Source organism: Perissodus microlepis, chromosome 15 (genome assembly GCF_051167445.1).
Source record: "Perissodus microlepis isolate ML-2025 ecotype Zambia chromosome 15, ASM5116744v1, whole genome shotgun sequence".
In the NCBI taxonomy this organism is placed as follows: domain Eukaryota; kingdom Metazoa; phylum Chordata; class Actinopteri; order Cichliformes; family Cichlidae; genus Perissodus; species Perissodus microlepis.
In genome coordinates, this window is record NC_140475.1 from 24,766,878 (window position 1) to 24,892,104 (window position 125,227).

At 41.9% G+C, this 125,227-nt stretch overlaps 2 protein-coding genes across 5 annotated transcripts; both read left to right on the forward strand.

Moving 5' to 3' along the window:
• The first annotated feature begins 307 nt into the window (after positions 1-307).
• On the forward strand, positions 308-101,973 carry adgrg6 (adhesion G protein-coupled receptor G6). Of its 4 annotated transcripts, XM_084952342.1 has the most exons (30): positions 308-772; positions 10,068-10,168; positions 39,524-39,871; positions 42,525-42,664; positions 42,899-43,178; positions 43,678-43,854; positions 46,096-46,143; positions 52,525-52,590; positions 68,245-68,333; positions 69,204-69,256; positions 69,656-69,694; positions 69,807-69,952; positions 70,196-70,286; positions 71,341-71,429; positions 72,360-72,424; positions 72,518-72,651; positions 75,638-75,803; positions 75,893-76,033; positions 76,106-76,219; positions 76,584-76,638; positions 77,111-77,220; positions 77,439-77,566; positions 78,530-78,798; positions 79,442-79,526; positions 80,092-80,242; positions 80,540-80,672; positions 80,870-80,971; positions 82,628-82,780; positions 83,545-83,586; positions 96,725-96,826. In XM_084952342.1, coding segments are annotated over exons 1-29 (3,495 nt in total). In that variant the 5' UTR covers positions 308-770; the 3' UTR covers positions 83,565-83,586; positions 96,725-96,826. The 4 variants fall into 4 exon arrangements, with proteins under 4 accessions (XP_084808468.1, XP_084808466.1, XP_084808467.1 ...); XM_084952340.1 differs by lacking the exon at positions 83,545-83,586 and having other exon boundaries at positions 96,725-101,973; XM_084952341.1 differs by lacking the exons at positions 46,096-46,143; positions 83,545-83,586 and having other exon boundaries at positions 309-772; positions 96,725-101,973.
• Positions 63,826-68,215, forward strand: LOC146372237 (uncharacterized). Its single transcript, XM_084952344.1, has one exon. The coding sequence runs from the start codon at positions 64,499-64,501 to the stop codon at positions 66,566-66,568; it is 2,070 nt and encodes a 689-aa protein (XP_084808470.1). The 5' UTR covers positions 63,826-64,498; the 3' UTR covers positions 66,569-68,215.
• Positions 101,974-125,227: the final 23,254 nt, after the last annotated feature.

Below are 125,227 nucleotides of genomic sequence, written 5' to 3' on the forward strand. Positions count from 1 at the left end.
AGGAACAAAGAAATAGATGGAACTGAGCTAGCCAACACTGAGGGAACATCTACACACGCACAGCCCTGAAGCTCACAGGCAGGATGAGGCTCCTGTTACCATGGCACTGATGATCAGCTGAGTCTCAGGGGTCAGAGGTCACCTGTCTGTGTAACAGACAGATTTTTTATTTTTATTTTCTCAGGTTGTTGTCATGCGTGAACCACCTGTGGATGACGCGCACGCGCAGTGTGTTTTTCACAATAAAAGCCTGATGGTCTCCTCTGTACTTTATTTTCCAGGATCTGCTCCTGCGGGTGAGACCTGCGGGTGGGGCCGTGCTCAGTGTGACAGCTGATTGTTCGGTTTGTTCTGTCAGACAGCTTTTATTTTGATGGTTTGGGCGGAAGATTAATCGTATAAATTCCAGCCTGAGCTGAAGTAAAAGCCCGTGCTTGTGTTTTTCCTCAGCTGAAACGTCTTCGCGCTCCTTCGCCGGGCAGTCCGGGTCAGGAAAGCGAGTCCACCCCTCGCTCTCCCCGCCTCTCTCTCTGCATCGCTCTCCCTCTCACTCTCTAAACTTTGGAGACTTTTGCGCGTCCTGGGCGCATTCTGGATTTGCTGATTTGGAGTCTGAAAACTTTCAGCGCGAGAAAAAACTGGAAAGCAGAGAAAGAAAAAGGGAAAGAGGAAAAAAGGGAGAAAAGAAAGAGGAGGAAAGAAGACCTTCCCTTGGACTCCGGACAGGGAGAATGATCCTGCGGGGGGACCAGCTGCCGCTCCAGTGAAACATGTAAGTCACAAAGTGTGAGGCTGTTTCAGCTGCAGACTCGTGCAGGATGGGTTTGCTGTCTGGTGTTTGCTCTGAAAGCTTCTCAGAGACTCACTTTGAGTGTTTCTGTGTTTTTGCCTCCCGTTTGTGAGACATCCACAGAGTGGATCCACAGCAGCCTCCGTGGAGAGGCTCCTGGTTAGCTGAGTCTTCAGCTCTGATGGACGCGCCGTTAATGAGGAAAATCATGTGTGCTTTTCTTTGAGCTGAGCTCTCCTGTGGAAAATGAGCAGATCTGTTTCCATGATGCTGCTGACTGCAGATGTGTGCACATGTTTATGGTGATAGAGACGGAGTGCGCGCGGGAGCGGGTCAGTGTGTGTAGAAAGCGCACAGACTCCTCTGGGTTCTTTTCTTTTCTCTTTTGTCTGAAACCCTGAGTTCAGACTACACAGGCCTAAAATATCAGACCTCTTCAGGTCTAGCACGTAACTTGAGTCCTGTGAGGAACAAGAAGTGATGTTTGAAACATGTAAAAACTCTGCAAGCACAGCTGGGACAGTCCCGGGTTTAAACCTTGGCTTAAACAGTTAAAACACCTAGATTATACTTCAACTAGTTCAATTCTTAGATCAGGTCAGTGCTTTTTCTTTTTTGTTTAAGCCTTGTGAGCATTTCTAATCATTATAAACTGGACTAAGATCTTGTTTAGGAATCAGAAAATCTCGGACTGTGAACAGAGTCCCGTGGAAAAGTGTAGAAACGTGACTGGAACCAAACCGGAAACTTTGTTTTTCTTTAATAAAACTGCTTTCAAATTACCACAGTTTATAAAAGATTAGTCTGTGAAGAGTCTTTGATTACTTTGTGGACTTTTTCGTATTGTGTGGAGTGAAATAAGCACCCGTGAGTCTGACAGCGCACACGTTATGAAAGCAAAACGCACCAAAAGACCCTGGAGGCACCGTGTAGAAAGTTTCTGTTTGCCGACTAAGTCAGTGAAGTAGTTTGTTTTTCAGATGATGCTGTCTGTCCATCCAGCTTATCCCAGCTATGATACGGTGAGTCGGGGTACACCTGGACAGGTCACCAGTCTGTGGCAGGGCTAACGCAGAGAGACCTGAGGGGCATTTAGAGTCAGTGGGTATCCCAACCCCACAGAAAGGCCCCGGGCTGGATTTGAACCCCGAGAGGCGAGCATGGTGACCGCTGCACCAGGATGCTGTTGGTGTGGGTCATGTTTGTGTGTCACAGCATGACAGGAGCTGTGGAGGCCTTGTGCCTTAGTAACGTGTTTCATTGTGAAGATGGGACGGCGGTGACTCCAGAACCAATCAGTGATGTTCGAGGAAATGAAAGATGCATCCTCACAGGTCCTCAGAGCCTCCGCAGTCCCCTGCAGGGAGGGGATTCCTCTTTATCGAGTTCTGACTTTATCAAAGAGCGTCTTGTTTAGGGTCTTGTTTAATCCGTCACTGCCAGGTGTTACGCAACCTGCGAAGGTGATACGGCCAAAAACACACCAAGGGTCCCAGAAGGTGAAGCGCCGAACAGGCCGCCTTTAAACGAAAGCGCGAGGTGACGTCAAATGACATTCTGATGACGGGAAGTGTGTGTCTCTGTGTGAGGTGAAGTTACCAATCCTCCAGGTGTACTGAGGAGCCCTGATACATGTACATATTAAAATGAAAGTTATGTTCAAACAGAATGAAATCCAGACGGCGGCGATAAGCGAGAACGGCGTAGCAGAGAGGAATGTGCTTTAATTAAGTTAAAGGGGAAGATCTGATCTCTCCACCTGCACCATGAGTCTGAGCCTGATGACATTTGATAGGATAAGAAAGAGGCGCTCGCCTCGTTTTCCCTTTTCGTCGTGAAACGGGCGCACAAACTTTTACAAACTAAGCATTGTGATTTATATAATAAAAGTGAAAATGAGTGAGTGGAACAGTAAAGTCACAGGGAACGTGTTTAACGAGGTCCTAGGTGAGACTGGGAGGCTTGTTTTCCAACAGACTTCTTTGTGCAGGAAGAGGTGTCGCCCCCTGCTGGTCATTAGAAAGAATACAGGTTTAAGTCGCTTCCTTTTTTTAAACCCTAGAAACTGCTATATGCACACATGCATTAAAAAGCAGGAAAAAATAAATCCCTGTGATGAGTACTTGTGTCAGTAGACCGAGTCAAAGACGGATTTGGCACTGAAGGCTAATTTCATTTAAAACATGCTGGTGCCTAATAAATCATAATGAGCTGTTTACACCGAGTTATGAAGATGAGCTCATCATGCGTGAAATTCATTTGGACATTTTAAAACTCTTCCACTTCCAAAAACATGTTTTTATGCCTTCCAGTAATTAACAACAGTCATAATGTCAAAAAAGGGCTCCATGCTGTGAATGAGCAGCATAGTTTTCTTTAGCTGTCCACACTAAGTGCTGTGATTGTGCTTAAAATACAACAGCAGAATCAGTCACCAGCATGGAGCCCCCTGAGGATCACCACCGAGCTGACAGATCTTTGGAACATTTAGCGTTCTTTAGGTCCTATTTTTGGTTTTGCAGCACATTTCCATTGCATCTGTACGTGTTTGCATAAAGCAGAGAGACATCACTGCAGTGCAGCTGATCAAACAGCGCAGCTTCCAGGAGCGAGCAGAGACCAAAGCGGAGCTAAAAGGAAAGGGAATATGAGACACGCCATGTTGTTGTCCGTTTACTAAAAATCTCATGATGATTTTGAATATCAGTGACCTCAAGGTCAGAGGTCAAGTTTTCTGAATATCCTATGAATGCCATTATTAAAGAGTGAAGCATATTGGTTGAATATGATGGAAACTACACAAATATAATGAAGCAGTAAATTCTGAGAGTTAAGAGCTACCCATTTTTGTTGTAAATAAAATAAATAAATATGTCATCGCTGGATTAAAAACTGCTAAACATGTCACCCTGGTCACCCCGTGGTTCCTTCACAGGTATCGTCCACCTGTTGTTGTCACACTTGTGTTGCATAGCCTGAATTGTGTGTCCTCTGGTTCGTGCTGCTGCTGTTGGTGCGTTTAGCTTTGCCTCTGCCATCTTCACAGCAGACAAAGGGCATCTGTGTCAGAAATAACGGCTCCACATTGGAGGGCATTGTTTCCGGTCAGCGCGTTGCATCGGCACTTGCGCGCAGCGCTGTTGTTTTCGGCAGCTCTTCCTTTTCACAGTCATCTCTGCTGTGGTCATTTCCCTTTTGCTTCAGGCTAAAATTTCAGCCAATTGGAGTTCAAAATATGCAAAGCGTCATCACTCAGAGACGTCATGCTCTTGTTCTGCTGGAGGACTGCGTTTAAGTGCGTCTCAGTGTGCGTCGTCCTCTCCATGCAGGCTGGTCAGATGGACACAACAATGGGCCATAAATCAAGCGTCAGGCAGCTCTAGCTGATCTTCTGTACACATGTTTGAGGAGGGCAGTTAGAGCAGTTTCTCACAATAAATTAGATTTACAACCGTGTGCGTGACAAGAACTTGGCTGCAGTGTTGAAAGGACAGGTTCCTGTGTGGGCTTCAGACCTCCACCAAGTTTGAAGAATTGTTAATATTGGGATACTGCAGCGAGACGAGTGCTGCTATGGAGATTTAATCCTGAATGACTTTGTTCTCCACCCCCAAAGCCGACAGAATAGAAAACAAGTGCGCCTGTTTAACAGACTGATTACACATGCACGACACAGAAATCTGAGCGCCACGCCAACGCAGAAGAATAAAGAGCACAAATATCTTAGATTAGCATCTCTAGAATATAATAAACTCATCTACAGAGTCAAACAGTTTGTCCCTGTTTACCTTCTCTTACTTCATAAGAGAATCCATACTTCTTTCTCTGACTTACAGAAAGGTCTTCACACAGATCCAGACTTTGTCTTACATGATGTCCGAAAGGCGTTTGGGTCTCCGAGGGGTGTTTTTAAGGACTGCATACAGTCAGGATTTCTAGGTATAGAGAACTAGTTCCACACAATCCTGCGCCCCACGATAGCTGGGGAAGCCTCCAGCACCCCTGCAGCCCTGAACTGGATAAGAGGTTAATTAAAAGGATGAAGGCTTGCCCCTCAAAGCTGTCAGGTTCCTTCATCAACACTGGCATGCTTATGTGGCAGTTAGAGATGGATAATTTCATGCTAGTGAAGTTTTTGCACACCTGAGTCACATTCAAGCCTTTTCTATCCTGTTTTCAGGATTTTAATCAGAATCAATAATGTCGTCAGTATCGATGACATCCCCATCACTCTCCATCCGGAGGCGCAATTCTATTTTCAACTCACGTGTCCAGAATACAGAGTAACTCTCTGCTCAGCTTTAAAAACTGTAAAACACATAGAGGGGGGGCTTCAGCCGTAAGCTTTCAGCAGTGTAGTTTCCTGCTGTTGATCTACGCTGATGATGGTGAAGTATTTTTTCTCAGAGAGTTCGGTGTTTTCTGTCTTAGCTACTATAACATAAAACTGAACTGCAACCCTACTGAATTAGGTCTGTTAAAGTTGTTGCAGGGTGCAGCTTCTGGTGATCGTGTATAATGCAGTAGTTGATGCAGCAGCAGTGGGGAGACTGGTCTCTTACACATATTTACATTTAAACATCAGCCCTTTCCGGCATGTAACCGAGCAGATTTTGGGAGCTGAGCCTCTCTAAATAGGCTTCAGTGACAGCAGGTAAAAGACAGCGTTTATTTTGTGTTTTTAGTGACTGCACTGATTTAGTGGTGACATAAAGGCAAATCCTTCAGTAATGCATCTGTGGTAGGGTCCAATCAGGAAGCAGTTGACACCGTTGGTTTGTTAATTAGACCAGAAAGAGAAGTTAAACAGCAACAAGATAAGAAATACAAAGAATGAGGTGACGCTGACAGAAAATGTTCAGCGTGATGTCGGAAAGCTTTCTTTGATTCTTGTGTGTCAAACATGAGCAGTTTGAGTAAAATGTAGTTGGTTGTAATTAATAGAAATCAATTTTAATGAAAAACATCTGTCAGTCTTGTTTTCTCACTCATGTCCACGTTATTAACCTTCAATGTAAATTAACTTGAGGGTGAGTCACAAAGGTGTTCCTGCTTGTGCAGAGGGGTTGGGCAGAGAAGGTTTGTGTTGCCGAGTCATGTCAGAGCTCCTTTTCCTGCAGTGAAAGGTGATTTTCTCAGTTGTTCTGCAGTGAAACCCTCAGAATAACCTCTGGGCCACAGAATGCCTGGCCTGAGGCAGGGGGTTTGCTGCTATCCAGCGCTGCGGACACATGAATCGTCGCCTTTATGTGGTCATGTCTACCGCCTTGCTCGCTGACCTCGCTCTTCTTGTCATTCACTCCCATTTCCACAGCGGAGATGGAGCTGGGAGGAGGAGGACCGAGAAAACAAGACGCATGACTTGACAAAGAGGCGAGTTTTCTTTAATGTCAGGAGCTGCATGAATTTGCAGCGCTGGACACAACAAAGCTGAACGATGAAATTAAAATCGAGCTCTGTTCGCTCTGCTCTAAATATTTATGATGCAGGAACTGTTCCCAGTATTAGGACGGCCAAGTTTGCATCAAATGATGAAAAAAATTCTAATTAAAAGTTCCCAGAGACCGAAATGTTTCTGCTCGTCTTTTTGCTTTCTCTACCTTGTACAATTTTCATTTCTTCCTAGTGTGTTGAATAATTCACTGGTTTGATCTGCGGAGACAGAGGAAGTGTGCAGCTGCCATGTAAAGTTGTTCAAACACACCGCTGAGGCCATCTGCTGCCTCGCACATAGAGACGTGACTTTGTTTCAGCATGAGGACTTAGCAGTTTAAGCTCAGACAGGGTGACGACGAGAAAAACTTTGCTGCGTTAAACCGTTGAATATTCACTGAATGTGTAGCTTCTGCAAAGTTCACAGCTCAGGTCCACATTATTCTGGACCTTTGGAAACATCAACGGCCAAATTTGTCGTGAGAAAAAATTTGTCTTTGGTTGTGCACAGACAGACGAGGAAACTTTGAAGTAGCTGGGATCAACCATGTGATCGAGGCTTTTCACAGCGTGCTCTTTCTGGATTCGCACAGGGATGGATATCAATACCAAAGTCCTAATCAGTTCAGTCACAGAGTGAATGAAGTGCCGTGCAGGCTTCATATATTTCTGATCATCAAGCTGTTCTAGAGACCATGTTAGGTTTGCTAGCCACATGTTGGTCTTCACCAGAATGACCACACATTACAAAGTGTGTGTGCCATTATCATTAAATATGCTAACCTCAAAAAAGTAAAAATGCACTTCCTTCTTCACTTCTACCTCCTGGATCGGTGCAGATGTGGCAGTACTGCCTGAGTGAAGTTCAGGAGGATGCTGGCGACATGGCGAGCATATATAGGAGTGCGGTGGGTGTACCCGAGCCACCAAATTCGTTGTGCAGAAGGAAGTCATTAAGTTACATAAAGTGCACCAACATGATGCTAGTACCTGGTCTACAACCTTCTGCACACATTTCCACATTTCCACCAAAAGAAAAAAAGAGAGACTCGTGTTGATGCCAAAAATCTGGCAGCGCCAAGGTTCCCTGGAACGGCTGTATTTAAAACTAAACCCACTGATCTTGGGCGGCTTTGGCCTTTGAATTCACCAATCACTGGCAGATACATGTAGTAGATTCTGAAGATATCAATAGAAACACAAGGACTCGCTCCCAAACAGCTCTGGTCTTAACATCATGGAGTTGGTAGGAAAACACAAGGACCTGGGGGCCATACCTGCCTTAAGTGTTTTTGATAAATATGAACCACAAAAAGATCCCAGCAGTCCCAGCCATTAAGTGTCCAATGGGTTAATGAACAGCTGAGAGAACAACCTGAAGGCTGGTGTGGAGATGCCGTGGTTTCTTCTGAAACTTAAAGACATTCAGAGTTTTTAAGCTGTGAACAACTTTTCTCGGTCTTCAGGTCATTTTTGCTGTGATTCATAGTTTAGTATTACGTGATCTTATAACTCAGTGACCATGAAGGAGGAGCCGAGTTTATGTTCTTGCTCAGTTTTTAGCACAGCTGTCACTTCTCTGCATTTGACAGTCTCCTGACAACAGAGACAGCAAAATACAATCAAATCAACTCAGCCAGAGTCATGAGGGACCGACCGAGGCACCGAAAACAACCTTTAGATTCACTTCACTGCGTTAAGCACATAGTGCACAGATGCTGTCACTTCCTTCCTTGAAACTGCTGTAATTTCATGTTTTCTGTCATCTGCCACTTGGCCCTCTGTCTGCTGAGCCCAGGTGCATTAAAAGTTATTCAAGTTATTCAAAAAAACAGCAGTAGGATATTTTGGTAGATCGTAAACAAAAATAAACAAATAAATACATATTAATAATGAGAGTAGTTAATTATCAGCCTTCTTAATAATTAATAATAATTGATTAAGTGAGGAAGTATCCAGAGAAACTTCATTAGCAGTGATTCATGCAAACCTGGAGTTGGATATGTGGAAGGAGCAGATTATAAGATCCTGCTTTTAATAAGCAGACTGTGTCTGTGTGATGCTGCGGGTATTTATTACTATTTATAATTTATACACAGGCGACAAACAAAACCTCCACAAACCCACTGTGTGTGTCTGTGGAAAATAACTGGAAAGGATTTTGGTAGAAAACCTTTGTGACTGTGGTTTCAGCATCCTGCACTGGTGTGTGTGTATACATGTGTGTGTGTGTATGTGTGTGTGTGTGTTACCAACAGCGATTATGGGGACCAAAATCCTGGTTTGAAGGCATTTTTGAGACTCAAAATGTGGTTTCAGTGACAGGGTTACAGTTTGGTTAGGGTTAGGGTTAGGCATTCATTTTTCATGGTCAGGATTAAGGTAAGGGGCTAGGGAAAGCGTTATGTCAATTAGATACCCCCGCCCGATGTGTGTGTGTGTGTGAGTACTGTAAACATTCGTTTCAACTGCAGGAAGAGACTAAATCAGGAAGAGACGAGCTGGTTCTCCACATCGCTGTTCCTCCCAGAGGCCTTTGAGATTTGGATCTCTGGATGGTTAACCCTGATAAACTATAGATGACAGCCTCGCTCGACCTTTTGGTTTCATCTTTGCTGAGATAAAAGTGTCCCGACCTCACAGCCGTCAGGAAAATAAGAGGTGTCAGATGGCTGACAGTGTATGTGTGTGTTTGTGTGTGTGTGATAGATTGGCAGGATCCAGCTGATGGGTGAATAAAACATGAAACAAAGGTGTGCTGACGCTGTGCCTGGAACATCTTCCTGAATGTGGCTGACTAGTTTGGATCCCTGTGTGGGACTGAAATACTCCCAAACGGACACATTCAGATGTGTTATTGGACTTTTTTTAATTTGGAGACTTTCCACAGTTTTTCATTAAGTTGCAAATCAAGTGACTCATTGAGTATATTAAATTTGATTTTGAATAATGTTATGCTGCAAACAATGCCACAGAGAGCAAGCCTGGAGCATGGGTACCTGACTGAAGATATGTAATATAAACAGTTTAACCCACTGATGTCGGCTTTATTTAAACATTTCCATGAAGGATAGAAGTCAGTCCTGTTGGGATAACTACCTTCAGTCTTCTCACATAGGCAAACATGAACTCCCCCTCCTCTAAAACACCTCCGACTCACTGGGTGTGGACGTCAGCTGATGCTTTTGTTCTGTGAGTTGTCGATGGGGTCTCCATAGGTCGGGCTTGTTCCTGTGCCCTCTGTGACCTTTAGTAGGTCCTGAGCCATTGTTGCGGTAAACGTATTAATATTAATGAACTGAGATAAGATTTGAATTTGCTTTAAAGCTGCTTCACTTTGCTGAAGTGAAACTCTTTGATACAACAAGTCCTCTCATTAGCTTCTCTCTGCATTGGAGCAGTTTGATTGGTTCCCCGGGGGTGTGATTGTCTGACACGCAAACACGTGATCTGCAGTCACTCGTTTATTCACAGGTCTCTCGTCAGTTTCAGGGCTGCAGGACACATTTGAATGTGACTGGTGAGAAGCATTTGAAGCTCCTTTTTTTGTCATGAAATTATCCATAGTTATGTTGAATTAGGAATTACTGAGACACAGTAAACCTGCATCAGGTCAAGTTGCACTCCACCCACTCTAGAGCGAAGTGGAAGGCTCTTTGTTCCCGCTGATGCTTTTCTGTTGATCGGACTGAAAAATGACAACAAATAAGTTGAAAATGGTTCAGAGAGCAAATGAATCATAAAATGTGGAGTTTTCATTCAAGAAAAACAGGATTCATGTTCAGAATATGAAAAAGTCGGAATGCACTATGCTGAAAATTTCCTTCTTCGTCTGCTTTTCCAGGGAGACCTTTAGAGGTGAAGGCGGAGGAGGAAGAGGAGGAAGGTGGAGACTTCGTCATGTTGTCCCGGTGGTTCTGTTGTGGATGACCCTGCACAGACACGGTAGGACCCGATGGTTTTAACTCTGCCTGAATGGGAAAATCCAGGACAAATAGATCTTACTTTTATTTATTCACTGAAGCAGGAAAGCCGTGCTGCCCTCACAGCTGTCACACCGACAGGAAAAAAAAATCACACATATTCTAATAAATAAACCTTCAACCCTGAAACCCCGAGCAGGAATAAAACTGTAATCATCTGAATACTGAAGACACTCTAACTGCAGTGTGTGTTCAGGCAGTAGTTGGAGTTACTGGGTTACTTCCTGATGACATGTTTTTAGTGATGTTTGCTGTGTTATTGGGCAGCGTGGATATTTTGAAGAGTTCACCACTGCAGCCACAGCAGCACCCACATGGAGAACATGACAAATACGTTCACTCGCACTTTAAAACACAAGGAAAACGCCTGCAGGTCACCTCTGCAGGAGAGGCTCAGGAACAGGCATCAGTGATCTCAGTTACAGAGCGATGCCGTCTGATGACAAAACACGAAACCATCATGAAAATTGAATTTATTTGTTTGTGTATGTGAATGCAAACATCACCTCTTTGAGTTACGGTCAGCTCGACTTTGGAGCTAACATACGAGGAAGTGTAAAAATCATCGGGTCCATCTGAGAGTTGAGCTGCAGTCCTTGGTGCGAAGGGCAAAACGACCCAGAAGGCTGTATTTTTTTTTACTATTTGAAAGTAGAAAACTTCACAGCATGAACACAGATACAATATATAAAACTTCATGCTCGTGTCAACCTGGGAAAAGAAAGAAAAAGGTAGGGGGAAGGATTAGATCCAGGATTTTGATAAACACAGAGCTAATGCAGGGAGGATGGGCTTCATGTCACGAAGTAGGTTTCAGGTACAGAATGAATTAACAGTAAACAAACCTTTATTCAGGTGACCCAATAGTCCAAAGGGGCTGTGGATACACTAGGCATGAACAGGCACACCAGCAACCTGAGGCTTTAACCCTTTAAGACCTAACATAGAACCAAGTCCGCCAGAGCTTATATTATATTTTTTCATGCTGTAGAGCCATTTTTGGGAGCATTTCAAGTCGCTATACATCAATACAACCATTATAACCCAGATTTTAATAATATGTATGCATTAAGTGCATAGTAATTACATAAATTGCAAAAAAATGCAGTAAACTACAAAAAAATTGAAAATCGTTTTTGTTTTTTTAACATATATTTCTAGTTAGAGAAATTTAAGAGGCGTATCCCTCAAAACTGTAAAAACAAAAAAGTTGCACAAAATAGTTTCCCACCACAGGAAATTTATTTTGAGTGTCTTCATAGTTTTATTTTTGAAATACACCAATTTTTATATACTGCAGGAAAAACAAAAATAAATATTATAATGCAAATTTGCAAAAAAAACAGCATATTCATCAAAATAAACTATTTCCAGCAGTGCAATATGTGTCCTAAGCATCCCAGAAACGACACAGAAAGTCATAAAGTCAAACATAACTTTTAAAAACACCAGTATAGGCTCATGAGGCCCTGATGGTAAAAAACTACATTTCCGCGAAAATGACGTCACTTCCGGTTTCGGGCAGGTAATGGAGGACATGTGAAAGTTCGCGCTGACGTCTATTCCAACATAGGAAGTGTTATGAACAGCTGATCGGATCGGCAAAGCGTGTTTCTGGAATATTATGTTTGTGTTGCTGCAAGCGCTTTTTATGCAGTTTTTGCAAAGCTATATGTGGAAGGAAACTGTGACCTAGGACAAGCTGATGGCATAAGATGTAAGTACAAGTCCTCCGGTTTCATATGCAAAAAAAATTTTTTCGCTAGCTTGCGTGGTTGCAGTGCTACCAGGATTTAAAAATAGTTACGCAAAACAGAGCGTGCCCGCTCCGACCGGTTTTAAAGGGTTAAAGCAGGGGTGGGGAACTCCAGGCCTCAAGGGCCAGTGTCCTGCAGGTTTTAGATATTACCCTGGGTCAACACACCTGAAATAAATGATTTGTTCATTACCAGGCCTCTGGAGAACTTCGGCTGTGTCCGAAGTCAGGGGAAGGATGCTTAAAATGCCATATTGGGATGCAATAACGTCACAGCGACGCGACAAAGGCTGTCCGAATTCAAAGAGTACTCAAAATGTGGCGACAAATGCGTCTTACTTTTCCACAAATTTTAAGGATGGATCCGATGGATCCGATGTATCCTTCGTGTCCTACCATATCCCAGGATTCATTGCGGGTCATACAGGAGATTTGTTTCTGATAACGATGGTGGTCGAAGCGGGAGAGGAAAACACTTTCAAATGTAAGTATATGAAAATCTGGTTGTACAAAAGTTAAATTGTTATAGTGGTCGTGTTGTTAAGCTTTGGGCATCTGCATAGACATGTTTTTTTCTAATTTTATTTAAATAACCGTAAACCAGCTTGTATCGCGGGTCCTGCAGTTTTTCATGTATTGCCGCTTACATACAGCTAATTTAGATTTTTTTCGAATTGGTGATATGTTGTGGGGAACAAAGACCAAACGGCTTAATTTATTAAAATGAGGAAAAAACGATCACCTCTTCACTGGGGTGAAGAATTGGGCCGCTACAGCGTGGAGGTACAAGAATAAATCAATTTACACAATATATTCATATGAGTGCTGTCCTATTAACCTTCATGCTGTACAGCAGCGGTCCCCAACCTTTTTTGCGCCACAGACCGGTTTATGTCAGACACAGAGCCTTTAAGGTGTCACGGATAAATACAACCACATAAAATGGTCCGACCAAGACAAAAACTGTGGTATCTTGTAAATATAATAATAAACGTGAATGTACTGTGTAATTGTGTAACTTTATTAGCAGTGTCCTCCTGAAAATGCACCAACAACATTAAGAGTAACATCCTCCTCTCTGCCGCTTAATGCTCTCTGGTCACTATGGTAACGTGTAAATATTTCTTTCAAAATAAGACACACAACTACAACAAGGGAAAAGACCCAGGGAAACCGAGTTAACGATAAAAACCCTGAAAACCATAAATTTCACACCGGAGCCTTTACTCTCGTGGCCCGGTACCAAACGACTCACAGACCGCTGCTGTACAGAACCTGTGATGTCCAGACGGTGTTCCTCTGGTGTTCTGCTGTAAAAACTTTTGGATTTAGGGAGACAGCAAAGAGAGGCTGAGGAGAGGAGAGCGCAGGAGAGCAGGGAGAGGATGGACAGACTGTTTTCACTTCTAGAACGATTAGTTCCAAAATGAGTTATGCATTAAGAAGTTAATTAATTTGGATATATTTGTTACATTGTTATATGTGTTGCATTAGTGTAGAGGTTTCATGTTATTAATAAATAATTAAAACAAACAGTAATTGTCACTGAACTCAAAATTAATTTACAGTTATTTGTAACATGTATGAACATAACGCTAACTTTGAACAATATTACTTGGATATTTATTTGATAGCAATAAAGTAAATGACAAAAACCTTTAAACAAGAATATTTCAAATACACCAACAGTTTTAAAGATGAAAAAACAATATTTTCAGTTGTTCACACAGGATTAACCTGAGTGACCTGGTCCTGGACCGTTTCTTTTACAACTGTAATAGATTACAGGAAGTCTCTGGTAGTTTTGCTGAATCTGCCGGAGCAAGATCAGACATGGATGGGGTGCTGGAACTGAGACCTGCGGTTTGTCTTTTCTGGTCTGCGAGTGGAGAATCACACAGGGTGGTCTGCAAAGAGAGCTTTAGGATGCTTCCTCCCACTGTCCACTGCATCGTCCATCCACAGGGTTTGCAGGGCTGGCTCACTCGTGGCTGCCACACCACTAAGATGTTTTCAGAAATATGCAAGCAGGAGATGGTGGATGCTATATTACTACTAGTATAATACTTGTAACTCTGTAGCAGACAACAGTTTGATAAAGTGCTATGTAAAAGAAACCAAAGATTAGATTCTATAAGTTTCAAAGACTTTTGGTTTATATATTTTATATAATACATTACATGTGTATGAATGACTGGTGTTGTGCCAAAAAATGATAGTCTGCCAAAAACTGATTGCTCGTATTTAAACTGCTATGAATAACTTGTTGGTCTATAATACGTGAAACATATGTCAAATGTATCCCTCGTGAATGATATCAAGTCACCTTGAGCCACAAACAACATTCCTGTAACAAGGTAGAAGCTGCAATCAGTTTTTGGCAGACTTTTAAATATCCTTTATTTATCCAGTTCAAAAAAAAAATGTTGTTGACATTGAAAATTTATTTTTTATGAGTAATCTGGTCAAGAGGACAGCAGACAGTGCAACAAATATATCAACAGTTCTGTAAACATACTTTAAGTGGACAAAAAAGATCAGATTGGTTATAACGTAGGTACAATAACACAGAGTTATAAAGACACTTGAAAAACAGGTCATTTTAAAATTATATAACCCCTTTGTGAACCCTGTTCACCGAAGACTATTTACCAACATACATAAAGATACTTTTTTGGCACAACACCGGCAATGATTCAATTATCCGTGTAATTAGCTAAGTAATTCCTAAACGCGTGTAGATTAAAGGAAATTATTTTACCTGCATATGGCCTGTAAATGGCCTGTAATTATATAGCGTTTTACTTGTCCCTACGGACCCCAAAGCGCTTTACATATCCAGTCATCCACCCATTCACACACACATTCACACACTGGTGATGGCAAGCTACATTGTAGCCACAGCCACCCTGGGGCACACTGACAGAGGCGAGGCTGCCGGACACTGGTGCCACCGGGCCCTCTGACCATATGTTTGTCTCTGTTGAGCCTAAGCTACAAAACGTGCCGGCGACGACGATAAGGTTTTTCTAGCTCCTCGAGAATTAAAAATGTACATAAAAAACGGAGCGACATTTCTGGGTCCATTTTAAAGTTTTCGCGCTGTGGCGCTAGCAACCAGAAAAACACGGAAGTAACGGCGGACTTGAACTTGAAGGCTAAAAGGCTGTCCACAGCCCATCTGTTATGTTGGATACTCATTGTTTGTTCAATAAAGTTTCTATGGATAAAAAAGGGGGCCGTCCAATGCTGCTCACTTCCTGACTACCTGCCCGTCTAAGGACACTACCTTGTGACGTAGGTAGGTAGTGTCCTTATGAGCATTCTTCCCCTGAATTCGGACACAGCATTCAAGACATGTTGAGGAGGTAATTTAGCCATTTAAATCAGCTGTGTTGGATCAAACACACATCTAAAACCTCCAGGCCCTTGAGGCCTGGAGTTCCCCATGGCTGCTTTAAAGCATACAGGAGGCAATAAGGGAACAGGAAACAGGCAGGGAACTAAACACAGCTGAAAGTAATCATAGATAATGAAATAAAACTGGTAAATCATAACAAGAAAACAGCAAACACACAGAAAAGGAGAAACTAAAGCTCAAGGAATCAAAATAAAGCTGCACCTACAGATTATTTAAACTCATGTTCATCAGTAGCACGTCGCCGCAACCATAGAGAACCTCCCTGAGACCGAAACCGCTGCTGAAACACGAAAGTGTGGCAGTGAAGACTGTTTGATGTCATTAAGGTGCTCACAGGTGTAGAACACAAACATGGATCTTTGTGTGTGTTTTGACCACCCTTCCTCCAGTTGACACAGGAATCATTCAGTGTTTGTGGGAGGACTTCCTGAGCGCTCGCAGCTGTGAGGGCAACGCAGCACAAAATTCTTCCTCTGACACAGTAAAACGATAAAAGGCCCTCAGCAGCCGTCAGAGCGACTTCCCAATGATTAAATGTCAGAGTTTCAGAGTGGAGTAAAGTCTGCTTTCACTCTCAGTCTCATTTTGTTCACCCGTTGAATCTTTGGAGTGAAAATGAATGTGAAGTTTTTCCTTGATTAAAGCTGCTCGCTCTGTGATAATTGCTTTAATTATAATGAATCTGTGCTTCTAATGACATGAAATCATCCATTAAATGTCATTTTCAGATGTTTGTGTGATTATTTTAATTAAACATGGGGCTTGCTTGCATTTCATTTCCCTGTGAAAATGCCTTTTATTGTGAAAGGCTCGTGGACATGACCGTTTTGTGTTTCTTTGCTTTGTTCATGTTCTCTTTGTGTTCAGCTGCTGTTGGGAAAAGACGCTGCATTTTTGAGGGAGTGCTCATGCTCTACGTTCCTCTGAATAACGAAATGAGCCACGTGTAAAAGATCCTTTCGAAGCTTAAACTATGGGAAAACCGGCGTTCCCAGAGATGCAGCGTTTTCATCTGACAGCAGTGATCTTTCATTTTGTCTCTTCTTCTCCCCGCGTTTCCATCGTTTGCTTCCCGCTTCATCCCACTTTGTTTTTTCATATTTTCCATGTCTGTGTTGGAGCATGCCTCCTCTTCTTCATCCTTTCATTAACGAGAACCACCCGCCTTGTTCCTGAAGCCTGCAGTCAGATATCTTTTCCATCTGGTTTATTTTTTATTCCGTGGAGAGCATGTCAGCAGCGATCGTGCTCTGATGCTTTCATTCATTCATTCCCATGAGGTCAGAAATTCATCCTCTCACATCCACGCATGTCTTTCTGTCGCAGGCATCACTCTAACACTTACAGACGTCTTTTTGTTTTTTACTTTAACCTACCAAATGTTTGTGAGTGGTGTGAGGGAGGTTTGGTTCCTGGAATCAGTTTCATGTTCGATTTGGAGCCAAATTAGACAACACTGGGCCAGAAACCTGTTCTGAAGCCTGACAGAGTTTAAAAAGTTTCATTTTATAGATTAAAGCTGCTGTGTTTAATGATGTGTGTTTGGTGATTAGTTTGGTTATTTTTCTATGGTTTTATGGTTCTGTTTAAAAACAGAGGAGAGCTCTGGAAAGGTTTTTTTTTGGTGTTTTGTACTCTGATTCAATCCTCTGTTTGTCACCACTTTCCTGTAATCCAGTTATGTTTGCCTCTGATTGTTCAGCTTTTGGCCAATGAACTAATCAAACATTTGTTGTTTGTTTGCTTCGTTTGTATCTTTCTGGTTACTTCATTTGTTCAGAGGATTGGTTTGATTGAAACTTGGTTTGTTAGTGTATTTTCTTTTTCTCCTCACTGTATGGCTTTTTTCAGAGCTTGTCTCTGAATGAAGGTGTAGCGGGTGGTGCCCACAGACTCATCTGTGCAGGTTTGGGCTCTGTCAGCCCGACTCTGCTGTTTTTATTATTTTTATTTTATTTCCATTGGAAATGTTGACAGAAGGTGACCTCAGCAGAAATGAAAGTTGTTTATGTTCATCAGTGTGGCTTGCATTAGAGCACTGTACCTGGACGTCTATAACGGCGTGTAAACTGAGTCGGGAGAAAGGATTTTCTTTGTTTTTCTACAGCATTAAATTACATGGATTAATTTTCATTTAAAGAGATATTTCATGTTCACGAGTCAAAATAAGCACAAACGGCTGCAACCGCTGGGTCTCCTCAGAAACGTGCACCCAGTACAGACTGCATACAGTCATTGCGAGCTTATTATCAAGGGTTTGACAAACATGCCCGCTCAAACTACTCTGACAGCGCCGGCTCTGGGTGCCAGCGGCATCGGATGGGACCAAAGTTTGGCCAAATTCTTGCACGGCAGCCGTGGGAAAAGTGGGGCATCCACAGACTTTTGGCCATGTGAGTGTTTTTCTTAGATTTCAGTGTTCAAGGAGAAATGCAGGAGTGGAGGACCGAGAGCAGGGAACTGCTGGCTGTCCATGTTTTCCATGTTTCTGCCAATAACACTCATTAAACTGAAAAATTCAAACTCCAAGTGAGAGAGAGACAGAGGGACGGATGATCGAGAGAGAAAAGCGAGGGGCGAGCAAGAGGAAAGAGGTGAAGGGGGGGGAGAGAGTACGTTTAATGCATTTTCCATACCTCATCAGCAGCTGCAAGCCAAACCGAGCGGTTCACACACACTCGTAAAGTTCCCAGCAGTCCTAAACCACAGCACACACACACACATGTGCACAGGGGTTAGCGGTGGTCGCTGTTCTTCTGGTGACAAACACATAACCGACATGTGTGTGCTGTTGCTGACCGGCTGATAAACTGCAGCTCTGAACCAATCACACAGGAAGCTGTAAATATTAGAGAACAAGCGAGAGAGAGAGAGAGAGAGAGAGACCTTTGGTCTGACAGCAGCGTGGGGCCTTCTCTCTGACACGTCAGTCTGTTAAGGGTCACATGCCGATCTGTTTAAAGTTCTTGTGCCCTCCAAACACAAGCTAACGCTGTAGCTGTGGGTCTGGTGAGGTTCCAGTAAATGTATTCTGCTGTTTGTTCTGAAGCTCTGAAGTTTCCACACACTCAGCAGAGCGCAAGTCTTCCGAGTGCTGCACCACAGTACGACTATTGTTGCAGAACCACAGTATGCTAATGCTGCAGACTCAGACCAGGTCTCCTTCACACTCACTGCCAAAAGTATTGCACTGACTGAAAATGATGCAACGTATCAGCTTCACGGAGCAACTCCCATCAGGATGTTGCTCTTACCAATTATCTCCCCATTTCTTACTGATAAACACGAAGCCTGAGTGAAATGCAGAGGCTGACAGACTGTGTTTCCCGGTGCTGAGTTGTTTTTATCTGATGACGTGAACATGGGGCTTTATCGAGATGGAACCAGAAGCTGTAGAAATGTGCTTTCTGTCACTTGCCAAAACTAAAAGCAGCACGCCTTCCTAGCTGCTCAGCTCGGTCACTGACCTGACGGCGGAGCATCTACACTCAACCTTACAAACACAACTCTGACAGTGATTCCAGTTCCCAGATCTCACAGTATGACCACAACGTTTGACAACATAATGCTCAGACTTCCTGAGTTGCCGGTGATTTGTTTCCAGCCATCCATTTTCTACTGCCTGTCTGGATTTGAGTTGTGGGGGCAGCCATCTAAGATAAGCACAGACTTCCCTGATCCTGAAATCTTCCTCCAGCTTATCTGGGGGAGCACGGTCATTTCCAGTCTTGCAGAGAGATGGAATCTGTCCAGCGAGTCCCACGTCTGCTCCCAGCATGACATGCCTGAATCACCTAAACTGATTCCTAAACTATCCATCCATCCATCCATCCATCCATTTATTGTATTTTGCTTATCCAATTCAGGGATGTGGAGGGCTGGAGCCCATACCGTAGAGCGAGAGGCGTACACCCTGGACAGGTCGCCAGGCTGCTGCAAGGCTAACACACAGAGACAGACAACCGTTCATACTCACGAAATGAAATCCAGTTTTTTGAAAAAAAAATCTGGCCCTGTTTTAATGATTAGTCAGCAAAATATGTAAAAAACTTGTTCTTTGAAGTGAGGAGTGTGCTCTGATATTGGAGCTTTCATCTTAAAAAAGGAGTTTCAAGTCTCATGAAGTCCAAAAAGTTTTTCAAAATATGATTAATTATTAGTTCATTTCCCACAAACATGCCTTTTGTTTCTTCTGTTTTCTTTTTCTTAACGTTTCCGTGCATTCCAGCATCCTGCTGGCATCTGAACAACATTTAAAATCTTTTCCACCCTGACCAGAATTTCTTTTTCCTTCCTGCCGGGAACCCGCTGACTCGCTGTGATTAGTTTTTGTCCCGTCTGGGCTCGGAACGTTATCAGGGATCAGCAGCCGCAAATTGTTAATGTCACCCTCCACCAACACTGCTAATTAATCATAATTATGGTGTACTGAATTTTTTAGACAATAAGGAAATGATTTCAAGCCTGGGCGCCTAATGGCTGCCCACTGCTTCACAGAGTGAATGGATTAAATGCAGAGAGGAATTTCCCCACGGGGATCAATTAAGTATACATTATTATTATTAAATTTCGGTGTGTGGTTTTAAGGAATCGATGCAACGCAGCCGATGAGACGTGAGAAGGAGCAGCTGAGGTTGTGCACACATCTTGCTGTGTTCTTCATAATACACATAATCACAGAAAAGATTATTAGACATGAAAGACACAAAGCAGCGTTTGTGTTAAAAGAAGATTTTTAACTGCTCAGAAATCGTGTTTAAATAAGATCCTCCGGTCCTCCTCGGTTATGTCGTTCCTCTGGAGGCAGCGAGAGGCCGGGGAAGGGTCGTTCCTACATATTTCATAATATGATGTTGGTGTGTGGTCGTGGGACGGCCCAGATTTTATCAGCCAGCTTGGTGTCCTCCCCTCATCCCTCAGTTTTTATCTCTACCTTCACTTTTTTCTGTTTTCTCTTCTGCACGTGTAACTAAGTACATTTACTTTACACCTTTTGTGCTGTACATATTTATTTCACGGTTACAGTAACCAGTTAACCAGTGTAAAATATGATGCTTGGTTATCCTATAAAATAAGAAATCTGACCAGAAAATGAACAAATGAACGGTGTTTCGCTTCCAGCTTAACTTGATGTGACAAGTTGTTGTTTTTCCTCTTTGATCTGTTTTTAATCGTCAGTTTGAGGCTGTTTATTGGACACTCTTCTCACTCTTTTCCAATAATAATCAGAGGAAATAATGAGCATAATAGTGGGCTGATACATTACTGAGCAAAATTACATCCGCCCCTTCTAATCTTCATTACAGATTTTTAAAGGTTCCAGCAGAATGTTCACCGTTAACATGAAACTACTGAAAATGCATCATTCAAACTCAAAAGGTGCTGATTATGAAATTGAGTGAGTACCTCAAAATAAAGATATTTCTAAGTATTTTTATCCAGCAGCACAGACGATGCCACACTTTTTTTAAAGAGTTACTGTGTTGCTGTGAAGCCTTTCAGTTTGCAGAGAGTCCAGCAAGTTTGTTCCATATAACACGAGCATCGGCAAAAGAAAAGCCAGTTTTATGCCATGAAAATGTCTGTTTCACATCCGTTTGTTCATCTTAGAAAACCCAAATGTATTCTGTTGATAGTTTTCAGTTTCACTCTGATTGGTTGGCATGAGACTCTCTGATTGATGGTTTTTGGTGGGAGTTGAGATGAGGTGTTCAGCAGCTGTTTCCCCAGTGCGGACCTTTACGGGAGCATATCCATATATATCTCCTACTGAGCATGCTTCATATGATTGTTTGGGTTTTCTGTTTTCTTTGTGTCACTGTAGGGTCTTTCCCGTATAATATGAAGGGCTTTGATGTGACTGTTGTGATTTGATGCTAAATAACTAATAGTGAAATGAACTGAATTGTTGCTGTGTGGTGCTATTTACTGTTTCAAACCAAAGACATGTTCCAAATGTCCTGTGCTGTAAACTTTAGCGGTATGTATTTTCTTCAGTTTTGTGAATAAGCTCTTGCTTTGTGTTCTTCTCTGCTTTAAAAGCAGCTGGGCAGAGATGAAGGTTTACTTGAGCCCAGTTACAAAACCTGGACGATGATGTCACTTTTGGCCTTCAATTTTTTTGTTGAGCGAAAACAAGGCGATACTCTGTCCTCTCTCCTGTTTTACACATCATCCCCTCTTCAGTCAGCTCTACCTCCCCCCCAACTCTCGGATGCCAGTCTTGATTATCTCCCAGTGAAAGACAAGAGGATGATGTGAGGGAGGAGCAGGAACACCTGGGAGAGTGATTCAGTGTTCACCTGCAGAAAGAGAAAAAGTGGGGGGAAAAAAGTAAAATTCCTCTTTCGCTATGTAATTATTGCGCTTCGGGCGAGCTTATCTGTGCTCATTTCAGTGCTTCAGGTGTGTGCCGTTCATGTTTGAAGTTGGAAGAGAGCAGCTGTCGATGGATTGAAATCCGGAGTCTGAGCTAGCCACCCTGTTTGCATCTTTTGAAAGACCCTGAAAGGTTGTCCAAATTATGGAAAATATTAGGCATCATGTAAGTGCAGTCATTGTGTAACTAGTCCAGCTGAATAATTGACTTCTCTCACAGCAAAGTGGAAACAAAGGGTTTTCTATGGAGCTCATATACCGTGTCAAACTGAAACAGACAAACTGTGTTGACTCAATATTGTCTGAAATATCTCTGTATGCAGTGTCAATATTTTCCTCTTTGGAAGAGGCAGCTCCTGGGCGAGGTGTTCTGAGCTTGTCCGATCCCAGACACACCGGAGAGATTATGTCTGTCAGCTATATTTTATGTGTGTGGAAATGCTCAGAGTCAAATTAGTTAGAGCTGTAAATCATCATCATTTCTTGGAGGAGAGGCAAGTCCGTTTCTGACCGATGATTGGCCAACAAATGTTTCTTTCTGTAATTGCCGTGTTTGTTGTTGTGTTTCAACTGCAGGACCTTCCCTCAGATTACAGGAATTCTTATAAGGATGTCAGTTCCTGTGCAAGAATTTAAACTGAAGAATGAGGCAATAAATTCACTTCTGATAAGGTCTGTTTATTCCTGGAAAAATACCTGATTAAGGTGTGAAATTATCAGCAGTTTCAGGAACTCCTGATCAAGGGGAACGTCATGGTTTTGATATATCAGTTCTTGGAAGTAAATCTGTTTGGATGTGGGTCAGTGAGTGAGGATTAGTGTTGGAGGTTGGCTCAAACAAAACATAATAAAACATAATAATTAGTGCTGCACTTCACTAAGTCTGCAGTTAAGGACTGTACACATTTTACTGTAGTAAAATGTGTCTGAACATCAGGACCAGCGCTGTAACTCCATCGTCTGATGTTCTGAATGAAGTCACCAAGAACCTGAGTAACAAATTAATATCTGAATATTACAGGCCAAGAATGGTTTTACTCTCAAAAAGATGGAAACAAGCTCTCTGTTTTTATTCTCTACATCATCACCGCTTATGAAGAAAGACCGCTTCAACATTTCCTGCCAGTAACCCTGTCTCTTTATCTGTTTGATGACATCTGCCTGTAAGTACGGGTGTCTGGTACAGCTTTGCATTATGAGATGGTCTTAAATTGTAATGACTAGTTTCTTTCAAGCGCACCCAAGGGTTGATTGGGTTTCTCTTTTGTAGTCGGATCTTAAAAAGTCTTAGATTGTAATCAAAAAAACACTTGAAGTTCTAAAACTGAACCCATGCTGGAAAAACCTGTGACCTGTTGAGCATTTATCAAAGTTTTGTCTCTAAAAAGCTACATCTGAAGTGTTCGCTGAGGGAAGCGACTTCAATTTCAAACCTTTTTGAAGTTTTGTCCCGTGTGTAATTTGAAGAACTTCTCACAGATTCTTAAAGTGAGTTTAATTTTCACAAAGCATGATTCAGATTCCTCTATACTGCAGAATGATACTGACCACAAAGGCATTCTTACATTTCATCCAGCATGGTAGGCTGTTGTGCCTTCATTTGGAAGAAGTGTGCACAGTGTTTGGACTGAACTGTGTTCAATTTGTAGGTGGGAAAGAAGGAAAGCAATGGAGCGATAACAGCGAATGCCTGAAGAAGAAAGAAGGAGTAGAGAGGAATGCGAATGAAAGAATGTGAGAGAAATGCTAGAAAGGACAGAGAGGTGAAAAGAGAGAAGGGCAGGTTGATGGAAGCCAAATCATCTATAGGATTATTTTCAGGAGAAAGGCTGAAAGGGGCAGAGGGGGCTTTTATTTTTAGTGTATTTGTGATACCGGAGAATTTAAGATGAAGTTTGGCTAAGCTCCTTGGGTCACAATGAAATACCAGGCGTGCACTGATATCTTGTTGATAACAGAAATGATGCCAGAAAGTTCCTATTTCAAAAATCCTCTCTGACCTTTCCTCATTCTGTCATTCTCTAAGATCTTGGGGGTTAAGGAAAGGTCTCTCATATCTGTTATCAGAGTGGGCAGGTTTTAATACTGAGGACATGGTTGGTTGGCACCACTATGGAAGCCCGTTTCCGCCACTAAAAAAAAAAAAAAAGGATCCATAACTCAAAATTTCGAGTTATTTTCTCGAAATTCCGAGTTATTTTCTCGAAATTTCGATTTATTAACTCAAAATTTTGAGAAAAGTAACTCGAAATTTCAAGTTAGCGCTGCCAATCAGTAATCTACGTGAATGACGTCATTTCCTTGTTACCCGGAAGCTGAAGCCCTCAGCTACAAATGCTACAGCTAAGCTACCGGTATTACATCCAGTCGTGAATGCACAGATTGCTGAGTGTTTTCAGCCTGGCTTCACAAATGATGAAATCCCTGTGTTATTAGCTGAATCACATGGTGTTACAATCAGCAAACGTACTCGCGAAAGCGCCAATTTGTTGGGATCCGTTTTTGAGAGCGCGTTCCTCTGCGCCATATGCTTCCGGGTAACAAGAAAGCGACCTCATTCACGTATATTTTTGATTGGCAGAGCTAACTTGAAATTTTGAGAAGAGTAACTCGAAATTTTGAGTTATATTTCTCGAAATTTCGAGTTACTTTTCTCGAAATTTCGAGTTAATAAGTCGAAATTTCGAGTTATGGATACTAGCTTTTTTGTTTTTATTTAGTGGCGGAAACGGGCTTCCATATACCACTGGTGCATTAACAAATTTGCAAAATTAGTTTTTAAATAAGCTCTTCTCTTCGACGCAGAGATGCTGTACTAAACTCACTACAGACTCACACCAGCAGCTCTGAGTAAGCCCGATAAGAAAGACTGAAAAGGCTCCTTCTGTTGCTTGTTGTTTTTCATCATTGGTCCTGATTGTAAAGGTGCAACAAACAGATAGAAGTTTATCTTTATCTTTCACAACGACAGCAGTTTATCAGCCACGTTAGCCAACATCAGCTATCTCTGGTGGTATCTGCCGTGTCAGCATGCTCATTACTGAATCTGGATTTTAACACTATGTGATCACGCACAGTATTTCAGAGCCCACACAGTGGTGTTTTGGTTATGTTCAAACCCATTGGTCAGCCTTTAAATAGTAAATGTGAGTCTCTGTGCTACTGTATTACTGTGATAGACGGAATAGGATACTAGTGATTGAGTACCGAATCGTTATTGACCTCGTTCACATACCGCAGATGACGACCTAGCATGAGTGGACTGATATCAGGTCAGAGAAGGTGCTGAACATGCAACAAGGGGAACGTCATGGTTTTGAGCACAATGTGGCAGGCTTTGGTCAGTAGCTGGAAGACGTCTCTCAACGTAAATGTAGACACACAGCAAAGTAGACACATGTATTTCCAAACATAACACTGTGTAATTCTAATATTCAGTCGACCTAAAAGTATGTGGACAGTAAAAAAATGTTTTGTCTTTATTGTCAGGCTTGCTAAAATCTATGATGTAAATTATGATCAGGCTGACTAACCACTGATACTATGAGCACACCAGAAATGTTGTAAATACAGCATCATTAATGAGCAGTTATTACAGTTTGATGTGGTTTGTCTTGAATTCTCATTATTCTGAACTATTATTTCAGAGAGCATTAGGAAGTCCTCGGCTGTGTGCAGCTCTTCTTTAACTTTTTAAGGACAGTCCTGCTTGTGGAAGATAATGAAAGATTCACTTCACTTAGAACTCACAGTGAATAAGAGTGAAGCAGAGCACACAATGGTTTTATGACCCATCGTTCTGTAACTATTAAATTAGAATTTCATTGACTGGAATAGACTTGAGGTGTTTCTACACACACTTAAGTATTATTATTAATATTATTATTATAGTGGACAGAAAAGCCACAGCCAAGTATGAGGAAATATATGAATTTTAGTTGAGTCACCATCTTATAATTCACTTCATGTAATGCAGACTTTGGCAGAGGCTGAAAACTGCCACTGCTGTGATGTTGTCACGCTGGACGGAGGCCAACAACTTGAATAGAACCCAAGCGCAGACACACAGGGCGGAGGCAAGAGAGCGTTTTCACACAATTTATTGGTGAATATATAATATAGGTGAAAACACAAGGACGTGGCAAACTGTGGTGTGGAAACGTAGCCGTGGAACTATTAGCGTGGCATGAACGTGAGGACAACTGGATCTAGGCAGGTAAGTATTGGTCACACTGGGGAGAGAGGAGAGCGGAGTTAGAGCTGGGTTAAAGTGGATTACCAGAGAGGGTAAGTATAACAGTTTTTCCAGCTTACTTGCAGGAGGTGGAGGTGTGGTATTGAGGGGGAGGTGAGGCAATTCCTCGGAGTTTGAAAAAGGTGAAACGGCTGACCTGGGGTTTGTTGGATCCAAAGTGGTGAGTGAGCAGGAGGGCAGGTAGGTGAGGTTTGGAGATATTTCCCAGTGAGGTGGAAAGGAGCTGAGATCCAAGTGGTGAGCAGCAGTCGACACTGGAGAATAGGTCCTGAAGCACAAGAAACAGCACGAGTAAATCTACTTGAGAATAGCAGCATGAACGTGAGAGCCGGTTACCAACATCAGGTAGCTGACGAACTGGGAGGAGATGACAGCGCAGAGCTTAAATCCCCCTTAAATCCCCTTTGGCCTGATTGCCCCAATTACCATTGGTGCGGCTACTAAATATCTTGCACGACTTTGAATTTCAGTGACCTAGATGTCAAGGTCAGAGGTCAAGTTTTCTGAAAGTCTGGTGAATGCCTACTACTGCCTTCTACTCGGAGGCTGAGGGAAGTCATGGGGAGCCTCCAATATTTTTAAATCCTTTCACAAAGTAAAGGCCTTGCCTGCCTGTTGGAGCGACTCTGCAGTCATTCTAACAGGCAGTGAGTTAAAAAGAGATGTTAAAAAGTGTCAGTATGTGATGAGTTGGGCGTTATACTCAATAAACTGAGCCCTCACAAAAGCCGTCACCAACGCTTACAAAGTTAATAAGTAACTGCATCCACACACCCCCACCCAACCCCACACCTCACCCCACACCCCTCTGTGCTGCCTCTCCATAATTAAAATGTTGTAAATCTGCCTCGAGTGAGTAAAATGCACTCTTCTACACTTCTTCATTGTTGCGTCTTTTTAAAAAATCCACTCTGGCAGAACTGCAGCAAAGCCAGCCTCCCGTCTCCCACACTAGCTCCCAGACAAAGGCCTTTTGTTTTCGGCTCCATCAGATGGGCTAAACGAACAGTGCTCTGAGTTGTAGCTCTGACAGAGAAGTGTACCCACATGTCGGGCTTCCCGTCAGGACTGGTTTCAGTATTCTGTGTGGGAACTGCTGCAGGAAACAACATCTTCTACATGTCGACTTTGTTTCATCTAAAAATTTCTCCGAGCACAATGTGGCAGGCTTTGGTCAGTAGCTGGAAGACGTCTCTCAACGTAAATGTAGACACACAGCAAAGTAGACACATGTATTTCCAAACATAACACTGTGTAATTCTAATATTCAGTCGACCTAAAAGTATGTGGACAGTAAAAAAATGTTTTGTCTTTATTGTCAGGCTTGTTAACCCTCTCTGGACTGCTCTGTTTCAAAGAGGGATGAACTCGTGTGGCCATACCTTAGCTAATCGTGACCCAACAACCCAGGATGTGTGTTGCTTCCCTTTGTCATTTGTAAATCATACGATCATTTCTTCCTCTCAACCATCAAACAGAAGTATTTAAACACGATGCATGCAAAGTGTTCAGGCATGACCTCATTCAAAAAACGGAATCCTGCATGAACTACAAACTTGGGCATCTCCTCTGCAAATAAATCTAAATAAGCAGGAAGTCTGTGACCTTTCTGATAATCAACCATGAAAGAGAATCTTGGACATTAGCAGCAGTTTGTGAAGACACACCTGTACTGTGGAAGAAGTGAGTAAAAATATTTCTAAGGACTAATTTAATTACATAAATGTTCCTCAGTCAGTGATTCCAGTGGAACAGCGTGTTGAGCTGGAATCTGGGCTCAAATTTTGTAAAGTCTGTAGTTATGAAAAATGAAGAGTGTTGGGAAAAGGCAAGCCTCTGGCACACACACACACACAGCCAGTAATTAGCAGCTCAGCATACACTTGCTGCGGGTCATTAGCCCCGGCCTTGCAGCCTGTTGACGTGTTTCACACGTTGCGTGGATGCTGGTAATTAAAGCGACGTGTTGTTTGTATGTTGTTTGTTACATGGTTTTTTTTTTGGCTGTCAGGAAACTCAGGAGGGTGAATTAGCAGGAGTGAATGAAGGTGTGAAGCACACACACACACACACACACACACACACACACACACACACACTTCTTTGCTTTCACTGTACCTCAAGACCACAAACCTCCTTCACTCAAACACTAACTTTAACCTGAGTCAACTCAATGATTTACATCATACAAGAAAAGTTTGGTTCTGTCTCCATGAAGTAGCTGTGAAAGTTCACACACAGACACACACACACAGAAGCTAATAAAGCAGCAAGCCATCCCAGTAGCCTGTGCCCAACCTGATCTCACCTCCTACTTTTAACAAAACCACAGCCACACACACACACACACACACTGAAGTGGAAACACTAAAACTGTGTGTGTGTTGCGTCATCTGTACTCTGTACAAACAGGCTGTTTACAGTCTCACTGAAATAAAGAAATATGTAATACTTGAGTTAACTGAATGCTTTTCAGCCTCGTTTATGTGTGCGTGTGTGTGTGTGTGTGTATGTGTGTGTGTGTGTGTGTGTGTCTTTGTGTGTCTCTGTGTGTGCTTTGTTCAGTCAGTTGAACTGCTGCTGAAGCTGATGTTTCAGCCTGCCGGTACAGCAGTCCTGCACGGCTATCTCCTCTCTGGAGCAGAGCACAAACACACTGTGCACCGGTTGTTTGTGTCCTGTTCCTGATGCAAATATATTAAGTATTTATTCAATCTAAAGGATGAGAGGTGGAGTTTTAAATTGACTTCTACTTCATCAGCTTTCTGCCTCTAACGAGCTGAATATGAGTCCTCTCTGCCAAACAGGGACAGAAGCCTCCCCAAAGACATGAGAAGGTTCATTATGATCTTTTATCTTTAACAGGAAACACAGCGACACACACACACGTTTCCTGTCTAATCTCTGCAGTTCTCCTTTACCCACGAGTCCGTTTTCATTCTTGCCCTCTTTTTTTAATTACTTCCTTTTCCTGTCACTTCTCTTCTATTTGTTGCCCTTTTGTCACGTTTTTTTTTTTTTTTGGCATATGTTCAATCTCCCCACCTGTCTTTCCTTCACATGCTGTCCCTGCTGTCCTTTCCTTTGATTTTTTAAAATATTTTTTGTCTCCATTTATTTACGTACACCCCTGAGACATTCCTTCGTCCTTTCCTTTCCTTATTTTCTTTTATCTACTTTCTCCAAACGATTTCCTTTATCCAATGTCTCTGACCGTCCGTCATTTCCTCTTTCTCCTTTTTTCTGTCCTCTGTGCTTCCCCTTCTCTGTTCTTTCATTTTTCCTCCTCTCTCCTCTTCCTGTTCTTGTCTTCGTCCTGATCAGAAGATGCTTCCTTTTTGCTTCCTTCTGTTTTTCTTATTTCCTCTACTCTCCTTGGGATGACCCAGAACATGGCTAACTGTCAGCTCTCGGCTTATAGGTAAAAATTAATAAACTATTTCATTCAGTCCCAATTTTTATTCTGTCAGCAGAATCTGCTGATAATTTGTGTCTCCGTCACATTTCCTGTAAATAAATCCCGTTTTCATTCTGTTTGGCTTGGTGTATCAATTAATCCAATTGATACACACAGGGTGAAATTTATAGCAGTCCACGGAGAAACACTCAATGCTGCCAGGATCATAAAATATTAACCTTTCAAATTAATTCTGTAGTGGTGAAATCATCCTCCTCTCAATGTGTGACAAGCTGCTGCCAAAACCAACCACCCATCTAAATGTAAATGCGTACAGCCGTGCCAGTGCTAATCCTCCGCTCATTACACACGTTCCTAATGATTCCTCCGTTAACTGCGACAGAAATTTAAGGAGACATTAGCAGGAAATAGACTGCTCCTGTCCACTCACATCATTAGTTAACAGTCGAGCTGCAGAGCGTCCTCTTCATCATGAACGAGGGGGAGGCCGTAAAGTTTTCCTCCTGCTCTGATTATCAGCAGTGAAGGTGACTTGGAGCCAGCAAGGAGGCATTAATGTGCTACCGCTGAAATAACAGTCAGCAGATCACACCTCTAACGGAGAGACGCGAAGATCGTTTGTTTTATTACGTCGCTAAACACAAGCAGAAGGAGACAAGGGGGCAAGAAGTGGACTGACCAGATGAAAGCAAGGAGACAGGAGAGGAATCGATGAAGAGAGGGGAAGAAACTGGAGGGAGCAAGGAAAGGAAAAGGGACAGTAAAGAAGAGAAAAAGAGGAAAGGAAACAAGAAAAAAGAAAGGATGAAACAAGAGGAAAGATGTCATAGAAAGCAGAGGAAGAGAAATAAGGTAAAATGAGAAAAATAGAGGAAAGTATACAAGAAGAGATGAAAAAGGAGTCAGGAGGAAACAGGGGAAACTGATGGAAAGGATGGAAGAAGAGAAGAAGTGAAGAAACAAGAAGGAAAAAAGGAAAACAAGTGAAAGTTGAATAAGAAACAATAACGAGAGAGGAAGCATGGTAAAGTCAAGAAGAGGAAACCGAAGAAGAGAAAGGGAAACAAGAAAAGTAAAAAGATGAAAGAGGAAAAGAAAGAAGGATTACGTGTGAGGTACGACAACAGGAAACAAAGCAAGGAAAGTTGAGCAAACTGATGGAAAGTGAGAGAGAAGGGAAGATGGATGGACTGGAGAAAAAAGGAAAGGAAACAAGAGTAGAAGGGAGAATAAGACAGAGGGGGGGGAACAAAAGGAGAAGAAAAGAGGAAAAAGAGAAGTAAGAACAGCAAAGACGAGCAGGAAGAAGAACGCTGCGCAGTGAAGTGTGTCACTCCTCGGCCCCTCCCACCCTGAAGTCATTGTATCACTCTAGCAGATTATTGTGAAACAAATCTCTCCTCATTTCCCACATTTGCTTATCAGCACAGTCATATTTGCATGGGTGGACTTCCTGTCTGCTGTTCTGCTTTTTTTCCTGATTGGCGAATACACCCACACCCACCACTAAACACACACACACGCACACACACACACACACGTCAGGGTTTATCAGCTGCATGGAGCTGCCAGAGAAATGTCATCACATTAATAAGAGGCAAGCAGAGAAAAGAGAAAGGTTTAGGTTTGATTGATCCAGCTGCTGAGGTTGTCCCAGGGTGTCTGATTCAGAGCCGTGTGAATCTGTTTACCTACAAAGGTGTGACTGTGTACGTACATACCGGCTGACACTGAGGCCTATCCGGTTGTTAAGTCTGACGTCACTAGCCGTGTCTGGGCCTAAACTCCGCTGCAGGTCCATATATCAAACGATCACTATGGCATTACTGAGAGTTGAAAAACTGTCTAAAGTCTTTCATCTTTAATAAAATGATCAGCATTCTGCTCTACCAGGTGTAACAATTGAGTTTAACATCCAGGCATCCATAAAAACGGAATTTATGACATTTAACGGAGTTAGAAGTTAGCAGGAAGTTAGCTCGCTAGCTTCTATCTAAATACAATATAGCATGTCCTTACTGCGGGGTTTTGGAAACAAATTAAAATGTACAGCTCTGTTATCACTTCCAACTTAAATGAAGACAGAAAACTAAACAGCAGTGACGTTTGTAGGATTACTGAAGTTTGGCTAGCTGGTATATAAGGATGTGTTACGTGACCGCTAGCGACACAGCTATGTTAGCATAATATAAACAAGCTAACTTTTTGTCCACTCGATAAAAGTTAACGTGAGTGTTCTCGGTGGTCAGGAACAAATGTAATCGCATGGCAGGATACTGTAAAAGGACCAAACTTCAGCCAGGAGAACAACTGAGATAATCCATCCACAATACGAGGTTAGTCATTCATATACTGCTGCATGGGCTGGGCTGTAGTTACATCCTAAGGTTTTAAAAACTGAGCTTAAATAAATGATTAGCGGTAATAAAAGCCGAGGGAGGTCAACAGTGATCACTGACTGTTTTAGGAGCTTTTTGAGATTAAATAGAAGAAAATACAAAACATTAAACATGTTAACAACACAAAAGCCATATTAAATGCAGACTACTTTAGGCCCGGAAGTAGGATTCGTCACGTCATCACTTAACAACCGGATAGTCCCGCCTCAGCCAACAGAAATGTTCCAAACACAGTTTTTGAATATTAAGGCTGTACCTGTAAAGTCATTTCACACTTACACCACAACTTCTTGACGGAAGTGCCAGACGCAAACGGCTGACACAGTAAAAGGATGAAAAAAACAACATGTCATTAGATTCCTCGTCCACACGGAAACGCAAAAAAGGAGTTTTAAAAAAATCTCAGTTTTCGGTGATTCGAAACGCCGTTTACGTGTGGACGAAACAGGGGCGTTTTCAAAAATACCCGTGTAGGTGCGGACGTAGCGTAAAAGAGTTAGTAGTTTATTTTATTACTACCTGTTTTTTCCTTCCAATGTTTGAGGTGTGAAATAAACCGCAATGGAGCAAAATATGGGTGTGTGTGGTTGGAGGATGTGTGCGTCGCTGGCTTTTAATTTCATACAAGCCTGTTTCACATGATGGACTGTTAACCTTCTGAAAATGCTAATAAAGAGCACTGTGTCTTTGTACCATTTTTTGTTGTTTTTACTCCATCTTTTGTTGCGTTTAGGGAAAAATCTAGTTTCTACTAAAGCAAGCCATTTGTAATTTGACAAATGTTTATTGCACGTTAAAGATAAGTATACACACTTCAACATACAAGCACATAATAAACCATTCACTCCAACATACACACAAACATGCAAAGAGATGCAAACTATGGTCGAAAGTAATGGGGGAAGATTAAAGGAAGGCTAAACCATAAAGAAGAGCTTTCAGCAGTTGTTTAAAACAAACCACAGATTCAGCAGACCTCAACAGCACAATTGATGGTTTGCTATTTCCAGCAGCCTGAATAAACTGGAGGGATCCTTTTAAAACAAACAAATATGAAAATATGTTTGCAGCCATCTGTGGAATCTTGTGCTTGTGTAGTAAACTGCCCTACTCTTTTGAAATGATTTCATAATTTCTGTGATCATTTCTTCCACTGGTGCTGTTCAGCATTGGAACACCTCACCCTTGCAGCTGAACTTTCGGCTTCGTCCTCAAGACAATAAAGTTTATTTTGACTTTGACTTTGAAGAGGGAAATTGAAGTCTCCTGTCTTTTTATTTGGAAAATCATTCTCTTGCTGCAAAGTGTTGATTTGTTTTTACTGTATAATGTTATAGAGAGAGTATTCAGTGGCTGATGAGGAAAAGATGAAGGATAATTGCATGAAGATGGTGGCAGAGCTGGCAGGGCTGTCACTGTGTACAGAAGTAATGCGGGACAGATGTGAGGACAGGAGCTGGTTTAATGGGTCTGCAGTGTTTTCAGTGTGCCATGCACAGCCGTGCTTCCTTCGAAGCAGGAGATGCTCTTTATGAGATACAGGCCAAGGATGTTTGGTTTGCTCACATACAGAGACCCTGTGTATTGCTGAAGTATATGAACACACTGTAATGATTAATTAATTTCACTCTCATCCTCTATCTTCCCTGTTCTGGTGTTTATACCAGCATACTACTGCAACTACTAATAGTAGTTGTAAGTAGGTGTTTCATGATATTAGGAATTCAAACTCAACACCAAACAATAGTTGATCCCATTTTAGACACAACAGGTAACAAATTGAAGAGTCATTCAATATATATACATGTTTGTGCAAATTTATTGAGCCCAGTTTACTTCCTGTGTGTTTGGTGGGTTTGGCTTCATTCTTCAGTGCTGATCATGCAGACCTGGTAGACTACTTCTGTTTCTGTCTGTTTGCTAGTAGATTTCTCACATGTCTGATCAAAAATTTTGAGAGAAACAAATAGCTGTTATCCTACAACAATGAGTAACTGTCACGGTCAGCGAAGGTGGACCGTGGAGTTGAGGAAAGTAGGGCCCAAACGCGAGACTCTTTTAGTGAAGGACAGTGGATTTATTTATGGTGAGTGGACAAAAACAACAACTATATGCAAATCCAGCGCTGTGGCTCCCGTGGCGATTCCTCTGTGAATCCCACACAGTGCACGTGTCCATAACAGTGAAAAAGTGACAACTCCAAAACCTGATTCCCGACTCCTGGTGACACAAAAACACACACAGCTCAGCAGGCAACCTTCAGTAGCTATGTCAATCACAAACACACTCATCGACAGAGGCACTTTACAGGTTTGACTTAGTATAATCCCGCGCCGACTGGAGCTCCGCCTTCTTAGAAAGGACGCTCATCATGAGGCCATCAACTGCAGCTGGTGAAGGCTAACGAGCGGCAGGTGCGGCAGCCTCCAGTGCGGGAACACTTCCGGGTCGCAGTCCCCTCAGCGACCCCAAAACCTCCGGGAGCACACAGGGAGAAGGAGGACAAAAAGGAATAGAAAACCACCAAAACATAACATGCGGAAAAATAAACATATACAAGAAATACATGAGCTCTGGGTCTGATGACCCAGGCCATGACAGTAATATTAAGATGATCTTTGTAATATTAGCCACCTCTCTTAATGATAACTTCACATTAAGGTGTTGTTAATATTTCTGAACTGTTTTATACTTTAGTGTTGTTGAAATGGGAGCTTTGTGGATGTTACGTGCCAAGAGATGTGGCTTTGCTTTTGTGTTCTTTTTACCTTTCAGGTGTCAAGCGTCCACCTATTGGCCAGTTCAAAGTTGACTGGCATATGTCTATTGGCTGGTCTAGGCACAGTGGGCCAATCACTCTCCGGGAATCACTACAAATGAGCAGCTCCCTGGCCAGCTGGTGGCTACTGGCTTCTGCTTTATGACAAACATTTGTGAAAAGGCTTCTTTGTATTGTGTGCGTGGTGGTTTAAAACTGCAGCCAGTGTATAGGGTACCCCAGCTTACCTGTCCAGTCTCCCACCACACACAATACAAAGAAGCCTTTTCACAAATGTTTGTCATAAAGCAGCAGCCACCAGCTGGCCAGGGAGCTGCTCATTTGTAGTGATCCCCGGAGAGTGATTGGCCCACTGTGCCTAGACCAGCCAATAGACACATGCCAGTCAACTTTGAACTGGCCAATAGGTGGAGGCTTGACACCTGAAAGGTAAAAAGAACACAAAAGCAAAGCCACATCTCTTGGCACGTAACAGTGGACTACTGAACTTCCTCTTAAATACCAGAGTATCTGTATTTAAGATGTTGCCTGTGTGTTCAGCTGCTAGTGGGGGGAGGGGCTGTGTGTCAGATGGAGGAGACTAAAGCTACGTTCACACTGCAGGTCTTAATGCTCAATTCCGATTTTTTGATCAAATCCGATTTTTTTGTCTGCGTGTTCACACTACAAATAAAATGCGACAGCAAACGCGCTCTAGTGTGAACGCTCAAAGTGGCCCGCATGCGCAAAAGAAGACTTCACACACAACGCGCTCTGTTTAGACCCAGAGCAAACAGTATTGTTTGACAGATGGCCGTTAATATAAAGACTTCGGACTTTACGTTTCCCAATTTTTGCTTTAAGTTACATTATTATGTAAATAACAAAATAAATAACCTAATAATGATCCTTATTGCTGTTTAAGAGAGGAGCGGTGCTTCAAAGGATAGTTGCAGATTTCTGTCAGAATCTGCAGATTATACAGTACAAATAAAATGTTCCCATTTTCTGTATGTTTCACTAACATCTACACGGGATGGCGATGTCTTCTGGGGCGCTTCTCTGGCGCTGATAATTGGCGTCTGTCTTGTGTCGGTGACGTAAAAGACGGATTTAATGCGACATGACCGTTCAAACAGCAGACGCTTTCTAAAACATCGGATATGTATCGGATTCAGTACCACATACGAAAGTGACCCAGATCGGATTTGAAAATATCGGATTTGCGCTGTTCACACTGTCATACCATGATCGGATATGGTCGCATAGGGTCAAAAAAATCGGATTTGATGCGCTTTCGCCTGCAGTGTGAACGTAGCCAAAGATTAGCACTGTTGGTATGTTGTTGAAAATGAATGAAATGAAAAGCATCTAATTTGATAGTAATCTTTATTGGTACCCAAATATCACTCTCTTTTAACAACCCTATCTGGCAAAAAACAAAGTACTGTCATGTTTTCAGAATTTTAGTACTGAAAGGTAATGTAAATATTGGTTTTGGTGACATCCCTGATTATAGTGCTATAGTTTTTTGGTTTTTTTAGTAATACTTTAGTGAAAACATGGTGTAACATCTTGAGATATCAGCTAGTTTTGTGACTTTCTGCTGCCTCCTAACTCTGCTCAAGCCCTGTTTCACGGACGCCTGGATGTTAAAGAGACCAGCCTCACTGACTGTTTTATTGGAGCTGAAAGACATTTTGACTGTCACTGATGTTGCCGTCTTTGATCTTGGAAACTGAAGGAACATTTGGACAGGAAATTACTAATTATGCCAGTGTAAGTGAATTACACCCAGCACCTTTAAATCCATTGAATAAACAATGTCCAGGGCATCCTGCTATATTCAGCCAGCACATTGTGCAGGCAGTGTGCTGAAGAGACATGAAAGAGAAGCGTCAGAGTCTGTGAGCCTTGTAGTTTGATATTCAGGCTGAAAACATGAAACCTTTTTTTTCCCTGCCTTCGCTGCTCTGATCTTGAAGATATCGACACTCAGACCAGCTGCAGTCAAACAGAAGGACGGGTCAGACCAATGGTATTTGGACACTTAGAGTGCACTCAGGGAGAGCGTCAGCATCTTGTTAGTGTTGGTGAGATAATCAAATCAGTTAGTGAATTTAAAAATATTATGGCTGAATATTAAAATGTTGGCTGATGAGGGTCCAGCCATTAGAGTCAATCGGGAGGGTCGGCTGTTCACAGCTTGTAAAGCTGAGTTGGAGACGAGAGAATCCAGAGAAATGTGAAGTTGTACTGCCAGAAACTTGAGAGGCAGCTTTTAGGCTTTTGAGGGATGAACTGTGCGACTTACAAATGCGCCCCCCCTCCCCCCTTCCACAGACACAAAGCCTACCCTGAATGAAATCAGGGAATCAGGAGAGATGGAGGGTTTCACCAAGAAAAGTCTACACTCCCCAAGAGACATGGGGAAACACTCATTTTGTGTGTGTGTGTGTGTGTGAGAGAGAGAGAGAGAGAGAGAGAGGAAGAGAGAGAGAGAAGCAGAGCTGGGAAAGAGAGAGAGAGTGAAGCTGTTTTCTGAATCGTGTGGCAGCGTCTAGCTTTTCCATTAGTGGAAGGGAGGAAAAAAGCTGTGCTTTTTGATGTTACAGCCAAATGTTCCTAAAATTTCACGCTGAACAACTTTAATGGGAGCAAAAGGTTTAGCTGAGACACACACTCACACACACACACGCACACTTAGGAGGAGTGGAATTTTTGTGCATAAATTTGCCATGTGTGCTGTGAATGTGTTTGCGTGCACCTGTGCAGTCAGAGTCTGCATGTGTATTTCTGTCAGCATAGAAATCCTACATCACCCTCTGTTGATCCGACATGTTCAGCATGCCTTCAGTAAATTGCTTGTAGAACATAAATGACTCAAGGAGAGAGGGGTGGAATGAATGGGGGGGATATAACCTCACGCTCCACGGTTTCAACTTTTCAATTCAGCCAATGCCAGGTGCATTAAAAGGCAGAAGCACAGCAGGAGTATGGCTTACAGTGGCAGAAAGCATTTAAAACCATTTTTGGGACACAGTCAGCAAGAGTTTGTCACCACCCGTGAGTGGTGATTGTGTAAGTGCAGGTTTTTGTGTCCCGTGTCCTCTGAAATCACTGATCACCAGATAGGCAAATAGCCTCGTCACAGTTTAAACAAACCCTGAATCCACAGAATTAAAAAAACATGAAGCACGAAGGTGATCACGGTTTCTTAGGCAGAGGTCTCTAAAGGACACAGCTGGGAGATTCCTAAATACTCCTTGACCATTGCTGTGGATGGTAGGCGTGTCCGAGGATATGCCTGAGCTAGGCTCGTGCATTTGATCGACCAATTGGATGTGAAGGCTGGGGAACACCTACTCTGATTGAGTAACAGTAACACAGCACTCTGCAAAGACTCCTTATGTGTGTTTTTGGGAATCCGTGAAGAAGCATCATGTCGAGGATGTTCCATTAGCAGAGAAACACTGACCCCTTCCTCAGGTCACTCATACGTACAAATATTTGTGAAAGGAGGTAAATATGTGGCAATTCGCTTATTTAAATGCATTTAAATGATTTTAAATGACTCCTTTTTCATGTTATGACTGGTGGCTCAAAGGATTAGCGGCCATGATTTAGCTGTTTGAGCAGCTGTCTCCTTATTTTGATTTAAGCAGCGCTATAGAAGCCTGAAAGCGTTTCAGGATCTGGCAACATGCCACAATTGTTTCAGCTGCTCGTAATTTTAAGTCTGCTGCACTTGGTTAAAAACATTTACCAGAATGATGCGTGAGCTTCACCTCATCTGCTTCTGTTCCCATGAGCGAGGCGCGGAGCTGTCAGTTTCTGCAGTAAAACATATGAATATGAAATAAGACGACTGTGAGAAATGTTACACCGCCAAGTTTTTCTTATTGGAGTGAGGGCTCTGAGACGCGTGCACGTGCATGCTGGCGTTTCTGACGTTGGCTGTGGTTTTGGCTGCCGCAAAGGCCGAGCCTGAGATCAACGGAGGCCATTGTTGCCCCGAGCGAGAGAGGCAAACCATTCTTTCCACTTTCCATTTCAGCTCTTGTCTGTTATTATTTTTTTTCCTCAGGAAACATTCTTGTTTCCAGCTGTTGTTAAGGACGATGAAGGCCAACATGTTTCATGTTTAGAAAAATTTAAATCAAGCTCCATTAACAGCCAACATTTTACGGTTGGAGGTGGATAGGGCTATACGTGGCCCCGTTACCGGGATGTGAAAATGTGAAATATGACTTTATATTAACTTAAATATGGAATCTCAGCCGGCCGAAGTGCAGCATGTATCGGTACCTTTAAATGAAAGTGGTTTTCTTTGGATCTCAGAGAACTGAACACAGCTGCTCTTGTTTTTTTTTCTGCCAAGATTTTCACATTTTTGTTTAAAAATTAAGAATTTGACTGCTTCTTGAAACAAGGGTGACTCACTCACTTTGCATGTGCATGCTTGTGTGTTTTCAATGTAAACTTGCAAGAGTCTGGTTGTGGTGTCAGTCTGCTAGTTTGACTGATTACACTCTGGATTAACTGCACGAGTTGTTCTGGCTCATAACTGAAGTGCAATTGCTCCAAGATTACTCCTGAACTACTCTTCTTGCATCTTATCTTCTTGTCCTGTAAACAACAATAAAACGTACTGGGTTTGTCTTCTGAGTCCTTCTTGAAAACCTTTCTTGATCCCTGACTGGCTGACTGGGCTGCGTTTGTCCGTGAGAACTACTTTGCCTTTTGACTTCTAAAGATTGTATGAAATATGTCTGTTCCCTGTCTGTTTCACGTCTTATGGCCTTGTAGTCCTGTACTCTTTGTCTCATTCTTATCCCCGTGTCCTTGTTTACTAAGCGTCCTGTCTCCGTTATGTTGCTGCCTCATTGAAGGTTGTCACAGTGTGAACACTCATGAATTTATCACCCCCAGTACTGGGCTGCGCCTCCACAAACTGTAACCTGGTGCTAACGGAGGCCCGGGGAGAAATCACATCACCGTGCTATCCCCAGAGATACCCCAATTCGTACAACTGTAGGTGGATCATGCAGGCCCCCACCGGCTTCATTATCCAGCTGTCCTTCCTGGACTTTGAACTGGAGGAGGCGCCGGGATGCATCTATGACTGGGTGAAGGTGAATACAGGCAGCGCTGAAGTTGTGTTCTGTGGTCTGACGGCCAACGGGCTGACGCTAAACTCAACGGGGAACCAGATGGTGCTGTCTTTTACCTCCGACTTCAGTGTGCAGAAGAAAGGCTTCAGAGTTAGCTTCCAACATGGTAGGTGAAAGCCGCCAACAGGGTCCTGATCTTCAGCTGTGTCTTAACTAAGTCAGGCATTAAACAATAAGAGTTTGAGGATGGGTTTGGTGACAAGGACGGCTCATTTGGTTACATCAAAGGGCCGATGTTACAGTATGAGGATTACAAATGCTCTGCTCACTAAACTCTGACCAAAAGCACCATTGTCACATGTAACACACAGTGTTTAATCAAGGAGAATTTGGTCCAGGAGGTTTTTCTCACGCAGGTGTGAACCCACTTTGGTTTGCTGACGTGAAATCTTTGCAGCCGACCATTAGCAGTCCAACAACCAGCCAGTGTTTATGTACTCACAGATGTAGGGTGTATGTGTGCAGCATACTGCAAAGTTTCAAACTGGTAAAAACCAGCAAGTAAAGCAGGGGTGTCAAATGTACGGCCCGCTGGCCACATCCGCCATACAATTATATCCAGCCTATGAGATAATTTCATATGTCAGTTATTGATAGCCCTGCTGAGAATCCATGCGGACGGGGGCAGGACTTTAATTTGATAGGAATGATACATATAAAAAAAACTCCTTTATGGCCGTTCGTACCGCACAAAGTAATTTACAGTACGATAAACAATTAACCCGCTGAACCCCAATGCCCCGTTACCGGAGACGAGAGGGAGAACATCTGGTTTAATGTGATGTACAGAGATCTGTTATTTAAACATAGACGTGTGTGGTATCCACGGGAACGTCAGAATCTCAGCTAAAAGCTCACAAAACCATTTTAACGACCACCAAACAGCTGAAACAGCAAACGATGAAAGAACAGGTAAACAGACTCTGCAAAAAGATGTAAACACAAAGTACGGCGCGTTCACCCGACGGCATATACATGGACACACCATCAGTGCTGACGTCTCGCAGATTCTGATGTTGCAACCTCATTTCTGCTGTTCAATTCCGAAGAAATTTCAACTTTCACAAATTCTGCCAAATAACAAAACACGTAGCTTTGTCTCTAATAAAACCTCAGTGAAAAACAGAAAGGTTTCTGTTTTTCACTTTCTACCATAAAAATCTCTTTTTTAAGACTAGAGTTAAAATCTAATGGACAGTATCGAAAATGGGCTAGCAGAACTTTTTCTGCAATTTTACATATTTATTTCTTACAGTTTAAGTCCAAAGAGTTGCGCTGACAGATTTCTTTCTTTGTCACAGCAAAGAAAGAAATCAATTAAACACATAACTGGCCCACTTAAGGTCAAAGTTTGCTGTAAAATGAGTTTGACACCCCTGGCATAAAGCCTTAAATCATGTGAAGAGGCCTCACGGTCTCTGGATGAACCAACAGGTGCAGATAACATATAGCATTAGCTTAGCATGGATTTCAGGGCAGTTTGTCGGCCCAGGAAATGTTGGACATAGGACTGGAGAGTGGAAAGGCTTTGTTTAGTACCAGGTGTCCAGTGCCATTGCACTCCCTACTCTTCATTCACCAAGACGTTAAGACACCTGCCATCAATGCCTGTGTACAGCTCCTAGCTCCAGCTTAACACCATGACAACAAAGCTGTTCCTAAATCAGAAACATTTATCATCTAAAGGTTTTTGTGATAAAAACAGAGGGAAGTGTTTCCACACCAGTTGTTTCATCAGTGATAAAAAGTATAATCAGTCAATCAATTTCCTGGTTTGTATGAGAGGCTGAATTGCACTTGGAAACTACATTGTCTCCTTGCTGGAGGCCAGCCTCCTGACTTTAGCTGTATGAGTTCATGTACAGTCTGACTGAAGGTGCATGTTTTTAGGTTATCGTGCAGTCAAGAGACCGGAGCGTCTCCGTCACAGTCCGATGTGTCACCGACTGACCCAACGCTGTTGCAGTGTGTTGATGCACCGTGTGTACCTGCCTTCATGCATGTTTGCTGTGTAGTCGTATTTGAGCGCTTTTCCAGTGAGCAGTGAGAGATGACAGCTCCAGCCAGAGCCGCTCTCCTGCTGAGAAACGTTGTTTGACGTGACACTCGAGAAAGGCTGAGGTCCTGGTTAGGAGCTGCTTGTGGATAAAACGTTTGTTTTCTGAGAGTCAAACTCAGACTCATCGTCACCGCTTTGCTTTTTTCAGTCAAACTTTCATTTAAAAAGTTCAGCACATGAAGCAAATATTATCACCAAATCACATCTGAACAATAATAATTAGCTTTGTTGGGTGAAATCGAGTTTTGATTTGACCTGTTTAAACTGAAAAACCAGTCAAAGACTCGTTAATTTTCCCTTCTGTGATTCTGAGTTTTCACTCCCGTTTTTGTCCTTTTCTTTTTTTTTTCTTTTTTAAACATTTCTTTCTTTCCTTGATTGAATTTCTGGATTTCTTTTTTTTTTATCTCTTTACATTTTTTGCTTCTCCTACTTTCTATTTTTGTTATTTTTACTCTCTTTCATTCTTTGGTGCTTTTGTTCTGGAATTTTGTCTTTTATTTCATTTCTGTCTTTTTTCCTTTTTTATCCTGAATCTTGAATTTTTCCTGAATTTTCTTTTATTCTTTTTGCTCTTTCACCTTGTTTCCTTTTGCTGTTGCTTGCTTCTTTCCTGTTTCTTTCCTCCTTTTTACTTTTCTCGTCTTTTGTCTTTACTTCTCGTCCTTCCTTCTTCTCAATGTCCGTCTCTGCGTTTTAGTTGCTGTGGCCCTGAGGAACCAGAAGATCAAGATGAGCAGCGGCGTCGGGCAGATCACCAAGGTTGCCAATTCTGTTTCCATCCCTGCGCTGAGTCAGCTGACCATATGCTTCGAGGTGGAGCGCACCAGCCTGAAACAGGTCTGGATAAACGTCACAGATAATTTTAAATCTTTTTGATTTGACTAAACTCCATTTAGTCATTTATTTCTTTATTTCATTAACTTTTTTTTACAGCTTCAGTCTTAAGTAAGTCAAATCATAAGAAAATAGACCCGTTTAGGGGCTTTAAATTATTTAATTTATACGCACATGTGTGTTATTCATCCCACCACAGCAAGTTCGTGTTAGCTATTGTTCTCGTTCCCTGAACAGAAAGAATGGATCTTCACTTACTCCAACAACAGCAGCGCCATGTTGCTGAGTCTTGGTTCCGATGGCACGGGGATGAAGATGGTGGTCGATGGAGTGGTCTGTCCAATAGACAACATCATCTTACCATCTGACTTCACTAACTCCATGAAGTCCTTCTGTGTCCTCTGGACATCATCAAATGGACGTGTGGCTGTTTACTTCAATGGGAACTACTGGGCCAAGGCCTGCTCCAGCTCCACCGGACACTCCGTGCAGGCTGGGGGAGAATTCCGGATAGGAAGTAAGCTCCAATACGAGTTTTATGTTTTTGATGCATTTTGTTAGACGTGCACGTAAAGTGTCAAACCACTTTAAAGACATTCTGCAGAGAAACTTCACCACCCGGTAATCACAGGTTTGGGGATCTGCAGGATTAAGAGATGTGAAACTGTGCATTAAAGGATAAAATGGATGAAACACACTCGTAGACAGAATATTAAAGCAAAAAAAAAATAACCCCAACCTGGAATGCTGATTCTCTGCGTGACATTTCATGGTGCCCTGTGATGTCACATACAGCAACCTTGGTTTGATAAGTGATGCAGTCACTTCTGTTAGTAAGCGGGAAAGTCTCAAGCCCTGCTCTATGGTGCTGAGCTCATTACTAACTCGCTTCTACCTAAGCAGACATTGATGTAACTGCATACTTTGAGGATGTGGAATTATTATTGTGATCTTAGAGGAAAATAAATGAATACATTTCTGCAATGCTCAGTGCTGTTTTTCTGGGATTTGTTCAGGTCAGCAGCAGAGCTTCGATGGGAACATCTACAACCTGCGGCTGTGGGATTACGCCATGTCCATTCAGCAGCTCGGCGCATTAAAGTGTGACCACAGGGGGAATGTCATCGACTGGGACAACAGCTACTGGACCATCCCGGCCTCTCTGGCCCAGACGAACACCTCGCTCAGCTGCAGTGAGTACATGAAAGAAATCAAAATGTGATTAAACAAGCACGATGGCGGGAACAGGGGGGTGTTGCATGGGCTGTGATAGAGCCACGTGTGTTGCAGGTCAGGGATGTCACACTGACCTGCCAGGAGGCCTGAACTGGGTCACTGGATGGAAATGTGCAAAAAGGAGAGAACTTTTTTATTTGACTTTTTTACTGCATGAGCAGCGATCAGAAAGTTTTTTTCTCTGCACATCCAGCTGCTAATCTTAGATCACTCCCTGGAAGTCCAGTCTGACACTTCGCCATCTAAACAGACCTCGAACACGATCCAAATTTTTAATGAAGGATCAATGCCAGGATCGGCACATTCTGAGCCAGACGGCAATGAGTGAGAGCAGGAGCACGATCGCCATGTTTTTAAATCATGTATTGGCTGTTCTGCGATGAACGAGACCCCTGAGGCATCTGCGCACACAGCACTCTGACTGTGAAGGAGATTTTTGGCTGCACCGACACATCGCCATCTTCAGTCACGATCTAAACCGCTTGGCAGATTCGCTGCATCGTTGCCCACTTCCCGAAAAATGAAACCGAAGTTGAATGATGACCAATTTGACTCTTTTAGAGAGATCCCGCAGGCATCACAGAGGGACTCTAAGAATAGCAGCGGCGCTAAAACCAGGCACATTTAAATGAGGCTTTTCATTTGCATAGAGCGTTCCCGTAAGCTTCTGCTCACACCTCGTGTTTCACACTAGGAAGCATTGTGTTTCAAGTCAACCGGGCTGCGTCACCGCGGTGGCGTCCGACCCAGAGGTCTGAATCATTGTCAGCATTACATTACCCACAGCCTGCCACAACACACAGAAAAAAGGCGGTTAAATCGAGAAGCCGCGCTGACACGTTTCTTTGATTTACAACATTAGACTGAGCAAATGTGGAAAAGCTGAAACACGAAGAAGAAACTAAAAAACTCAAACTCTGTTCTTTAGCTGGAACCAGCGGTCCACACAGAGGAGTCAGGAAGAGCCGAGAGACGTTCTAACACATCATATTTGCTGAGTGTGCACACTAAACGTTGCCATGAAAACATTTTTCTTCCCATTTACTGTGGCACCAAGAAGTCGCATGTCTCTCCCACACACACACACCTCCAGGTACTCTTCAGTCAGCGCTTCAGTCTGTTTGCTATCAGCATGGAAAATTAGAACCAGACTTCAGCCAAATTCTGGTAGATTTTAGCGGCGTCTGGTGACTTAATCAGCTCCAGCAACCTGTTTGGCTGCTGATCAGAAATCGCTGTGATTCCTGCTCTGGTCCACAAACCCACTTGGCTGGTGAAACACACCGACACAGATGTGTGCTACTGTACCGCTCCGAATGGAGGCATGTACATTTAAATGACTCAGTTATTAAAGATTTCTCACTGTTTTTATTAGCATGTTTTGCACACATACACACACCCACTGGTACAAACCTGTGTGTACTTGTGTGTGTGTGCATGTGTGCGCGCCCCGACAGTGTAGTACCTCCTAGTTAAAGCTTTGTAAACGAGCGTATAGCCACAGGAGGTTAGCCACAGCGGTTTTAGTGAAATTCCAGCCAACACTGTACCCACTGGAGAAAGAGCCTTCTGTGTCTGTGTGTGTGTGTGTGTGTGCATGCCTGTTTACCTCTGAGACTTGTGGTGGTTTTTCAGAAATGCATGATTCTGCACTAAGCTTCCATATTGTCCTGCGTTTACAGTAAGAAGCTGACATTATTATTTTTTCCGGGGAGTGGGGGCATTCACTTTAGCTGTACCTGAAACTTTATCTGTGAGATCCACACATACAGAGACTTTATAGACCGAGACATGAGTGAGGTTTTTCATGTTACAGCTTTGACATGGTGCAGCACACAGTGCACAACAAGCTTCAGAGCGACATCAACACTTCAGTCAGTTAAATCAGTAAGTAGATGGAAAACACATAAGAAAGTGTTTAAGACTGCAGGCATTTCCATTTCGGGTAACCTCCACACATCTGCAGACACGCACTTTTGATTTTGAGGGATCTGCCTAATTCCTGGAGCTTCAGACCACCTACGCTGGTTTGACTGTTGTTCTGAAGATTAAACGCTGCCTGAGTGACTGATGACTTACTTTCTGTCTTTTGTTTATTAAGTGTGTCAACCTCACATTTGCATTTACAGATCTCTCCAATGATTCTTGTCTGTATTGTTTTGGAACTCGTGCCCACTAACCTGTCCCTCTCTTCACAGTTTGCTACCCTCATTGTATTCACTTAACAACTACTGCGCCAGCTAGTGGTGAGTGCTGCTAACACCTTGTGTGCACCTGTGTGAGTGTGAGTTTATGTGTGTGTTGGCTTGTGCTAATGCATGAACTGGAATATGTAACAGTCTCCTTTTATCATTCTAACATGGCAGCCTTTGGATTCATGTTTCTTTAATGTAGAAAAATCAAATGACATCAGCAAAACATAATCACAAAACAAAATCTTCCCCAGCAGCAGTTATTTAAAGGTTCTGTATATGTTATTCTCAGATTATTATAGGTTCAGATTATCAGCTGTGTATGAAAGCTGTAGATTATGCTCTGTGGCATCTTCCATCAATTTCCGGATGTACTTTGAAGCCTTGACTTTACCAGGATGTTTTTTTGGCAATCCGCATCCATATACTGTACAGATGCAACACGCATCTCTTCTCTGTGCATTAAATACTGTCAAAACCCTGCAGCCGAATCATCCAGCGATACAGAAATGCATTGTTAGGTAAACTAAACTCTTTTTTTCATTACATCATCAGTATCCAGAGGTTCCCAGGATTAAAACACCATTAAAGTCTCTTCTTTCACATGTTATAAATTAAACATCAGTAATCGTATCAATAGATTAATTCATAATGAAAGTAACTTTTGCTCGTATCCCTAGATGATCACATTTGCTGCAGCTGGCCTTCCGCATTTTGCTCAGCAGCAATCGCAGCAGAATTAGTAATAAATAAACATGACATGAACTTAATTGGTCCCTACAGGGAAACTGGATAATTGCAGCAGGAGGAAACACAAACAGAGGATTAGTCTGGAGAATAAAATGTGTTGGGAGTCCGCATTCGCAGATGTCTGCTGCTCGGAGATTAGAAATGATTTGATGTCACACTCATTCACAGGTTTGTGTAGCAGAGGTTCAAATGCAGGTCACAGCTTGTGCGAATGGATTCAGATACACATAAATGCCATTTACACAGAAGCAGTGACAGCAGTGGAAAGGTTTGGAAAAGTCTGAAAAGCCCTGGAATCTTTTTAATTTCATTCGCTGTCATTCATTGAAGAAAAATGTGATGCGTCTTTAGATTTTTGGACAAAACAAGCAAATATTTTAGATTTTTGCTTAAAAACTGAATAATTATTGAGCTCCAGATTTTAAATCATCTGTCCTTATTTGGTGGTGATCCAGCTGTTTGCAGTGACCTCTCTGTTAATGTCTTTACTATTATTAAGTTTAATTAATGTTCAGGAATTTTAGTTATGTGATCTTTAATTGTCACTGAATTAGACATTTTTGAGGCGAGTCAGGAATAATTGATTGTTCTGTATTGATAAAGCTTATTGATAATTAATAAATAATAATTAAGTGTATACACTAAAAACTGTTTGTGAACTCCCAGAGAGACACAGTTCCACACAAAGCTGTGTTTTATTATTTAAATAAATAATCATTTAAAATGAGTTCTTAGAAGTGAAAGTGGCCCTGGCCGCCCGTTGACCCCCCGCCTCCGTGTTCTTCATGTAATTTATTATATAGTTAAAAAGCGCTTTGTACGTGCTTGGAAAGAAAAAGTTCATTCCATGAAGTGGAATGAAGCAGTTAGATTTACATCATACTCTCATACTTGGTCCAGTATGTTGGGGAAATGAAATTAGTCCTTCAAACAGGTCTCAAAACGTCTTTGTGTAACAGAGGACAGCGTGCAGTAATGCTGGCCGTGGACACTGTCCAGAGAGGGAACACTGAGAGTCACTGAGCATTGGAGTGTTAGTGTTTCTGATCAGCAGCCACAGTTTAAGGATTAACTGAGTAAACTGTTGTGTTTTAGTCTGAGCCCGATGGAGATGCACAGGAAAGGATCAGAGCAGACACGTGAGGTCCCATCTGAAGGTCGCAGAGCTCTTAAACATGCAGGCTTCATGCTAATATTTGCATGTTTGGCTAACAAGCTACAGGCATTAAGAAAAAAAAGTCTCAACCATCTTTGCTGAGCTGTAAGCAAACGGACAGTTTTTTAGACACGCTGCTAAAACTAAACAGTCCTCTGTAATGATGTTTTCACTGACTGTGTGCTCACTTCTGAGGGTACAGTTTGTTGGTGCCCATCCTATTCAGATGAACAGTTCACCCTGAATTATATTTTTGTGTTGTAGCATGTTTTCTTCCACTTTAGGAGGAGGGTTCATATAGCCTTCAGTATGTGGACAGTGCTGGTGAGCACAGAGTGCTGGATTTACCTGCCAGAGCTTCAGTGGACTTTGATTTTGTGTGGTTTTCATCACCATTTGATGATGTCATCTTTGGCTTTGCCTTTTTTTCACCTACTTTTTAGCTGTACTGTCAGTGACAATAGCAATGAAGAAATACACTCAAAGGCAATAAACTGCCATCACCATCTCTACTTCATACCTTAAGCGACTTCTACAAGATATCTCTGTCATGTGTAGAAATGGAGGATGATTTGACAGAAAAAAAACAAAGTCCGTGTATCTATCTATCTATCTATCTATCTATCTATCTATCTATCTATCTATCTATCTATCTAAAAACTTTATAATGAAACAAAAACTGGATGTTCTGTCCTTTGAAGCATAAAAATGGTGACTGTTAAACTAAAACTAAATATTTTTTATTAATGATGTCTGTGGGGACGCTTTTGTTCCAAGTACACTTCACACTTGTTTATGTCTCCACGGAGAAAAGTGCTGTTGATTTTGTTTACCTGAAAATGCTCTTTCCTTTTTTATGAGCCTAGCAGAGAGCCGCTGGCCAAACCAGGTTTATGTGGCTCTCTGGTCTGTTAATGAGGCCAGTGGTGATGGAGGCTATGTGCTCATACAGTTTATATCGTACATGCATGTGCATGTGTGTGTGTTTGCACGTCAGCTTGTCTTTCATCTCCTATTGATGCCGGGGGGGGGCAGGCACCTACAAGCTGCTAATCGTGTTGCTGCAAGGACTTATTCACAGAGTGGTGTTCTTTTAATTTGACACAGTGGACCGTATGTTTTATGGCCTGAAAATAATGCACATTAATTTAGAAGTGCAGTGTGGATGGTTCCTGTGAACAAGCAAAAGCAAAGCTATGTGTATTCATTGGGGAAATATTCAGAAACAAAACACGGCTTCATATGAGAGCTGTTCTACAGGGTGCCTTGAAGTCATCTGCCATCCTGCCAGACCGCAGAGAGAGAATTTAAATCTCGGTTCGTCTTTGCCAGCTCAGAGAGGAACATGGGTATTTTTTCCCAAGTAAAATCCAGCCAGGCACTCACATGGAAAAGCTTCAGCAAGCTGAATATTGGTTAACATGCCACAGTGTTATTACAAGTGTCAACTGCTGGTTTATATGAAAATGCTGCACAATATTACTTTAACCGCATCTGGTGCCCATAAATATGGACAAACAGCTCTCGAGTATAAACATGTTTTCCACTTATCACGGTGAGTTATGGTGCGCTGTCCTGTGCCGAGTCATCGTATTAATTACAGTTCATGAGCTACTGTCAGCACGGCGACGCCCTGATGAAGCCATACAGGGCGAACATAAGCGCCTTTGCTGACAACGAAAGGAAATTTGCATTTTGAGCTGCTATGAGAACAGATCGCTTGTGTTTTTGTTTGTCTCAAATTCAGATATGCTTCATGTGGACAAATGATTAAGCGTCGCTGAAAAAATAACTGTGAATCTCTTCGTGCTTTTTCCTATCATATATTTTGACAATAATGGCAAAGCAATTTAGTTGTCTAGCAAGTTAAATTAAAGCTCATTACCAGTGACTATTTTCTTCATCTGCCTCCACTCTTTCTGGCCCAACACTTTGTGCTGTTAACGGGCTCGGCATATCTGCTTATCAGCACGATGCTGCTTTTAATCTCCAATCACAACATCCTGCACAGAGACAAGAGGAGAATCAGAAAACAGAACAAGAGGCAAAAGTCAAAATAAAATATAGGACATGGACACGATCACTGTCAGCACAGTTAGTGCTGAAGAACATTTGCACACCTCAGAGGAGCCATGATTTTATCTTCTCTCTTAGATTCACGTGATGGAAAAAGAAAGTTGCTGGACTTTTGTGAAGATGTTCCACCTTTGATCCATGACGCTTAAGTTCTAAACAGAACGCATGTGGTGGTTGGCACACTATTATCAAATAACGAGCCGAGGTGGGAAAAAAGGCGTGGGTCATTGCCATCACTAGGGTTTTTTACGGGTGAAGCCACTGTGAGACCTTGCCCCATCCTATCATGTCAGGATGGGGCGGAGTTTGACATCAGCAGTTCAGTTGTTGCTAGTCAGACACTGGAGACAGCACAGCCACATAACACATAAGAACAACTTCAAAATGAGACGGAGTACAATACGACGCAAAGCTGGAAAACGGAGACGGCTAAAGTACAGCTCATGAACGAAAGTTGTCTGATACTCGCATACTTGAAATAGGCAGTGGGCATGTGAACGTGAAGCCTGACTGGAGAGGGTCATAAGCTTAAGGTTTTCAGGGTTCTTGCTGTCTGTGGGAGATTTGGTTCTGTTAGGGTCATCAGGCTGGTCTTGGAGACAGGACGAGGAGCTCAAACTAGAACTGCTCATTTTCATTTTACTGTAAGGGGATTTAGGCATCTGATCAGGATCTACTGATATGCGTTACATCCTCCCAAAGGAGGTTGATGTTTTTGGATGCATGGGCACCTAGACTAACTTGTTTAGCCTGCTGACTCCCAAACCCGAGCTTTGATGAGGTCTAGGACTGAGGTTAGGCTTTAAGTTCTGGCTCACGGTCCGGTTTCTGCCAAAGGTGTTGAAAAGGGGTGAGGTAACAGACTTGGTTCAGACAAACACCAAACTGGCAAAACTGCTGGTTTAGAGGAATACTGCTGTGAAGTAAAGTTTCCTTTCATTGGAGCTAACTTGTCCAAACCAACAAAAGTAGTCCAGACCAATAAGTGGGCTGTGGTATCCTGTTCCTAAAGAGCCCAATCTCCATCTCCCCCCATTTGCTTCCTCTCACTTCTGTACTGTGAAAAAGAGACCGTGGATTATCTGTCTGCTACAGTACACTGAGGAAAATAGAAAAGAGGTAATAGAAGCACACGGAGTAGAAAATGGGAGATTCGTTGTGCTGAGGTTGTGAAAAGAACAGGAAGGGGAGAAAATGGAAAAGCGAGGGCAGCACAGAAAAACCGAAGCGACAGAAGAGAAGGTGACAGTCAGTCAGAGTGTTAGGTTAAAAAAGAGGACGAAGGGAGAGAGCTGGAGGTAGATTATGACTGGGCACAATCCTCAGCCCTCCTCACCTCTTTTGATCCACATGCTATCCACGATTACTGAATTCCTGCTTTTTCACTCAGCTGAATGCTGCGATGATTTGCTGACATCTCTCGAACACATTCCTCTCAAACAAAGTCTCAGCTTTCTCCGTCTGCCCGTCCACCCACTCTGCTGAATGGTCTGTGAATATGCAGCATGTGTGGGCTGCAGCCAGGCTCGGGGTTACATTTCAAATGGCCAAAGTACTTGAGGAGCGCTTGATTTTTGGCTGCAGTAAGCACACAGTTGGTTAGACAGACTGTCCCTGAAATATAACTTTGAGGGCTCGATCTGTGCAAGCAACCAATCTGCACCCACCACAGACCACAAAGTCCGATTGATTAGAAATCTGCACGCCATTAAAATGGTATGGGAAACTTTCTTAAACAAGCAGCAAACACTTTGAGAAATAGAAGATTATGTTACCCGTCTGGCACTCTGTTCAGTGTGTACCCCACTTCATGTCCAATGCATGCTGGGATAGGCTTCAGCTCATTACAAGCCAGAAATGGATAAGCACTTCAGGCACTTGGGTTGAACCTTGATCACATAACTGTTAGTATAAAAACCCAAAACTGAGCCGGACGGATGCAGCCAGGTCTGCTGCGTCAGACTGGTATACACACACACACACACACACACACACACATACACCTTCTTTCACACGACAGAAAGGACAGATGGGGTAGCAGGTCAGAGTTCCTGGTTCAGGGTCGTGGCAAAGGAGCGCTGCATGGACAACAGAGCTAAATGACCTAAACCAACCTGGACTTTTTGGTATCTTAGCAACCATCATGTCTGATGTGGCTTTCCAGGAGGTGTTGGTGATATAAGTCACGCAGAAACATGCTAACATCAGACTGTGATCAGTGTAACGGTGTAAAGATTGACATGTGAGCTTAAAATATGACGTCATTATATGAGTCTGGGGTTTTTTTTACATCAACTTTTTTTTTCATTTCTTTTACTTTATTTTAAATATTTTTTTTATACTTTGCGATTATTTTTTCTAAAATAAAAAAATCTTAACAGAGTTGAGCATTAACCAGTGTAAAGATTTCATTGTGTTTATCAGACTAAAAATCTTTCCTCCTCTCCTCCCAGGCGTCTTCCCAGTGAGCAACGCAACCCTCAATAATAACTGTGACCCATCTGCGCTGGGCTGCCCAGGTACGAAACGATCACACTCTTTGACACAATGGCTGAAAAGACCGCTTTCCCTCCGTGAACGTCCTCTGTTGTTGTTTGTTGTGTGTGATGTTCACGGCCAGACTCGCACCGAGCATTTGAGCATTTTCATTGTAAAGAAAAAGGTGTTGCCAGGAATCTTTAATAAGTAAATTCAATCAGTTTGTTAAATCGAAGTTTATCAAACGATAATGTATTACTGTCTGTGGTCATGCATACTCTTCTTCTTGGACCAAAGAACCAGAAACAAAAAGACAAATACAGATAACATCATTATGTTGGGTAACGCCAACTATTGGAGATTATGTATCGGAATTTCAGGAGCAGGACCACGCTTCCAAACACGCTCCTTCCGGTTGTCATCTACTGTATATAGCAGGGGTCTCCAATCCCAGTCCACGAGGGCCAGTATCCCTGCAGGTTTTAGATCTCACCTGGGGTCAACACACCTGAATCACATGATTAGTTCATTACCAGGCCTCTGGAGAACTCCAAGACATGTTGAGGAGATAATTTATCCATTTAAATCAGCTGTGATGGATCAAAGACACATCTAAAACCTGCAGGGACACCGGCCCTCGTGGACTGGGATTGGGGACCCCTGGTATATAGGTTCCCCCACTTCTGCAAGCTGTTCATTCTTGTTTACGTGCCCCACCCTCCCTCCCTGTTCTCAATTCTTTAACTTCTTCATTTCTATTTAGTGTATGGGGATCTGCCAGTCCCCTTCGAGGCCTTCCCCAAACCGCAGCTCAATTCATGTCAAAGCATTCACTTTTACCTACTAAAACGCTGTCAAACCTAAAATGAGGACGTGGGCCCAGCTAGTGAAATCATATGTAAAACACAAATGACAACGAACATTTTTGATCAGTTCTTCCTTTAAATGAAAACATCTTTTCACAAAATTGCTTCAGAGTCTGCATAATTTCATACATCATTTTTATTATAAAGTAAAAATGGTAAAAGACTATTGCAGGTAGGTCTCCGTAGGTCTCACAACAAAATCAGCTGTAAAATTTTGTCTTAATGAGTCACTGACTTTACCTTTTCTGTTACATCTGGTTGCTTAGTCCAGATCACAGTGACAGACACGCTCACACCAGTCAAAGTTCATTAGAGCTTAGACAGAAGTGAAGAACACAAAAGTGAATCTAGCACAACATTAACCTTTTCAGATAAGTATTTGCTCAGAACAGCTGATTGGCAGATACCAAGAATAAATTATGGGGTTCTTTAAACATGGGGTTTGTGCCATTGCATTGCATCTCCTTGGTTGCATTGATGTCTTTTCCCTCTGACATTAGAGCTGTCAAAACTGTCAAATATCTATTAGTCTCTGGTCTTGGTCAGCTCTTCACGCTGTGTTACAGTTCGGTGAAAAATGCAAAGGCTGTAAGGACCTCAGAGGAAGTAAGAAGGGAAAAGAGTTTTGACCATGAAAAAATGACAGTTTGAGTGTTTGAAGGTGAATGGAATATATACAAGAGCTATAGTGCTGGGGCTGAACCTGGCAGTGTATACACTTTGAACTGTTGAAATACAGAAGGAATCGTACAGCCTTGACGTCTATATAAGAGTTTTCCTCAGTGACCACATGAACTTTTTATAAAGGTAAACCAAGTGCATCGGTGCCTACACTTCTTATTCAGCTTCACACTATGATGGTTTTTGCTGTCAAGCTTTGCTTTCCACCTTGTGAAGAAGTGTCTAAGGGTCAGGTTTTGTGGGAATGTGCTCATTAGAGAAAGCCGCTTAATTGAATTTTGAACATCCTGTTAAGAAAAACTTTCTAAATGAAAGCAGGCTCAGGTTTGGATCGAGATCCTTGGCTTTCCCCAAAGCCCTGAACATATTCTAGCCTTTAAGCATTCCCAGTGCTGTCAAACTGCTCTAAACAGTGAAGAGATGCTAGTTTGTTCAAGGATGAATCTGGCAAGAGGTGAGAAGATCAACATAATTGTGATCAACAACTTTGTTTGTGGTGTTTCCACAGAACCACATTCAGAAACACACAGAAACACATTCTGGTGATGTCAGAGTTTGGGAATTTGGAAGCCAACGCTGCATAATTTGAAGAGCACAGCTTGTCCTTACCTAAACCTGCAATAAACCTTATGAACTTCTTCACGCTGTCATTGACTTTGACAGTTTTTGTGACACAAACCTCGTTCTCCCGGGTCAAACGCCTGTGCTTGACTCCTTTGTCCAGGGTTTATTGTACTTCCTAAAGCTTTTCTGCCAGAAAACCCTCAGTGACCTCCTGATCATCACATCTGTGTTTGCTGTTAGGGCCTTCTGTTACCGACTGGTGCATAACTGTTAGTTGGGACATGAAGAAAACAGTTACTAATTAAAATTTCCAACATTTACACTGAAGATTTGGTGAATACACAAAAAGAAGATGAATTTTGGGTCAGTTTTCTTATTTAAAGCAAACATATGAGAAAAGAGAAAGTCGTGCAGATTGCAAAAACCTTTGATTTATGGTTTTGGGCTTCATATGTGACATTAATGAGCCTGGACAAGAAAAGAATGGGAATGGAATCTCAGTCAGATTCATTCAAATGAGGACATTCTTGAAATGGAGACAGATGCTTCACTCTGCTTTATTCATTTAATCAGCCTTCATAAGTTCAAGTGGCTGATAAAGGAGGAAAGAATAAAAATAGGCATTTGGCCCATGTCACCTACTCTCACCAGTCTACGTGGATCTGCCAAGAATCTATCCAGGAATGCTCGGTTAATGACATTTTCTAATTCCAAAATAGATCATACCCGAAGAAACAAAATAACGTTTTTAAAGCTATATCCCCCAGGGTGCCGTTCAGCTGCTGCCATAGCCATTAAAACTGGAATGCTGTCCCTGCACAGATTGTGGCCCTCGAGGAAAATGGACCCCCACCAGTTCCTTTTGCTCAAAGACGTCACATGATCCAAGACTTACCAGTGAGCTCTGGTCAGAACAGTAGCTGTGGGCCAACCAGTAATGTGACCCAATTGACCCAATGTGAAATGTCAGTTCTCACACTGTCCAGAACTATGGAAGCCTCAGAGGGACATACTGTATTTCTAAAGGTCAGTTTTTGTGCGATTGCGCCATGAGAGCATGGAAGTGAAGCCAATTAAACTACAGTTTGTGTTGCAGGATAGAAATTAAGAGCACAGACAGCTCAACAAGCCATGAGAAAGGGTGATAATATAATAACTCGTAAGCTCGATGGAACAAAGAATAAATGGTCAGCTGAAGAGTAGAGCTGTTAGAAAGTTAGGGTGGTGGTCTGAGGAGTGAAGAAGGCCTGAGTGGGTGTGCTTCAGTGGGTGAAGCTCATTCAGGTGTAGCTGTCCTGAAAAACATAACGCTGACTTCTGTTCGGGAGATGTAGGTGGAAGAAGTTAAATGGAACCACAAGTGAGGGAGCAGCATTGTCTTTTTTTCCCAAACACTTCTTTTCATGAGTAGACTTTATCACCTCTTGTTTCAGTCCACCTCTGAAATCCTTTTGATGTTACAGAATTCATTGTTTCAAAACCTCATCTGTGACCATGCTTAGACTCAAGCCTTTCCACATGACATAATCAAACTTAATCTGTGTAAACCGTCTCATGGCTTTAAACCCTTTGGTCAGAAAGAGCTTGGAAAAACTCTGGAGACTGAGCTGTGTATGTCAGCTTGACGATGGCAGGAGAGGAAGCGGGACAAAATAAAAAATAAATAAGCGGACTGTGTGGTAAGTTTTGACAGCAGCCACAGTCTCAGCTGTTAAATCCACATCACTTATTGGTTGGTTGCTGCTGGTTAGTGTGATTATGTTGTAAGCGGTACACAGACCCACAGTCAGCTTTGATTGAAAAAAGAGAGCTTTTATCATTATGACTACATAACTGTTGAATAATTTGCATTCTTTATTAACGATGCTGAGAACACTTGAGAAGCCCAGATCTAATACCCCTACTGTGTACATTTAAGATGTTCATTCCTCATCACATCCATTTATCATCCTTTGCATCTGTTTCTCTCTCATCCCATCACATTGTCACTACCACCAGCTGTTTCCTCTCCTGCCACCTCATCCACTGACTCCACTAACACCATCTACACTACTAATGCCAACACCCACGGTAAGCAACCCTCCTCTTCATGCAGCCTCTGTCCTTCCTTTCCATCTTCACCTTCTCCATTTCCCTGTGCCATTTTTGTTCCCTTCAGTGCTTTTGCTTTATCATCACCTCGCGGTTCCTCCCCCTACTTTCCCTTCTTCCTTCCATCTTTTTTAAATGATTATTAAACATTTTTGGTTGGTTTTAAGCTTCTGGATTTTTCAGTCAAATACCTTTTCTGTAGAGGCTTCCCCTTTTTTCCTCTGTTTCATCTAACTCTAATTTAGGATAAACTTTTTAGGGTTCATCCAACATCCACAAAGAAAGACCTGTTTTATGGAACTCAGTTATAGTTAATCACCACAAAGCCGTTATTCTTAATGGTTTTCAAAGAGATTTCCCTCATAAAAATCTCAAACCTTTTTAGCTCTGCCATGTTTGACCTTCCAAGAAGCCATGAAAAGTAGCTTGAAGCTATTTTGCCCCTCTAAGATCAGTTTGGTCATTCTCTTATTCATTAACTACCTGTGAGAATACTCAACTAATTCAGCTCTGATGAACCCATCCGCTTGACAGACGAGTAAATTATCTACTGCTGCGTTTGAAGATGGAGTTCATCAAACTTTTCATTAGTCAATTAACCTTTCTGTCGTCCTTTTTCCAACTGAAAAGTTGTAGCTCTAAATGAACGTTCCCAGGAATTTATGAAAAATCAGCTCTCTGTGTTTGATTAGGATAATAAGAACTTTTCATTCTTAATGGAATTTTAATGAAGCACCGATATGTGCTGCTTACATTATATATATCTGTTTGTAATGTGTGCATGTGAGAGTTTTAGACCTTCTGTAACATTTGCACTCAAACTGGACTTTGGGAAAAAGCACACGCTCACGCTAGCATTAAAACCACTTTGTTTTTGCATGTGTCATCCTCTCGTCCTGCCTTATCCTTTGATTTGTCATCATCAGTCCTCTCTACCATCACTCCATCTCCCAGCATCCTCTCCACTCGCATGCCTCTAACCTCTATCATCAGTACAACCGCCACCGCTGCAACCAGCCCCTCCTCTTCTGGTAAGGCTTCATCTGCTTTCATGTTTGATTCCTGTGCAAAACCTAACAAAGATAATAATAAATGAATGTGTCCCCCTAAACTATTGAGTTTACGATTAAACAGGCTGAACAGGAAGCCCCAAAAATGGCCGTTACCTCTAAACGCTAATCCATAAGACTAATCAATGGGTTCCAAGAGAACACATATACACTGTCTGTACATAGAGAAATTGTTACTTGAAAGTTATATGAGTACTTTTATCTCCCAAATGTCATCAGGCTAAATTATTTTTTCCACCTTTTCAGGTGCACCCCTCCCACTCTAGTCATGAAAATTAAATACCAGTAAAATTACACATCTAAGTTTTATCATAGGCTTCCTTCAGGTTGGCGCATAGCTTATTGTGTCTACAGACATTCACATGAAGAAGAAAATCTTCACAGGATTTATGCAGTCCTGTTAAACACTGCGTGCAGCCTTACCAGCAGGACAACAACAGTTTAGTCTTTACCTGCTAACCATGCAGGTGAATTCTACGACTCAATGGCCTTGTCATTCCTGACATTAAAAGTTTACCTCTCCTGTGACTACATAACATTTAATCTTTAATCAGTGGTATTTGTGGTGTTAGAGAAACAGCATAGATAAAATATTTCTGTACCAGTTATTGTTCTGGCAGTCGACCTTTGACCTCAACAGTGAGTGGTAACAGTTGTTTGTGTTAGAATAACCTGTTCAGTCAGCAAGTTTCACATTTCTCATAATGCATCATTAATGTGTCGTTGAATCCAAGATACTTTTGTGTTACTGACATAATCCAATCTGATCTAATCAGTTTTGCCTAATACTACCATCACCACCACCACCAGAGCTCCTACCTCTGCATCTACCGATACTAATGTTTCTGCATCCAGCAGCACAGCACATGGTAAGGTAGCTAACACTATCTTCATATACAGTGTTGTCAGTAGCTGCCCTTCTTTATGACTCTGTTAACAGCTGTTTTTGTTGTAATTAATCTTTTTTTTAAAGAAAGATTAAAAAGCTGCTACTAAAACCCAAATCCAAGCGGACATGATGGTAAATGGTCACAGGATTTTGTAACCATCACACGAAACACTACTTTTTTTCCCAAATGATGTGACTTCAAAGTTCAAAATATTGTAGTTTTTATAAACTAAAATAATTATGTAGTCATATTTTACAATCCAGTAATGGATTTGATTCAAATTAGTCTTAGAATAAGGAGAGAAAACTCACACATGTGGAAAAACTCGTATAAATTGTCACTGAGTGATGTTTTTATGTTTTCATGAATGTGCTGTAATGACGGGTAGTTAGAAGAAGAAGTGGCTTTTAAGGCCTTTCACTGCCTTGAAGTGAATGGGTCCTTACACAGATACAAAGCGAGGTACCAAAGACAGTGGCGTTCCAATCAATAACACGCTGCAAGCTTTTTACATTTTATTCTCACTTTGCTCTTACTCTGCAGTTTTACCATCCCGGTTAAGCTCACTGTCTAATAGTTTTGTAGAGAAATATATGATATAACCCCTGCACACCATCCTGCTAACCATTATTTTTATTCAGTTGTAGTGTTTCTGTCTGTATGAACTTCGTCAGCTACAGAGAAACAGTGTATACATACATTTAGTGTTCAGCCAATCAGTGATGCTTGGCTATTAGACATCTCACACATGCATGCTATGAATCAGGTAATAAGTCCACTCGGAACGCAGTTCCCTCATCAAGTCTCCAAAAACCAAATTGTTTTTCATCAGTATCCAAAAACCACACCATCCATATGGCTTATGCATTCTGAAAACTTCACTTAGATCCATAAATTACCACAAATATAAAACCAGCAACAACAATGTTCATGCTTTAGTCAGTTCAGTGATGTATAATGTTTTACTGAAGACTTACACATCAAACCAAATACACCCCAAAAAGATAAGGACATGAAGAAACTACAGCATAGCTTTAGTTCATTGTTCCGTCCTTTGGTGGATGATTTACTGAATTATTAACTAATCAAAAAAAACCCAAAACTTAAATTCAACTTACAATAAAGCATACAGCATCGTATTGATGTCTCCACAGTTTAGGTTTGTTTTACCTGCTGTTGTTCTCATATTGATGTATTTTGAACGCATTAATATAGGATGTAGTCCACTGTGAGCATTTTGAATCGGTTGTTATTCTGTCAGTGTCACTGTGTTTTTTTGTTTTCCCTCCAAAAAGCAGCTCTTTTTCACAAACATCCCAACGACATCTAATACAGACGTTCATATGTTGCTAGCTCCATTCTATAGCTGCCTTTTAATCCTTACAATAAAAGCCATGCCCCAAAACACAGCTGATTCCAGCTTGCAGTTCCCTATACTTTACATTTATATTTACACTTTATTTTACTGTTGTTGGATATTTTGTGACCTGCTCATTTGTGACTATTGTTAAAAAAAAACAGTTGAGGGTGCACAGGTACGTTCACACCAACTTTTCTGGGTGCGTTCAGTCCACTGTGAGGCCCTGTGCTCGTCCGACCTTTGATGGTTGCAGGTTGCAGGGCCACTCACCTGTTACTGTACAAGGACGGCCCAATGGAGCACAAAGGAAGTTTGTTCCACATGTGGTGGAGTTTGGTGTTCATGCTCATTAACGTGTTATGTTCAGCTCAAAGAATTTAGTTTGATTTATGTTATGTGTTCACAACATGCAGCGGCTGGCATCATAACATATATCATGCACGCTTTTTTTGGCGACAGCAGGAAGGATGTACCAACAGAAGTATCCATATTAATCACTGTCTTTGTTTCTAGTTTATTTGTGACACTGATCACTGATACCACATTACATCAGAAATATGGCATTTCTATATGAAGCTCTATGAGGCAGCGATGTAGCGACAGCATGTGTCAGTTCAGATGACTGATAATCTGTGATTGTTTACTTCCTGTAGCCCAACAGCCAACCAGCAGCACGGCAGCTGTTTCATCTTTTACCACTAACCATCCAGATACTAACCCCACCCTGCATGGTAAGAGGAACAGTAATACCATTGCCAAAACTGGCAGCAATAATGCTGTCACTGTCTAACTGCATGGATTTTTAACAGTAGTATTTATGCAGCAGATACAGAAACTGTATATGATAGGATGTTGTTGTGCCACACCCTCAGCTCTTATAAACATAAATGTGTCCCCAAAAAGTTGATTCTGATTATCTGGACGTGGCCTTTATTTCCTGTGTCTTAAGATCTTGACTGTCATATACTGTTGAGGATAGTTTTAGGCCTCAGGCTTCGTCTTTTGTACTCCCAAATGGGGATTAATGGTTTGCTTTTGTGACAGGTAGATAGTAACAAATTGAGTGTAGATACAGTTTCCAACTGGTTCTTTGTTAGGTTGTCTTTTATATTCAGGCAAAACTCAGGTTCTTCCCTTTAATTAGGTGCTTTTTATACTTTAATTGAACTGAATGATTCACAGGTCAGTGTGATGTAAGTTACCGAACAATAAATCATTCCCCCGAAGATGACCAGTTACAAGCACGGGATTGAAAAAAGCAGCCAGCGTCCAAAGAAAACTCTGGAAGATCTTCAGAAAGCTGGAGAACTACTGCTCAAGACCACCAAGTCTGCTAATTGCAAGCAAAATATAAAGAAATGAGGCGTGGCTCAAGACTTTTGTACAGTACTATAGATGAAAAATACTTGCTTAAAATGTTTTATTTCATCAAAACCTGTAAACATTTTAATAATACATTGATTTGTTCTTACTCTTCTTCAGCATGTTTAATTCTTTTAGTCCCTGCTGTCATTTCTACAATACTGTCTGTGACTGAAGGATGTTGAGATGGCTTATGTAAATATATCTTGTCCTATATTAGTGGTTTATTTTTGAAATGCATTATTTACCTTTATTTATTGTATGTAACTTGCTTTTTCACTATAATTACATCTGCTTCGATCGGCCATATCCCGGTGACAGTGGAGGAGACTCAAATTATGCTTCAGCAACCTGAGCCAATGGCCTTGAAGTCCAGGTCCCTGACTGTTTGGCCAGCTGGTTACCTCAGAAGACAGACTTTTGGATTTACTGTTGCTGCACTCTCTTTTTCCCAAACCCCTAGACATCCAGTTCCTTTAGTCCACAAAATCAGGCAAACCAGGTCTGCGTTTTTTCGCAATCCTCCTGGAGGAGCTTCTCTTCATAGATCTCTTACGTCCAGTCGTTTGAATCGCCCTGCTCAAACCCCCAGTCCCCATCATTCAGCTCATCAATCCAGATTCTTAGCTTCAGTCCCTGGTTCCTCTGGTCCATCTGAAGCTACCCGCCCTAGACCCCCTGCTCCCTTCCAAAGACTTCCACGGTATCGAAGATCCAAGATTTCCCTGGGGTACATTTCAACCCCTTTGAGGAAGAGGCCAAACCGAGGAAGACATCAAGCTACCACTAAAGCACCACCTAGGGTGGAGATTCACATCACAAAACCTGCTGTTCCATTAGCTGATCTCAAATCCACAGCCAGGCTTAAATTCACACCAACGACTGGATTCAAAGACACAGATGGGTTGAAAGACTCAACGCCTGCAACCATTCATCTAAATATTTCTTCTGTTACGTCCCAACCAAAAACTTTTCACCAGTCAGCCTCCAAAACGGAGGTCTCTACCACCACTCAGGACTTAAAGTCCCTTCCTGAATCTCATGCTTCAAGTTCACCTCAGGGGTCACCTCTGCAGCAGAATAAAAGTAAGGCATTTAATGCGGCTGGGCTAGCACCACTGTCATCATCATCATCGTCGTTGTTTTTGTCATCATTATCAGCACTTGGCATTAGGAAGAACAAACCTATTGCTTCATCATGGTCACTCCTGAACATGAGTGGTGGTGAAAGCCAAACATCTGCTGCGGGTAACCTGACAGATCAGGAGATACCGGATAATGAGTTTTCATCAGGCTCTGAGCCATTCATGTATGACATGACTGAACTTGTGGGGGAAAGGAGTCCTTATAGATTATATCAATTTGATGCCTTATCCAAAGAACCCAATACTGGACTTGATGCCAGAAACTCAGACCCGCAAAGTGCTTCGCACCTTTTCATCCAGCCCTCAACTCCTTCTGAAAGAGGAAGTGAACATTTTTTCACCCAAACACATTTCCATAATGGCTCAGAAAGCCTGCTCAGCATCCTAGCAGCAGGCATCAAGCCTTTTAAAGATCACTCACCAGACCTACTGGTACCAGAAACATCCATAAGCACTCTTAATCAGACTTTGACAACAGCTCAAACCCACCACGAGCTTCCAAAGAGCAGCGGTCCAAGTGGACAGAAACAAGAGGAAAGTTCCTATGCACAACTGGAAAGACTGAGTTTGCAAGCAATGCCATCTTCCCTTCCTCCCTCCTCTTCATCCCGCCTCTTCATGCAGCCAACACCTTCTTTGCCGATGGCACATCTAAGCTCCCCTTCTTTCCTCGCCGAGGTGGTTTTCCCCAAACAAATCTTTTCCTCTTTTGTGCCACAGAAGGAAGACAAGGCCCAGATATCCTCACTTTCTTTAAACCCTCTGGGCAGTAAAGCTGGACTAGCTGTAGCCAGCAGTAGTCTGGTTAACAATTTATATACAGCCGCACATGCACACATACAGTCTTCTGTGCACGTCATTCCCCATCGATCATCCATTCTCTCCCCTCCATCTCCTCCCTTTCACGAGCCATTCCAGAGCCCTCACTACTCCTCATCCAGTATCCTACCTCCTACTTCTCCCTTTTCTCTCTTTCAGTTAGAATTTACAGCCACCTCCGCCCATGCCTCCCCCATTCAAACCGTCATACCCCAGTACTCCCCACTCAGCCCCACCCTTCCCTTGGCCTCTGATCCCCTTTGGCCCACCCTGGTTCCTTTTCCACCTTCTGCTGCTCCTCGGTACCCCTCCCTCCTCCTGCCATCGTCTTCCCAGCGTGCAGAGCGAAGGCTTTCAGAAACTGCTCACATGCCAGTGTCTGTGTTGTCATTTCTGTCCTCGAATCTTCAAAAGAACTTTGAGGACTCAACGGTTGACACAGCATCTTTGTTGTCATTTCCTCTCTTTTCTAAAGCCCCAGCTGAATCTCAGTCTCCTTTTGTTGATAGTGCACTGCACCCTGAATACCACTCTGCAGAAAAGTCCTCTAGTGGGTTATCTAAAGCTAACAGAAATGAAGTGCCCTCCACTGTGCACAACCTGTCCCCTGATACTCGATCACATACATTAACCCATGCAGAAAATTTTTCAGATAACTCCTTTAGTCACTCTAACCCAACTCCCTCAAGATTATCTGTGGAGGCTCTGGTATCCAGTCCTGCAGCGCTTGTACCGGACTTTGGTCCAGCCCTGTCACAATTAGAGTTTCCTGAATCGGAGCTAAATTTGTCAGTGGTTTTGTGGCCATCCTCAGATGCAGCTAGCCTGTCAGTCAGACCTTTTTTAGTTCATTCTCATCAGAAAGATTTGAGCGAGATAGAAACTCGTTCAGTGCTTCACACTGACACTGGCTTGACCTTGCTGCCAACAGCTGGTATTTGGGGCCATGATCACACTCTGGCTCTGCTCAGGGCAAATATTGAAGGAAAGCAAGAACCGCCCTCTTCCTCTGCCTCTTCTACATCATCTTCCAATGTCTTCCTTTTAACTCAAAGCTCTCACATCTCTTCGTTTACTGACTCTGTCAGGGAGACAGAGGGGATGATGGGAGAGGAAACCGTTCTGACTCAGAAATCTTTGTCTGGGTCACAAGAGAGAGATTCTTCCAGCCCGACTGTTAACAGAGATCCTTGGAGGCTGCATCATGCAGTCTCACATTTACACAACCAGGGAGAAGCGAATGGAGCTGCTGGCACTTGGACCAACTCGCAGGCCCCTGCTGGCTATGACAGTGGATTAAGTCTCTCCACTCCGCCTTTGTTGAATCCGTCCCAGATGCTGGCACACCGCAACAGCTCAAGTGCGCAGCTTGGTGTGACAGCCCCCCGGCACGCTCCGGGGATGGATCTAACACACGTCTCAGGCCTGACACGAGCTAATACTGTACAACCCGGCCGTCTGATCCAGACACACATTTCATCACACACACAGCTGCCCACACACTCTAACAGTCAGGCACACACTCAGAACTTTAGGAGTGATGGGCTCAATTTGAGCGAGGGGGCTAACACCGGGGGGCCGCGGCAGCAATCTCCAATCTTGAGTTTCTTCACACCCTCGCTTCCTGTCCTTTCGCCCTCCATGTCATCTTCTGTTTCTCTCGTAGAAAGCGTTTCACTTCTTCTTCCATCTCAGCACCTGTCTTACACCTATCCTCCTGTCTCACCCTCTGTCTCCACCCTTTCATCCTCCTTTCTCCTCCCCAGCCGGGCGACATGGCCAGCAGCACCTGCTAGCATGATGAACACAGAAATTGGGTCCTTGTCACCCACTCGTCCTACTGTTAGATTCCTGCAGCCCACAGCAGCACAGTCCTTACAAAGACCCACCATACAGCCAGTTGAGGAGTTTATCTCAAACACTCAATCTCTTTTTTTTGGTCAAGTTTCCACGGAGTCCATCCAGTCACGCCCACTTATTTCTCCCAACCAGGATGAGGTTTTATCACAGTTTACAAACCACTCTCAGCCACAAAATGCATCCACGTTAGTCGGCGTTTTGATATCTGAGGCCTCAAATAAGCAAACTGCTGGTGGGAGATTATCACATCTCTCTGCTCCATTTAACCCTGCAGATGTTGTTCCAAAGATACACTTTGCTAATGAGCATGTCTCACCTGTGAGCAACGAAGCTGCTGTAATCTTAAGCGCTGTAACAGGCCATCACCCTAATGAGCATGTAACTCCACAATCTGCCCTGAATTCTCTCTCATCTCCTGTTGATATGCAGAATACTCCCTGTCCTATTTCTGAATCCTGTTATCAGCCTGGTTCTGCTATATCATCACAACCGAATGTTGCTCTGGTTCTTCCAACCCCCCTGCAGTCTTCTGACCTTAATACCCCCTCTTCCACCTCCAGATCCCCCACTGGCTTCTCTATCGAGATCGCAAATCATGGCTTCATTTCTGGGCTTGATGAGCTCTCACCTCCTGGGAGAGACAACCACACTACAAACACAGCAGGCTTTAAATATATACCTGAGTCTAATTCAACCACTGCTGTGGCACTCCGAGACTCTCCTGTGGCGCCGGCTGCGATGACCAACATCACAGCAGCTAAAGATGCTAGTGCACTCGTAGAAAAAGGAAGTCTGGATGTGTCGGAGGGCAGCATGACAGGCAGCAGGCCAGTGCCGGTGCTCGTGAATGCAGACGCAGCAGCAAAGTCAAATTTAACCGCCTCAGAGCCAGGTTTGAACTCAAGTCCAAGTGTGTCGAATCACAGCAGGAACCAGAGCTCAGGAGGTTTAATGAAGGGGGACGTGAACCAAGACCACGGCACTGGCAAGATCAAAGACAACAATCTCAACTTTTCCCCAATGCCTCCAGCAGCTGCCAGTGGTTGGCATCTCATAACCCCAAAGATCTCCTCTCCTACATCTCCATTCAGAGCTCTCAGTCCATCAGCTAACGCCGGCAGCAGCAGCGGCCTCAAAAAAGCCACGTTGCACCCCAGTCTGGGATCCCCAACAGCAAATCCATCCATCAGGCCCACACTGCCCTGCCAGTGTAAACAACGCTTTCTTTTTACATGTCAGTGTGGACTGCCATCGGGGAATAGTATGTTATGCAGCAACAACTTTGTTGTCGTAGAAAATAAAAATAAATAGTCAGTAATATTACAAAATTGCAAAAATACAGTATTTAGTCTTCAAGTCTTTTAAAGGATCTGAATCAGAACGTTTTGATTTGAGCAGCATTACAAATGCATACGGACACCTGTATCGTATTATTAAGTGTTTTTGTGGTGTTTCCACCTCACAGTGTTCCCATAACCAACTCCATTCAACCAGCCCTCTTTGGTTCTAAAGAACATTACTGGTCCCCATTCAACACTTCCTCCCTAATCTGAGGTGACAGCGATTCAGACCTTACCGGCTGATATCATTGTTGGCCCGGCCCAAAGAAACCAAGCTCTGGCTGCCAGTAACGGATAATCTTATAATAGAATAATCAGAATAATCTCAGAATGACATGTTCAGCTGTTGTACAGTCAGTTATGGGTCAGTCTTTGGTTGAGTTGTAATATCAATGCATTGGTTTAAAAACACAAAGACTTTAAGACTGAATACTCACTTCAGGTGGTTGGGTTTCAGAGCAGGTCAGTAGTTCGAATCATAGATGTCAGGACAAATGCTGTGATTGGGCGGGATTCCCATCAAAGTTGAGACTGGTGATTGGTTTAAAGTGATTCTGGCTCATTGTAGTTCATTAACCATGAGTTTAGCTGACCAATCAGATGTTGTTATTTAGCCTGGTACTTGTAGTGAAAAAAGGGATTGTAGTCTACTTTCTGCCTGTTTTTCTTTCCTCTCTGATAAACTGCCAACACCTTTTCTTGTTACATCGTTTTTCTGCTTTTCTTATATTCGTTTTTCAGTCCGTGCAGCTTCTTGGTGGAGGCATCCTGCTTTGGTGCTTCTCATCGTCCGCATGCTACTTTCTGCTATCAAATCAAATATTCAAAATCAATCAGCGGCACTCTGAAACTCTGAAAAGTATATTTATAACCAAAGATAAGCAGCCTGCAGGATTTCCCTCCAGACCTGATGGAGTGGAGGTCTCATTTCCAGTCAGTAGCATTTACTAACAATTAGAGATATTAGAGAGACATCTCGTGGCCGGTGTGAAGCATAGCAGGAGCATGGAGGGCCCTACAGGAAGAGCTTAGATGTGCCTCCTCTGAAACCGAAAGTATGGGTTAAAAAGTTTTTTTTTCTTTTTTCCCTTTTTTTATAAGCTTTAATCAGTTTTAATTCCATTAGTCGTTACTTTCTACACGTATCTGTTTTTAAGGAAATCAACACACACACAAAAACTCAGTTAAATGAGTCTGTGTAACAAGAAATAAATTTTACAGGAAGTTTCAGACCCCAAAACTCTTTAACATTTACATTTCTCCACAGATCTTTAACGTACCTGCTTCATAATTGTGCTCTTTATTCCTTTTTAAGGTGGATTTGTGAGAACGCAGATCAAAGGGTCAAACAATCCTGAGAAAGACTCAAATTGCACAAATCCTGCTTCGACTCTTTGATTTGTGCAGTTTGAAAAAAGAAAGGGGAATGACTGCTCTCCCCTCAGTGCCGACATTATTGTCCGTCAGGCGGTGTGTTCCCATTTTTCATCATTTTACTTCAAAATGAGATTTTTACATAACTCGATCAGCTCAAACCGCTCGGGCCGTCTCCTGCTATGTGCCACAGGCTCGGTATGAATTAGCTGTTGCACATTGAATCTGAAGTGCTCTTCTTTCTTTCTCCTGTGCTCTCACCTTGGTCTGCAGATGAGCAGTTTTACCGTTTCGAGTTTGTGGTGGATGACAGCAGATCGCAGACGACACGGGAGACGCTTAAATCAGCCGTGGCTCTTTGGGTGAGTTTTTACTCTACTTATTCATCCATGTCCAGACCTCAGTGAGCGTAACCATGGCAGCAGCGACAGACCTCATTAGATTTTCTTTCATAATTGTAATTAGTTGAAGCTCTGAGCAGCTTAACTTTATCAAACGTAGAAATATACTAAAATATGATTTTCAATACAAAGTCAAAAAACTGTGTAAAATGTATTTATTCAAAACATAACACAGAAAAAACCTAAAATTTCAGCACCGCTTCCAGTTATTATCTTCTTAAATGAAACAAAAGGAAGTCTCAGTACAACATAGTTTAATGTCTGATGTCTGTGGCAGCGGCCCTGCACTGGCAGTGATGGTTTTACATCTAAACTCTGGTTGACTGGCATAGTGGTGGTGTAGCTACAGCAGCTAGCAGAAAGTGTATGATGTTGCAGATAAAAATGAAATGGAAACAACAAAAAGTGTCAGAATATCTAAAAAACAAAAAGATCAAGTGTGCAATCACTCTCACTGCCAGGAGGGGGAGACAAAACAGCCACACTACATGAGTTCAGTAAAACACTGGCGCAGAATTATTGAACAGAACTCAAACTTCATCTCTAGGTCTATGATAAACAAGATTAAAGTCATATTTTATTTAATAAGAGTGAATTAAGATAACACGGGAGTGAAAATTTTTTCTGAGCTGCTGAACGTAAAGAAAGGAAGATTAGGAGAATACAGAGGTCGGGAGCAAGAGTCACCTTTACCTGAACAAGCGATGACTTAGATTTGTTGGAACAGTTTTTACTCATGAAGCAGGTACATAAAGTTTCTTCTTCACACCAATGCGGCAGTTTAATATTCAGTGCTGAGCAGACTTCAAACCCGATCTGTTATTTTTACAGCTCAATCAGACCTTTCAGGACTGGATCCACAAAGTCTACGTGGGCAACATCAGGTAATCCTGCAAACAGCTATCACACAAAGTGCACACGACCTAGGGCAAAGGTGCTTTTGTATGGGTCGTGCTGTTTGGGTCTGTGCTCGTCTTCAGCCATTTCACAATAGCTACACCAAGGAGAGAAAAAAGAAATGATTAGAAACAGTTAGACCTGTGAGAGCGACAGGTCACGCCAGGATGAAGTTTACTGTCCTGCTCCTGTGAGCACTAGTGCAGATGTGTGAGGTGTTTAAAGCTGAGCAGTAAGGCTCTGCGCTCCTGGGTCATATTTCGAGGTGAACAGTAAAAGTCTGACTTATGTGCTTCCTCCTGGCTGCAGGTACTTTACTGTGTTCATGCAGCATTTATCATTTGTAGTCTTTCATCTCTGCTGCTTCTCTTCTTTTCCCTTTCCAGTGTTCAGCTGAGTCCACAGACTGCAGGAAACCTGAGCAGGTAGCATGACTCTGTTTAACTCTGCAGGTTCCTGTCATTATGTGCTCACCAGCTCATAGAAGTCAGGTGTTTAGGATGGTAGGTCATTCTGGCATCTCTCTTTTTGCTGCAGCTATGAGTGCCGTGGTCTGCTGGTTTATACCGAGATCATCAACAAGAACCTGAGCCTCATCGATGATGCGTCTGCCCGGCTCAGACAGGGGAGCGTGTCAGAGGGTGTGGAGATCCAGAGTGCCTCTGTGGAAGTCAAACAGATTGGTGAGAAGGTTACACTGAACGCTAAACACAGAAAAACAAGAACCGGAGATAATAAAGAAGTATGGTTTCTGCACATCACTCACACAACTCTCTGGATTTGATTTGTTGTGGATTTTATTGTCTAAAGTCTGTCTGCTTGCCTTCTCTGATCACTCTGTGCCCTGGATGTTTTTCCTGTTTCATTATATGAATGTATGTCTGCTTCAAAACTGTGAAATCACTCCTGTTTTTTTCTGCTTAAAGAAAATTGCCCGGACGACCCGCCTTGGCCTGAAACCAGACCGACCGTTACTCAGTACCAGCCCTGCTTCCCCAACAAGAAATGGAGGACCTGGTAACACGAACACACACAAAACATGAGCTGAATGCAGCCAAACACGAATATTTGATCGCGATATTTCCAGCTCCATATTCTTATTTTCCACTTAACAATAATCCTTCATCATCCTTGAAACTAGCACGTTTGCACAGGTTCAAGGCAAATATTAGGATTTGCACTTATATTCACGAACTGTTATTTATTTCATAACCATCTTTTGTAGGCACTTTGTTCTCGTGAGGTTTTCGTGTTTCTGGGGAGAGTCATTAATCAAGACTGCATGAAATATCCCAGAATGTATTTTAAGAACCTCCACTGTGATAAAATCAGCAGTAAAAGCAGCTTGTATCTTTTCTTTGTTAGAGTCTGTGGTTTTAATCAGATCTTTCTGAGACCCTGTGGTGTTCAGTGAAACAGCAGCATTTGATGTTGATTTATTGACTTAATTCATCTTCCTGTAATGTTATACACCTCATGGTGTATCTATGATTTATTAATACGACAAGCAGGACATCTTCAGACGCCCACGAGTGCCTCAGCATAAATTCTCAGAAGGAAGTGGTCCTTAGCGGGGTTAACTGTGGAGTCAGTGGGGCTAAAGTTCTGGGTATTCTTCTCCTTTTATCACACGTTTCCACAGCAGCATTTCTGTTGAGCAGACTTAATGATAAAGTCTGAACGAAGCAGTCGGACCTTTGAAGAGCACTGCTGCACACGTACTCCGGACTGCAAACATCAGGGCTAAAATCCCATTTGAACCCTTTAAATGTTACTTCACCATCTTAAAACAGGAAGTAGGCGATGTTATTGTCATAGAGTTAGTGTAGGGAGGAGGTCGGGGCGGATGGGTGGGCTGATAAAATCAGGGAGTGCTATAACTACTTTTACTGCATGTTGAACTGTGTGTTTGGAGTGACCAGGATTTGGTTTGTTAAGCTGTTGAATATTTAAGCACTTCCTCCGCATTCCTCCACAAAACCTGCCTGCAGCAGTGCCGGCTCACTTACTTAGGACTACTTCTTTAAGCTGAGTAATTATATGTCTTATCAATAACCTCTTCTTTTCCCAGTTTAATCAGTTCGATGAACTACTCATCGTACTGGTCAGATCCAGATGGCAGCAACTGCACTGATATTGACTCCATCCAAGTGTCAGCAGGTACGCTCAGACACAAAGTCAATCTGACAGCGGACTGTAGACGTGGCGTGCCGACACCGTTGATTCTAACAATGCATCATTTGCTTTGTGTATAAAAAAACATAGACAGCTAAATATCTGAGTTGTTTTATTTTTGCATGAATAAAAAAGCAAATACATGATTTAAAATTATTTTATTCCAACTGCCGCAGTTCAGAATAAAAGTATTAACAACAAAGTTAAGGAGTCTGAGACCGCAGCGTAAGTACAGATTTAAAAATGTTCTTTTCCAATGTGGGAACATTTTATTCACTCTTTGTACGTTTCAGATAAGCTGGGTCACATTTTTACAATATTTTCTGCTCGTCCGTTTCTGATTTGCCCCAAAATAGTATGGTTTGAAATATGTAACATATATGATTTCTGCAAATAATTCGCTTCATATATCAAATACTTATTTACCTCTTCTTTTTGACATACGGTCTTTGAGGGTATTTAAGCATGTTTTTTCACACCTGTTTGAATATAAATATCTCACAATGAACTATGAAAGATAAAAGCTTTTCTTCCAATAACATTTAATCAGGATCCATAATCCTGCAAAATCAAACATGCAGAATTAATTTAACATAAATTCACAAATACAAAGAAATATTCATTCACTTTTAAAGCTGCTGTGAGTAAATCTGACATTTGTAAAAGAAAAACAAAAATATTAAGATGATCTGTATGAAACTCTAATTTTCACTTACTTTTGACAAATATATATAGATTTTTGTTCAGTTTCAAGACTTTATACATGAAACTATTTTAAACCTGAATTATAAGTCGATAGACTAGAAATGACACAGAACTGGAAAATGAACCTGAATTTGTGTTTTAATCTGTAATATATCACAAAGTTGTGATAGAAAGTAACAAAATGGAACCATTTGTGTGTTGCTTGAGCAGAAAATGCATCTGATGTAGCGGAGCAGCTCAAAGCGTTCACCAACAACAAGCTGAATAAGAAAGAGGTGAGTGTTTACACTGGCATCTGTTCGCTCAAGCCTCCTGTGACCAGGAGAGTGACTCCGTGTCCTCCTGTCCTCCTTGTCCTCCGTGTCCAGGTGTCTAAAGTGGTGTCAAAGGTGGAACAACTAGTGAACGTAGCCAAGATCAACTTCACGTTAGCCTCCAGCATCGTCACCATCATCTCTAATGTCATGAGTGGCTCAGCTACAGTCCCGGCAGCCTCAGACAAGTACAGACTTCTTACTCTGCTCACCTCCCACTGATGACACATTCACTGACAGCAGCTCCTGTTTTCATACTACCGGGTGGGCCATTTATATGGATACACCGTAATAAAATGGGAATGGTTGGTGATATTAAAGTCCTGTTTGTGGCACATTAGTATATGTGAGGGGGCAAACTCCTCAAGATGGGTGGTGACCATGGTGGCCACTTAGAAGTCGGCCATCCTGGATACAACTTTTGTTTTTTCAATAGGAAGAGGGCCATGTGACACATCAAACTTATTGGTAATGTCACAAGAAAAACAATGGTGTGCTTGGTTTCAATGTAACTTTATTCTTTCATGAGTTATTTACAAGTTTCTGACCACTTATAACATGTGTTCAATGTGCTGCTCATTGTGTTGGATTGTCAATGCAACCTTCTTCTCCCACTCTTCACACACTGATAGCAACACCGCAGGAGTGTTGTTCATCATCCATGGATAACACCACGGCAACTCCTGCTAAGCAGGCAAAACTTGATTTTACTTCAGCAGCACAGAAAGCGTCTGAAGGTGAGCTTTAAAAATTATTGCAGCCTATATTGTGGAAGAGATGCTACCGCTGCGTACTGTAGAGTCTCCGTCTTTAAAAAAATATTTATTATTTAAAGAGTTTAATTTCTATTGTTTGTCCACTCAAGATTTATAGGGATTTTAAGAAGTATTTAGTTTAATTACTTATTTAGTAATTAAGTTACTTTTCTGACACAGTAATTAGATAAGTATTTTAAATACAATATTGACAAAGTAATTAGTAATTAATTACTTTTTTAAAGTAACTTACCCAAGCACACCATTGGTTTTTCTTGTGACATTACCAATAAGTTTGATGTGTCACATGGCCCTCTTCCTATTGAAAAAACAAAAGTTGTATCCAAGATGGCCGACTTCTAAATGGCCACCATGGTCACCACCCATCTTGAGGAGTTTGCCCCCTCACATATACTAATGTGCCACAAACAGGACTTTAATATCACCAACCATTCCCATTTTATTACGGTGTATCCATATAAATGGCCCACCCTGTACAAAATGAGGAAACCTTTCCTTTCTGCTGTCATCTTAACTTTGACTCACTGTCAGTTCTGTAGTTTACTGTCTTATTCACTTTGCTTGATCACAATTATTGTTTGGTTTGTCCTCTGAAACAAGGTAGCTCTCTTTAAACCTGCTTTCTTCTGATTGGCTGCAGAGGACATATGACATAACAGATCCAGCAGTTCTCTGACTTAATTGGTGTTTAAGGTGAACATCCACAGGAGATATGACAGAAAGAAAGCATTATTGAAAATAAGAGGGCTGTGTTGTTCCTGGACTCTGCTTTTCCATGCTGTCCCTGAATGTCCCACGCTGGCAGGTTTTATTTGCTGCATGAAAACACACAAGTAAAATCACTGCATTCACGGAGAAACACACGAAAACTGTGTGTGGAAGGAATATCACAAAGTACTTACTCCACAACTTTAATCATGTCATGAGCTCTATGTGATAATCATAAACTCTGAGGCATTAATGGCCCACACAGTCTGCTGTTATTTCCTCGTTACAGTCGATGGTGTTCATGATGCTGCAGGAAAATTCATACTTCCAGCATGCTATATGGCTAATGTAGCTAACTGTACTCTTAGCTTTGATTGACCAGAGTTTCTGTAATTGCATCGCTGCAGGAAAATTAGGAAATGCAGAAAGTTTTCAGTCACATAGATCCTTCAGGTCTAGGAAACTGTTTTCACATTTCCTTTTGTGCTTCAGTAAAAGCTGAACTCAGCTGTGCTCTCATTTTAATACGATCCCATTAAAAACTCCTATTTACACACTTGTTTCTGCTGTTAGGTGACAAATAGTGACTGATCACATGTTTAAAAAAAAAAAGGATCACATGTTGACCTGCAGGCGGTTGATCTGCTAAAATCTTGATTTTGTAACCAAAACATCTGAAAAATGTAAAGTTATCACTCACACACCACCAGGAAGTACGGTGACTGGAGAAATTCTGCAAATGTCACCAGGTCTGTGAAAATTATCAGTTAGCAAAGAAACTTTGAAGCATCAGGATGGTGATAAACTGAGAATAAGGTGGAGATTCTGCTATCAGTTTGGATTGTCAGTTTCTGATAATTTGATGATTAACTTGAATAAATCGGTGAAAACTGCAAATCATTTGCTGTCTCCATACAAAGTTTTTCACTTTAAACTGAAATTTACATTAAGCATTTAAATTCAGAGTCCAGTAGCTTCTGAAAGTAGGAGATTTAACTGCTCTGTGACAGCAGCGGATGAGTACCTAACATTTGCATAGGAATAAAACTTGAGTTGAGCCTCCTATTGCAGCGAGTTTCACCATAGACAGGTTGTACTGGTTGTGCAGACCGACTCGGACTGGTTGTTATGTGATGGTTTTGTGTGTGTTTATTAATCACATGAACATTATTTGCAAAGCTTCACCAACCTATCTGAGAGACCGCAGCAGTTTGGACATAGGCCGCCTTCCACCAAAAGTTCACTCAGAGATTGCAGAGCGCTCCATGCTCAACCTCTGGGCAACCAGTTGATGCTACAACTACTTACAGTTGACCTCCAACAGCAAAACAGTTCAGCATGATCACCGGAACCGACAGGTTGCCCTCAGTTGCGCGGAGGCCGTGTCCCATTTCTACGATAGCCATCAGCTAGCATGTAGTCAGAGTGTTGAAACTTTCTGCCGCTTAATGAACTCTCAGCCACAAAGTTTGCTGGCAGGACGGAAAGTTCAGTATTAAACTGAAACTTAAACGAGACTCACATGTTTGAGTCCGTTTCACATGAATCACCTTCAAACATGATCATTTTCAGCTGCGTTTCAGTCAGCCGTGTTAAACGCCACCTCTGTCTTTCTCACCAATATCTGTCTGGTTTTGCTTCCCTTTGAAATCATCGTAGAAATACTTTGCTTCTCTCTCCTCCTCCGCAGAGCTCTGAAGACCGTGGACGAGTTGGTGCAGAAGATACAGTTTGATGGTCCGTCCATCCAGATCAATTCCAAGAATCTGGCTGTGGGAATTCTAGCCCTCAACACGACGATGTTCAACGAAACGACCCTCAGCGCCTTCATGTCTCCAAACAAGTCTGACCCACAGGTAACGTCTGGGAAAGTCAAAACTTTCTCCTGTAGAAGGTGGATCTGTGTTTTTTGATTCAGCTTTGACTGTTTCCTGTCCCCTCTCAGATTGATTTTAAGTCTAAGCGGCCGAATCCTTTAGCTCAGGTCACACTTCCCGCCTCTCTGCTGTCCAAACTCTCTCATGCCGAAGCCAACACATCGTCCAGGATCAGCTTCATGTTCTTCAACAGCACCAGTTTTTTCCAGGTCAGAGGTCACGGTGTGACGTTCACACAAAGGCTGATGTTTTAGGGTGTTTTAACATGACGTGTTTTTCAGAAAAAGGCAGAAAATAAATTGATCAGCTACGTAGTGGCGAGCAGCGTGGTGAACGTCCCCATCAGCAACCTGAAGGACCCAGTGAGGATCGAGATCGCTCATCGCTCTGACCCGGTGAGCGTTCATGTTTTTTCCTTTCTTCTCTGTTCCATTTTTGGACTTTATACACATTATTTATATAGTCGTGTCACTCTTTTCAGTTCCTTTCTTTGACATGTGCTTTATTGTGTTGTCTGTTTCATATAAATGACCTTTATGTTTCTCATGTTCCCCTTTTTCTGAGGTTAATTAATACATTTATTAACATTAATAATCCATATTATTGAAACTGTCAGTAAGAATGTAGTTCCTGGAGATGTGCTGAAGGATTTGAAATGACAATGTCAGAAGATCATGCAGAAATGAGCCAGGTGTGATGGTCACGAGTGGCTCTGAGTGTCTGCTTACTTGAACTTGCTGCTGAGTCATTGCTCTTCAGTCCTCTCAGGCTCCTGGGACTCTGGACTGCGTTTTCTGGGACTTCAACAAGAGCGGTAAGTCTGTCCGTCGCCTCATCGCTCACCTCACTGGTCCTCAGATCTGCAGAGAAGGGAGTCAGCAGCTGTTACAGCTCGTCACACCTCCGTCCTGCTGCACTTTTACTTTGACGTTCTGGTCTGGTTGCTCTTTCAGCAGAAAATTCTGGTAAATTTAGCAGCTTTTCAGGCCGTATTACCAACAGATTCAAGTACTGCAGTAATTACTGAAGAGGACGTTTGTGCGCAGTCTTATCTCAGTACAGATATTTGGCTTCGGAGCAGCCGCCCTCAAACTTTGCAGAAACTTCAGAGAAATATTTCGAGCTCCTGAATCCTGAGCAGTGCTTTATTCATTATAAAAAAAAAACAAAACATTTATTATATTATATTTTATTATTAGAAAGATTCAATCTTTTCATCTGTTTAATTACACATTTTCATTTTGTGTTGAGGTGACTTTGCTGTAATGCCTCTGTGTCACCACTAGATGGAACTGGAGATTGGAACAAAGAAGGCTGCAAAAAAAACTCCACCGAATCCACGGCCAACAAAACCGTCTGCCTGTGCGACCACCTCACACACTTTGGTGTCCTCCTGGTAAGACCGCTGTGTTCCTGTGAGTGTGTGTGTCCGAGCTGTGCTCACACACCTGTCACACTGACGTCCTGGCACGGGCGCCACATTCATGTCACGTTGTGTGGATCCTTTCATGTTTTTGTTGTGGTCATGATGGTCTCCATAGTTGCCCTCTGGCCTTCTTTGTTGTTCATGTGCGTTTCCTTCATTCATGTAGTCGTTGCCGTCTCTCTCTTAAGGACATCTCTAATACTTCGGCCTCCATCGATGAAAAGAACAACAATATCCTGACCTTCATCAGCTACATCGGCTGCGGTATCTCCGCCATCTTCTCTGCTGCCACGCTGCTCACGTACATCGCCTTCGAGTGAGTCCACCGTTCGGCTGCAGTATGAACCCTCCAGCTTCCAGTGCCTGGCTATCGTCTCTCCTCATCCATGTTTTCCATCAATGATGTCATTGTTTTTTGGTGACAAAAGCGAGTCAGTCTGTTAAAGCAGAACTACACAAAGTGTTGGAAGACAGTCTAGATTTCCATCATCTGTAGTTTCCTTGAGTTGTTCCTCCCAGAGTGTGAAACACCGCTGCTCTGTCGGAGCTGATGGTGTCTCACAGATGTGCACGACATGTCCTTTGGCTCCAGTGGTGTGACCTCTGGGTTTGCAGTAAAAGCAGCATGGGTCGCTCTCTTTCAGGTCTTAAAAAGCTGCATTAAGCTTGTAAAAGCACTTTGCAGAGTCAGAAGGACTAAAACAGTATGATATAAATGCCACTCCTTTGTTTCTCTTGGCTTCGCATTTAAATCCCAGAGCCAAGCATCACTGTTCAAAGTACAGGCTGTTTATACAGAATCTGTTTAAACCCAAACCATCATCTTTCCCAGGTTTACATGAGTGCAAACGACACTAATCAGCAGAGCCTGTTGTCCCAGGTGTGAACACCTGTACTCCGAAAAGGAGGCATAGGATGGTGTGGAGGACAGAGGGTTGCGTGCATCACTGTTATCACTTTTATCACTGATGTCAGTGATGCATGAACAAAGACATTTAGTGTGTTCTTAGCTCTGTGTTGGGTAAATGGAGCGCACATGGGTCACGCTCACGGTGCTCTGAAGGCTTTCAGCTCGAATGTTGTGAATCACCAATAAATTTCAAAGTCACAGAAAAATTTGGAGCAGGAAACCCGAGAGAAACTTGAGAAACTCTCAGCTACTGCATGCGGCTTTGACTTGGATGAGAATATTCGGAAAAAACTGCAGCAAATATATTTCTCGACAATATCAGAATGTAACCATGCAGAAATTTGTGCTTTCCTCCTCTTGTCCTCACAGGAAGCTGCGGCGTGACTACCCGTCAAAGATCCTGATGAACCTCAGCACATCTCTGCTGTTTCTCAACATGGTGTTCCTGCTGGACAGCTGGCTGAGCACCATGGAAAACGATGGGCTGTGTAAGGCTGTGGCCATTTTCCTCCACTACTTTCTGCTGACCTCTTTCACCTGGATGGGGCTAGAATCGGTCCATATGTACATCGCTCTGGTCAAAGTCTTTAACACCTACATCCGCCGGTACATCCTGAAGTTCTGCATCGTTGGGTGGGGTGAGTCGCCCGCTGATGATCCACACAGACCCACAAAGACAACAAAAGATCATGAATAAAGTAAAAGTGTCCAACATGGTTTAGCATTTCTTTGCATCAAGAATAATTTATGATTAATAATTAGTGAAGCTCCTACTGTTGTGCACAAGTCAAGTCTTCGTTTGGAGGTGGATTTGGTCGGGAACTCTGTGAAGCTGCGGGTGTCTCAGGGCAAAAACACACAGCACAGCTTCAGCTTCATATCATTCCTGTTGAATATGGTTAATAATCTCTTACAGACAGGTCTAAGTGCATGTAAACCTTTTACTATCCTGAACAGATGTGCACCAGCGCACCGAACATTCCTCCGAGAAAATATCTTCTGAGATTTATATCATCCTCCTGAGACTGGAGATGCAATTTTAATTTCTCTGAGCTGTTTGGGATTAAATGGCGCTGATATGCACAAAAACATACACTAAAAAAAGGAGGCCGTTACCTCGTTAGATAATTGTTGAATACTTTTCTGTCTTGATATGAGGACGTGGGTTTAATTTACAAGATAAAACAGTTTGATGCCATTTCAGTCTGTGATTGTGATGCAAGTGTAAGAGACCCGAGACACTGACGTTAACGTGCGGACGGCGTGCTTTGTGTGTTCCAGGTCTTCCTGCTGTGCTGGTTGTGATTGTCGCTGCGGTGGACAAAGACGCGTACAAAGCAGTAGAATTCAAAGGAGGGTCAAAGTTGTAAGTGTGCCCAGAATCTCAATAACAGGTCTACAAACCACATCACTAAATATGGACGTGATGATTTCTTGTCAGAAAAATCAGGATTTGATTAAGTCACTGAATAACTCATTTATCAGAGTGTTGCTTAATCAGTCAGTTAGCTAACAAAAGAAAAGCCTTGTTACATGCAGGCGTCATCGTTAGCACAACTGCTCCACGGTGCCAAGTTTATGATGAAAGGACAACGAGTTGTTCAGGATTTGAGTTAAAAACTGCTGTGTGCATGGCACTGACGTGTTTGAGCTCCTGCAGCTGATTCTGTCTGTTATCCTGCAAAACTCCCAGAAACGATCAAACTGAACAGCTGCACAAAATCTCACCTTAAGCAACCCTCAGTCCTAACACTCAGAGCAGGGTTTACTATAACGGGATGACCAGTGCACTTTCACTTCGTTTTAGTTTACTGCATTTCAAATTGATTAAGGCTGAATTTAGTTTCATTATAATAAAGTGGATGATGTGTGAAAAAACCTTAAATCCCTCTTTAATAGTTTGAACGGGCATGTGTGTGTTTCCTTGTCAGCTGCTGGATTACCAATGAAGCCGTATTCTACACCACCTGCGTCGGTTACTTCTGTCTGGTGTTTCTGCTCAACATGGCCATGTTTGTCGTGGTGATGCTGCAGATCTGCGGACGCAACGGCAAACGCAGCAACCGCACGCTGCGGAAAGAGGTCTGTACTCATGCCCAGTGATCTGGACTAAGACTGTTTCATGATTTTAAAAAAACTTTCTGTCGGTTGTAATAACTCTCTGAATTAAAAGTTAACCCTGACATTCCTGCAATGTAATAACAACCATATCATAACAGGTGTCAGCAGCCTTAAGGCTCTGTCAGAGACAGAGGAAAGAGTTACTGTACACCATTAATGAAGTTTCTCATGTTTGCTTCTGGAAAAGGAAGTAAACTAAGGAGACAAGGAAAGGAGGGAACGTTTAACGCTTTAAAATTCTCTCCTGCTATGATCCAGGTTCTCCGAAACCTACGGAGCGCCATCAGCCTCACCTTCCTGCTGGGAATGACCTGGGGGTTTGCTTTCTTTGCCTGGGGACCGGTCAAGCTGACGTTCATGTACCTCTTCTCCATCTTCAACTCGCTGCAAGGTGAAGTGACCGCATAGCGTGATAGTGTGAACATGTTTAATCCGTGTGCTGAGTTGTGTTATGTGTAAAGATAAAAGATTATAGAGCAGGTTTGTGCAGAGGCGATAACTGTAAAGTGACCCAAGCAGTTATTTTTACCTGTCAGCAGGTCTGCTGTGGTAGAATAACTCATTCTGTTTCTACCTGTCTGTTTTCAGGCCTCTTCATATTTATTTTCCACTGCGCCCTGAAAGAAAATGTGCAGAAGCAGTGGAAGAGATACCTCTGCTGTGGCCGATTCAAGCTGTCAGACAACTCAGGTATCCCATCTGTCTGTCTGCCTTTTTCAGGTCAAGGCCAGTTCACGTCTCCCCTCTCAGATCTGTCTGCCGGAACCCAGAGAGGTTCCCACGGCAGAAATAAAAGGACGTTTTATTAAAAATATAAAAGCTAAGTCGCCACGGCTTCATAGGTAATAAAAAAGATAAACCCAGGAACTCCTCCAGGTGCGCTCAGTCTCAGGATGTGCTGTCCGGGTGCCATTTCATTTAAGAGAAATCACTGAGTTTCACTTGATGCCAAAAAATCACTGTGCAAAAGTCTCCAACCACAGATAAAGTTTTGCTTGGAAAATAGAAAATAGATGCATAAATACACAGAAATACAACCTGGAGAGCTGGATGTTTGCCTGTTTAGGACATCAGTGGCTGATACTGTTCATCTTCTTTTAAAACAGGTTCTTTCCTCAGATGTCTGTCATGTGTAGACATGACACTGATTCATGACTTTAATTCAGAGGTACAATTTAATTAAGTAGGTACAAGGACTGGACTGGAAACGAGTGAAAAAACAGCCAATGACACGAGGAGATGTTCCTCATGCTCAAGAGCACTTTAAGAATGACAAGAACAACCTCAGAGCAGGCGAAAGATCCAGTATTTATTTACTGTTATCAGTCATGTCCTGAAAAGTCCTTTTTACGTGATTGAACTCACAAATCCAAAGAGCTCCACTTTAATGCCAGCAGTGCTTTTATGAAAGGAGAGAGAGGATGAATGCTCCAGCCCTTGCTTCGATTTAACATGTGAAGGTTTTCAGTGAGTGAACACGTCTTTCACATGGACGTGTGTGAGATCCGTTTATTCACTTATACAGAAACATCTCTGAATGTTTCAGCCGAAACATGTTTGGAAAGAAACAACTCAAAACGAAGCTTTATTTAATTTATTTTTCATTTGATAAAAATCCAGATTATGATGACTTTTTAAACTTGTTGGAATGAGTTCATGATACATGTTTGTGTTAAAGCCAAAATCTCTCAGTTCAGGTTCCCTAAAAACATCCTGAGAAGCTGTGAAAGTAAAAGTTAGACCTGCTTTTTTATGTTCTGCTGGCAACTCTTCAGTCTGATAGGACAGGATTTTCCTTTTCTCTGTTTTGGCAACAGTTGGATGGGTTATCAAAACCTCAGATTATGTTTCTTTCATTGGAGAATTATTTAACTGGAAAAAGAAGGAATCATTTGTAATGGTTTCATCCACCTGTCCACATTCTGTCCAGGCCAGCTGAATTTAAACAGGTGTTGTTGGGAATTGTTCTAAACAGCTGGAAACGTGATGTTTAAAGGTTAAATATGCATAACGACAAGATGTGTGTTATTCAAACGTGTTATTCAAACATCCTGAACATTTTTAATCTCAGCAAATTAAACTTCAGTTGCAAAAATCCTGAAAATGGAAATAGTGCAGATATAGTTCATGTTGACTGTGAATTGTTTAGTCAAAATCTAAAGTTGTACATGTTCCTCTAGAAGAAAAATGTGGAGAATTATTAGAGAGGTCCAGTAATTGTGTCTGACACTGAACTTCAGTAAGAGTGAGGAACATTAACATTGAAGAAAAAACCCTACAACACATTGTGTCCCACTGATATCTTCTCTAAAAATCTGGAGATAATTGATTGTTTCTCGCGTGCAGACTGGAGTAAGACAGCTACCAACAACACCAAGAAGGTGAGCTCAGACAACCTGGGCAAGTCTCTGTCCTCCAGCTCCTTTGGCTCCACCACCGCCAACTGGACCTCCAAGGCTAAAGCGACGCTCAACCCGTTCAAACGACATAGTAACACAGGTGAGACCCGCTCAGAAAGGCCCTCGCAGCACAAACGCTCTCATACAGTAATTACTTAGAGGAGACTGTGAGACCGAGAGGACATGGAAGCAAAGAGAGGAGAAACATCCAGCGTGAGTTAGTCTGAAAAGAAAACCACCACCCTGTTTAGACAGCTTGTCTGAAGTCCATTCCTCTTTGTGAAAACACCACTGCACATACTATGCCTCAGAGCTTTACTGCTTTAATAACACTTGTATATGTTAGCATGTAGCCTATGGCAGGCATGAGTGCGTGGACCAAATGTTATGCTGTGCAGCACTACTATGTAGTAAACAAGTTTGCATGCAGACTCCAGTGTTTTCTGTCCTGAATATGAATATGAAAGGAACTTGAATCACCCCCTACTGTGGAAGTTAGTGCAGCTTATCACAACCCCGAAGCAAAAAGGCCTGTTTGATTCCGTCATAGTTATATATTATAACGTCCTGCTCAGTAACAATCTCTGTTATTAATCCACCTTTCTTCTTGAATAAATTTGAACATCCTTAAATCACTTTCATTATTTAATGGACGGGATGATCCATAATAGTTGTTCAGTGACTCGGTTTGAAGGAAAGACTTTAAGTGCCAGTTAAACCCATCTGCATGCAAACTTGACTCCACTTGAAGATCAGTTCCTTTTTTCCGTGATTGTTGCAGGTTTGTCACTGTTACCATGAAAGCCTGTGTAATATCTCCTGGTACGTGATGTTGATGTGTGTGCCTCTGTGTTTGCTGTGTAGACAGCTATTCCAGCCAGTAACAAGAATGGAGGACCAGTGGAGGTAACGCCTAAGCCAATTAGAGGGTTGTGCTCCTGCTTCCAGCATCATGTGATCTGATCTGGGTTTCCCAAAATGCTTCTGCTCTAAAATTAATCTGGAAATCCAAATTCTAGATGATGTTTAATTTGGTGTCTTTAATCCAAAAGAGGAAAACGTTCAAAGGTTTCACTAGCAGACATTTTGGGAAAGCAGCCACTGTGATTGTGCTGTGATTGTTTGGTCGCCATGATGTCATACACGTCCCTTGTTCCCCACCCCTGAGATACTCTGTTATAAGTGAGAGCTCAAACTCAACCCACCCATTCATATTTTGGCCTCAGGGTGCCTCGGGGTGCAGAAACAAGCGCGCCGTGTCGGGCTGCTTCCGAGCCGACATCTGCAATGTGTTTAATGATTTTGGATTTGTGCGAATTTGTAATAAGAGCACAGTAACACCAGGCTAACTCTGTGGTTCACATTAGAGTGAGTAACTGATGTGATTTCTTGTGTTTGCTCATTAAATTAACACCAAATGTTGAGGATGTCAAACACTCTGTTTGAGTCCCAACATTACACGATGCGACTGACTCCCAAAGAGACTGAACCTCTCTCTCTCTCTCTCTCTTACTGATTGTGATCACATTAAACATCTTGCTCTCAAAATCAGAGAGGTGCAACACTTCCTACAGTTTAGTTTAATTACTTTAGGCACAATTGTATAATATCCCCAAACCATTTGTGGAAGGCTCTGACACTCATCCATGGAGTAGAATAAGCACGTTCCAGCAGGCAGAACTCGGATATGTTTTCTAAGGATATTAAAGCTATTACTTCTTTATATATTTAAGCTGTGACAGAGACTGTGAACAACCACAGTTGAGTAGAACCCACAGATTAACACAAATTAACACAAAATTAACCCAAAGAACAAGTTCCATATTTGAAATTGCAGTAATATAATTACAAGAGGAGTCACAGAAACTACAGCCACCAGTTTTCAAACCAACAAATTAAGTTTTTTTTACTCTTAAAAGTGGAAAATCTAATGTTTGTTTTAACTAATTATCCTAGATGGTTAACATGGGCTTCGGTGCTGTGAATGATGTATTGATTCCAGGTTAACTCCAGGTTAGTTTGAGTAGATGGAAGGGGTCTGGTTATACTGGTTATACTGGTTGTGTCTAAAAAAAAAAAATCGGTGTGTGCAAGATGGTGCCATATGGAAACACTTGGCCGTCTTTGTTAAATCCAAGAGAAGCCAGACAGCGTAACGTTTTGGCTGCCCAACTCTGATGACTTAACTCATGTGAGCGTACAGTAACGTTAAACAGCGAGGTTCAACTCGTTCATCAAGTTATTTCTATTGTTATTGTTTGACTGTGGTTTACAGTTCTAGGCTAACCCCTGTCAGCTTGCCACATATCAGCTATAATAGCTATATTGGCCATTTGGACTAACTTTATATTGCGTTTGCAACTAGCATTGCATTTAAGATTATTTGAGGCTAAAGGTGACATGAATAAACTTTTTATGTTGGCCACTTCAGATAGATCCATAAGCCTTGATGTTATTGATGTCGTCAAAAACTCGCCTGTTTCTGAATTTCCAGAATGAAAATAACTGCAAGTCCATCGCAGATACTAAGATTAAGTAAGGATTAAGTAAAGGACTCTAACCTATGAGAGTGGGGGAGGAGGAGCTTTGGACAGTGCGGGGAAAGAGAGGAGATTTGCAGGAGGAAGCTTTCAGTTTCCAATTTCTTGGTTCACCTTTTTCTAATGTTACACAATTGCAGCTTTAAATGCTAACGTGCATGCTCAACAGGTTTGATTTTATGCTCCCTCTGTGCCCCCCCCTCCCTCTGCCAGTCAGAAGATTAGGAAACTTTTCAGTTGGATATGTCCTTTCACTTTTCACTCTCACATGATCTGCGACAGCCAAAAGGAATGACTAATGTAATTCCAGCTGTAGTTTAACTGTGTGTACATGATGTGTTTAGTGTTATGGACTGAATCCATCTTTAAGTAATTTACTGTGTTTCCATGTGAAACAAAAAGACCCAAAGCAATCTTAAAACCACAGGAGAAGTAATTTGTCTGTAACAAATTTCACAACAGGTTGTTTTGTTCCCACTAACATTAAAAAAAATCTGGTTCGTTTTGACCCCTTTATAGATGTCACTGTTCTCTGGGCTGATTTGGCAGTCCTGAAATCTGGACTTCCCCTTCTCTCGAGCACAGAGTACTCCCTGTGCGGCCGTTGTGTCAGTCAGAGTCAGCCCGAATGGCAAGGGTAAAGGTGAACAGATAAAGTGTCTCAGCCGCTGCATCATATCTCCAGGTGAGCTGAGAGAACAGGTGAGGAGAGATCATTCGTCTCTTTGGGAGTTTGGAGGTTTTCGCCAAAGCTGTGATGTCAGATTTTCTCCTTCAAACTGGCCACATTCACTCTGAGCTCAATTAGTACTCTTACTTTCATTCCCAGCGTTCCCAGCCTCCTCTCCACAGACAGCTGGGACTGTGTGGAACTGAAGAACACGCAGAGCCTTAATGGAAAGAATGAAAAGAAGTTTTTCCCTTTAATGCCAGCAACATGTTTTAAAAAGCTGAGGCTCTGAGACTTTTTCTTACTAAAACGAGCAGGAGAACAACGTTGTCTGCATGGAGTTCACTGCTGACTCGTGCGGTGAACTTAGAACCGTTCGTGCTGAATCTGTGTGCAGAACAGAGCTGATGATTTAAACCCCAGTAGTCAGGAGCTGAAGAGTGAATGGAGCCACTTTAAAGGTTACTGTTGTTCAGGGAAAAGTGCTTTCTGGAACATCTTTCAGACAGTCAACAAATATCTTTCATGGAAGACGCTTTGGGGAATCCACTCATGAATGATGCTGAATGATGCTGAATGTTGCCTTAGCTGTTGCCTCGTGGTTCCTGTTCAGGTTGTGTGCTTTACTTTGGGGACCTGACACGTACTTTGGGGATCATGCTGCTCCATTTGTCTCAGCGTAGTGATCTGTCTTGGTGTGTTTGACCCACAGGAACTGATGCACATGGAAGCTCCAAACAGGATATTTCTCTCACTCTGTGATGGTCACACACACACGTGTGGTTGAAATCTCATATACACATTCCCTTACACACTTCACCACATTATTGCATAAATGCTTTGCAAGCTACAGACCTACGAGTCAAACACCAAGTCCAACCTTCCATCCAGCACGCTGCTGATCCTTTTATTTATGACCTTCATCGATATGTCTCATTGCATCCCTACACGATTAGATCATCCCTTAAGCCGCCTGGAAAATACTGTCATCGTGCACAGTAGTTTTCAAACCAAACCCAGGACAAATAAATCAATTATTTCAAAATAGAATAATAAGCAAAACTGAACATGTGGGACTAAAGCAGACCCGAAATGAGCATGGTGTTCCACCAAGATAATCAGTTCATGACTCCCACACCCATCTTATCTTGTTGCTTGACTATATAATCACAGCTGACAGTGTAATGAGATGTAGTGGCCCCATCACACTCCATCCTGCTGTGCTGGAGTCAGTATTTTATTATCTTCCAGTAAGAGAAAAAATGGTTATTAGACATTTGTCACGACAGAGGATGAAATCATTTGGAGTGGCAGTGTTTCAAAGTTTAAAGCCATCAAACCTGCGGGTGTGTGGACCCCCTGAAATATATTTCACTGTCTCTCCTTTACAGTACTGGAAAAACACAGTGAACCATCTCCTTGAACAGCTCGGCTGAGCACCAGCTAACGGGAGTTTCATTACTATGACCATAATTATTATGCTAGCCCATAATTATTCATACTCCTGGCATATTTTGACCTAAAGTTATTTTTATTCAACCAGCAAGGTTTTTTTTGACCAGAAATGACAAAGGTGTTTCCCAAAAGATAATAAGACAATGTACAAGAGGAATCATTGTGGAAAAAAAATTTGAGCAAAAGGTTTTATGTCCAGAATTATTCATACCCTTCTCAGTAATCAATAGATAAGCCTTTATTGGCTAGCAATCAAACGCTAATTGCAGACCAGCTTTTTTGCACGTCTACACAGGCATTTTTGCCCACTCATCTTTAGCAGTGAGCTCCAAATCCTTCAGGCTGGAGGGTCTTCTTGCCATCACCCTGATCTTTAGCTCCCTCCACAGATTCTCAGTTGGATTCAAGTCAGGACTCTGGCTCTGTTGAGAATCTTCATGTATTGCTCTTTTTTTCATGGTGCCATTTACTTTGATTAGGTTCCCTGGTCCACTGGCTGAAAAACATCCCCAAAGCATTAGGTTCCCAACACCATGTTTGAAAGTGGGGATGGTGTTCTTTGGGTTAAAGGCTTTTTTTTACGCCAAATGAAGGAAACATCATTGTGAGAAAACAATTCCATTTTTGTTTCATCTGACCATAACACAGAAGACCAGAAGTCTTCTTCTTTGTCCAGATGAGCATTTCCAAAGGCCAAGCGAGCTTTTGTGTGCCTTTTCTGGAGAAGTGGCGTCCTCCTTGGTCTGCATCCATGGAACCCAGCAGTGTGCAGTATCCGTTGGACTGTCTGCCTTGAGACATTGCCACCAGCAGAGCACAGATTCACCAGGATGGCCTTGGTGATGATCCTTGGATTCTTTTTCACCTCTCTCACTATCCTCCTGGCCAACACAGGTGTCACTTTTGGCTTCTGACCACGTCCTTTGAGATTTTCCACAGTGCAAAACATCTTGTATTTTTTAATAATACTTCGCACTGTAGCCACTGGAACTTGAAAACATTTAGATATGGTCTTGTAGCCCTTTCCTGACTTGTGAGCAGCTACAATGTGTAGCTGCAGGTCCTCACTGAACTCCTCTGTCTTAGCCATGACTGTCCACAAACCAACTGCAGAGAGCTGCTGTTTTTTTTACCTGTTGAGTTGATTAAAACAGCTGTTCCCAATTAATTAGGGTAATTAGGATGCTTTAGACCAGCTTCGACTATTCGGAATGGTATAGAACTTTGAATTTTCCCAGAGACTATGACAGTTTGTGAAGGGTATGAATAATTCTGGACATGGCACTTTTTGCTGAAATGTAAATAAAAGCTGAGAAATGTTTTTTTTTTCCCACAATGATGCCTCTTGTACATCTTATTATCTTTTGGGAGACTCCTGTGTCATTTCCGGTCAAAAAACACTTGCTGGTTGCATAAAAATACCTTTAAGTTAAAATTTGCCAGGGGTATGAATAATTATGGGCTTGACTGAATATATTCACTACAATTCTCTTCTTGTGACTCACTTGATGAAATTAAAACCAACCAACAGCAAGATGTCAGTCCCAAATCTACAAACAAACCCTCAAAGCCTGTGAGGAACCAATACCATTCCAACAAAAGCTTGTGTTTTCTCCAAAAACACAAGCTTTTGTTGGGATGGTAAGCATGCACTAGCTAGCAGCTAGTGCATGCTTACTTTAGCCAAAAGTAATGAGCATCTATGCTGAAGGAAGATGTCTTTTGTCATGTAGTGAGAGTGCTGGCAGTGGGATTTAGAGAATCATTGAAGTGAGTTTGGTCCTCATTGATGACTGCTGCAGTGAGTGGCATGTTACTGATAAGCTGCATAAAGTGTAAAGGATGCAAATGGAAACATGTTCAGTGTGTTCCACAGCTGTGCCATCGCTGTGCTCGTCCAGACGTTTGCCTGAAAATGGGGACAAAACACTGTAATATGTTTAAGTCTCAGACATCTTTCAAAGTTTAGTTTTAAGAAGGAAAGAAAAACCACTCTGTGTCAGATCTCCTTGTCTTTTGAGGGTCCAAATGACCTTTTTTGCTTTTCTGTTCCCATTTTTAAAAACCTTTGTAAAAGTATTTATCTGCAGACATCTGAACAGCTCTCGGTTGATTTTAGGTTCCCCTCAGATTGGTATTTGAGATTAATTTTACTGGAATGTTGATTAAGGGTTTTTTTTTTAGCTCTTTTGTCAGATTTAATGTGTGTTGATGTGTAACCTTATGTCACCCTGTATCTGAAATCTATTGTCAAGTTGGAACTAAGATTAGAGCTCAGACACGTCATCCTTTGCCTGCTGCACTAAAGCCCAGTATTTACTTTGAAGGCTGCTTTTCCTTTTTCCAGGTAGGCAGCCTGGTATCTTGCGAAGGCCAAATTGAAACCCCGCGTCCTTCCTTATAGCCTTACTGATATCGCTGTGTAGCTCAGCCAGACCTAACATATGGAACTACTGAATGATACATACATCCTCCATTAACCGAGGTGCTTGTGAAGCATCTGTTACTGTTTCCAGTCAGATTTGACTGATAGGAAACCTCCACTGAATCCTGCCTGCACCATGTGAGTCCACAAAGTCGGGATACGGTGGTCATGAGCAGAGACGTGGTGCAGAGATTAAAACTCAGATGAGCACGTCGGGCGAATCATGGACAGCTTTGGATGCAACACTTGGTTCACCTCCAAGCAAAACAGAAAATACTTTCCAACCACCATCTTTTTCATTTTATTGGCAGTGTTGTGTACAGAAATTGTCAGAATGTCTCAGCCAGGTCCAAGCCACTGAAGAACTGCAGATCTCGCATAGTCGATGACTTTTCACTGATTGTCTATTTTTAAAATGTTTATGTGTGTATCAGCTTCTTTGACCCGTCGCCCTTCCCGAGGTTCTCTCTAAGGGTACCTTTTCAGGTGAAACTGGATTACACCTTTGTTATCAAGCACTGACATGCTGACAGAGTAAGGGGATACAGTTTGAGTCGGTTCTTAGTCAACAATCACTTCTTTAACAGTATTTGCAGTAAAGAACAAAAGGTTCTAAAGTGCGGAAGGAAAATGGAGGCCAACAAAAAGATAATGGAGTGCAGATGAAAACATAAAATGTGTTGGACACCACAATAAAATAAATATTTTAGTCAAAAGCTTATCCAAAAATAATTTTTACTCTGTGATTTAAAGAAGTTGCTGATTGTGCCAGTTTCAGATTGTCAGACAGGGCGGTGATATTGACTGGTTTTGTGTCAGCGTTTGGCCAAACTAATAGTGCAAGAAAACACACAAATCCTGGCTGGACACCACAAAACTGTCCACATGGTCATGTCCAGCTTGCTCATTTTTACCTTGTACTGTCTCGCGTGTTGCCTGAGCCACATCGTGAGGTCTAATCAGCAAAGACAGTATGTGATATCTGAGTTCTACTGACACTCTAATACACATGAAGTCATTTGCCATTTGCCTTCAGATCAGAGCTTTGTTGCTGCTTGTCGTCATCTCTCTAGATGAGGCCTGATTTGCTGCACAGTGTTGGCTTTGCATGTCATTCCAGTATCTCGCTCTGTCTTTTACTTCTAAGCACCAATAGAGCTCAGGACAGAGTCTAAGTAGAAGGAGAATCATTGCCAAGTGATCTGGTTGTTGTCTGGTTAATTTCTTCAAGCTTTGTCCAAAAAGTGTAACCCTGAAATATTCTGTCTTGGTAGGAGCCATTTTTATTTGCAAGTGTGTCATTTGGACACCAGGGTTGATGGATAAGGTAAAAACACAGTTAAGGAAATCAGGCAGATGTTGAACAGAACTCAAAGAAGAAAGAGATTCAGTGACTGATCTTCTCAGTAAAGTTAATCTGGAGTCTCATAGTATAGTCCTCACAGCAAGAGGTCAGACACCTTCTGTCTTTAGTCTGAGTCCCAGGCCAACCATCACACGTGCTCAAGAATATTAGTCAAAGAAAATTAATTAAAACTGTTCAACTCTCCTGGTTTGAGCCAAAGCTTGCATAAATACATTCTCCCTGTGGATTATTTAAAAGTCTTTAAAGACAAAAAGCTGCGTCCACAGTGCTACATGATGAGCTGCATTAGCTTTTTTATTTGTTTGCTTTGCCACTTGGAGGCAGCAGAAGCAGGGGGTGAACTGTGCTACCACAGCCACACACAGGACTGTTGCCTTTACACGTGACCTGGAGCGACATTTAAACTTAACAGCCTGCTGCGACCTCGTGCTGCGGGAAAGATCAGACGATAAAATCTGTGTGGGTTCGACTGCATAAGTGTAAACTTTAACATGTGATACTATCAGATCATCTGTGTTTCACATAACACTCATCAGCGCAGCTTTATTGTGTGGAATGCTTTAGGCCTGCGCAAACAGACTTGTTTGTCCAATTACTTTACTCTAACATAAAAGCATGTACTGAAGAAAATGCATTTTTATTTGTACCTTAGAGGAGGGTGGTAAGCATTCTCATTCAGATCATAGCCTGCGGTGGAAATGGACAGCGTGTCATTAAGTCATCTGCGCTGAAGGAGGAATTCTCTCTTTGTGTTTCCTACGAGGTTGCTTCACAGTTCCTCAGCGTCTTCACCAGTGTCAGTCTATCCTTGTATCATTTCCAGATGTTTGAGGTCGGAGCATCTCTCCATCACAGAGCAGGCAGATCATGACCAGGGACCGACCTGCTATTCCCAAACGCCTTTTCTATGACACCAGCTCAGCTCTAACACCCCTCACAGTTTCTGTCTCTGTCTCAAAGTGTACTCTGGTGTACAATTGAGGGATTAAAAAAAATAAAACAGTATTCCCCGTAAAAATGTTGTCCATGTGTCAGAGGAGATGCAGAAAGAAAACAAAACACAGTGTGACATCATGGGGCATTTTAAAAGTCAAAATGAGTGAATAGGACCAGCTGCAACATGACCACGTGAGGCCAGCGGCATAATCAGCGCTGTCATAATGCACAGTGAAAGGAAGTCGTGACTGCAGTCCACGCCAGCAGGAAATCATTGCTTGACCCTGAAGCTTTTTGTGTTGCAAGGGGACAACAGTTGGAAGAGATGTTGGGAATAATCGCTGAATGTGTAGTAAGACAACACAATCAATCAATCCATGCTCTGTTTAATCAGGCAACGATAGAGAAGGAGCTTCTTTTGTTTGAACAGCGTGATTTAGATGCAATCTCAAATATTCCCTGCTTTACAATATCAGACCAGGAGGTCAGCGCACAGACATATGCATGTGTTTGATTTGGCTCAAAGAGCATACATTTAAGTCGATTGCTTTGGCCCATTGTCCACAAGAATGTTCCATAAAATGTGAAACTGTGAAGACTGCTGGTATATCTATACCATAAATCCAGAATTCAGGACGACATTTTTAACAAGTAGACAAAATTATTGTCTCAAACTGCCACACCTGTAAAGAGCCCCAGAGCATCGTTAACTTCTAAGAAGGAAACCCCTGAAAGTTTGATGAAGACACTTTTTGTAACTGAATGAACATTTTCCAGACATTCTCACATTAAGAGCATTGACACTAGTGTTTGGACTTCTATTCTTCTCGTTCTAATTTTGATGTTTAACTTGCTCCCCGGTTAGCCCTAATTCTAACCTAAAACAAACATGCAGTTCACAAAATCCCATCAACATTTGGGACTTGTGAACTTTCTGGAGCTTGCATTGTTGCTGGTAGCTGTATGTTAGGTTATAAGAGGGTTGGTTCTTAAATTCAGGGTCACGGACAAAGCATATTAACACTTTCATATTTCATTTTTCCTCTTGTGCCCATTTTCTTTGATCGTTCATCATGTTCGGAGTCAGTAGATTATCTGGTAGCAGACTTAGAAGTACATTCCAGTCGTTGTTGTCCCCAGCATTGTTTCCTCCAATTTTCCCCCTGGAGGATCTTGAGACAGTCTCAGGTCAGACAAGATTTGAAATCCCTCCAGTGAGGGTCAACCCCAGCGACTCTTCTCAGCTTGTTATGTTTGGGAAACCTTTGATTCAGTTTTATTTATATTGCTCTAGTTTCAAAGTGCTTTATATTATGGAAGTAAAGACCCTACATTGTTAGCAAAAGAACCATAACAATCAGACGATCTCCTGTGAGCAAGGACATAGTGGTGGGGAGGAATAACCCCCATTAAACTGGAAAAGACCTCTGGCAGAACCAGAATTGGGCAACCATCTGCTGCGACTGATCTGGAGCCTGAAGAGAAAGATAAGGGAGAAAACAGGAGCACAGAGAGGCCACAAACACAAACGCTTTGCAAGAAAAAATGGAAAGGCCCCATAACTAACGCATGGTTCAGACCTGTCCATAACTAAACAATCCATAATTAAGGGACGACCCAGCCTTTATTGGAAGCTTTGCCTAAAAGGAAAGTTTTTACTTTATAAAGTAATTGACCAGGAGGGTTCCTGATCAGATGCCTGAAACATCTCAACAATTCTTTCTCTCACCCATTCTAGCCATCTTCTCTCATTAAAGCTCCGCCTTCTGACTAAGCAGTCTTTTCACCCAAATGGTTTTGTGGGTGCACGTCCACAAAAGTCTGTCTGTTAATCTGTCTATTTTACTTTAGAAATAAATTAGTTTTTGAAAATATGAAAATATGAAATATCAGTTACTCTTTACATCCTCCAACTGCTAACTATCACATGTTTTGAGTTTATGTAGAAGTATACTTATTTTCATCGTTCATACATGTAGTGGCCGATAGTTTTATCCAAATTATGCAGTTTTGATGACCTTGTATATGCAACCACTTGGGAATAGTGGTAAGGAAGAACTCCCTTTTAACAGGAATAAAACCTCTAGCAGAGCCAAGTTATCCGCCACGATTGGTGGCAGGTGAGGAAGACAAAGACACCCTGTGGAAGATGAATAAGATGAATAATAACTAATAATTAAATGCAGAGAAGTGTGTAAACACATAAAGCAGTGAGTGAAAAAAGGTGAAGACGACGTGTGTAATGTACAGCACATCTTTTTATATGAGTCCCATCACCTATGATTTAAACACATCTTCAGCTAAAACCATGATAACAGCGGTTAGGTCAAAATTATATACCGCATAATGTCACCGTTCCCTTTCTACACATTTTGAGTTACTCAGCATCAAGTGCAACATGAAATTTCGACCCCATGTGATACGACCCAGAGTATCCCGGTTATATTTTCTGCTGGCTCATAAAATCCTTGAAAAAGCAGGTTTTTAAGCAAATAAGAAAAGAAAGATGGAGAAAAACAAAACAGAAAACCAGACAAAAACCAGACGACATTTGGCAAGACAGGTAAATAATCTGCTTTAAGTCAAGTTCATCATAGCACTGTGAGATGATCAGAACTTATTGACTGTGTTTTCCCATCCAGACTTGTGATAAACTCTGCTGAGAGAAGCACAGAAAAGATTGTTAATCTTGAGAATTTCACTCATGGTTAAATAAAGCAGCAAAGATCTCAGGTTATGTAGTGGTTGGCACTACCTATGTGTTCTACGAGGGAGCTGTACTCTGGCATTTCTTTCAGTTCCTGTTGAATTAACAGAGTTGGTCCTGGCTTAAGTCTAGCCAGTGTTCATATCACCATCCTTGTACCGTAGACCTATTATGCCTTGCTCTTGCAGTCCTACTCTGTGTAGGACAACCTTCAGCTGTTCTGAGCAGTGTTTAAATTAGACCATGAATAACTTTCATGTAACTGTCATGTCTGAACAAGAACATATTTGACTTAACATATTTTATGTCATTTTATGAGTTCCAAAACAGTCTAAAGACAAATAAGAGATATTGTTTTCACAAATATCATGCTGAATGTAGATACTTTTGGCTCAGGGCGATCATGAGTGTGGTACATGGATCGTTTTCACAGGTAGGGTCAGATATTATTGCACATGACTGTAGAAAAATATGTTGTGTTTCTCCTGGACATTTTGACCTCACTCCCACTGCTGTGTTTTATTTTCTTGGTAAGTTGATTTAAAATATGCTGTACTTAAGTAAATCCTTAATTTTTTCTTGGACTAAGGAATTCTTCTTGTATATTTTAAGGTTTTAACAACTGCCAAGTTTCTACATTTCTTCAAGCTTTCCAAGTTTTTGCAGATCGCATTTTGATATTGCATAGTATGAGTGCTGCAAGAAGTACAGTATTAAATGTCTGTGGGCTGAGTACTTGGTACTGCAAAAGGCTGAAGGCAGAAGATGAAATGAAAAGTGGTACAATGTAAACGTAACTACAAAATCAAAGTTAGCACCAGGTCTTTGTGCAGCCCAGAGAGATCTAAGTGGACGCTCTGCATGTGCTCACCGTGTTGCCCTGGATGATGTGGTGCGGGCTGAAACAGCGGATACAGTAAAGTCTTGAAGGTCTTGAATAACTTGGTATTTATGTATTTTAGCACAATGTTTTAAACTCTCATGTCAGCAGTGATTTGCTGTTGCACTTGGGCGGTTCCTGTTTTTTCAACCTATTCAACAAATTTTATAGCATTCTACAGCACTGTTGGCTCCTGTCAGCATGACTACGCACCAGCTCCATTTTCTAGCTCCATCTTAATTTCCTCAACCCTTGGCCAAGGTGTGGCCACTTCTTTCATAATCTCATTCTTTTGGTTACTATAAAGTTCACTAGGCCCTTGAATAACAAAGTCTGCATAAGAAGAGAGCAGTGGTTTTTAAAAGTCAAAATACTGCCAACCAGGAGAGTGCAGCATGCTGGAGGGTTCAGTTTTTGCACTCTGCTTGTCTGTGGTTTCAGTTTGTTTTCATTTGCTCTTTGCTATGATTTAGGCTTAAAAGTACTTGGTGAGGTTTATGTCAGGTTCTGGGTTTAGGCAATGCCAAATAACAACACTATCTCTGTGCTGATTATGGTGATCGCAGTGAGACTGATTGTACTCTTTATAATTTCATTACCCAGAAAGTAGTCTGTCCACATCTATTTGAATTTAATTAACAGATTATCATTCTTGGTCTTTGTCTTCTCTTCCTTTTCTTTCTACCTTGTGTTCAGAGCATTCTTCGTCCTCTGCCTTTAGTCTATATAGTTTTTATATTTTACAGGGTTCACCATGATACCAGTGCAGTCCGAATGGTTGGTTTTACCATATGTTTAGAAACAAGCGATGAGCAATCACATGAGTCAAATGATCCACCCGATCATAATACATACCTTATTAATGTATCCTGTTTGTAAAGCTTTTAACTAGAAGTAATACTAATACATGAAGGCTAAATAACAAGTGCTAACATGTTTAATTTGATTGACATTTTCACCGTGAATGACAGCATCAATGTAATCAGATTTCCTTCTAATAACTGGAACGAATCCATAATTAGGTCATAACACCCTGTTTTCCCTCTGTGTTTTTGATCCCTGTAGCTAAATACTACTCCAAACAGACCAATCCAAAGTGCATCTCCTCATCCTGTTCCTCCTCAGAAGTGGAGCCCAACTCCTCTTCCTCCTCGTCCTCCATCCTTCCTGTCAGCCAGATGATTGACAAGGTGAAAGGTTACTGTTCCACACACTCTGACAACTTCTGCAAGAACATCATCATGCCTGACACCTGCACCCACTGCACCAGGTTTTAGATTGCCCTCAGCACTTCTGCTGCCCCCCCCATTAGAATATGTTCTAGACCTGCTCACATTGTTCTAGAAACTTCTTAACATCCTGTTCACAGCTTCACTGAAAGGCTTCTGTTAAAGGTTCATACATGAAGCGCAGCACTGGAACATGAGTCATTATTCTGTACATGCCGCTGAACATTATTGAACCTTTTGTGTTCTGGAAGTACGTCTAACATTTCTGGATTTCAGCATTCAACTGTTCAGTCTGTTGGATATCTTCCTAATGTTCCCGAACTTTGTGAGAGCAAAATTTGATGTTTTGAAACGTATCCAAGTATTCTAAAGTTGTGTGACAGCCTCATTCCAAGAGAAAGGTTATAGCAAGTACCGGCTGACTGAGAATTACAGAACATGATTATAAACTCAATGAAGCCTGAGTCAGTACCCTGAGACTTTTGCACGTTCCAGAAATCTCCAACATTCGACAGTCCCTGTGTTTCGAAAACTCTCAGAGCCTCAACGGTTTGAGAAGCTTTGAATTGTAGAGCTCATACAAGCAGTGCAGAGCTCTAAAAGCCTTAGTCAGAGAGTGTGTTTTTTAATTCTTCTGATATTCATTGAGATAGCCCCCTAACACTGTACAAGCCCAACACCCACACAAACTGTTTAGAAGCGTTCTGATTCTGTCTCAGCCTCAGAGATGTCCCTGAAAACTTTGTTAAATCGTGTGTCATCATGTGAATTGTTTGTTTTGCTGTAGGAGCACATAGTTTTTTGTACAATTAATTCAACAATCTGCAAAAATTATTGATATGTGTTTTCATTTATGTTAAATTTACAAGGAGCAGGCCGGTTTGTCAGACTGTACTCTAATTTGATTGGATATTTTTCCTCAGTACAGAGTATGCAATAACGTGATTAAATTCCTTTGTACAAAAGTCCCAAAAGGCTTTTCAAGAAATATGCTTTTTTATGAAATATGCTTAAACGGCAGCCTGTGAACTCATCAGAATTAAGTCAGTCAACAAAATTATTCTGATTAAGAATGATAAGAGAAGCTACAGGGTGGTCAGTGACGCTGATGTGATTCTACTGTATCATATCAAATTACCAAAATTGGCCGACTTGGCTGCCAGAATGTAAGATGAAACTAGGAGCAAGGGGGAGTGATCAGAGGGGTGAGGAAAGACAAAAAATGAAAAAAAGGATGTTATCGAAGAAAAAACTAGACTCTTAGGTTTGGCATCTTTTTAATACTGTGATGTTTATTAAAACTGTCCATTTGTGCACGTGTGTGTGGAGCCATACCCTCTGTAAATATAGATCTATGTATTCTATGTGCCTTATTTTTATTGTGAAAATCTGTCTGGATGGTTGATGTTATTCATGCCTTTGTAAGGTCCTCAAAGGGTCACTGCAACTGTACATACTTTATGCTTTATATACATGCTTTAAGTTGTGATGACCAAAGGGGCAGAAATAGGATGGACACACACAAAAAGAGAATTGAACAGAATATAATCTCCACCGGGAAAGGCCGATTGATCAAGGTGTTTTCAAATATTCATTTAACATATTTACATTTATTAAAAATATTATTATCATGAACAAAACTTGGTATGTCTATTGATGGAATGCTTGAGTTTATCAACACATATTTTGATTTTCAGACTCCATTTTTGAAAATGTTGTGCTCATATATAATTACTGTAATATTTCCCACATGTTTGGTGGTTTATTGGATAAAAGATGTTGAAGCTTTCTTGTGCATGTCAGCCAGAGTTTAGCAATCATAGTGGTAAATTCTTTACTGTTCACATTTGGAGGTTTGTTTTCTTACTCTTGTTCTAATATCTGCTCTTATTCAGAATTTTGTAATAGTTTTTTTTTTTAAGGTAATACAACTGCTAGAATGACAATATTATAGCCTAAAGGACTTATGGATAAGTTTACCCAGATCCCAGCAAAAATGCTAAGTCTGCCGATGTTGTGGTTTAGACAATACAACTCAGCATCAGTGTGTCTTTTCATATCAGATATTTAAATTACTACAAGTATTTTGCAGACCTCCTTTTAGAAGGAACATATTTTTAAGAGAAACCTGATGACAGCCAAGTCTGTAGATTACCCAGCGGTCCTGGAAGTGCAAGAGAAATTCCATCCTAGTCCTTTCATGTGGTGGCAAATATCTAAAGCAGAGGAGATTTAAATATATCAGCATGAAAAACGAGAGGGAACAGGAGCAGTGACAGAGGATATTTTTGTTCTCGTAATTCAGCTGAACTGATCCATGAATTTAATCATCAGTATCATTTTTTCTTTTTAAGAGAATCAACCGAGTTAGCAAAATAATCTACACTTATTTCTCAAAATGTAAAAAAGTCAATATCAGTTTCATATTAATGTTGTTTCATCACCTTCTACACAGGTAAAGCAGCATTTTTACATATGGTTTAATTTGTAAAGCCATGAAAGTCAGCACTTCCTGCCCTTCCTTAGACTTTAAATCCTGATAAGAATTCCTTTGTATAATAAAGAGATATAAAAAGAAACTCCATGGCACACATGCAGCCACCATGCAGTGATCAAGTGTGATATTCATTGTTTGACTGTGTTTGTATCATGGACAACATCGTCAGTCTAGGTATGCCACACTGCATTGAAATTTTTAACTGGCTGCAGTTTATGTTAAATGTTGAAAATGTAATTCCTCATTGCTGTTAGACCAAAACTGCGCTTTCAAATCCGCTGGATAAACTCACTTTCATTTTTAATTACTACCAAATTAAAAATAACTAATTCCCATGTTTTAAGGCCCCTGAGACCTAAACCATCACAGGTGGTCATCCTAACCCTGTTCCTTTATTCCGATTTTCTGGAAGCAGTGTAAATAGCTTTTGATATCAGTTGGAATCATTATTGTCTGGGAAGACAATTTAAGAAGAACAGAAATAAAATATTCAGATTGGCGACTGGGTTGTGGCTGATGAGAGGGTTAACGACTTGCACATAAAATGTTATCCAGTTTGCCACCAAACAATCAAACGTAATCTTTTTTCTTTATTTTATCAATCAAATTTAATAGAAACATACACTCTGCACATTAGACGTGTTAAATATATATATAAAGTAGTAACATTGTATCAGTATTTAAAGCTGTAAGAGGCTCAGTTAGTAGTTAATTTGTAATGTAATTTGAAAAGTTCACTGTTACATTTAGAAAAATATAACTTGTGTGTGAGAGACATCGTAGTAGTAGACCTTTCTTTGCCCGGCAGCACTTTAACTCCCATTTACACAATTAGCACTGGAGCATTCTTGGTGTTGCATTAATAAAAGACAATCAGTCAAACAGTTTTATGATGGTCATTTGTCACCACCATAAAATTTCATGAATTCTGTCAAAGTGGGGAAAAAGCACCATTCTGTTCCAATAGAAGCCTTTTTTTTTTAAAAAAACAAATATGTGTGCTATTCTGTTCCATTGCTTTGAGCATCTTTTGAGCAGTGTTTATTGTGTTGTATGCTATTTATTTTGTAAATGTCTTCCTGTGTCCGGTTAACCACAAATTAAACTTACTGGGAGGGAAAACCATAGAGGATGAACATGGGGACCTATCTGAGGTCTTTTTTGGTATTCAGACTCATTGGACCTCCACTCATCAGCTGTTGGCTAACTGGACTTCCACTGCCTACATGGAGCCAACAGCATTCAACACTGCAGAATGTATTGTAGTAGTCACATATTGTACCCCTTAACCCCTGTTTCTTTTTTCTTTTGCCCAGAGTGGCAGAAGAATGCACTCTTCAGCACTCAGAAATTCCCTTGAGACTGTGAAAGAAGAGCCGAGGCCTTTTTGGCAGCTCCGTGCAGGGGCATAGCTCAGTTATCCTGTCAGTCACTGGACTGGCTTCAGAAATGCCTTAAAATGTTCATATCAAGCACGACTGGCCAAAGAGGACAACACACACACACACACACACACACACACACACACACACGTCAGGTTTTCAAATCTGTGGGGACATCTAATTAACGTAATGCTTTCCTTAGCCCCTTACCCTAACCATAACCCAATTGAAACCCTGGCACTAAAACCACATTTTAAGTCTCAAAAATGCCTTCAAACTTGTGGGGTCCAGGATTTTGGTCCCCACAAGTATAGTAAACTTCCCATTTTTGGTCTCCACAAAGATGTGAATATATGCTCACACACACACACACACACACACACACACAAACACACCTGGTATTCCAGGTGTGTGGATTACCAGGTGTGCACACAAACTGAATTTTCCTGACTGGGAACAAGGCTGAATGTTTGTGTGGTAACAAAATGAAAAAGTACACACAGAGTGTAAGGAGACTGTTCAATCCAGACAGGCTGAAAACAAAAATCATGTGACAAAATCAAATGAACCCAAACTCTGCCCAACGCCAAGAAAAGGCCAATAAAGAGCCTTAAAGTTAAACTCACTCGCACTGCTTGGCTGAAGAGGCCAGAATTCATTTTATGTTTCTAATCAAGCAGAAATTAATTATTTTAATGAACTGCCGATGACCACCTTAACTTTTTGAAGCCGTTTGTAGACGAGTTCTTTAATCTGTCTGCTCTTGTGCAGAATTCTTGTTCCCTAACGGCTCTCTGGCAGCTCAGCATGCAGTAGCATTATAGTCACTGTTCAGTCAGATATCCAAACTCAGTAAACGTTACGAGTCCCGTTTCGTTTCCTCACAGGTTAACCCACATCTCTATTTTCCTCTAACATGACGTGTGTACAGTTGCATTTAATGTAAATACTTCATGTCACCTGCACTATGTTTAGTTGACGGATATTGTATCACATGCAGATGTTTCACAGAGGATTGTAACTCATCTTGGCTTTTGCTGTGTTTTAGCGTTTGTACTATTTTTTCTATGATTCTGTGAACGCTTGTCCTCCCTTCACGGCTGCGTTATTGCCTGGTTTTTCTGTGAGGTTATTTTGTGAAAGCACGCTTTAGTTTCAGCATTAAAGGGAATAAAGGTTTGACATGATCACAGAGCCGGAGTCAAACTTTTGTGTTGCTTCTTTATTGTTTTTTGTGACATATGACTTTGAGTGTGATCGATTTCAGTTAAGAACACAGAGGAAGTTCCCTGCTATAGTATAGTGAAAATATTTCTATCAAGCCAAATCATGAATTGTTGTTTCTTTCATAATCAAAGCTTCACATCGATTTTTTACACGAGGTGCACGAACACATTGAACTGTAAATTAACTGTCCTTTTAAATTGATTGTCCTGACAAAGAGCAATGGAAGACTAGGATATTTATACAAAGAGGGCTGATTAGAGCTTCATGAACATAATCAATACAGGTGACGACCACAAAGCAGGAAGTAAAATACAAAACATAAATGAGAGGACTAACAAAGAGATCAGAAGTCAACAAGATGTCAGGCTAGGGCTTAAAAAGGGAACTAAAACATTAACAGAGTGAGGAAGATGGGGAAACATCGAGGGACAGAGAAACACACTAGAAGTAAAATAGAAACTGGAGGAAAAAAGACCCAATATTCAAAACTAGCACAGGAACAGCAAACAGCATGACAAACAGAGATAAAATCTCTATATCAGGGAAAAGATCTGTCTCCAAGGGTTTCATGTTTCATGGCTCAAAACCTGATTTAAAAAAAAAGAAAGAAACTGAAACAACAGAGTTTGGAGAGGAAACCAGAAATGGCACAACTGTGTTTCCTTAGCAGTCTGGACCTGAATGATCCTCTAATGATGTAACATCAGTGTAATTAAACCAAAGATGGTGAAAATAAAGAAGGAAAGAGGCTCTGCTGCAACAGCGCAAGTGGGAAATGTCGTGTGATTTAAAAAGAGAAGGAAGCAAAAAAAGAGGACAAACACTACCCGATCCACCGATGGCATGGATTACCAAGTGATGGCATCCCGCAAAGATTAAAGGACATCAGTTTTACATTCACCCTAAAAATCACTTTCAGTGCCATCATTTGTGCAGAAACAAGGTCTGAGGCAGAAGAAAGAAACTCAAGTAAGAAAACATCTGGAAGTCCCTCAGAGTTGCTGCTGTGCCCTAGAAACGAGCCAACCGAGGCAGTTCGGGCTTCTAATAAGGATGCCTCCTGGGTGCCCCCTGGAACCCACGGGAGATTTGTTAGGCCGCCTTGGAGTTGTTAACTCACCTCATCCGAGCACATCTTGAGATCTCCTGCGACGATCGGGAAGATGCTGCTGGGAAGCGCGTTTGAAGTAGCTCGCTTAGTACGGTGCCACCATGACCAGACTTGGATGAGAAAGTGGATGGACAGACAGGTGTTTATATTTCAGTACACGAGGCCCGTGGGTTTTACCATCCACTTCTACTTCTACTCAGCCTTATACAATTTTTATACAATTTTAAGGTGCAAAAATTGAACATATATAATGAATGCTGTCCATATTTTTTGAAAAATGGTCCATCAACCTACTTTCAGGTCTTTTTTTGTATTGTTCAGCAGGAATAACTAAAAGACTATGAAAAGATAAGAGTCTGAAATTTTCTCTGGCCTTTCATGCCATCAAACTGAAGGATTTGTAATTTGGCACAGATACACCAGAAAATGTCCAAGTATTGGCTGGTTAAGTTATGAAAAAAGGTCACACACTAGTAAAGTCTCAAATTTTATTGAATTAATTTAAAAAATGTCTGAGGACTGTTCCACATCACTGAAGCATGCTATAAGGTTACCTGGTAGATATCTGAGTTCATCATCTTAGCCACAAGTCAAATGGGAGAAAACACAAGACGTCCTAGGTCATTTCTCATAGTGTGCATGGAGATGAGGCGGTTAACACATTCTTACACAAACAGTCTAAACGGTGTTCACTCAGAATTCACTGGTTTCGCTCTCTTGACTCCTGAAATTGATTTTAATGCCACAGCGTCTGGATAAAGTATGTGGTTTGGAAGCTGCTCTGAGTAGATGTTTTTCTGAGGTTAGAGAAGTTCCTGCTGCTGCACGGTGGAGGAGATATCCTGAGGTCCTGCACTGGCGCACAGCCCTGTAAGGGAAAAAAGACCAACTCAAGTGCACATTAGTTCAGTGGCCACACTTTACTCTGAAATCTAATCTGAAATCTGAAATGTATAGAATTTAGAGGTGAAACTGACCATATGGAGACAGAAAGTAAGTAAATATGAAGTATATAGTGTACGTGCTCTTATCTTTGTGGATCTGGCAGCTGTAGCGATTATATTTTCAGTCTGCCTGGCTGATCTGGATGTTCTGATAGACTGAGCTTCATGATTTGCAGCTACAAGGTATGAGCATGCATATTTCTATAAACCGTATATATAGTGGTAGATCTAAACAAATAAGGACCATACGGTATGTAATATAACAAACATACAGTACTGCGCTATGATCAGGGCTGCACTTTTTCTCCAAGCAGCAGCTCACTGAATCACTTTCCTTTATGATAAAGCATATAGTTAGGGCTGGATCAAGTGACCCTGAATCCTCCCTTAGTTATGCTGCAATAGGTGTAGGCTGCTGGGGGATTCCCATGATGCACTGGGCGTTTCTTTCCACTCACTATGTGTTAATAGACCTCTCTGCACTGAATCATACTTGTTATTAATCTCTGGCTCTCTTCCACAGCATGTCTTTTATCCTGTCTTCCTTTTCTCACGACAACCCTCGTCACCCCTCCCTGAGCCTGGTTCTGCCAGAGGTTTCTTCCTGTTAAAAGGGAGTTTTTCTTTCCCACTGTCACCAAATTGCTTGCTCATCTGGGATCGTATGATTGTTGGGTTTTTCTCTGTATTTATTATTGTAGGGCCTACCTTACAATATAAAGCACATTGAGGTGACTGTTGTTGTGATTTGGAGCTGTATAAATAAAACTGAATTGAACTTAATTGAACTGAAGGCCGAATAGTCAGTTTTGTTGCCCAAGTGGACATGAATACCATTTAGAAATGCATCATAACTTATATATGAGCGTTTATGTAGCCCTGCACCGTATTGAAAAATGTCTGTGTTGGAATAATGACCATGAAGAAAGGGAAGCTGCATGCTTTGTATTCCATACAGAGCAGCTTTCCAGGATTCACAGTTAAAAATAAGCTTTTTTTAATGACACGCTGGGCTTTGTGCAGTGCCTCAGTGCATAGCCGAGGCGATCAGGTGTGTGAAGGTGTTCAGAGCAGTTTGAGCAGCAGTTTGGCTCACAGACTGACTTACACTGACTGCTCCTTACTTTTGCACTGAATAAAATAAATGTATTAGACCGTCTGTTATGAAAACAGGAAAACACAAATATTTTCGAAATCTGTTGTGAACTTCAAAAGTAAAAGTAACCGTTTTGAGCCGGTAAACTGGACTTCTCTGAAAAGCAATGAAGCATAACATTCATCCACCAAGAATCATTTCTGTTCAGGAATTCAAATAAATGAAGGAACTTACTGGATAAATATTCATATCAAGCATTTATTTTTCTTTAATTTACAAATATTATTATTATTTCTTTTTTAGCTGATAAGATGCATTATGAGGAGACTAGAACAGTCCTTTTACTGTGATTATGCATGGCAGCTGCTTTAGTGTAAAAATAAGGTCCATAAACAAAGGAAGGCTTTTTTTTTTTTTGCTAAACCAGCCTCTCTGTCTCTGTGTATTTATTTCATTCAGCCTGACAGACCTGACTGCCGCATTGTTGCAGGGGTTACATCAGACTGCGGTCTGGCAACACAACCGCTCTGAATTTCCCTCATTTATCATCTCATCAAAACAGAGAAAATGAACAGAAACCAATTAATGTGACTGAATAACCCTTCATACCACTACACTGCTCCTGAAAGTTTGCTCATACACGCGTGAAGACCAAACTAATGAAAGCCAAAGAGGCAGATAGAAGACACGGCTGGAAGGCTGAGCACAGCCGCAACATGAAAACCTCTGACAAACGAAGTGAAATGATCTGCTGGGAACTCTGTGGTCCTGGCTCACCAGGAAATCACCAGAACACCACCAGAGGCCTGCGCTGTGAAACAAGCTGAACACAGCCCAATATCTCCTTATCGTGTGTTATGTGAGTGATAAGGGACCGAGCCAAAACCTGCTTTAAATTCCAGGCCTCAGGTGAACAGGTATAACTTGCACAAACTAACCAGACAGTCCCGTTAAACAGGGTGCTGATGCGTCGACAGTAAACACAAGCAGGTAATCTGTAGGATTACAGAAACCTCAGAGAACTTTAGCAAGAGAAAGATCACCAACAGAGCTAACACCTGATGTTTAAAAAGTGAGGCAGCGTAGTTTTATGATTTATCCTGTAGTTTTTTCATCTTCCATTCAGTTATGAAATATGCAGGATTTGGAGGAGAGGGCAGATGTTTTAGGGAGCTTTAGTTGTACTTTGACTGATCACATTCAAGCAGATCTTCACTGGTTTACTCAACAAGTAAACAGTTTATTTGCAAAAATTAAATGTCAGAAACATCTGCAATGCTCTAATTTCAGGTTAGCTTTTAAAATGTAAAATCTATGGCTGTAAATGATGATGAATGGAAGGCCCTCAGAGGGCATGTCAGCATTCAAACTTTTTTTGAGAAAAAAATTTTTTTGGGCACCTTGTGGGATCTTTACTGGTTTCAAGTGTCATTTCTGGTGAAATAAACACGATGATCTCTGTAATCCATGTGATATACCTCAATCTTAGTCGTAATGAGACGCAGAAGCAGTTCAGGATTTGCAGCCCTTGGCAGTTTTCTGGATCAGAATTCACGACTTACTTTTTTCGTTTGGAGGTGAATTTCCCAGAGAAGCAGAGTGCGATGCATCGCTGTTTACTGCCCGTCTCTTGACTGCTCTCCCTCCGCTCCTCTAGTTTCAACATCTCCTTTGACATTTCCTTTTCCTGCTCGTGAAGTGATGAGCGCTCATGATAAATATCTGGAATATGAACATACACCCTGTTTTCCTGTTGCACTGTGAAACGTGAACAGACCATGAATATTAATCAAATTCTTTTTCACTTTGCCAAGAGAAAAGGAGAATTTCCCTTCAGCCAGACTCAGCAGCAAATGTAAATCTTCAGTGCCTTGCTCAAGGACATGTGGGCAGGCTATTAGTAAAGGAAAAAAAAGAACAGTTAGCCTCAAATAAATCTTAAATATAGCAAATGGTGCTGATGGTGAACTCAGTTCACTTTTGTTTGCATTAAAAAACTGATTCTCTGTTTTTATAAACATGAAGCAATAATTTTGTGCAAAATGCAACGGAAATATATAAAATTAACTGTTTTTATCAAGGAAAATATAGTTGGTATATACAGAATTTACAACAGTCAAGTCCATTTTATTTGTTTTTCCTGAATCATGTGTGAAAAATCATGTCTGATTTTAACAATCATGATGTGCAGTATTTGTTTACAAGCAGATATTTCTCGAGTTTTTTTCAATGTTTTAATGAAAGCATTACATGATGTGGATGATGGAATCCAAATATACAGTTACACTTTCCTATTAAACATTCTGGTCACTCTGAACTTCTGATACAAATTTATTGATGCATTTTTTTTAAATATTTACAAGCCATCATGAGGACGTGTGCAGAAATGAATGCATCACATTTCACCTGTTTTTCTTATTTCATGCTCATTTGCTGTTTTGTTAGTTTGAGTTTGGTTTATGAAAAATTGCATTCGGATTATAATGTGCCTCATTGTGATTTACATTGTATGCAACAGTGAAAATGAACGGTGAAACTAAAACATGCTTATCTTAAATGACACCTTCAGAATGACACCGTCCTCTCGAATGAGTCATTATGAAATCATAACTGTGGATTTATGTTTTATAAATCACAATATACAAAATCAATATGTGCCACTGTTAGTTATAAAACAATATACATCCTTAAACTTTACTTATAACAACAAGTATTTACTGTTAGTATTCTCAGTTCAACACAGGCTTCCAGTGATTTGGAAATTGTAATTTTTCTTCTTTCTTTTTTTTTTTTACATTTTACGATGTCCAAACTCTTTTAAGAAATTGGGCTGTGATTAGTTTTTTCCTGTCTTAATCCACTTTTCAGCTTCCATATAACATTTGAAACGGATAAATGAAGACTATTTCATTTTGACATGCACGCCTAACTTCTCTAGGGGTTCAGCAGATGAACCTTATGCATATATATGTTTTAGAAATGGGGCCAGATTACATACAGTCTGTAATAAATCCCAGGCTCCCCTGAAGCTCGAACACAATAAATCACATGCTGTTTCTTTTCCCTTCCCCATGTTTCTTCTTTACTGCATTCCCTTTCAATCACCTTTCTTCTTATCTCTCCAATCCTTTCCTCTCATCTCCTTTTCTTGTTTCATTAGTTTCATTGAAAATAAAAGTGAGCTGCTGATAAAAAACAGGCTGGGTCGGTCATCAGCCGTTCAGTACGACAGACCTACATTTGATTTTCTGCTTTGAAATAAGAGCTTGAAACAGTAAACCAAGGTTTCTTCTCACTTCCCATAAAACATGGATGAGGGGAAGGAGGAGGGATGAGGTCGGCCAAACATCAGACCTCGTAAACCCGTACGTACCATATATATAAAGTGTGGTCGGAAGGAAGGGGAGCTGGAGGGGGGCTGCAAGGTTACACTTAGAAGTCATTTAGGTAAACCGAGTCCATTCCTGAGCTCAACTGCTGTATGGATGTGGTAGGTCAGGCAACATTTGCATACCGCCTTTTTTTAACAAAAGCAAGGAAAGTGTCATTTATCCCCATAGCAACCTTTACAATAATTAACCCTTTGAAATGGTAAACAAGCCTCACTTTAAACTGAGCAACACAACAAAGTGCTCAACTTGGAGTTCCGTGTTTGGCATGAGGACGGTTCAGTATGTGCAGGTGTCAGGGATAAAGCTACCAAACATTTGGAGGTAATCTAACAGTGTTTACTTAATAGGTCTCTCCCAACAAAAAGGTAACACAATGGTGACTGAGCATGACTGAGGTGACTCATATTTATTAAGACTTTTGTGAACTGGATGTCTGTGAATGCTACTAGAATCAATACACGTTCCTGCTTATGCAAAGCCAACATTTCCTACAGCTGCTATTTCAAATAAACAATATTTAGCTAGCGAAATACACCAGATGACTGGTTGCCTACTGTTTGTTAGTGCTATGGTAACACTATGCTAAGTGTACTGTGTTAATCATCAAAACTCTGTTTACGGAACAAGACATGGTTCGTTGATGACGGGATGCAGCGGGCACTGTGAGCAGTTAGATGACAACCTGCACACCTGCATTGTCTCGGAGACTCCCTCTGTGAGTGTAATTTATGGTCCTGCAAACGTGGCCATCTGTGTAGTGCAAGGAAGGGTGTCAAAGATAAGGCCTGGGGGACAGAATTGGCCCGGCGAAGACTTAATAAATGGATGTGGATGACCCATGTGTCAACGCGAAGGGAGGAACAGCAGAGTTCACCAGGAAAAGGAGACTTCTTCTCTCTCTCCTCGGCCGGCTGAGGACCAGCAGCAGCACAAATAAGAGTTGCATCTGTCTGCCTCCAGCCGACAACAAACTGCTTTCACACTCAGGCATAAAACAAGCATAATGCTGCTTCCAGCTTTTGGCAGAGCCGTGCAGTCTGCAGCGTGAAATCAGATCACTTAGCTGATAGAAGGAGATAAAAACATTTGCTGTTACCGCCAGTCACAGCGCTCGGAGAAGGTTTTGTGAGGTTTGTGCAGGAGGCTTGCCACTTTGATGCCAAGCACGTTCAGGTAGAGTCCTGTTATAGGTAAAGTACAATAGCATGTTGTCAGGCCAACATCCTGCCCCATCTCGTCACTACTCTAATCTTTGACTATATAACAGTAATTAGTTATTTAATGCTAATAGTGTGGAGGTAAGCATCAACGACACAGAGCTCTCAGTTCTCACTCCTTCTTTATTTGTCTCCAACATAAACTGTGCATATCGCGCCACAAAACACAGGAACACACTTCCTATACACTGGGTGTGAGTGGAGCCCTCTAGTGGTCCACCACACATGCCCCCCCCGAACACCCAGCAGAACTAGTCCAGGACCCGGGGCTTAAGCAACCGGCCGGAACGGCTGAACCGGGGGGGTGGGGAACTGACAGAGGGCAACCCAGCCCGGGAGCGAGGCTGGCACTGGCGGTCAGAAAAAGCTGCAGACGACTTGGACTCCGTTGATTTTGGGTCGCTCCTGGGGGAAAAAACAGAATCCATCAGCCCGGTGGCAGGTGGGCGGCCGCGGTGAGGGGCCTGGGCCAGGACCACCTGATCCTCCTGCATAACATGTGCAGGCTTAAGTCTGTCAACAGAGACAACCTCCTGCCGACCGCCAAAGTCCAAAATGAAATGTTTGTCGCCTGGTTTAAGAACCCTGTATGGCCCGTCATATGGTGGACACAGCGGAGTCCTATGGGCATCATGCCTGACGAAACCGAAACGAGCAGAGTCCAACGAACTCGGAACAAAAGTGTCAGGCAGGCAGTGGTGCACAGGACCAGGAACAGGAAATGAGTCTCTTGGGGGGCGAAAAGGCAACAAAGAGGTATCGAAACATGGGGGAGGGCTCTCAGGTAAGAATTCCCCGGGGACCCGGAGAGGCTGGCCGAGGACCATTTCAGCCGGGGAAACCCCAAGGTCTTCTTTAACCGCGCTACGCAATCCCAGCAAAACCCACGGAAGACGGTCGACCCAGTCGCCACTTGTTAAGGAAGCCCGGAGCGCGGCCTTAAGTGACCGGTGAAACCGTTCGCACATCCCATTAGCTTGCGGGTGGTATGCTGTGGTGCGGTGGACCTTGACCCCCAGGCCGTCAGCCATAGCAGACCAAAGCTCAGAAACAAACTGGGGGCCCCTGTCCGAGGTAATGTCAGCAGGGGGACCGAAACGTGAAACCCACGTTGACAAAAATGCCCTGGCCACCGTCACCGCTGCCGTGGACGCCAGGGGCACCGCCTCCGGCCACCTGGTCGTGCGGCCCACCACAGTCAAAAGGTGCGTGAAACCCTGTGACTGCGGCAAGGGACCAACCAGGTCCACGTGAACGTGATCGAAACGCCTACCCGGGACACGGAAAGGTTCAAGGGGTGCCTGTGTGTGCCGGTGGATTTTCGAGCGTTGGCATGGGATACAAACCGCCGCCCATTCTTTCACCGCCTTGCGAATGCCCGGCCAAACAAACCTGGCGCTGACCAGCTTGACCGAGGCCCGGACGCCGGGATGAGAGAGGGCATGCACCGAGTCAAAAACACGACGACGCCACGAAAGGGGAACCACCGGGCGGGGGCGGCCGGTGGAAACGTCGCAAAGAAGGTGCGGACCGCCGTCCCACACCGGGGTGTCCTCCAGCACGAGGCCCGTTTTTGTTGACCGAAGGGCAAGGACATCCGGGTCAGCACGTTGCTCGGCGGCCATGGCAGCGTAGTCGACGCCGACATACACCGGAGAAACCAACACACGTGAGAGACAGTCAGCGACGTGATTGGACTTACCAGCCACATGCTGAATGTCTGTGGTAAACTCTGAAACGGCCGCCAACTGGCGCTGCTGGCGTGCGCTCCATGGGTCAGAGACCTTGGACATCGCAAACGTCAAAGGTTTGTGGTCAACGTACGCAGTAAAGTTGCGACCCTCGAGGAAAAAACGAAAATGTCGTGTCGCGAGGTGCAGGGCCAGCAACTCCCTGTCAAAAACACTGTACTTGCGTTCAGCATCCCGGAGCGTACGACTGAAAAAGGCGAGCGGTTGCCAGAGACCTGAAACCCGCTGTTCCAACACCCCACCCACTGCCACGTCGGACGCGTCGGTGGTCAACGCGATCTCTGCCGACGGAAGCGGGTGGGCCAGCAGGGCGGCGTCAGCCAGCGCAGACTTGGCTGCGGAAAACGCATGGACGCGTTCCGGCAGCCAGTCAACCGGATCTTTGGCCGTTTTACCTTTTAAGGCAGCATAGAGCGGCTGTAGCAGGTGGGCAACTCTGGGGAGAAAGCGGTTGTAAAAATTTATCATCCCCAAGAACTCCTGCAACGCTTTAACCGACGTGGGACGCGGAAAAGCCGAAACGGCCTGGACTCTGTCGGGCAACGGAACCACACCTTCAGCGGAAATGCGGTGCCCGAGGAAATCCAGAACAGGCAACCCAAACTGGCACTTGGAAGGGTTGATGATCAGGCCGTGCGCTGCCAAACGCTGGAAAACCTGGCGCAGATGGGACTCGTGCTGGCTCGCTGAGCAGCTGGCCACCAATATATCGTCCAGATAAACAAAAACGAACGGCAGCCCACGCAAAACGGAGTCCATCAGCCGCTGAAAGGTCTGGGCGGCACCTTTCAGGCCAAACGGCATGCGCAAAAACTCGAACAAGCCGAAGGGGGTAATGACAGTGGTTTTAGGAACGTCTTCGGCGCGCACGGGAACTTGGTGATACCCCCGCACCAAGTCAATTTTAGAAAAAATCGACGTTCCGGCGAGATTGGCAGAAAAATCCTGAATGTGGGGGATGGGGTAACGGTCATTCTCCGTGGCATTATTTAAACGGCGGAAATCTCCGCATGGCCGCCACCGACCGTCCGATTTGGGCACCATGTGAAGCGGAGAGGACATAGCGCCGAAGAAGCAGCTCCTTGAGGGCGGCGTATTTCCCTTGGGCGGGTGGGTCCCGGAGGAGCGTCATCGCGCGACGGGTGGCCAGCGGGTCGAGCGAGGCCACCACATGGTGATACTTCGTGTCGTCAGCCGAGATGCCGTGAAGGGCGAACTGAGCCTCCACGTGTACAAACCATGACGGGGGGTCATGGAGCCAAAAGTCCGGCAGTTTCAGCGCCACAGCGAACGTAGCTGCAACAGGAGGCGGAGGTCCGGCGGCCGCTGATGCATCCATAGCGGAGTCTGCGTTATCTGCGGCCCGTTGCATGCTCGAGTCAGGGGTCACCAATGTGGAGGTAAGCATCAACGACACAGAGCTCTCAGTTCTCACTCCTTCTTTATTTGTCTCCAACATAAACTGCGCATATCGCGCCACAAAACACAGGAACACACTTCCTATACACTGGGTGTGAGTGGAGCCCTCTAGTGGTCCACCACAATAGAAACTAAAACCACATAAACAATGTAATAAATAATGTTCAGTTTATCTGTTCAGATGTATCCTCATTATAAAGGTTTTGAAGTAAAGTATGAGAGTAGTAAAACATATCAACATACCTATAATATTTGACATGCAGTTACAAACATCTGTGGAGAGAACTGCAGTTCGATTTTTTTTTGTACATCAGACTTTTCTAACAAATTACTTCATCAGCAAACACACCTGCAGGCCATCAGGTAACAATTTTGTGGGTTATGAAAACCTTTGAACTCAGAGAGAACACTGCATAAACAACCTACCACACAAGATTATAGAGGACATTTAATTGAATTAATTGAGCTTTTTAAACTCATGAATCTTTGTTTTCTTCAAGTGTGCATTACAGTGAAAAGCTGGAGGACAAAATCAGTTTGTGGTTGCCATAAATTCACATTAAAACTAATAAAGGAAATGTAATTAGGATAGGTCAGTTGGCTCGCTCCGAGTAACGATTTACCAAGGCTGCCACTTTTATGACAGGTTCATCATTTTCTGTCTGTTCACATGAAGGCATCTGGTTTGATGCTTTCTTTTCTTTTGTCATAAAAAAACAAACAAATTGGAAGAAAACTGCATCATATTTCCTCTCCAGTGACGTGTTAAGTTCCCCGTGAGCTCTTGTTGAGGCTCACATTTACAGCTTTTCCAAATCATTACAAATTGAAAACCCATTTAAGTCAAGCACCAGTCATAATGAATTAAATCTCCACAGCGGTTGGTTTTCTGCTTTTCTGTTTATTTGCTCTGATATTGCATCTGAACATAACTTTTTCCAATGAAGAGCTGTCTTTTAGCAATGTTATGATCATTCATTTCCCCGAGCTCCAAACAGTTTCACTGCTAATGGGTCTAGAGCTTTTTGAAAAATACAAATAGGAACAAACTAATAAGAAACAGCTCTTGATGATTTCTTGGCATATGGAGCTTGTGGGACCTGAGGCTGCGTTCAAAAAACCCCTTTGCCACACTTGGCAGATCCTGATCCCACAACATGCTCGTTTCTTATATGAAGAATTAAAGTTGATTAAGGCTGATAGAGTAAAAACATGATTGCTGTAAAAACATGCATCTATAACCCAACAAAGAAATGTAAAAATTCACCTAGTTTAAAGCTTATAAATGCTCTTGTTTGCTTTGCAGCCTTTATACGTTTTTGCTGTTTGATGAGGTTTGGTTTCCAAAATAGTCATGATGTCAGATATTAGGTGAGTTCAAAGAAACTTGCAATGAACCCAGAGAGTGTGTTCTGGTGTCAAACAGCATCATTCAACAGAATGAAGGTAGAATGTGCAGAAGAAACAACAGTTACAGACGTCTCCCCTGTGCGACTTAAAGCCACGGCGAGCCGTCTCCATTGTTCTGTGAACAACCACATGTTGCGTTCCCCAAGTTCCTTTTGCCGGCTCATCTGCCAGAGCTCTGTTTTGATCTTTGAGGACCAAGCCTTTTCCGGAATTAATCACACAATGCCTCAATCCGTTACCAATCAGTGGTGGTCGCCTGCCAGAATTCTTATTAGAGTGTCTTGCTGAGCCTCAGTTTTTCAAAAAAAAATTCCCCGTCTGGCCTCACCCCAGTCATCTTTTGGAACAAATTTGATCTGCTGTGGTTCCACCTCATAGGGACTCAAATGGTCTGGTGCTAGCATCTTGGTGCCAAATAATACAGGACACCTTCAGAGGTCTGTTGGAGTTTAGGACTTTGTAGGTCAGAGCTGTGTAGTCGGAGGTTTGGGTAAAGAAAATTTCCTTTTCTGGTCCTACAGGTACAGTCTACACAAAGGTAAGTGCAGGAGAGAAGTATCTCAAATTTTTTATATGTACTTTTCAAATTAGGAATCACAATGTCCACATTCTGCAGTGGCTTCTGTTTTCTTTTGGCTTTTGCCTTTTATAAATTTCCATTTGGAGGAGGATGGAGAATGATCTCAAAATAAATAGTGACGCTGCAAAAACCTCAGTCTTTGCAAAATCAGAATCCACGATTAAAACTCTGATGTACCTTTAGATGTGGTGGGGTGCCACTGTTGGACCTAAAGGTGTAGTAGGATTCTTTATTTTGTGATGCAGAGACTCTGGCTCCTTTCAGAGGGCCTTGATATAGTTGGGGGCATTTTGGGAAGTTCGGAGGTGGTGTTGTGGGTTGTGGGTTTAGCTGGTTGGTTGGTATTCAGAGGGCAGGAGATGTGTAGGTGGAGTGGCTTCAGACCAGAAGCGTCTGCTTCCAGCCTCAGACTGTATGATGTGGTGTTTTCTCCAGCACAAATCCACCGGTTCACGGCTGTCACAGCAACAACAAAGTGAGAAAATGCTTCCTGAATCAAAGCAAACCGACTCAAGTGCTGAGGTGTAATTATACAAGCGCAGATGGAGCCGTCGACCTGGCCAGACGACCACAGACCCTTTTTTTAAACACTGTTGTACACATTTGTGTGCAAGTCTGCATACATCTGTGCTTTCAATTATTCAAACTGAGAGATGAACAGGTTGTTTTTCTCCACTGAAGCCCATCTGTTTGGGCCTCTAAGGAGGGGTCGATCATGCAGGCAGAACACCATTGAAGAAGAATTAGCAGTAATTTATCCTTCTAATACAGCTCACTGATCTTCACCGTGTGTTAAAGTCTTTACTGGTGAGGAAAAATGAGAGAATGTGAGGAAATGGTTATCAGACTGTGAGGGGAGAAAATGAGATCCACATGAAAAACATGCACAGACAACTGAGACAAATCGAACCAAATATCACATCGATAATGAAGTCTTTGAGAGTGTAAAACATCCTTCACTTATTTAACAGCAGTGCAGATGAATTTAAAATATGAGCTCATATTTAAATCATAACCCAAATTAACAGGCGACACAGTGTAGTGGTCGGTACTGTCCCCTCACAGGAAGAAGGTCTCGCTGTGCCTGTCAAGGACGTTAATTTTAGTCCTTCAGAGACTTTCAGCCCCATGTGCATCAGGTTAACTGGTGATTCAATAACTCTGAATTGGACACAAAAATGAAATGGAAACCAAAATTAAGCTGTTAATTTTAATAGACTTAGACCAAATCACCAAACACATCTCCGCATGCTCACTGACTGGCAAGACTGAGATCTGTATTTATAATAGTCAAAGATCATACTGACTCAGTTTTATTAACGCTGTTCTAACAACCATCAACCACACGATTGATCTGACTGAGTGTAAGGACAAATACTCGGGGACATTCAGAACATGTCTCCATCTGGGAGGTCTCTGATGCAGAAAAGTTCATTCAGATTCTGTTCAGCAGAACAAAAACACAAAAAGGCTTTCGAAAGCTGAAGAGAGCTTGTGGGCTTTCAGTCGATATAAGGGATTTTGTTTGGTGATCCTCAGGTGCAAAACACTTCAAAACACCAAAACCCAACATTTCATAAAACATGAGAATGAAAAAAAAAACACAAAAATCTCAAGACCGCTAATTTCCATCTCTACAAAGAGTGACCCACAGAGAGAGAACCGACACCAGAATGAAACAACGCAGACTGAAAGAAAGGATCTTCTAATGTTTCACAAACAGAGACAGCAGTCTCGGAAAAATGTAACATATTTTAATGTTCAAAGACGACTCCTTTAGTGAAATCTGTGACCCGTAAGCTATTACTTAAGATTACACTCAACTGTCACTTTGTTAGTTACACCTGGGTTTCATGGGTTTGACATCTTTTTGCCTCCAGAACTGAGAAATGTACCATGTCAACCAATCAAAAAACGATATGGCAACATGACATTTGTTGTTTAGGAAGAGGTGGAAGTTTTAGGAGTGACAGCGAGAGAAAAAGAGAGAAAGAGAGATAAAGACAGGGAGAAAAAGAGAGAGAGCGAGTTTTGAGATGTGAGAGATTTGTGACGTATAGCGTGTTTGGGGTGTGTAGTTAATGTGTTGTCTTGTGTAGTTAGTGTGTAGTGTTGTGGATAGTTTTGTGTTGTGTGTCAGAACAATGAGGTGACTGCTGTCTCCAGGTAGAGAACAGGAGTGATACACCTGCTGCTATCAGACCTGCAGGTATCAGGCTGTGATGTTCTCCTTTATAGTGGACAGAAATTATTTCTTTTGGAGTGGCACAAATAATTTGTGTGGCATCTTATTGAATGCAGAACAGCTGATGGTTATGTAAATAGTTTGAAGTGGTTATTTTAAAAAGGGTAAAAGGTAAATGGCTGCAAAAAACTTTGTTGTTTGCAAAACTTGTGCATATGATTTTAAAATCGACCATTCATATTTGCATTTAAAGTTATGAAATATGATTCATTAAACATGTTTGTGGTTGTTACAGTAAAAAAAATATAACTTTTTCTACTCTGATTTTAGATCAGTTGTGTTAATACAGTATGTCAAAATGAAAACATAACTGTAAATTCAGACACATGAGGTTGTGCTGAAAAGGATGATACCAAACAAGGCAAAGTAAATAGTTTGTGGTAAAAGGCTTGAACCCATTTGCCACAGCAGATGCCCCCAATTTTCGGTAAGTGAATGTGTTTAATTGTAGGCAGGGACATTACTGGATATTCTTGTGTAATTGCTACAGAATAATTTATGTTATACTTTGTTATTGCCACAGAAGAATATTGATTTTATTATTTTACATTTACAATTTTTTTTCCTGGGGACCCCATGACACACCATCGTAGGCTGTGGATGTCATGGTTGGCTGTGTGGCAGGCAGGCAGGAGGGGTGGACCCAAAATGCAGGACTCTTAGGAAACGAGGTTTCAACTGAAAATGCAGCTTTATTGCTGGAACAAAACTTCAACATAAAATAAAACTCACAAAAGCAAACAAAACTCTAAACTGAGATGCAGGAGGACTGGAAATCATGAACACACAGCAAGTTGAGGGTACAACGCGACACTGACACAGAGAAACACAGGGCTTAAATACACAGACGGCAGTAATCAAGGGATGAGAGACAGGAGGGGAACACACCTGGGAGAAATCACAGCTGACGAGACAGGGGAAACGTAATCTGAGCACACTCACATAAGACACAGACCTTCACAATAAAACAGGAAACTCAGACACAAGGAACCAGACAAGACGCTGAACTGAACAGACAGATTCACAAACAGACGGGGTGACACCATAGACAGACAGAGATACAGACGCAGACTCAGAGGCAGACCGAAGAGAACTCAAACAATAATAATCATCATAATAATAAACTAGAAAATGATAATAATAAACTTAAAGCGCTGGGTCACCGACCCAGGACCATGACAGTGGATCTCTTAAGATCTCGCTGTTGGTTTTGTAAGGCCATGCTACTCCTAAATTTCTATCTTGTTCAGAGAGAAGATATAAAACAAAGTTCTAAGCTAATCGACCTTAGTGTTCTCCTTTTTAAAAAATAAGAATCGATAAGAGAATCGATAAAGAATCTAATCGTTAAACAGAATCAAAAATGGAATCGTGAAAATCTTATCAATTCCCATCCCTATCTGACACACAACACAAAACTAGAAATCTAGCAATCTAAACAACATAGAGTCAGGAACACCAATGTGTAAGTATCACTTTGAAAAATCATCGTACCTGTGGATCCTTTGTGCCTGTCAGAGTGAAATTCAGCTAAAAGCTTTGCTCTGTGACTTTGGATTTTCAGCTGGAGCTGGATGCCAGTTTCAGCAGCGCAAGAACATTTTAATTCAATTTTATTTTATTTATAATATTTAATTGAAATAAAAAGTATGTGTGAAACACTGAGTTCATAATTCTGTTTCATTAAAGATCCAACCCTGTATCCTTCGCATGCCCTGCTTGTCTCTCAGGAATGTTGATCCGGTCTTTGACTGGTGGACAGTAAATATGGGGTGGATTTGTGGGCAGAATTAGGTGGTTTTTATACTAAAGCTGATCAGGACATTCTGTTCATGGGAGCTCATAAAATCTGCCTGTGTGTATTTTTTCTTTGTGTCCAGTTGAAGCAGACAGCATACTTTTATTGCTCCTGTATGTCCATCATTTTTTCCAAGATGAGTTTGATGTGCATTCTCATCATCGGGGAATTTCAAACAAAAATGTATTTGATGTATTTAAAGTAATGGAGAAAATAAATATACATGGAGAATACTAAATCCAAATTTTAGACACCTCAATGTTACATCAGATGTAAGCTGGCAAAAATGTGAAGCTGACTGAAAAAAGCTTTGTGCCAAACTTTGTTAAACATGTAATAAAATCTTATGTTTTATTTCACTTCATTCAGCGTGCTGCGTTCCAAAAGAACCTCCTCAGGAATAAAATCTGTTAGTTGTTCTACAATGAACAAGTGTGCATTATATACATAATAAAGGCCATAATAGGAACACTGGGATTCCAAAATCCATCATTTTTAATTTGTTTCAATTCAGCTTTATTTTTTACAGTGCGAAACCAGAACAACAGTCGCCTCAAGGTGCTTTATATTGTAAGGTAAAAGAAGAGAAAAAGAGAAAACTGTGGGCATGAGATGAACAGGTGCAGTACTTCTTTGTTGCTTTTTGTTTGAAAAAGGTGGGTACTAAGAAGTACCTGTGATCAGGTACTGCCACCTAATGGTAAACACCTAATGGAAATGAGGCATATGTATTGCAATTGTATTGTAACTTATCTCCCTGGATACCAGATTTAGGGGTGTGGCCACATTGATTAACAGATATCCTGACACAGAACAATGGAGCCAATCAGTGTCTGCTTAGCCTCACTTCTGCTATTCCTGATTAATTTCTGTTATTCAGCTGTGGTCAGTGAAATTCTCTTATGTATTTATATTTAGTTTGTTAGCACTAACTGACAGATTTGTGTCTCTGCATTGCACCTGTACTGTTTATGAATGTGGCTTGCTAGCTAGGTTTGCTAATGTTAGATGATAACTTAGCATTCCTCTTTTCATACATATGAGGTAACGTCTGGCATCATAAAAAACAAAACACAAAAACTGGATTAAAGCAGAATCAGAAATTAATGTGTGACGTCATGATGACTACAAACTGTCGTTTAGTTTGTTTGTGACTAAATTAAAGAGACAGAGTTGCAGTTCCTCTAATGCCTGCTTGGATTTGACTTCAAAAACAGGTGAGAATCTCAAAAAGTTTGTTCCTCATTTTGATCTGGTTGAGTTTGTAAATGTCACAGTCCCAGGCGTCTCAGACTGTTAAAGACAGACATTTAAATCCCACATCATTTCCCAGCAGTTCGTGCACATTTTGGTCCTCCCTAAAATTCCAACATTTTTTTTACCTGCAGCTCCACAGCTACTTTAGAGTGCTGTTATATAGTATATTATGCACAAATGCAAAGAAGAGGTCACCCTGTTTATGAACAAAAATTAATTTAAAAAGCCAAGAGTGCACCTGGGAAGCAGATTTGTATGGATATTTGTGCCATGTAAGTTGACAGAGGGTGGATTAATGAAAAAGCTGTATAGTCTGCCATGTCCCTGCACTTAATAAGACATTGGATGGGATAATACACAGTGGAAGAGAGGAGGGGTCGTGAACATAGGCTTCCGTCATGCATTATTCAGGATTGCATTAGTTCCTCAAGCTGTTGTTCAATTCAATTCAATTCAATTCAATTTTATTTATATAGCGCCAAATCACAACAAAAGTCGCCTCAAGGCGCTTCATAGATACAGAGAAAAACCCAACAATCATATGACCCCCTATGAGCAAGCACTTTGGCGACAGTGGGAAGGAAAAACTCCCTTTTAACAGGAAGAAACCTCCGGCAGAACCAGGCTCAGGGAGGGGCGGCCATCTGCTGCGACCGGTTGGGGTGAGAGAAGGAAAACAGGATAAAAGACATGCTGTGGAAGAGAGACAGAGGTTAATAACAGATATGATTCAATGCAGAGAGGTCTATTAATACATAGTGAGTGAGAAAGGTGACTGGAAAGGAAAAACTCAATGCATCTTGGGAATCCCCCGGCAGCCTACGTCTATTGCAGCATAACTAAGGGAGGATTCAGGGTCACCTGGTCCAGCCCTAACTATATGCTTTAGCAAAAAGGAAAGTTTTAAGCCTAATCTTAAAAGTAGAGATAGTTTCTGTCTCCCGAATCCAAACTGGAAGCTGGTTCCACAGAAGAGGGGCCTGAAAACTGAAGGCTCTGCCTCCCATTCTACTTTTAAATACTCTAGGAACAACAAGTAGGCCTGCAGAGCGAGAGCGAAGTGCTCTAATAGGGTGATATGGTACTACAAGGTCATTAAGATAAGATGGGGCCTGATTATTTAAGACCTTGTATGTGAGGAGCAGGATTTTGAATTCAATTCTGGATTTAACAGGAAGCCAATGAAGGGAAGCCAAAACAGGAGAAATATGCTCTCTTGTTACCAGGTGTAACTTTAGATGGTTGACATTTTCTAGCCAAAGTACTTTCAATCATTCTATTAGTAATTTTGGGTTATTCATTTCACCACAAACACATGACCATCAGAAAAAAGGCCAGAGTAGAAGTGGAAAGCTGTTGCTCTATCAGAACAATTAAGCCTGTGTAATAGAAGAATATAATGATGAAGGACTAAGATTTGGTCTAAGGTTTCTCACCTTGACTCATCCTCACACTCTCCAGGGAACAGGGAGGGAGCTGATCAATCAGACATTCCTCCAAGTCCACAATATCATACCACCATACTGTGGACAGATGGGAATGTTGAATCAGAAACAGCAGGGAGGGCCTCTCTGGAGTTAGATAACTTGACTTGAAGATGAGAGAAAAATGGAGAACAACAGTTACAACTGATATGAAAAACTCCTGTGGTTAAACTGCAAAAACTGTAATGAGATGAGCTAATCTTTTTCAGATGTCATTAACATTAATGATGGTTCGCATTTTTCCTGAATTCTCCTTTTTGTCTTTGTTAAACCACCCAGTAAGCGGTAAACTTGATATCAAATTCATTTGCTTCCGTGTACCCTACCAGAGCTGGGTTGGACCAGCATACTTTCTGGTTACAGAGCTAATCACTTGTTTTTCTAAAAATAATTTTATTGACAGTGTTTAAAAATTCAGACAGATTTAAAGAGACACCTCACCACCAAATCAAACATTTTTTTTTTTTCCTTTGGCCCATAGCGCCATTTATCCTTCTAGATTGTTTTAGCGTGAGATGAATAATTTTGGAGATATTGGCTGCAGAGATGTCTGGCTTCTCTTAGATTTAATGGAACCAGATGGCACTTGCATTTCGGTGCTCAAAGTATATTTAAAAAAATCAGCAACAGTGTCTTTTTCCAGAAATTATGACCTGGTTACTCATAAACAGTGTTGGTCAAGTTACTTGAAAAAAGTAATCAGTAACTAGTTACTGATTACTTCCCCAAAAAAGTAATCCTGTTACTTTACTGATTTCTTATTTTCAAAAGTAATTAATTACTTAGTTACTTAGTTACTTTTTAAAAACACGATTTACAACCTGAATAGGTAATAAAGCGATAGATCTTTCAGCCCAATTCTACTTTTTCTGCATAATGTAATCAAATGGAAAAGTCTCTTTTTAAAACTTGTTTTATTAGTTTTAATCTTTTAACTTTATGCATCAAGAAAAAATTTAATTATATGCAACATTCTCTGACTTGAATAAATTAGTTTAACATTTAAACCTATTTTCTGCACATTCCAGCACATAAAATATTTTTTTGTGTGTGTTTACACTCAGTCTTTCAAATAGATGCAAGTAAAACACAGCAGAAAATAAATAAAGTCACAGACTAGCGGTCCTGTTGCTCTATTTTCACCTGTAAAGCGGGAGTAGGGTAGGCGGAGGTTTACCCTGGTGCAGGTGGTCAGTGGAAGAATCCGCGAGTTTCTCTGTAAATTTCCCATTACGTCATAGCGCACTCGGTGCTTGCTTGGAAGTTTAGGGGTTTTTTTCGCTGTAAAAAGAAGTTTTCTTCCCACGCACAACGGACACTAATGTTTTTGTCACTTTTTATGGAATCAAACTCAAAGTAAGGTCAGTACTTCCAAGCTTTACACGCTGCACGCTCATACTCTCTCCCGTACTCGATATATGATCCATTGTTGATCTGCACACAGCTGTTGCCACGAACGTCGCACTTGCTTACATCACTGTCATGAGACATTCTCGCAAAAAAATCACGGTTTTAGTAACGCAGTAACGCAGCGTTCCTACGGGAAAGTAACGGTAATCTAATTACCGTTTTTGCAATAGTAATCCCTTACTTTACTCATTACTTGAAAAAAGTAATCGGATTACAGTAACGCGTTACAAGTTACTGCCCATCTCTGCTCATAAAGGAATAAGACAAATCTTTTTGCGAGCATATTCACATATAAATGATTTTCCTGTGTCTCCTGAAGCATAAACTATTCCCAACCATTGCTTTCTGCCATCCTTTTCCATTCCTCTCTGTTGATGATCTCTCTGTCTTCTAGTCTTCCAACATGTGCTATCCCATTTTGTTAATGCACACAATACTTCTATCTTCAGGTCTCAGTTTAGTTCAGTGGGTGAGCAAACAACCATTTGTCTCATGGCTAGACTGCAGTGGCCCAGCTTTGAGCAAACCGGAGGGCCTTTGCAGCACATATCTGCTACACTAGCGAAAAAAATGCCCCACAAAAATCATCTTAAGAGATAAAGACAGTTGTCTGCATATGAAAAATGTTAAAGGCTGATTTACAAGATTGTTCAATGGTGAACTTGGGTCGGGGTAACAAGGCTTTGAGTAGCTTTGAGTGAAGGAGAATGAATCCTAATCCTATTAGAGCACTTTGCTCTCGCTCTGCAGAACTACTTGTTGTTCCTAGAGAATTTAAAAGTAGAATGGGAAGGAGAGTCCTTCAGTTTTCAGGTCCCTCTTCCGTGGAACCAGCTTCCAGTTTGGATTCGGGAGACAGACATTAGCTCTACTTTTAAGATTAGGCTTAAAACTTTCCTTTTTGCCAAAGCGTATAGTTAGAGCTGGACCAGATGACCCTGAATCCTCCCATAGTTATGCTGTAATAGGCACAGGCTGCCGGGGGATGCATTGAGTTTTTCCTTTCCAGTCACCTTTCTCACTCACTATGTGTTAATAGACCTCTCTGCATTGACTCGTACCTGCTATTAATCTCTGGCTCTCTTCCACAGCATGTCTTTTATCCTGTTTTCCTTCTCTCACCCCAACCGGTCGCAGCAGATGGCCGCCCCTCCCTGAGCCTGGTTCTGCCGGAGGTTTCTTCCTGTTAAAAGGGAGTTTTTCCTTCCCACAAAGTGCTTGCTCACAGGGGGTCATATGATTGTTGGGTTTTTCTCTGTATTTATTATTGTAGAATCTACTGTACAATATAAAGCGCCTTGAGGGGACTGTTGTTGTGATTTGGCGCTATATAAATAAAATTGAATTGAATTGAATTGAATTGAATTGAATTGAATTAAATTGAATAGGCGGGTTTATCCAGAATGAGACAAGATGCACAAGAAGTGATATGAAGCACAAAAAACAAAAAATGACAGGAAGTCACAAGAAAAACACGACCAGACTTGAACACTGTTACCAGGAAGCTGCCAAACAATCTGACAGAGTGGTGTTTAAATGGAGAATGTGATTATAAACAGGAACCAATGAAGACTAGAAGGAGCCAAGTTAGAAAAAGTTGGAAAATAGGCAACCAGCACTGAGATGGAGAGAGAAAGATGTGTTCATTAACATTGACATACAGAACCAACAGGAAGCACAAGCCTGGATATTCTGGCTACCTGGATCTAAATCTGGTAGCAACAGTACATTACCCACAATGCACCTTTACCACTTATTGTCTAGTAAGTAGTCTGATGGTGTTACTCATGGCACATGGCAGCAGCTACAGAGCTCAGGTAAAGTCACTTTTGCTGTCTTTAAAATCACAAGAATTTGTCTCTTACATTTCATAAAAGCAAATCTGCAGCCACACAGTTCAAGGGCTTCCTTCCATTGTCCTAAAGCCTTTGATGCAGTCAGGTACACAGTAGTAATAAGGCTAGCAGGGATGTGCAGGAAACCTGTTCCTCACAACTTCTAAAAAGAACAAACGTAAAAGAAGAAGACATGTCCAGGTGCATTGTGCTGACATTTCTGCCTATCTGTATTCATGTATTAGCATACTTTGAGATTCATCCTCTTGGAATACAACAATACA

Coding starts and splice junctions, on each gene's coding strand:
- adgrg6 (XM_084952340.1), top strand. Junction 39,872..42,524: donor CAGAGTTAGCTTCCAACATG/GTAGGTGAAAGC, acceptor TCTGCGTTTTAG/TTGCTGTGGCCCTGAGGAAC. Junction 77,221..77,438: donor CACACTTTGGTGTCCTCCTG/GTAAGACCGCTG, acceptor CTCTCTCTTAAG/GACATCTCTAATACTTCGGC.
- LOC146372237 (XM_084952344.1), top strand. CDS start 64,499: ATGATGGGAGAGGAAACCGTTCTGACTCAGAAATCTTTGTCTGGGTCA.